We start from the raw sequence: 137583 nt of genomic DNA on the forward strand, positions 1-137583 counted from the left end.
AACTGTAGTTTAATTCACGTAAATACAATTTGCTTGTGAAGATTCTAAATATTTTTTTAGAACTGAGGCTCCAACACCAATTCCATCTCAGCTAAATCTAAGCCTATGTTTACCTAAGATGTATAAAACCAAAGCATCCCACACAGGTATGCACTCAAAATTTTATTCTCGTACCCAGAATTAACCCTGTTAAATTTTACAATGATTTATTTTATTCTCAGCCACGTAACTCTTACACAAAGTTATACTTCCACAGACCTACCATGGACTGCCACATAGGTACCATGGACCTCTTCTTCATCAGCAGGGCTTAGTAGACCATGAGAGTCCAGCACTGACACGTGGTATAAAACTTGGCTTTGGCCATCCTGGATCCCTTAGGGAGTCTCTTTTGTCTTCTTTTGATCATATAAATGGGGTGGATCATCTCATGCCCCAATAACAGCGCTCTCGAGCTGCTCCAGCTAACTCCCTAACCCCTCACTTCAGCATCACCTGAAGCTGGGGACACAGCCGGACACCAGCAGACAACTCCAAGTGATTATTGCCCGTTTCAGGAGGCAGAGCTAAGGTTGCATCAGCATGTACCTTGATTCCTCGCTCTGGTTTTCAGAGATTAGAGTGTTATTGAACTGCACGTCCTGAAAGAGCGTGAGACATTACAGAGCAATTTTGACAATGTGTTAACACATTTTTCTGCAGTGCAACCAGCAGGATTACAGAGCTAATGACCATGCTTTTTAAATCACAAGCTCGCCCACGCCCCTCTCACCTTTCCGGATACAATCCTCTTTTCCCTCATGTGACCATCCCATTCAGAAAAATTGAGACAGTTTATCTCATGTGAGTCTTTAATGCACTGCTGGCCCTGTTTTTCTGGTTTAAGAGCTTATGCACAGTGTTCTTGCTTGCTGTAAACTCAGTCATAAGCCTAACAAGCTTGTATTTTACCTATACAAACAATTCTGTAGAGTACAAAATATGTACTTTTTTTTTTTTCTGTAAAGAGAAATATGATTGCATTTGAAACTGGTGTGGAATATTGGAAAATAACATCCTACAAGGACTGTACCCGCTTCCAGTTTTGACCTGCAACTGTGTTTCGAAGTGTTGCAAAAATAGACAAAGTGAAACCTCAACAGCTGTGGAGAAATGGGAGAAGTTTTAGTGGATACGTCTACTATTCAGCTTGTGATACTGCAATGTGCTTGTGCTCAGGACTTGTAAGAGGGTGTCTAATTTACACATGAATCATGTAGTACTGTGCTCTTGTGTTTATTGGAAAAATGAAAGTTGCATTTTCACAGTCAGTAAACAAAGAACAAGGTGTAAGGAGTTCAAGAATTACAATCATAGAATCACAGAATCATAGGTTGGAAAAGATGTCTAAGATCACCAAGTCCAACCATCCGCCCAACACCACCATGCCTACTAAACCATATCCTGAAGTGCCACATCTACACGTTTTTATAAACCTCCAGGGATGGCGACTCCACCAACTCCTTGGGCAGCCTGTTCCAATGCCTGACCACTCTTTCTGTGAAGAAATTTTTCCTAATATCTAATCTACACCTCTCCTGTAATAACAATATCTAATTGTTAGATAACATTAGAACAATAGAACAATTGTTAGATAACAATAGAACAATATCTATCCTAATATCTAAGGGAGTGTAGGACATGTATGACTGTGTGGATAACAAAAAAGGAAAATAAATGTAAAAGAAAAGTAATCCATGTTTAAATAAAAAATTAACACCTTACTTCAAGCACCAATAGAAACATAACCCATAAGGGAAGAAAATCTTCCCTTCCCAGCACATGGAAGTCTCAGAGAAGGTGTGCAACTCCAGCAGATTTGAATACAAGCTTAGGACTAGAGGCACATGGCCTTGGAAAAGAACCCTTCTTTCCTCCTTTCACCAGTAATATAAAGTTATTTTACAGGTGTATCTGTACAAGGTGATTGGATACGTTTTATTACTAAACTACATTGACCAGTATGAGGTCAATAAATCTATCTACTGCTGATACAGAGTTCTCTTATCCTGCTTGGCAATAAACACGTGCTGACTGTTTCAAATCTGAGGTGGCATTTTGACTTCTGCTCATAGTGAGCTCCAGTTCATATTTTACTTCCGAGCCTTCTCATCTCTGATGTCTTCCATTCATCTCCAGTTCTGTCAGGCCTTGAAAGACGGTCACCAGCAACTGGAACTGTAGTGAGGTTAGGTAAGGCTGAACACAGCATGGCAACCACCTTGCTTGCTCCACTTCACACACATTTAATTGCACAAATATGAAAGCCCTGGAGTTCCTTATTCCATTTGTCCCATTTTTCTTGGTAATAAATCAGATTAAGGTGTCATTTTGTTATGTATTAAATATCTTGGGTGTGTACCTTTTCCTGTAGTTGCTACAGGCCCTAAACAAATGAAGGAATGCATCATTACATCTGTGCTGGAGGTGGCAGAACACACAAGATGAAGTTCACAGAAGATGTTGATAAAGAAGAAACATGAGAAACCGAATGAAAGCGGAACATTGGCACAAGGACTTTCTACAAAGGGACACCAGAGACAAGATGCTGAGCACATACGGACAAGTAATGGCTCCACTGGAAGGACTGATTAGTCTGGGCATTAGATCTAAAAACCAGACAGCACTGGCTCAGCTGTTCAGGATAGACAACTGCTGACTCAGCTGCCCAAGGAGTCACATGCCCTTCACTGTGCAGGCTTTTCATTCAAGCTTTCACAGCCATAGGAGATCTAGCCATAATATTAATTAATATTAATATACAGAGGAAATACAGAGGAAATTCGTCTATGCTAGCACAAATATTTCTTCTTTAAAATGAGATTGTTTTGTGAATCATATTAACTTATCAAAGCTGAAACCCGTGCACTGCAGAGACCTTCACACATTCAGTGGTCCCCAGGTTTAGACATTTTATGGACAGTTATTGTAACAAGAATATAAGTCTAAATATATAAGGATGAAATGAAAACTGCACTTTCCAATGTAATTCTTCACTTCCTGACTTTCAACTTAGAATAGAATAGACCAGAATGGAACAGACCAGATCAGACTATTTCAGTTGGAAGTGACCTACAATGATCATCTAGTCTAACTGCCTGACCATTTCTAGGCTGACCAAAAGTTAAAGCAAATTATTAAAGGCATTGCCCAAATGCCTCTTAAACACTGACAGGTTTGGGGCATCGACCACCTCTCTAGCAAGCCTGTTGCAGTGTTTGACCACCCTCTCGGTGGTGAAGCACTGAAATGTTGTTCTTTTGCATAAATGTGATTCACTTGAGGCGTTCTGTGGCTCCACTCAGTGTATGCTGTTAAAAGATAGGCATATGTAATTTCCAGCAACACCAAATGACCATCACCTCTTCAAACAGCCACTGTATCTGAGTTATGGCACTCAGAAAGCTTTTAAATTTTTTTTATTATTATATGGCCATCAGGAAATAATGTTCAGGTTTATAAACTTGACTAGGGAACATGTTAAATACTTCAGAGGAAAAGTTAAAAAGATGAGCTAGTTTCAAAGTGGTTACAGTTCAGTTTTCCCCATGGCAAAGCAAGTTTGCCAAACACGGAGGAAGTTTACAGGGAAGCACATGAAATAAAACTCAGTAGGTTTCCTTTCCTGTCACATCGGAACACTGTGATGGTAGGACAAATATTTGGCAGATGAAGAAACGCAGGTCTGTTTCTCAAAAAAAAAAAACCAACAGAATCACAGAATCACAGAATCACAGAACAGTAGGGGTTGGAAGGGACCTCTGTGGGTCATCTAGTCCAACCCCCCTGCCGAAGCAGGGTCACCTACAGCAGGCTGCACAGGACCGCGTCCAGGCGGGTCTTGAATATCTCCAGAGAAGGAGACTCCACAACCTCCCTGGGCAGCCTGTTCCAGTGCTCCGTCACCCTCAGAGGGAAGAAGTTCTTCCTCGTGTTCAGACGGAACTTCCTGTGCCTCAGTTTGTGCCCATTGCCCCTTGTCCTGTCACTGGGCACCACTGAAAAGAGCTTGGCCCCATCCTCCTGACACCCACCCTTCAGATATTTGTAAGCATTTATAAGGTCCCCTCGCAGCCTTCTCTTCTTCAGGCTGAACAAGCCCAGTTCCCTCAACCTCTCCTCGTAGGGGAGATGTTCCAGCCCCCTCATCATCCTTGTAGCCCTCCGCTGGACTCTCTCCAGTAGCTCCTCATCTTTCTTGAACTGGGGAGCCCAGAACTGGACACAGTACTCCAGATGAGGCCTCACTAGGGCAGTGTAGAGGGGAAGGAGAACCTCCCTCGTCCTGCTGGCCACACTCTTCTTGATGCACCCCAGGATCCCATTGGCTTTCTTGGCAGCCAGGGCACACTGCTGGCTCATGGTTAACCTGTCGTCCACCAGGACACCCAGGTCCCTCTCCGCAGAGCTGCTCTCCAGCAGGTCCACCCCAAGCCTGTACTGGTGCATGAGGTTGTTCCTCCCCAGGTGCAGGACCCTGCATTTGTACGACAGAAAGCAAACCCAATAAGAAACAAAGCAGCAAGCCACTGGGAGAATTGTTCTTGAGCGCTTTGCCTCCTACCCAGATTTCATTCACGTTTCATCACATGCAGTAAGTCTTGTATGGCAGTGAAGACACAACAGAAACAGAACTGATGAAGACGTGGACAACAAACATTAGCAACTTGTGGAGATAGACCTAAATATTTGAATGTTCAGCAAGATGTAGGAAGAGTAGATAAGTCAGACATTATTTGTACAGGTTTGGAAAGAATTCTGTCTGTGGCCAAGGTACTCCAATAATTTCTTATTAGAGAAGCTCTGCACTTTGCAGTAACCTTTTAGTAAGTTACAGTGGGTAACTTATTTAATGGTTGGCATCGTTCAGGCCAGCACCCTCCAAGCGCCAAGGAAAAGAAGTCCTGGTGCCAGTAAAATGTTGCTGCTACCCCTCGTCTCCTCCCCACTAGCTCCTGTTCAGGGCCATGCAGCAGAAGGCTCTCTTATACTGCAGTCCTGACCTGCGTAAGTCAGGCTGGCAAAGCATGTTCCCGTGTGCTTTATCTCAGCACGTCCCTGTGTGCTTTATCATCGCAGCTTTGACTACTGCTGTTTCCCCATCCCCCAGAGGCTTCTTGGTGGGGGGGGTTGGCAGCAGGCATGTGCACCAGCAGGTCCTCCTGCCCCGGTTTCCAGACCTAACAGAAGGAAAGCAGACAGAAGCAGATCCTGTGGGTCATTAACGATGCATTCTCCATTCTTATGTCCCTGATGCTTAGGAGGTGCTCTGGCTTTGGGAACTGATCTGCCAGCAGCCTCCCATAATCTCCTGCACATTTCATTGCCCTGATACTCAAGTGTCTGGGCAACCTCCTCTGTCGAAAGTCTTTCCTTACATTTCTGAGGTCAGTGGGGAACGACTGAGACACAGATAACCATTTTAGCAATGGGACTGGCAAGTAGAGGATTGATTTTTAAGATTTAATGAGTGAAATAAAAAAAAGTTGAAGAGGGTAGTAAGGGGGAAAAGAGTAAGACAATGGTCAGCTTGCTGAGTAGGAAGGATTGTTGAGTTTTGGGAGTGCTGGTGGTAGTAACGCAGAAAAAGGGAGTGGTGAGAAGAGCTGAGAACCTGTCCTCCAGAATGTGTGTGTGAGACACAGCCAGCAGACCTGATGCTGGGGAGACTGCTGGAATTACAGCACGTGGTAAGCATGAACTGGGTGAGGCTCTCCCAACTGCTTCCCAGGAGGGAGATCGGATCCCCCTCCACAAGGAGGGGCTGCGATCTGTGTCTGATTCTGGGAGAGCTGAGGAAAACGCAGCGACGCAAGGCAGGCCAGGAACTGAGGGTGATTGAAGCCTTAAACATCATCACGCAAGTGGAAAAAGAGCCACCAGCCCCGGCGCCGGGGAGGAGGAGGCCTGGCTGCAGTGCGGCCTGTGACCCTGCACCCCGGCAGCACGAAGCCCGGGGCGCAAACCCGCTCACGTGCCAGTGTCCAGGGGCTCTTCCCGCCCGTGGACATGTCACCACAGCAGCACGCCTAAGCCCTGGGCTCGGAGAAAACACCCCGGGACCCGCCTCACTGTACCGGACACCTGCCGCTTTGTCAGGTGTCGCTGCACAACCGCCACCACCGACCCGCGGACGCCCGCCCGCCCTCGGGTACGGGCCCAGCAGGTGCCATTTTGTGGTGCGAGAGGCCCGGCCGCCTCACGCAGCCTTCGCGGAGCCGACCCCGGCGCTACCCGGCCCCCGGCGCGCAGGCCGGCCGCCCGAGGGGGCTGCCAGCGGGCGGCGGCCATGCCCGTGCCCTCGGCGCGCAACCACCCCGCCGTGCCCCTCGGCGCCGGGACTACATCTCCCAGCGGCCCCGGGGCGGGGCGCGGCGGCGGGGGCGGCTGGGAGAGCCGTCAGCGGGGCGAGGGGCCCGGTGGTGAGGGCAGGCGAGGCGGGGGTCAGCACGGCTCCGCGCCGCCGGGTTTCCCCGGGCAGCGCCGGGGGAGGGGGGAAGCCCGGAAAAAGCAAGGCGGGTTAGTGCGGGCCCGTCGCTGCGGGGAGCGGCAGCCGGCGCGGAGGAGGCCTTGGGCGGGCTCCCGGGCGGTTGCATGGCGGGAGCGGCTCCTTCCTCCCGAGGGCCGCGGCGCTGCAGAGGTGCCTTCGAACGGTCGCGTGTTGCATTTAACGGTCTCTGCAGTGGCTTCGCAGGCGTCCTGGGGAGGAGCGGCCGGCGGAGGATCGCCGTGCCCTGCCAAGGGCGAGGCCAGGCCACGGCTGCGCACCGCTGCCCGAGGCCTCGCGGCAGGCCCTTGCCTGCTGCTTAACGTGGCCTGAGATCAGCGGTACATCGCCTCTTTCTTTGTGTCCCATGGCTTTCTGGCCTGTTCTCGGAAAGGCCGGGAACGTGGGGTTGGTAGCTGGGCCGTCTCGTTGGTGACACCTTCCTGGCCGCTGTTTTCTCACCCAGCATGGTGCCAAACGCAAAAAGGCCGTCCATCAAATCACTAAGCAAGCGAAACAAAACTGCCCAGCAGCATTTGGGAGTGCAAATAAACAGATGCAGACAACACGAAAATCACAGAATCACACAGAAGTAGGGGTTGGAAGGGACCTCTCTGGGTCATCTAGTCCAACCCCCCTGCCAAAGCAGGGTCACCTACACCAGGCTGCACAGGACCGTGTCCAGGCGGGTCTTGAATATCTCCAGAGAAGGAGATTCCACGACCTCTCTGGGCAACCAAATAATCAAAATAACAACTGAATCTTCAAAGCTAAGGTTTGGGTTTGGTTGCGTCTAACTGAAAACCATTGGGACAACACTGCACACGCTGCCCTGTGGATTTTCTTTGCTCAGAAAGCTAGTAGGTCACTGTTTTTCCTCAAGAAGTTTGGGTGGCCTGTGGATTAAAAAAAAACAAAAGGATGGAGGTGTCTCTTGATTATGATGGGAAGCTTTTCCCGTTCTCCTTGTTGATCTTGCCTTCTTAATATATTTTTCCATCTCAGCGTGCAGATGCCTAGAAATTTTCCAAGGGAGCTACATGTCCCCCTGTTGCAAATGTAAGCCCAGTGAGGAGAGGTTTCCTTTTTTAGTTGTCATTATGTTAAGCATGATCCACAAATTACACAGTCCATGGATCATAGTATAAAGTGCGGCAGATAAGCTGATATACATTGTTTTCCAGTTCAGTGGTACATTCAATAATTAATCAGTTCCCCTAATTGCACAGTATAAATATTACATGCCTATACTCCAATGCCTGCAAAGGCAGGGAAGTCAGAGAAAAATCAGACTTTAACTGTACACAGGCGATATACTAAAACATGGACAAACTGAAAACATGCACTTCACATACAAAAGGTTGGTTTTTTAGGGGAAATTCACACAGGTTATCCAGAGATCAAAAGGCAGAAAAGCAACATTTCCATAGGTACTCAGACGCTGCTGTAATGTGCGAGCACATCAGCTGCAATTGCTCCGTTTATCCATTGGGACCTCTAAACACAAAGCCGTTTTCTGTGGCTTCAGAAGTCACCGAACTGAACGTGTCTGTACGCACTGGGGAAATAGCACTTGTATGCTTTCCCTGTTCTTACACTGTTTTCCTAAGCACGTGCTTCTGGTTACCTGAGAAGTAAAATTCTAGGTTAAATAGATGTTTTGTCTAACACAGTATGGCTGTTCTTCTGTAGAGAACTATTTTACAGCCAGTACTGTACAGGTACGTGAATCAGTCGTGTCGGATCAGCTATGTAGCTTTCTGAAATAAAATGCTTCTTTATTTAAACTGCTGCTCTGAACAATGAGAACATTCTCCACAATCTATAAAGTGTCCAATACTCATATGTAACTTAGCTGACTGCTGAATATCTGAAAAGGGGCTTCTACTAGGCAATTACTAGAAACACTGGTCAATAAGTCCACTTTTATGGGTACATATTTGTTTTATGAACAACCTGCATAAAAGGGTTACAATTTGCAGCAGGCAAATCAGTCTGATTTCCAGGACTAAAGGTGCTTAGGGAAAAGGGCAATTTCTTTTCTTCCATGTATAACTTGAGGATGAGGTTCACTTGTTGTCACCTACTTATTTATTGTGAGAAACTGAATAATCATTGACTTCATCCACGCCATTAGAGAGTTTATATTCCTCTGTCACACCTTTCCCCTCTCAACTCTCTTCCAAGGTGCTGAAACGTCTCTTAAGCAAAAGCTATTGCTTACTGTAACCGGCCTTATCACTCTTCTGCACGCCTTTCAAGTTCTGCTAGATCCTGGGTGGGGGGAAGGTGCAGGGGCATTAGTCTGCACTCAGCGTTGAAGATGTGGGTGCACTATGGATTCAATCACGGCGTGATTATTGCTACCTATTTTCTTACCCATTTCTTCCCTGAAAAACTGTTACTTCACGTGTCACTCTGACATTTTTCCCAATGCTGCCAGAGCTCCTTCCCTAATTCAGAGACGACTGTTTCGGGTTTAAAAAGCAAGCGATTGTCAGCCTGACAGATTTTGCAACAAGGTGTGGTCTCAAACCAGGTTCAGTGGTCATATTTTGTCCAAGCGTAATTTTCAGGGAATGGGAAGAAGGCTGAGGAAAATAACATTAGTGGAACTGCCCTTCAACTACAGGAAGTTAAATGGGCAACAGTGGAGCTTTTTAAAAATGGTTTTGTTTGGCTTTGAGCTATGGAATTAACACGTTATAGATTTCAAGTCTAGTACAGAGAAATACTTCAGAAATTAAATAAGCACTATGAAATACAGACATTTCAGAAAATGTAAGGAACGTACTTCATATTCAGATAAATAAGAAATGCCACAGTGAGTGCTAAGATCACACCCTGCATCCAAAAGTAACAAAAAGAAAAGGGGAAAAAAATTCTGCCTCTGTAATACTGAGCTGATGTCACAGGATTCTCTGAGTGAGGTTTCACCCTTAGCTAGGTGGTGTCTGAAAAAAAAAATACATCACGAATCGAAATCTCCTGTGGCTATTCAAAGTGAGCACTGTTTTTCTAGGTTTTCTAGTATAAAATACGATGAAATATAAAAGGACTACAAAAGCAGCAATAAGCTTTTTCCTTAGGGTTACCTGAGAGTAAAGATCTGGACAGGTTTCCTTTCTTCACAAACTTCGTTGATGTAGACGTATTTTAGAAAGATTTTTTTTTTTCTGTCATACCGCTTTGTGTTGCTGTGGTATCACATGCATCAGCCTTCATCACCTAACAACGTGATGCTCAGTTTCATGCATCAAAAGCCGGGTATAGGCATTAAAAGCAGAGCTGAAGTGTGACAACAGTGAATTTTAAAAATATGAATATATGTTACACAAAGGTACAATGGTTTATTGTAGGAAAAAATGTATTAAAAAATGCAGTGGATGCATTTCAAACAACTGTAGGCAAATTGATGTAACAAAATCATGTGTAAATGTAGTAATTAATCTACACCAAAATGTAGTACAACTTACAAAAGGGTTGGGAAATGTTTCTAAGAGAGCTGGGCAGGATTTTTTTTCCCCCTGCTTTTATATTTGAAACGTCTTTTTCTGTATACTCTCTATAACTTTCTAGCCCACAGAGCACTACATAGACCAGTAGCCTCATTAGTACTCAAGACCTCGAAGTCCTGAATACAAATCATCTCCCTGGTTTAGATCATAATTTTACATCATGAAAACAGCAGCTTGCACTGCATGTAGTATCGTGTGTGCCATGCAGCATAAGCCTGTACCACTGAGGCACACCCAGAACCACTTGGTGGAAATCTGGGCTCTACACCCTCATCTTCTTTTCGGGAGCTGTTCAACTTAAATAAACTCTGAAGTGGACCATAGAAATCCAGGTCTGTAGGTGTGGGAGAGTGACATTAAGTTTGAACCAAACCTGGCAAAGCAAAGGTGATTTAATGTCTGGTTCCTCAGATACCTGCTGGATCACTCAGAAAGCAGCAAGTTTGAGGCTCTTCTGGAGAAACCAGGGCAATGCAAGCCAGTACACTCCTAGAAACATAGAATGGTTAAGGTTGGAAAAGACCTCTAAGATCACCAAGTCCAACCGTCACCCCAACACCACCACGCCTGCTAAACCATATCCTGAAGTGCCACGTCTACACATTTTTTGAACACCTCCAGCAATGGTGACTCCACCACTTCCCTGGGCAGCCTGTTCCAATGTCTGATCACTCTCTCAGTAAAGAAATTTTTCCTAATATCTAATCTAAAACTCCCCTAACGCAACTTGAGGCCATTACCTCTCATCCTGTCGCTAGTTACTTGGGAGAAGAGACCAACACCTGCCTCACTACAACTGCCTTTCGTGATCGATGTTCATGAATTTAGAAGTTCTCTGACAAAATGGTTTCACCAAAATTTTTACGTGTGGATTTTCTGTGCAGCTCAAGACCCTAATAATTTAGAAATGGTAGAGAAAAAGGCAAGTTACAATCTAAAAGCACCAATGCTGGGATTCTGCAAATAGCAGAGACTCCAGGGTGAATGTCATTGCAGAACTTAGTATGATATCATGGACATAAAAGTTAATAGAAGACCATCAGCAGTTTGTCCCTTCATAGCATTCTTCTTCAATTTACAGACCAACAATTAATGCAGAGAAACGTAGCAGCCTTTACTCCTCTCACAGCCATTTGCAGCGTTATCTCAGCTTCTGAGAAATACACAAGCGAAAATTGACCATCACAAGACAGGCAGGTATGTTCTGGCTGTCACAAAGTTTCACTGACAGACACAGGGTACTTTTCTTCTTGTTGAGAGGCACTTACTTCAGAATAGCCAAAAAGCCCCATACTTAATAGTCTCATCAGCTCATACCTAAGAGACCACGGTGCACAGAGCTAGAAACTCCCATCTCCCTGAGGCCCGTAGAACACACAGTAATGAAAGGACGGGGGAGCAAAGGACACGTGTCCTTTTCTTATGGTAGCTTACCGTGATACAAGTACGGATTGAGGCTGAACACTCAGTTAGTGGCCACGTTACAGAGTGCATTAGATCACACTAAAGTTCTGCACCTCACTGCCTCCAAGCTATTTACCATCCAAAACAAGACAAAAAGCAACAGAATTTGCAAAGAAGGAAAAGCAGAGAAATGAAGATTAGGTGTGGCACAGAATCATTATTTCTTTGTTTTCTTCTCCCTCTGTCATTTTTCTCCACCTGCAGCCCCTACGTACCTGCAAGGCCGCCCCAACTCCGTCAGGGCACAGCCCTGCCAGCCCCGATGAGGTGTGCATCACAGCCTCACCCCGAGTCTTCCCACCAGTGCACGGAGGTTTAAATGAGGTCTCTGGTTTGTCATACCCTGCTGTTTCCGTCCCGTGTTCTCCTCCGGTCCCTGCTTATCCCTTGTATTAGAATGCACTCTCCCACCCACTGCTTTCATATACACTCAATTAATTAAAACCTTGCTAACTTTTCTTTCTGTTAGCTGGCTATCAGCCTTGCTGCCCCATTTCCCAAACATCACTACAGACCTCGGATCTCTTTTGCTAGTTTTGCTTCCCTGCTGTGTCTCTAATTTTCCCACGTCAGAAACCTTGCATTACTCTTTACTGGGAAGAAGTTTTTCCAAGTCCCAAATAGTAGGAAGCTGCCTCACTCTGTTTACTATTCAGTGGGGATTATATTATTATGAATTACTTTTTTTTTCCCCCGGCTTCTCCCTCTAAATCCATCCTGATAGTCTGTACACATCTGCATTGTAAATTATGTTTTAGCCCAAACTCCCCAAGTAACCACTCAGAAATGTATGTTTCTCATGGAGGAAGGAGATAAGGCCACTTCCTCCTGCCGTACAGGCAGGTTCTCTGAAAAGCAGAGATACTATGAGGAATATACACCACAGGCACATAGGGGAGCATGCAAAAACAGGGAGCAAAGAGCTGCATAGCAGCAATCTCTTTTCAGCTGGCTGTGGCAGGCCACCGATTGTCGGTGTTCGTTGTGCATCAAAGTTACAGCTTGTGCATTTGCAAATGAATCCCAGTGGAGGGATCCGAAAACACGACACTGTGAGATGCATTCCCAATTTATACCACCACAGAGACACATACTCAGTATTTGAGCATATGCTTGGACACTTCTGTATCACTCCAGAATTACAGGTACCTTTCCTTTCTTGCTGTTCTGGGTAAAGTGGGTCAGCTCTGGAGGCAGATGAGAGCTCAGCCAATGCTGCCTGCTCACCTGAGCGAGCCCTCAGCTGCCACTCCCAGCACGGTCGTGCCAAAGCACGTTTGGGATCAATAGATTGAATACTTCTGCACCTGGGTACCCAGAGGGGTTCGAAGCATGCCAGTTCCGTCCCCACTGCAGGGAGTTCAATAAAGCTCAGCACCCTTGGCAAACATGGCTTCAGAGAGGTGATGCTGCTGCTGTCATCCACTTTTGCACTGCAGGGCGAGGGTCGGCATCAGCACGGCCAGATACCTGTGCTGTGCCCACTCGTCCAGCATGACTCAAAGCTCTGCAGATCTGACAAAGAAATTATAGCCAGGGATTTGACATGTCCTCCTAGGAGGTGGAAAATGCTGGTTTAGGTCCTGACTGGCACACGTTTCCATGACTGAAGGGGATTACACCACTTTTACCATCAGCAAACACCAGTTACTCATAAGAGCTGATATAGCCACCTGCATCCACAGGGAATAACAGGACTTTGGCATTAGAGGCCCAATATTACAGGCATTCCGATTTGGGTAAAGAACATAATTTCAGACACACCCCTGTCTATAATGCTACCTGTTGCCAAGGTTAGAGGCCACATTTCCACGTCCCATGGGAGCTCCGATTAAGTTAGTCTTGCTTTGCAGGCTTTCACACAACCCTCTGCGCTGCGTGGGCATATGGTAAATTCAATCACAGGGCTGGCCCAGATGAAAAAGCAAACCTCAAGTGTATTCTTGCAGGGTTTTACTCATCAGTTCTGATGAGGTTCTCCACACTGCAGTAAAATGCTCAGGGAACGAAAGACAGAGCATCAGGTCCCGACACAAACCACCGTACTGTAAACAGAGCTTAAGAGGCTGCAAACTCTGGGATCTGAGCATCCGATGGCTAAGTCATGACGATACTTTGTGCTGGCGCGTTCCTCTTCCAATGAGGATTTTTGTCCCTTTCTTGATTTGATATGCAAGGGATAGAAGCATGCTATTCATTGCACCAAGCTGCTGGTCATATTTGCTGAGCAGTTAGTACATACTTTGAACAGATGTTACTGCAGCACCTCTCACCTCCACACCCTCCCTCAACAGAACTTGGCACTCTCCCCAGATGTCGTGACCAGAGCACCAGTGGGTAACTGTTCGTCACTTCTACAATTCTTGTTTTTTTGAATCTTCTGACAGAGGGAACTCGAATTCAATAAACTCCTGTTAGAGGGTAAATATGACTCAAAGGAAACACGTGTGGTAAATGAAAATTCAGAATGCAACTCAGTCTTCTGCGTTCAGGATGATGATCCTTCCTTTTGACTGGAATCTCCTTTGCCTGTTTTTCTTCTGCTGGAATAAGAAGAAAAAGTCAATTCTGAAGCATTCTGGCTAAGTGGTGTTTGCCCGACTTCCTTCAGAGGCAACATGGGAGACATTTGACTTCTGGTAGCAAGGCCCTAGTTTTCCAACTAAGATCCTCTCCTCTCTGGGCAGTTGCAATATGTGACTAAGGACAAGTTTGCGTAGGCTGCAAGCGCCATGATGTACCTGCACTTGCTAAAGCAGCTGACACTGCCCCTGGAAACTTACTAGGATTCTACAAGTTTCACAGCAGACGTATAGAATGAATCACAGTACAGAGGCACCAGTGCTATCGCTGGCAATTCCTTTCCTACTTCTTACCAGCTAAAAGGAAACAGAAAGATCAGATTGTTTACAAGCATGTTGCACTATTCCACTTCAATAGCTGGGGTAGGCAAGGGATATTAATGCTTTAATATAAAAATATCACATTTTGAATGCTCTGATAGAAATAAAAAAAAAAAAAAAAAAAACAAAAACAGGAGAAAGCTTTAAGAGAATATGGCTCCAACAGCATGCCAGGCTGTTGTTGTTGTTTTTTATTATTCTAAAGTGAGGATAAGTATCCCAGTCACCATGCAGTTGCATTTATCCAGCTTAGACCAATCCTCACTCTCTGTTTGTTTTATCCTCATTTGCTGTGACACATCCATAATCAAGATAACATGGCAGTGAAATCAGGTCAATGTAATAAAGAATCTTCCACAGATTCACATGAAGCACAAAGAGCAATTTAGTGTGCTACTGGTTACCCTGTTCCACTGGAGATGCCAATATCTACCTGGCAACTAATGCCAAGAGCTTTCTGGACATTAAAGTAGGCCAAAATACAGTACAGCCCTCGGTAAAAAACAGCTACAGACTAGCACTATGCTTACATAGCACAAATACTACAGACAAGCAATCAAAAGTGAGAGTGCTTAAAAAGTTCCTCAGACTTGTTCTTATGACTTGCACGACCTTGGGTTCCTCTGAAAACATCCAGCGCGATGTTACACAGAACACACAAACAATGCCAGCCCCAGTTCTGCACTCCTGGGATTTTGCCAGAATTCACAACTCGGTCCAAAAATAATGTGTAGCAAGAGGGAGACATCCTTATCTAATACAAGTTCAATTTCTGAACTTAAATCAAGAGCAGTGATTCCACTTAGGTCTTCTCTGACCCCAGGCTGTGGAAGACACTAATTTGACAGTCTTGAAAAGGGTATTTTTACTTCAAGGCTAATTTTAGCTTTTCGTCATACAGTCAAACTCAAGACATTTAGTGAGGTTTATTTCAGCAAGTTTTATTTGGTGAGTTTATCCCTTGCAGGAAATCTTTGCACAAGGTGGGGAAAGCAGCCAGGTCTCCCACCTTCCAGCCTCCAACTGCAATCGTAAGGTCACTCTCAATGTTAAACGTTATTAATTTCCAAGTATTAGTACAAAGCACATGTTTAAACCTTTTTGAAAATTAAACGAGTGGGTGTTTTTTACACTTCCTTGTTTTAAGTGAGCCACTGTAAACGATAAAACCCACCAAAAAAAGAAGCAGCCAAACCCGAATTTCATCAGTGTCACTGTTTGGCTATCACCAGACTCCTGGATTTACTGTGTTAATACAATAACACATTAACTCCATTACAATACAGAATCACAGAATGTTCGGGGTTGGAAGGGATCTCTGTGGGTCATCTAGTCCAACCCCCCTGCCGAAGCAGGGTCACCTACACCAGGCTGCACAGGACCTTGTCCAGGCAGGTCTTGAATATCTCCAGAGAAGGAGACTCCACAACCTCCCTGGGCAGCCTGTTCCAGTGCTCCGTCACCCTCAGAGGGAAGAAGTTCTTCCTCATGTTCAGAAGGAACTTCCTGTGCTTCAGTTTGTGTCCATTGCCCCTTGTCCTGTCACTGGGCACCACTGAAAAGAGTTAACTACATTAACATAACTAAAATATTCTAATCCAGCAGTTAATTTCTCGTCTGTGAATGTCTCTTGAGGGCACAGCAGTGTATAGCCAAGAGCCTAGACTATGACCCGAAACCGCGTACCTGAAAGAAAAGACCCTTTGACCTCTTTCAGCAATACTTTAAATAGAATGTGCAGGGGAAGCAATAAAAGTATTTATTTTAAACAGCACAGCAGCTTTCAGACCCCTGCTCTTTTTGGCTACGGGGAGCCATTTCTTCCAAGGCAAGCAAGCAAGGAAAGCAGCCTGCTCCCTCAGCGGCATGTATTGCAAGGTTTCTCTCTGTCCTTTCTCCTTGGAAGTCTTTGTGCACCGGGAGATCTCCAAATTTCTTTCGAAATTACTGGACCAAATGGCAGATTTTTAAAGCTGCCTAAAGAAGCTTATGCAATACATTGCTGTTTCATATCCTTTATTATGCAGTATATTAAATCTAGTGTTTCATAAGCAATACTTTGCTTAATTCATGAGATGAAAATAGCAGAAAGCTGTGTCCTCTCCCTTCTATAGAAGCATAACAGCAACACAAACAGACCAGTCTGGGAATGAGGCATATTAGGGATCTCAGCACCAAGGAAATGTGCATCAAGAAGAGTGTGGCCAGCAGATCGAGGGAGGTTCTCCTCCCCCTCTACTCTGCCCTAGGGAGGCCCCATCTGGAGTACTGCGTCCAGTTCTGGGCTCTCCACTTCAAGAAAGATGAGGAGCTACTGGAGAGAGTCCAGTGGAGGGCTACAAAGATGGTGAGGGGACTGGAGCATCTCTCCTATGAGGAGAGGCTGAGGGAGCTGGGCTTGTTCAGCCTGAAGAAGAGAAGGCTGCGAGGGGACCTAATATATGCTTATAAATATCTCAAAGGTGGATGTCACGAGGATGGAGCCAGACTCTTTTCAGTGGTGCCCAGCGACAGGACAAGGGGCAATGGACACAAACTGAAGCACAGGAAGTTCCGTCTGAAGATGAGGAAGAACTTCTTCACTCTGAGAGTGACAGAGCACTGGAACAGGCTGCCCAGGGAGGTTGTGGAGTCTCCTTCTCTGGAGATATTCAAGACCCGCCTGGACAAGGTCCTGTGCAGCCTGGTGTAGGTGACCCTGCTTCGGCAGGGGGGTTGGACTAGATGACCCACAGAGGTCCCTTCCAACCCCGAACATTCTGTGATTCTGTGCAATGCCTTCAGTCACGTTATTTCTGGTGGTACTAAGCGTCCTCTCCCCACATGCGCATTCTTTGATGTTGTGAATATTTCGCGCTTTTCAGTAGCAGAGTTCTGCTGCCTAACGATGCGCACAACGTAAAGATCACCTCCCGAGCAGCGCCGGTCTGAGGGCAGAGCGTACCCACAGCGGAGCACGCACAGCACTTCACTCTGTTCTGGCGTCTCCGTTGCTGCCCTGTGCCCTGACCTCCGGCACGCATGTCGTGAGCCGGAGGCTGGTTCGTCCCCTTGGAGGGACACCACGCTGGCAGGGCCACGTCCACCCCGGCGAAGCCCCTCCGCCAGCACGGCCTCACTTCTAACAGCGCACGAAGGGCAGCGGGGGGAGCCGCCCCGACGGCCCCCGCCCAGGGCGCCGTTCCGTCCTGCCAGCCCCGCGCCCGGCCTCAGCGAGAGGCCCTCACCGCCCGCCGCGCCGCGCCGGGCCGGGCCCCTTCTCACCGGCGCCGGGCCCGCAGCCCGCCCGCTGCCCGTGCCCGCCCGCAGCTCCCGCCGGCCGCAGCCCCGGGCAGAGCGCAGCAGCGCCCCGGCCGCCCCCGCCCCTCCGCCCCGCCCCCGGGCGTCCGCTCAGCCCCGCGCCGGGGCCGGCCGCCGCCATAAGCGCCGGGCCGCCGCGCCCTGCTCCGCTCCCCGCGGCCTCCGCCCTCCCGCGCCCGCTCCAGAGCTGCCGCGCCGCGCCGGGCAGGCAGAGGTGCCCGCTCTCCCCTTCAGCCGGGCAGGCGGAGGTACCCGGGGCCGCGGGGGTCCGGGCGCTGGCGGCACCCGGGGGCGGCGAGTCCCGCTGAAGGCTGCCGGGGGTGATGGGGGGTGATGCTAACGGGGCCGTCAGGCGCGGCGTGCCGGGGGGGGCAGGCCGGGGGTGGCCCGGGTTTGTGCGCCCGTAGAGAGATGCCCGCTGGCTGCGGCTGAGGAGCCGAGATCGGCGGGATGGGCCGGGGGGCGGCGTGCGGGGGGAGCCGTGTGTGGGGGGGCTCGGCTCAGAGGTCGCTGCGCTGACGGGCGGGCGGTCTCCCGTGGGCTCCGCGCCCCAACCGACGCCGCTTCTCCGAGAGAAGGGCGGCCCTGCTCTAACGTGCCCCTGTCCGACACAAGCCTCATACGTGATTACTTAACGAATTACTGACAGAATCTCTAAACTGGGTTTAGGTCGAATTGTGCGTTACGTTCTGAACGCGGTGGCCTCTCTTGTTTTTCCGTGGGGATTAACTGTAAGGTCCTTGTCTGCTCCAGAGGTACCGATCCCCTTTCATGCAAATAGGGAATGTTGGGTTAAGTGCATGAAATTCGGGTAATCAAGTTAAATTTGGCCACTGCATGTATTTTAAAGATTAGTTGCTGCTAGTTTAGACCCAGCAAAGAACTTGTGCTTCCCAAAACCAGCTCGTTTTTTGATGTGCGTGAAATTTAGTAACACTTTTCCTGTCTAACCCTAGTTTTGCTCATATCTGTAGTAGCTCTATAGCTGTGAGAGCCTGCTACAGGAGATGCCAATATTGCCTCTAGAAAAATGTTCCTGTGCTGTTTGGATGTTTTCTTCCATTTCTTACCTCTGCGCACTCTCTGTCCCGTTCTAAAGGGGAGAACAGAAAACATTTGCCCCCATGACTCCTCTTCTTCAGAAAGAATACATTATTTCCCTGCCCACTATGCTTTTGATGTATATTTTTCTGTTACCAGCATAGTTTTAGGATGTCCTGATGTTTCTGCCACAAAACTTTCTGAAATAGCTTGCTGTGTTCTAGCAATGGCCTGTCCCTTCTCAGGACTGGCCTTGTTTCCCGTGCACAAACCCAGAGACTCCTGGTAACACGTGTGTCCACATGCTAAATTTTGTGAACTTTGCTCAGAGTAGCAGAGATCTGAGTAACTTATCTCTGGGCACTTGTCAAGCGCGATTACCTGTACACACAGATAGCTCTGTTAACTGAGAGATGTGATTAAACTGGGCTTGTAGTGCTAAAGGTTGAAGGGTAAGCGCCAACATGTGCTACCTTTGTCTGAGGAGGAAGATATTAATCCTTCATACCGTAGTCAGCAGAAGATTAAAACCTGCTATGGCCAAGGGTGCATTTGTTGCATAGCATTCATATACTGGGAAATAAATAGCATTCCTTCAAGGACTTAAATGCCTGCTGGGTGTCAGCGTTCCTGTGGTGAATACAGACTGTGAAGTTAAACGCGTCCATGACGTTTGCTTAATGCAGGGAGGTGGAGAGAGGAAAGTCAACAGCTTCGCAGTGCATTCCTAAACAAAGCGCTCTGTTCAATTGCAAAAGCCGGGTCTCCTCAATAATGGTAGCACTGGTAGCTGAAAAGCTGGCAGTGACAGCCAGTAATTTACCTGGTGTGTTTTGGAGATTTAGAAGCGTATTATACTCTGCAGCGCCCTATGCTTGGCAGTTCTTCAGCAGGATTGAGACCGTGACTTGGTCTGCGTATTTCTGGGTGACAAGGAGAGCCTACAAAGCAAAAACGTCATGGTCCTGAAAGGTCAATTTTTCCTGACCTCAAGTACTACCTTGTGAGCACTGAAGTTGTTTGATCAAGCTGTAAGTTTTGACTTGTAGTTGCTGTGCGTTTCTCCTTAAGATGCTGAAGGGGCAACGATCACTCTTTTGTTTCTAGTTTTTGAGTCCATGTTCTGTTAGAGCAGGGATGGAAAGCCATGACGCCAGGGGTGCGGAATTTCTAGAGCAGGTGAGGGCAGGTGTTTCGTACCTCTGCCAAAGGAGAAGTCAATTGCTCTGCATTCTGGAGGAGAGTGGGAGCAACCTGGAGGTGATACAGTTCAACAGAACAAATGGGACAGACGCACAGATGTAAGCCTATGTATGTTTTGGAAACACTCGGAAGCTGGCTAGAGAAAGTATTTAGAATGGATCTGAAAATGCTTTTCAGTTTTGAAATACTGATATTTGTGGGTTTTCCTCTTCTTTATGGTTTATTCTATATGGTAAACAATTTCTTTTATCAGGTATCTGAAGAAATAGCCTCAAGATGAACTTCTTCCTGGAAACGTTAAAAGTCATCGGACTTACTCTTTATTACTGGCTGGAGTCGCTGGTGTTCTCGATTGTGCCCAGACGGAAGAAGAATGTTAGTAGTGAAATAGTATTAATAACAGGAGCGGGAAGTGGCATTGGAAGACTCTTGTCTTTAAAGTTTGCCAGCCTTGGGGCCACAGTGGTTCTCTGGGACATTAATGAAGAGGGGCTCAAGGAGACAAGTAGATTGGCCAGAGCAAATGGAGCTGTGAGAGTGCACTGTTACATCTGTGACTGTAGCAAAAGGCAGGACGTCTACAGAGTAGCTGACCAGGTAAAGTATCCTGTTTGTGGCTTTGACGCTATTCTAAGATGAGTGCATGCACCTGTGTATGACGCATGGTAAGTTTTAGTGAGTTAAAAGCAAGACATTAAAGTTAATTCATTCAGAATACTGTTTTTTTTAGAGTTGACTTGAGTGCCCATGTTCCTTTAAAAACAAAAAGAGCAGGTTCTCCAGTAGCCAATTTTAACTGGATAGCTTCTCGTTCATTCAGTTCTGAGCAGGGACTTACCAGTGAAGTGCAGAAAATCAATTTATTGAAGCTAAAGCAGTATTTCAAGTTCTGGCAGCATTTTACCAAAAGTAAACCCTAAAGACCAAAACTTGTGGAAACGATTAACTGCTTAGGCAACTTTCAAATAATTCCATGGCTATGAATAGACTTTTGCAGACTCGCTTTATCAGAACTAATAAATGTATCTTGAAGTCTTAAATATTTCTTACTTTCGTTTCTGAAGAGCTTCAGAAATACAGCATGTGGTGAGATGTTTTGGGCAGACTAGTAGAACTGCCAGAAGCTAAAACTGCTTAACAGTTTCCATTATAACAACCTGTTGTCGTTTGCTTAATATGTTGCTAAACTTAACTGTTGGACTAGAAAGTTCCCACAGTGAGTGCTTGCCTGAGGATGAATTCCTAAGAAAACCCACACAATTCGGCTATCTTTAGGAACATCTGTTAGCTGAAATGATGTTCCTCTTTTGGTGCTGTTTAAGGAGCTCAAGCCTTCTGCATTTTTCTATCTGTGCAAAAATGACTAGAACAAGCTTTCTGATAAGTGAAGCCTGCGCATGACTTGCAGCTTGTTAGAGGCTGGCACTGTTGGTTTTGTTCTGGTGGTGCTGATTGCCCTTGATCCCCCTTGCAGCTCCGTTACGCCAGCTGAGCTGCACATCTGCTGTCCCTGCAGAGCAGTTGCTGTGTCTCGCCCCAGGCCCGTGACTGTGCTTCCCACTGAACTGGGACCAGTGGAGGAGGAGGGAGCGTTGTAGTGTGAAGGACACTGTAATAAAGAAGACGGAAACTAACCTTCAGTTTTGAGGACTCAAGGGCTCGCACTTCAGTTCCAAGGAGAAAAGCAGTAGCAGAGCCTTTCTGGCCAGATACAAAAGTGGGAAGACAGTGTAGATATACGTGTGATACAGGTTAGGGATGATAAAACCACAGGCAGGCAGGAGTGAAGAAGTGGCAAGAGAGTCTTGGTGCATGATTCCTTGCTTATAATCTGTCAGCAGTTTACTAACAGCTGATCCACTAATAATCCTCCTGCTGTTCCACACAGAAGAAAATACCCTACTGCTGTTATTGCAGAAATGTCATGTCCTGCTGAGAACTGATGCAGAGCCACTCTGACAGCTTTCCCATCCTATTGGCGACAGAAAGACTTTAGTATTAGTTAGTGCTTGGTGCCACTGTTTACTTAATGCAATGTAGTAGACTTTGGCTCATAGTGTGCAGAGTCAGCCTTTGCAAGATAGGCAGCACCGTTCCAGGTTTTGTGTGTATCCAGTGATTCAGCTTCACGCAGTGACCTGGAGCTTCGCAAGACCAAAGCGAACTAAATTCATGTGGGCAGGGCAGGATATCGTTGAAAGCTTTGTGCCCAGTAAAACAATCTCAAAGCCGAAATGAAATGTATGTGAACCTTAAATACCCGTGTCTGGTACTTCATCAGCCACACAGAGACCAGGAAAAAGTCACTTCAGTAGGAAGAAAACCAGAATGGCCTGCACATGTGGTGTCCTTGTTCCTGTCCTGTACCAACAGGATGAAGGACAGCTTTTGGCTAATGAGGGCTATAGCTTAAAATTGATTTGTAATGTCCCTGTTCAAGAAGTACCTGACCCCAAAAGGAATGTGGCCTTCTCTGACCTACCCCTCCCTCCCTCAAATTCTGTTAAACTTTAGGGCTTTGAAAGAGGGAAGTAACTCTGTTAACTCTCCTACTTGTGAGGAAATGGAAGGCTTTTCCTCATTGTCATGTTGCAAAATTGTGTCTGGGTTCACTTCCAGGATCTCTCTTGCGTGCTACTTTTTTGCTTATCCACTGTTTTTCCTTGCTTGTTAGCCAAGATGACAGTTTGCATCCAGGTTTTCCCTTCTCTGAGAATCCTCTTTCCTGCACAGAGGAGCAACAGTGGAAGCACGTTTCATGGTGGTATTTCATGCTGCCTATAAAACATCCAGTGCTTTCTTCCACCTCTTGTAGGCAGTTACAGAGGGTTTTGTGGTTCTTGGAGAGCAGACACTTTGGAATGCTGTTTGGGGATCGTGGGAATTGCTCACTACTAAACTTCAACGTAGAAGTATATGTATAAATGCGGAAACAAACAGGAAATAGTGCTTATACCTGAAAAAGATGCTTAACTAGATCAGCTGTTTGCATAATGCTTGCTTTACCTAGGGCTAAAACAAACACTTGGAACATACTTGCCTGCACTGTACAAACGGAGAGGTTTAGAGCTCTGGAAAGTTGACATCCTCCCCTTAATAGCTAGGGAAAAGGCTTGGTAAAGATCCTCTGTATTTGGCCTCAAAGCAGAGTGTGGAAGCCTGGGCTGAGAGTCTTGGCTGTGCCATGCACAGAGGAGAGCTGAGAGAAGGGATTTAAAACAGCCAAGTTGCTAAGGAAAGAGCTGCCACATCTAGTTAGTAGGGAAGCAGCATGAACAGAGGTGTTGTAAAGCTGGAATTATTTGTCTGAGTTGCAAGAAGTCACTCTAATCTGCTTTGAATTCCAGCCCAAGTGTGAATATGTTTTGGAAGACTGAGAGAGACGGCTGGTAAAGGAAGAGGTTGTTCAGGTTTTTGCCCCTAGTTGGAAAAGGGATGATCAAGGTTCTGTTCTTATTTCACTTTTCCCATCTCACGTGAATGCACCAGTCAGCAAGTTATAATCTGTATGCATCACATCCCCCACCTCTGTCCATCTTCTGTTCACACAAAGGAAGCATGACCACTTATTCAGGTATTTATTATTTGCCCTAAAGGGTAGATGTGGGGTACCGGTCCAGGCTTCCAGAATTGCTGGATCATCTGACATGGGGCAGTATTAAAGCATCATTTACTAATTATTACATTTATTTCTCTGAATGCATACTATTTTCAACCTGTGATGAGGGGTACATACTCGGTTTGGTGACTAGAACAACTTGACTAAGGCTGCCTATGGAGATCATGTGGTGCTGCTTCAGAAATATTTAAATTGTTACATGACAACTTTTGGGGAGGGGAACAGACAGACAAGAATGTGTGAGCAATAACCAAGGTGGAGAGGGGCTCTGGCTGATGAATTTATTATAAAAGCTGTTCTGCATAATCCTGCCAAGACTGTTTTCTGTTTTTTAAACCCTTACTTAGTTAATAAACATGGACAAGATTGGAACAAGATTAAAGAAGATGAGGAAATTAAGCTAGAATAAAGAATAGGTGGTAGATTATCCTTTAATTCTTTACTGTTATGAAGGTTAGCCTACTTGGCCTGCTTGTGCTTTCTGCAGTCACTGTAGGCACCTAACAAAGGAAATGCTGTTAAGAAATGAGGTTCTGTGGTCTGTAACTGTATGGCAAGATGGCATCAAAACAACATGGTTTCCCAAAGCTACTAATCAGCATGTTTAGCACTTGATCCAGAAATCACAAATTAAACAACATCTAGAGTACTCATTTCCTTTTTCCCAGATAGCTCAGATTAGTGCAGTATTTGAAGTACAGTTCATTAAGTATTTTCATTCTCTTTTTGAAGAGCTGGCACAACATCTTGATCAGCTGTCCTATAGCTGTTCTCTCAGATGAGTCTGCTCATGAAAGTTCTCAGTCCGGAGCTGAAATGAGAACTATATTTCCTCTTACTGAACTAAATGTGTAGATATTATTCTTTAGCCAACTTATTTCCTGGGAACTATCTTATAAGGATTCTGGTATGGTGTTAGAATTGAAGCAAATACACTAGAAACAAGCTTCTGCCCCATGAGGCCCAGCAGCTCATAGGGCTTTTGCCTTCTGTTAATGCACGTGTCCTGAAATCTTCCTTTATTCGGAACCCTACAGCTTTCATATAATTTTCATAACAAACTTCTACCCTTCCTACAGTTTTCTTATTTCTTGTGTTGTCCTGAGAGCTAACATCAATGGAGACATGATGTTCTTTCAGGCTGTCTTCATGAGAAATAAACTTGTAAAAAAACCTTCTTGTTTGGCAAGATAAGCTTTTAAGTTCCTGACCTGTAAAGTTGCTTGAAGTAGTCAAGATACTTGAATAAATAAAAAGGTTGTAAGGAGGAAATTAATTTTACAGGTGGTCTTTTTTCACTGCCTGTGCATATGAGGAATACTTATCAAAAGTGGCTGTTTGCCCATTCTAATTCCGACACACTAAAGACATAAAGCTGTAGGGAAATCTGGCCTAATGTGTGTGCTGTGGAATGCAAAAGTTACCACTAGTGAGAAACTACTATGTAATATATGTCAGTGTTTAACAGTCGCAGTCAGGAGGAGTAGAACATGGGGAAAACAGCATCAAGAATCTTGAAATACGTGAAATATTAAGATGCTACCAAGTAGCTGCTGCCCTGGGAGAGATGAATCCCTGGACTATTGGGACTTAGCTGGAACACTTGCAGCAAGAATCAGAGGTGCTGGAAGCAGAAGCCTGGGTGGAGCTGTTGAGCTCCACACAAGTCCCCTCGTAAACTCAACAGCTCTAAAAAAGGCATCAGGTGAGAATGTGCAAGACCCCAAGGTGTTTGGGTCTGTAACAAGCATAAGTTCAATTTAGTTGAAATGTGCACTATTTCTTATGTTTTTGTGTATAAAACTTGGAAGGCATGTTTTGTGTTTATTGCATAATATCTTGAGGCTTTCTGTTTTAGGTTAAAAAAGAAGTTGGCGACGTTAGCATCCTAGTCAACAATGCTGGTGTTGTAACCGGGAAGAGGTTCATTGATGCTCCAGATTCACTTGTGGAAAAAACCATGGAAGTGAACATAATGGCACACTTCTGGGTAATACCTGTACTTTGCATATACATACTAGAACATCCTTTTAACATGTTTTCAGTGTTAATTTTACATCTGGGAATTGACGAAAATATGCAAGGACATAGAGCTCCTTGTAAGTTCAGTCAGAAATGATACAAGAAATTACTTTCTATGCCTGGGAAAAGGGTGGAAGAATGGATCCTTTGGGAATTTCTGGGGTAGGTAGGTCGAAGCAAAGCTGCTTCGTATTTGGAAATGCTCTTAGGAACTGAAGTTTACCATCTGCTGAATTCTGAAGCTAGTCATATGTTATGGTCCCTCAATATTAATTGACATGAAGCAGGACCAGCCTGAAAGTCGATGCTCTAGTAACAGCAGTGTTCAATTCTGTTAGTATTCTAGTTGCTTTGTGGTTATGATAGTTTCAGTCAGAAGCAACACATGTTCAGGCAACGCTGTTAATAAGTGTGGCTTTTCTCCAAAATTAGTAACTTGTGCTTTTTCTTCCTTCCAGGGAAGGCAGGTCATCTATATGGCATTGCTATCATAAAGAATTGCAAAGTGGATATTAAAGCATGCTCCATTTTCTTCATAAATAATTTTAATCACAAAGATAAAATTAATTTAATAGAAGGATGACGTGAAATTCAATTTTTTGCCGTTTTACAAAATTTGCAATGAGCACTTAATTCTCATGTGAAACATTGCAGTGCTGAGCTTTAGGCTGAAAGAAACTTAACAAGTAGCTGAAGCTGTATCTTTAGCTTTCAGCAAGTTACCATCCGTCTTTGGTGTTCAGGAGAAAGTGGTACTGGTGGGGCCTGGAAAGTCCCAGTTTAGTAGTTGAAGGTTAGGTTTCAAACAACAAAAGCCTCTTCCCCCCCCTCCCTTTTTCTCCACACCTTCTCCCTCCCCCCAGTGGCAGGGGGGGAAGCTTATTTAAACTGTAGGGAGAATTTCTTTAGGAACACTACCTTCAAAATATTATAGCACACAGCTTACTTAGTGAAACGTTTCATTGCAACTCTAACTTACTTTGCAGACTTACAAAGCCTTCCTCCCAGCAATGATGGCCTCTAACCACGGACACTTGGTTAGCATTGCAAGCTCAGCGGGACTGACTGGAGTCAATCGTCTTTCAGGTAATGTATTAAAGCTAATGTTCATTTAGAAAATTAGTTTGATTTAAACTCTGCAAACAATACTAATGAAAAAAATCCTAATTTTGAGTTTCTGGGTCTTTGTGTATAGGTAAAGCAAATGGTCATGTTTTCAGACAAGATGACCTTCAATAGACCATTCCTTTCAAAAGAGTTTTCCAGTTGCTCAGCAGTGCTGTGAAACAGGTTTTTCTGCCAAGGCAGCTGGAGGATCTAGGAGCCATGTAGAACTTTGGAAAGAGAACTTCAGTGTTGTTAAAGTTAACCTGCAGGTATTTGGTGGGGAAGAGGCCACCCTCCCCCCCTCCAAAGCATGTTCTCAAGATAATCAGTGTGCTGTGCAGGTTTCCCTGACTCAAAGAACTACTGAAATTCAGATGTGGTACAGAGGCAGATGTGTGATGTCTCATTTTGCACTCTCTGTCTCTCAGCCATGCATTCAAGAGGACCCATACAGCAATGGAAAGAAAGTGTTGCGATTAGGGCAAACTCAGAAGGCATTTCTGGAAAACATATGCAAAAAGAGGGATGAAAATAAAATAAGGTGACATAGCAGTAAAACAAATCTAGTTTCTCTAGCTTCAAGACAAATTGAGTTTCAAATGGAAAGAGTTAGAGAGTCTTGAAAGCTTGAGTTTGATATATAAGAAGCTAGTGCATGGATTCAAAGATAAGGTCTGGTATGAAAACGTGATTTCTTTTGCTGTTGTGCAGTAGAGAGTGGAAAGGTGATAGCAGGGAGGCAATGAGAAACCTCTGTCTGCCAGTCTAGAACAACGGTTAACTTAGGAGAGGCAAAATAAAGGAGTGAATCACATCAAAGGCAAATTTTATCGGTAACCTAATACTGAAAATGGTCCCTACTCTGTTGTAAAGTATTGTATTATCAGACAGTAATTTCCTGCAGGTGCTGTGTAGATATAATTTTTATATCATTTCTATACCATAGTGCTGCTGTTGTATACTGGAAAAAAAAAAAAAACAACACACCAAAAAAACCCAAAAAAAGCAGCCAAAAAGTGTGGCTAGTTAGTTTACTCACTAAAGCACAGTTTTGTCCATGTTCTCTGTCAAAAACTGTTACCGCTCCTGTGTACATGTTCAGTGGTAGGACTCACTGAACCTGTTTAGTAAAGTTTAATTAACTGCAGTTAAACATTTTAATTTACTAATGTTTTGTTTATTTTACAGATTACTGTGCAAGTAAATTTGCAGCAGTCGGGTTTGCAGAGTCAGTTCATTTAGAGATGAGAAGCCTGCAAAAGACTGGTGTTAAAACCACAATTGTGTGTCCTTATCTCATAAACACGGGAATGTTTGGTGGCTGCACAACCAAGTGAGTGAAGTCTTGTCAGGTTTTTGTGCAACTTGCACATTTAGCATGTCATGCACTCCTATTTGCTTTATGAAAGTCACGTGCTAGGCTTTTCTCCGCTTGTGTTCTCAGATGGGCGTTAAGGGTGCCATCCAGTCCCTGAGCAATCCAAGTGGCAAAGCCCTCAGTACTTTGCTATTCATTTAAGCTGAAATGTGAAACGTAATTGGTGTCCTTTCCTCTGTAGAAACCAAATGGTCCAGTTGTTCTCTCTGGTGTCTAAACCCCCATTCACCTCCTGAGATCAGTGGCATAGCTTTGCTCAGTATGCTTGCATAATGACAAAATTTAGGAGCCAAATAAAAGCCTAGTGTGTCTTAATATGAGGACTATGTGGATTTGTCTTACAGGAGATCATACAAAGGGAAGCTAACAATGGCAACTCTCTGACATAATGAAGGTTCTGTTGTTCATAGGATTTGTGGTATTATTTCTTCTTTTAGTTGAATAACTACAAAATGGAGACTTATCTTGAGTAAAATGTGAATCCAAAATAATTCACATCATAGTAAGAGATGTCTTCTCTTCCAGGTGGCCAAGTCTGCTTCCCACTCTGGAGCCAGAGTATGTGGCTGAGAAGATAATCACCGCTGTTCGGCGGAACCAAGAAATATTGCTGCTGCCACGCAGTCTTTATTTTATATTTGCTTTGAAAAAGTAAGTTATGCCTTTCCTTCTTTTCCTCTCTCTCTTTTCTGTCCAGGGATGTTTCGGCTATGTTTTTGACTATAAGTGCAAACCAGGCTTCTACTTGGTGTGCATTTTCATTAACTTTTGCACATTTCTGGAGTTTTCTTTTCTTTGTTTCTAGGGGTTCAGTCTACCCCTGCACCACAGAACAGAGAAATGTCTAACTGTGACTTGCTGACTCCACTGGGGTGCAGTTTTATTGTGGGCTGTAGAGACTGGGCCTGCGCCTCAGTAACTGCATACCTGGTGTCTTGCTCCAGCATTAGGGCACTTCTGACTCTGTTGCAAGCCAGGTTAGAAAATTGATTTATCTAATAATTCAGGCTGCCAGATGAGTGTCATGGATATTTTGAGAGGACCAGTGGTACTCTGTCCTAGACAGTATATTGTCTTTGCCAGTATTAGCCAGGTAAAACTAATTCTGTGATAAAACTGCACAACTCTTCTGATGGCTCTTTTGTTTTTCTTTCTCTTCAACTCCCCTACCTTACAGTATCCTACCAGTGAAAGTAGGTGTTCTCCTTGCGGACTATTTTGGAAGCCTCAATATCATGGATAGCTTCAAAGGTCGAGCAAAGAAGGATTGAAAAAGCGCAAAATTCAGAGATCAGCATCTCTAAAGTAGACCTTGTTAAAGGTGGTGGTGGGAAGGGTCCTCGTCTCTAGCAGCCATCAGCTTAAGGTGCCTCACTTCTCATCAGTAACAATTTGTAATTAAATTGCTTTTTAGCTGTTCTTAATCAACAGCTTTCACCCAAACTGTTTTTTTCATCCAGTGAATGGTTTTCTTTTCCCCTCATTATGGAAATACATTAATTGAAGTTAGTTCTTTGGGTTATGTCTGTTATAATGCCTTAAATATGACCCTGCATCACAAACTTTTGGGAAAATTGGCGATTTTTGGGGAAGATGGGACCAAGAAACTGCATGTGTTTGGCAGGGAGCCAGGAAAGCCTCTGGTGGACCTGACTTCTCGCTGGCACTCACTGAACCATGAGGAGGGGCTGTACTGCTGGTGCTGTTTTCCCAAAGGTGGGATTGTTTACCCCGTGTGCGATACGCCAGTATACCCACAGGGCAGAGGTATAGTATTTATTGCACATTTGTGCAGATACGTGTGCCTGGGTGATAATTCCACAGAGCTAGCACCCTGCTTAGCAGAGTCACAAGGACTGTATACTCTTGCAAAAACAAAGAATTTGCTCGTTACATTCCAATTGGTTCATCGCGTTATACACTCACCTGAAAGGTATATTCCTTCTTTATTTAACTGCACGTGCTGAGGGGGTGCAGTCTTTCTGGTTCTGAACTGAGTCAGTGGTAGCAATCTCCCCCTGCCACCTTTCTCTTTTTCCTAGTTACCCTAGATTTTTTGTTAACTTTTGTCAGCAATCATCCAGCTCTCAGTGCCTTCTGGGATGGATGTTCCCCTCTTATCAGTCTCTTAGCTCCTTTTCAGGGGCACAGTCGTCAGTAAGGCATACGTTGTCTGTACAAAGTAGTCAGGCCTAGTTTAAACCGTGTCGCTATGACCTAAGTCTTTCTGCCTGATATCAGTGCCACTACCATTCCCTGGTAAACAGAGGAATTCAAGAGTTTCCTGAAACAACTGACTTGAATGTATACAAAGGGAAGTTCTGTGAAATGAAAATATGTGCTATGTCAGTGCAAAGCCAATGAAATGTGTTGATTTATGGAGGTGGTGATTTTGGGACTCGCAGATCACTATGGATGTTGGGGCAGGGAGGGGGAAGGATGTAAATTATGTATTTGTGCTGCTAATGTACTTTTTGTCTAATTTATTTTAAAAGCTAATACTATGACTGTAACTTCATAGTGGAAATCTTTGTATCCTCTAAGTGCAATATTTTAAGAACAATTTTAATTTTTCATCTCCTAAGCAGAATAAACTTTTAGTTATAAAGCGTAAGACTGCCAGTCTAGGTCAGTTCTCAAACATCTTGCCAAGTAAGACAATGAGCTACTAAAAGAAAAGGTGGTATATTGTATAATCGGGGCTTCTCTTGGCACAATTTCAGAAGGGAATGATGCTGATGATAGAACTGGAGTGAAATGGGATTGTTACAGCCATAGCTTGGGTAACAGCATTGTTTTGCTTCCCAGAACTGAGCGGCAGGTTGCCTTGTGTCTACAAAGACTTGTTTTACTTTGCTCTTAGGACTATCCATTTATTTTAGACATAGCTGAGGAGGCCTTGCCCTTTTTAACAATGGCTGCTTAGAAAATTGGAAGCCCCTTTGACTTTCGGTAAATCCAAATCAAAAAGGAAGATTATACCTTAAATGTGTCATTTATGCACATGCTAGGTAAGCCCACTTTATGTCACAGTACTCTGCTGGCAATTGGTAACACCTGCAAACAGATGAGAAAGCTTTAGTGTGCAATTAATTGAAGGACAGTATGGAGAAAAGGGTGATTTTTTTTTTTTTAATGGTGTGTTTTTCCCCCATGATGACCTAGAAACTACCTTCATTTCCCTTGTCTATACAGTTAGTGAGGTTTACCAGCAGAGAAATGTTTACATAGAACTACTTTACTACTGACGAGCAAGAAACATGGAGTAAAACAAGTGTGTTGAAAATAGCCTTACCTTTATGATGGATGGATGAGTTAGAATTCAGACTGATGAAGAAAAGATTTGTCATCTTGTCCTTTCAGATCTGCAGCTTTTCTACCTCAGAAATTCTGCTCACTTTACAGTATACTTCAAGAAATGAAAGTTACTAATTAAAAAACAGATACTGCTTAAATGTGCTGTCCATATGTACATTGCACTGTTCACTGGTAATAAAATCAACCACTAATAACTGTGTAGTGTATCTGTGTCTTGCAGACTCCTCACCTTTTTATACTAACAGAGCGCATTTTTCCTCCTAACTGTGAAATACTAAGTGTGCAGGATTCTGGAGCAAAGGAGGAGAGAAGCGGAGGACTCACATGCACAGTATGTATCAAACTCTAGTTCTCGAGAGCAAGTAGCTTTTCATTCTGTGTCCGCCGAGGGAAATTGAAAGCAATGAGTCTGGCTGTGGGATTTGTGGATTCTCAACAGGTTCACGTTTGTCCCACCACTAGGAGGATTTTACCTGATAATCCGTGCCAGAGAAGTACATCTCCATAGGATTTTACTACTTCACAGAACCAATGGGCTTTGAAAGGACCTCTAGTCAGAGCAAGGTCAGTTAGAGGAGGTTGTTCAGTACTGTGTCCTGTCAAATTTTGAGTATTTCTAAGGCTGGAGACTCTACAACCTCTCTGGGCAACCTGTTCCAGTGTTTGCTGACACTCTCAGTTTAAAAACAAAATTATGTTTAAATTGAATGTACTTTTTTCCAGTTTGTGCCCATTGCCTCTTGTCCTTTCAGTGGATACCACTAAGAGCCTGGCTCTGTGTTCTACATCTTCACAACAAGTACTTACCACATTGAGCTTGAGCCTTTTCTTCTCTAGACTGAGAAGTCCCAGGTCTCCTAACCTCTCCTGGTATGACAGGTGCTCCAGTACCTTAATTGTCTTTGCAGCCCTTCACTGGACTCTCTCCAGTATATTCATATCTTTCAGAGACCAAGTTTTCCAGTGGGTTGAGTGTGCATAATCATTTATACAGAGCTCCGCTAAAAATCTCTGCTAGCTAGCTGTCCTGGTAAGAGTACACCAGGTACTGCCTTTGCTCATGCAAGTGTGCTGCTACCACTTTGAATATTAGGGTCACTGTCAAATTACCTCGTGTGACTGGAGGATAACAGCCTATCCTGTTGGTGGTTTTGATCTCCCACATCTCCTGAGATTCCATGAGAGATATGTAGAGTTGTATCCTGGAGGTCAAGCAGCACAAATCCTTCCCCTCTGTTCAGGAGGTGGTACAGGGGGAGTGTTTGGATCTTCAAGTGACATATGAACTTCTTGAGATAAAAGATAGCTTACTTCCAACATAACAATGATCTTGACTGATTACTTTCCTGATGTCAAGGATTCTTTCTTCCTGCTCTCAGCAAGAAAACTGTTCATGGAAGGATTGCTGTGAGATCCAAACAAGAAGGCAGAACATAAAATGGAAGAGCATCCTAGCTGTGACAGCATAATGTCTGACAGCACCAGGGGACTGCTTTCTGAAGTACCTCAGGCAGTTCCTACAAAGGAGTTTTTGGTTTCATGACCATTGCCTGAAATGTTAAATAGTCTCTAACAAAATGACTGTGTCCCATATTTGACTGGAATGGCTGTATTGGCTTGACAATAACCGACACAGTGATTCAAAGACCGTTCAGACCATGGTGCTTTGTTGCCTGCTGTGATTCTTTTCCATGTGTTCATATTCCTGTGGTAGCAGAAATCTTCCTGTCCTCTAATGCTTCAAAGCATGGAGAATATAATATTTCTTGGCACTAACTTGATCCTCTGAAGAGACTGAGGAGGAAAACAACAACAAAAAAACAGGCAGCTGAGATACAGGCTCTAGTATTATTTATGAATTTGGAAATCCTACCCAAGAGCAATACAAAGCTGACTAGAAGCTGGTCTTCAGGGTGGTGTGATCTTATTTCAGGAAGGAACCAAGATACCTCTTTTCTGGTAATTTTCCTATGGGCAGTTGATGTTCTAAAGACCCCTATGTAGACTGCATGCTTTGCTAAGCAGCTGTCCAAACCATAGATTCTGTTTAAAAAAAAAAAAGGTCAACAAAATAACTTCTCTTCTCTGACTGAGTTTTTCTTTGTTGTGACAGTCAGGAGAGACAGGTTTGGATCCAAATCTATCAGATATTCCAGGAGAATGTAGAACTACTGTCTCTCCAGTGGGACTTAACAGGGTTGTCGATGCTTCAATAGATGAGGGAGCATTACAGGCAGTGGCTTTTGTCCACTCAGTGTATAGCACACTTTGTTTGTAGCCCTAGGTGTCTTCAGTGTGACAGATATTTTCTCTGCTTTCCAAAACCACCAAGCTCATACCCTGAAGTTGTACAGATAGTATATATCTGAGGAGGACACAGCTTTGTCGAGGGAAGAGGGGTGAAAAAAACCCTTCACACTTTCTTCTCCTGCCCTCACCAATCAATATTCACAGTAGGAATCTGGACACAGATGTACAAGAAAAGGGTATGGCATAGGCTCTATGCCAAGCTGCCTTGCAGTGTTGGGTCTGCTGGGTAGTTACTGCTTAAGCAAAACAAACCTTGATTATTGGTATAGCTGTGTTGAGAGATGTTGCCCTTATCCAAGGTGGTCAATAACTACATCCATCTAAGGAAACATGGTTCTGCAGGACTTGTGTTGGGACAGTCTTCCAGACTCCCTGCCCAGGAGGGAAGAACTACAGAAAAGACTCAGGAGAGGCAGAGCCCTGAGATGGGGTCTGGCATATTCTGATACTTCCTCCTCTCCTCATCTTGAGGTCCAGAGGCAGCATCCCCAGCTGTGGCACAGAAAGAAGAATCAACAGAGCCAGAATATGAATCAGCAGCAACAGCACTGTCAGCAGATGCAGCCAACAGCAAAAAAAGAGGTTCTTGCCAACCAAGTTTTGTCTGTTGACACCATAAACTTCGTGCTGTGAAGGTACCAGGATCTAGGCTATGAAACCTAGGTGGTGGTGCGGTCCCACTGGGGAGGAATTTGCATCACCTGCATTAAGTCCATCACTGTAAAAGCAACTTGCTCAGAGATTAATGCAGAGCAAGATGTGATAGCTGAGGAATCTGTGAGCATGCACTCCTCAATGATTATTGCCCAGAAGTGGGAATTCTTGGTGGAGGGCTAACATGGACGGTCTTCTCTATATTAATTTTAGAAAGTACATTTTGCATTATGTATTGGTTCGTCTGTGTAGTTCTGGCATGATAATGGTTGACCCTGAAGCACATTCATACAATGCACCATGCACAATTGATTAGATGCTAAAACTGATTTGAATCATGCTACAGTTATTGCAAAATAGCACACCTGTGTTTTGGGAAGCTTCTAACAGCTTAATTTGAGAGAGAGCTGTCTGTTCCAACTAATCACATCTGTAAATGGTGTGTATCCAGAAGGAACAACAGGAAGAATAGCCAGGTGAGGTGTTTGTCTGAGGTCTTTCCTTCAGGAAGTACGTCATTTCCACGCTCTAGTCTTCAGTCAGCCTGTAACAGAGGGTGGGAGTAAAATGACAAGGTATCTAGTTGAAATCTTCTGTTACAACTCCGTAAAAAAATAACAAGTTAATTTCACAAAAAATTAAATACTTGAAGCAGGTAGAGCCTGCTTGTAGAAATTATCTCCACCTGCAGCAACAGGCAGAAATCTGTTTCCAACTTTGCTTCTGAGCCCGGGACTTGGAGGACAGCTGTGAAGCTAGTTTCTTCAACTTTTTTTTTTTACCTTGTCAGTGAAATGGCTGACTGCCCTTACTCATGCTTTTAGATACAGATAATTTTATCTGCAATAATACATATTAACATTTTGAAGATTATGGATTGGTCCTTAGCATTCAGATATTAAAAAAAACAAAGTAACTTTGCTTTTAATTTCTGTGTGATTGTAACTCTGCCCATCTAAAATGAGTCAGGTTTTCCAGTTCCCTTCAAAGGTGAGAGAGCACTTAAACAATCACTGCACATTCAAGGAATAATGTCCTGTCACCTGCTTCTTCCTAGATGTGGAGAGAGGCAACTAGGTTTGATAGGAGAGAGCTACAGTTTCCAATGTGGAAAACCACTTTAGGCAAGAAGGCTGGAGAATGATGAGAAAGTAGTGAGGAAGTTTATTTCACGAGTTCAAGTGGGAATCCACTAAATATGTGGAGGGATGCAAGAAAAGAGGGAAGGGTGATATTGAGGATATTGCTGCTGAGTAATTAGTTGGTACATGGTGTCCTTATGGGAAGTACCAGAAGACATCTTTCTGGTCCACAGGATTCTTGAAGGCTGGACCTGTTCATACTGTTTCAGAGAATTTCCTGGATAAGCAGAGGGTTAGGCACTTTGGGAAAGCAGAATATAGGACAGGTTGGGGGGGAGGGAGGGTGTGCCTGTATATATATATATATATACACACACACACACATATATACACTTCAATTACACATACATGAAGTACAGTTTCTAAGTTTTCTTTGGACTCTGTCTGTACAGAGGTAAAAAGAGGTACATCAGAGCTGTTGTGAGTGAAGGAGCAACACGCACTCCTCCTGAGGCAGACAGGAAGGCTTCCAAATCAACCCCCTTTTCAAAGTGTTTGCAGTTTGATATGCCATAGCAGGTTCGAGCTTTACATCTGAGGCCATGTAGTGACTTGCCTGTGCAATGTTTTCCTGCTTGGATTAAACAATATCTTTAAAAATAGCAGGTATTTTATGGGGTAGCACTCTGACTGCTAAGAACCCACACTGAGACAACACTGGCATGTTCACATCTTTTTTTAGTTCACCCAGACACAAGGCTAGCCTTTTCGCCATTATTTTTTTAGAAGATGACAAGAAATAATGGATTTTTCACATCCAAAGGAAAAGCTGTTGCATTATTTCCACTGCGGAGGCCTGTCCTGTGTCCTCTTGTATACACATGCTTTTCGCCTTCTTGTATTACAGCAGACAAAGTCACAAAGACGTACCATGAATATCCATCCACGTTCTCCACCTGAGTTATAGGTTGGTTTGTTTGGTTTTTTAATAGTGTTCTCTTAATATCCAAAAAGGAGCACTGAAAGTACACACAGATCAAGAGAACAAGTTCAGAGAGATGTCTGGGGACCACGCCGTTTTCTAGTTGAAGATTTTGGAGGAGATTGAATAGAACAACAAATTATGCCTTTACAAACCGAATACCAATTCTCTTAACTATTTTGAAGCACCTGATCTAGCTCCAGGAAAGCTCAGAAAAGGCGGTAGCTAAAATAGTCTCTCGCAGAGACTATTTGTGGTCAGAGAGTGCTCAAAGGTTGTGTTTGTTCCTAATTGGGGAATTAACTACCCTTCTTCTTTTCCCACTGTGTAAGCAAGCAAGAATCTGTGACTTTTGTCGGGATGCATTGATAATATCTGCTAATCAGGGGCAGAATGGTCCTGCATCTAACTTTCATCAACCAAATATTCATGGCACTGCGTCAGCAGTGACTTACTAGCACTTCAAGATTTCTGGAAATTCCTTGGCTCTCATCCTATTACCACTCCCAAGTTGGACTGGAAGGAGACTTGGATGGAAAATATTAAGAACCTTTGTATTTTGTTTGCGTAGAAAAAAGACTGCTGTAAACTGACTGCTGTTATCTTAGAGCTTCTTAAAGAAGACTAGCAAAATGGATTGATTGTAAATGGAGCATAATCCCTTAAGAAATAAGATCCCTCTTAACAAAAGCAATGATCTTATGAGAAAAAAATAACACTTGTAAACTTATATACACATACATTATGCTTAACTTCAGAATAAAATTAACAGAATGGTAAATAGTTAGCTTCACTAGTTTGGAGACTTCCGACACAAAAATGACTTCTGGTTTGATAAAGAATTGAGGTAGAAAGAAAAAGGCAAATCACAGTCAGTACAATGCTGCTTAATACTTGTTTGGTTCTGAGATCTGTGTGTGCCATCATGCAACTAAGCACACAGCTTAGCAGTGGCTTTCCACTGAGGTTGGAATGGTATTAGAGTACACGTTATTACATGCCACTTACAGACGTGTGTGTACCCTTGCACTTGTTTTTCTGCAGATATTTGGATATCTGTATTCTGCATGGGGTGATGTTTTGGAACATTACCTCTGCGTGTAAGAACCTCAAATAGCATCAAGTCCAATGTCTACTATTCTAGACAATGGAATATTGTTTAATATTGAAGATGTGGGATGTTCAAGGAAAAATACGTGAAGGAGTGCCTTTGAGTATATCTCGTATCTGTTTCTCAAACAACATGCTTGCAATGTGAAGGCTTATTGAGAGACAGAAAGCATGATTATATGAGCAAACCTGGCTCATTCTGGGATTCTGCCATGTCCTTGGACCTTCCCCACCAAAAATGTTGACAACAATCAGACTTGTTCCAAAAATAAGAATTTATCAATAGAGTTAAACTTGTTCACTTAGCTTGGTCGTGCCAGGAGATAAACCCTCTGGCTTTGCTACAATGAGGAGTTACACAGGTACATCACTTTGAATAAGCCTTTTGGTATTGTTTTCTCTACACTACATGACTTTTAACCATCACTGTGTAACCACTGGCTTTCAGGAGGATTTTGGCTCAGAGGACCCTGACAAAGACAATAGGAAATGTCTGTTGGGAAAGGGTGATCTAGCCGACCAGCTGAACAGGGGCCATGAAACTGCTGCTCTCCATAGGGAAGGGAGGAGAGCTGAAGGTACACTTTTCTTGAGGATGGAGCCAATCCCCAAAAATATATTAAGTGATACAACAAAGAGGCCAAAGTAACAACATCCAGCAAAATAATTGCCATTGTAGATAAAGCTTAGGTTTTTTTTTCCTTTGCGCTTCTTCTATCCTCTTGACAATGGGCACCCAAAGTAACTACCTGTGACTGTATTTTCTTCAAACTTCAGCCACTCAAGGAACTACTGCTGGCTAGATTAAGTAGTATAAATCTGTACCACAGCAGGTGGAGAAAAAAAAATGCATGCTGGTTCTTGCTGAGGTTCACAACAGAGACTTGCAGATGATCTTCTCACAATGTCTACTTGCTTGTCAGCAGGGGTGGTTGGTGCTACTGTCACTGAGAAAAGGCAGCTAGCTTATACACTACTTTTCTTTGGCTACTAAGGGGAAGAAGGTACCGACACTGAAATAGAGTCAAAGAAGCCCATTGATCGCAGTAGTTAAAAACTACTGTGGCAAACCAACATTGTTTTGTATCTCTCAAACAGCTTCTTTTTGTACCAGACATTTAGACTCATCACACAGTGACAATAGGTTCTCCGTGTTTTTCTCCCTAGCAGCTGGTTGGACATATGCAGTCCCATGGGGATGTAGAGCCTGGCAAATTTTTCCATGTGGTTTTTAGTTTTTCTCGTGTCTTTCTCCACCATCAGCAACCCAGAAAACAGTGATTTGAAATAGCAAGATTTCAAAAGTCTTTTCTAGATCTCACCTCTTTTTTGGAACAATCTCTCTAGTTGGAAATCTTCCATTACTTTCCATGTCATCAACTGGAAAAGTGAAACATCCCTAACTATATATGCTGTTCCCTGTATTTCTCCAGTTACCCCGTACATGAGCTATTCACCAATTGGTTTTCTGCTGAAGCAAGCTTTAGAGCAATGCCTTGTGAAAAGCCCTGTCATGAACAAGCAGTTGCACAAGGAAGCTTTTATGAAACAAGATCTCAACAGGGATTGTTGAAGTCACAGTAAAATCTGTGTGACCATCTCTAATTGCAGCAAACCTAGATGTACAAGCAGCAAAACTCGCCCAGCTGCAGAAGACAATTGTCTTGCCAGTCTGCCCTTGACAGCTCACTGTTACTTGAGGAAACAGAGCCAAGCTATCACTTCTAGCACTTCAGCAGGTGATTCACCAGCAGCTGAGTCATCCCCATCCAAGGCTAGCACATCCAAAACCCAGGGAGGGGTGGACGGCTGGGGAAAGGAAGCACAACAAACCTTCCTCCACTAATTTGTGCCATCTGGGAGCGACAGGCCATAGGCCTGCAGCTTTATTTGCAAAATATTGTTTACAATTTTTATTACAAAGTCCACAGGGAAAAAGATTTAATTTTATTTAACAGTTCATCATCGTTACACAAACTGTTGTTCTGGATTCAGCTTCAGAAAACAGGAAGCAATACTCATAAGCTTGGTTTGTCAGGCTTTTTTTGCAGACTTTTGTTGTTAAGACGACAAACAATTAGACAGGAAAACTGGAACTGAACCCACTATCATGCAACTGGAGTCTTTTGGTGTTAGAGGTCTCTCTGGTGAGCCACAGAGGATATGAGCTGTTGCAGAGCCTTGACTCATCACTTTGATTGGTGGTAACCCAAGCTTACATGGGAGGTCTCTTGGCCTAGATGCTCATAACTGAACAGAAGGGCAGCAATCACAAATGGTTATGCTGTGTGGTGCCCGTTGCTCACGTGTCCCAGTGCTTGCACAATCACTTTGCTTAAGCATGAAGTTACAGAAGACCAGTCATTAACCCCACAGAAGCTGTTCCCTTTAACCTGCTGGGTTAGCAACTTTGATCAGCTCATTGAAGGATCCAGCAAGTGCAAGAACTGGTGGAAGGTTGAATATGAGACCGTCCCTAGGCAAGGGGATGGGGTAGAGGGAGCAGGGTCTTCCCATTTGACATTGGTGAGCTGTTAGATAGCTTGGCCCTACAATTTAATTCATCTTACAATGTTTTGCTTATTGATCTCAGATACCACTTAAAAAAATAAAAATAAAAATAAAATCAGTAATAATTAGTTGCTTTTCATCTGCTGCAACCAACAACTAAACACCAAACTTTACAAGATAAAAGGTGCGCAGAGGATTATTCATTAACCCACAGTGCAGAAAAAGCAAATTCACAGACTGGGTAATGCTTTATAACACTTGGCTACAGTCAAAATAAGTCTTGAAAATCACTTTGATCTGTAGCTTCCAACAAGAAGCAGCATCCACTGCACTTCCACTCTGACCATGTAGACTGGGTTGAAAACAGAATTTCTGCCATCAAGGGTGGGGGTGAATTGAGTGGACACACTTGTCTTCTCAAAGGAAGCATAAACTTTGGCTTCACCTCAGGACAAGAAAATTGGACTACAACTAGGCTCTGGGTTCCCAAATCAGCTCAGTTTCTGTAAGGGAGCATAAGTGGAGGCAAAATATTCCCCCTTTTGGCCCCCACTTCCCCAGACACAAGGAAAAGACAGGAATTTAGCATGTGATGCAGACTCTTGAGAAACTTAAATGAAGGTGTAAAAACATGATGAGTGTGATATGAACACTTAAAGGTCAGGATCTGAGATGTATCAAGTGGTTGGGCATTTCCATACAATGAGCATAGCCCAAGACATAGCCAGATGGCCAGCACTCCTAGGGAAGAAACACTGCCTGAAATCACAGCTTTCTATTCTGAAAACCTCATCTGAACCTCATAATGTTTGGACCTGGGTCTATAGATATATAAAATGCCGTATTTTACATTGGCAATAACATCCCTCTTGTAGAGGATTTTTTTTAAGATAAAAACATAGCTCTGTTATTAAATACCAAAACAAGTCTGCAAATATTCTCAAATATTCTTTTTTTTCCATTCTGGTTCCCCTTGCTTGAATTATCCTCACAAATGATACTTAGCTTAACATCCAAATAGTTTAAACAGGTGTAAAAGAAGGGGGGAAAAATACGCTTCTGGCTTTGAGAGCTAAAATGGGATTGCTTCACCAGACAGAAATCATGCACATGATCATACACATTCAGTTAACACTGACATGTAAATATCTACTTACATGTGTGGTGGTTTCCTCTCTGGTAGTGCTGTGGGTTTTTTTTGTTTGGTTGTTTGTTTTTTTCAGCGGAATGAGGCCTAGAATTCTGAACAACTAAGCCATTGGTATAGGCTTACCTGAGAAACAACCATCTCCATAACAGGGCTAGAGATGGCCTCTTCAGAGGTGCCCTTAGCTGCCATTCCTTGCATCACTTTTTTCAGCACAGATGGTAGAATGTGGTCTGTGTGAAGAATTTGGAGTTTTTCTGCTCTTGGTTAGTAAAATCGTAGCTGTCCTTGATAGCAGGGCAAAATACAGAGCTACTGCCAGATATTGTCTTTTTTTCGCTCAGGAATTAGCTTTTTGTGGTACCTGAGGAAGAAAAGTACCAGTTATATGAACTGGCTTCTTGGAAATAGAAAAAATTACATTGGTTTCCTACTCTTGTCTTTACTGAATCAAAATATGCTTTAACTCTGCTTGGCAGTCAGAGGTCATGGACACTTTCTTTCAATGTCTATAGGTGAAGATTATCTTCATCACACATTGTCCATGCTACACTCCCAGATAAGTTGTTAGGAGCAGAAAACACACCTGCTAATGAGCAGGATGTCTCACACTTGCCTTTCTCTCAAACAGCTTTGATTCTGTTTAGCAGAGATGGAACATTTCAAAAGGCTGCTATACTCATTTACAGCAACTTGCGACATTCTGAGGTTGATTTGGAAGAACAACGTCTAAACTCCCTGACACAAGCAACGCGTAACTTAGTATTTGATAGTTTGCTTCTCATTCGTCTCACAGAAGTAAACTTATTCCTACCAGTCACTCAAAGTTCAACACTGCAGCTCAGCCCTTACCGGCTGCTAACAGCCCCTCTCGGATCCGTCAGTGAATTTAATGAGCATTAACATGTATGTGAATTTCTGGCTTAGATCTTTCAGATAGATTGTGTGAATGTTTCTCAACAAATCAAGACTATTCTATGGACCAAATGACCAAAATGCCTTTGAGTTGTATTAGTGGATCATACTGTAAAAAGAAACAGAAGAAAAATTAAAAAACAGGGAGGTTATTAAAGGACAACTACTTGGTGGTGTTTCGTTTATTTTGAAGTGTCCACAGTTGTTAAGAAATCAGTTTTAGAAATTTCTTCTGTTGTCAGAGTTGCTAAACTTTAAAAATAATCAAATTGAATCAAAATATGCTTCTAATTTTAAAAGAACGAAATCAAAACTCTTAACAAAAACCAGGTGACTAGGAAGAAAAGCAATATTGTTTCAGCTTCAGAAACCAGGAAATAATGGCACAGTCTAAGGAATATGTATGTTAAGAAACGTAAAATTAACTTGGCAAACAGATACTAATATTTCAAAATAAAATCAATTTCTATTGTCTCACTTTGCTAACAAAACTTTTATTCCAGTGGTTGAAGTAGAGACATCTAATATTGGTTTCCCTGATTATTTCACACAACATCAAGACAGGCTTACTAAACCCTACCTAACAAAACAGAGTAGTCAGCATATGCTGGGTAAGGAAGGTAGAAGCGACAGGTTAACCTGGGATCATTGGCAGTGAAACAAAGGGCTTGTGGATGCCTTACTTTAAGAAAAGCCAAGATAAGGACCTGCCTTCATAATACAGCACGGAATTGTCATTCTGGCAGCCTAGTAAACTGTGTTTCACACTCGGAGTGCTATCTACCCAGAAACAGCATGACATATTGAACAATTGCTGTAATGTAAATAAGTGGAATATAAACAAAGACTTCTTCCTATATCTCAAAGAAATCTGATCTTTATGCAACTCTTCAGGGGTCTGAGGTGGGGAGAGGAAGGCTATAACCTTTTTTTTCCTTTGACTAACACTTTTTAAGGTCATTTGGATAAGTACTGTGGGAGTGAACGTTATCTGTGAGCTGCCTGACAGGCTGTCTGGGACAAAGTCCAAAGCACATGATCCATAGTGTCTCATCCAAGACCCACTGTGAAGATACAGCATAACCCAAATACCACACACAACTTCCACTACAGAAAGCAATACAGGGAGGCAATTTCCAGAAAAAAAAAATTCCTTTCTGATGGTAAAATCATCTCTCTTTGGAAAAGTCACACTTAATTATAAAAAGTGCCCAACTTTCATGTTTCTCAGTCTTCGGGGATACAGAGAGATGACTTGCTGTCCAGAAATGCTGAAATCTGTATTGAATATTGGCTTTTGAAAGAAGAACTCTATCTATGCCAAAGCATTCACTACCCACAAAAAAGGATTTATGCATGTGAATTTAACACAGTGAATGACCCCCTCATCAGAAGTCCCAGAAATTACTGAGAGAGTGAAAGCAGAGTCCTAGGATGCTTTCTGGTGTGGTGATAATTTCCTACTCCAGTCCACCGTGCGTTTTTCTTCCCTGGTGAAATGGAAAGGCGTGAACCAGGCACACAAAATATCTCTTTGTTCTTCTTTGACAAAAGTCACCTTTCTCTGGCTTTTGTTTCAAAGTATGGTTGTGGTTTTTTTTTTTTTTAGCTTCAGGGATGGACTGCGTAGCACAGCATCGATCCCTACATTAAAAACCCAGGGGAAGAGCAGCTCTGCAGCCAGCGTTGCTGCTGCATTCCTGGTGGGGCTGCCCTCTCTCAGCATGACACCTCCCGATGCCACTGGCTCCACTCCTTCCCCTCCAGCACATCTCATGAACCAGATAGCCTAGTAATAAGCATCACATTATACTGCGCTAATAAAAATAAATTTCTTGGCAAAGTACTTGATTTGGCTCCATCCAGTTTGATGAAAAGTGGTTTATTAAATTAAGTCGATTTGCTTACCTAAAATTTGCTGAATATGTTCTTGCAACACATGTCGAATGTCCTTTTAAAGGCTTGTGTAAGAACATCTGTGAACCTTCTGTGTCAGAAACATCTCAAAAATATTAATCCATTACTGAAGAGAAAATGTTATGTATCTTGGGTTGATGCAGAATCTAGCAATGTGAAAGACAAACTGGAAATAAATAACAATGAAAACCTTGCACATAAAATCATTCTCTACAAGTCAGCATCAATTCTAGACCTAGTAGAGGATGAAAACGGAAACATAAAGGAATCCATTAACACTTAGATTAGCAGTTTACTCAGATTTTAGAAACAGTGTCAGCTTCTTGCTGCTTTACAGAGGCCAACCAATAGCAATAATCAGCAACAAATGACCTCACTAGCACATTCAACAATGACCAGCCTGCATTTCCACACCAGTTCAAAATCTGTACCCATTTGGGTCAAACCACAAACGAGATTTCCTCAACACAAGGAGCAGCTGGCTGTTTGCAGATACCCAGCTTTACAGCAGCCAGCCGATCTCCTGCAGCTGCCAACCGGAGGAGAACAAGAGAGATACCGATGCTCCCTGCCAACTCCTGGCTGGCAATTTTTCTTACAACCAATGCATTTTGAGAACTCTTCTTGTCCCACAGCAACCCTAAAAGAGCTGAGGTGTTAAAGTATTTATTAACATAATTGATTCCCAGGGTTTTGAACATTAAAATTTAAAGGGCAGAAACCTGAAAACTGCTTTTAACACGCAGGTAGGTAAAACCTACCAGCGAGCCTTTTCAGTCTTTCTCTACCCCTCATGCACATGTTCTTGCAACATTTACTTGCTATGGGATCATATCCAGGACTCAAAAGACTTGCACGCTGTCAAGACGACTATTTAAACTGCCCAGCTGGAAACACTAGGAAATCGTGGCTCCTTCCAGGTTTCATCCGCTTTTAGCTGCCTGCCATCTCAACAATCACAGCTTTGAACACCTAAGCCCCCTTTCTAAGCCCAGAAAGCCTTGCCCGACCTGTAACAGCAGCTGTGGCTTCGGGATTTGCTGCTCGCTCAGACATCGTCCCTTCCAGCCCAGCAGCACAACAGTGGCTGCAGCTGCACAGTGAGGTGCCTGGAGGTCCAGCAAGGCTGAAAAGCTATGGTCCTCCTTTCTCCCCATTTCCCCTTTGCTATTTGGCATCTGTATACATTCCCCAGGCTAGAACACTGCAACAGCATTGATGGTGGGGATCACAAGCAGGCACCAGCTGGAGGGCAGGTACAAGAGACTTGACTGCTGAAGGGAATCACTGAAAGAATGACTATCAAGTAACACCCTGCAGAAAAAAAAATTCCTTCTGCTCACCCACACACTAGCAGACTGTGCAGTCCTTCCCCAGAGCTGATGGAGTGTTTACTCCCTAAGTCCCAGCCGTACCAAGGCAGGGACAGACACCCAGCCCATCAGCACTGCCGGCACCAAAGAGCCAAGCACAACATGAAGCACCGGGAACTTCTGACAAAGTGTTTGGCACCCACCGGCTCTAGATGTCTGAGCAGACACAACCAGCAGGTGAACGGGTCCTTAGGGATCTACATTTTAAATCTGAGAGTCCAAGTGGCTCTTCCATCCTGTACAGGACCAGTCCAGGTTCTTAAACTGTCATCCTTATTTGAGGAACAGCTTTTGTCTACCTGTCAAGTAGAAGAATACTTAAACTCAGCATTTTCCTAGACCATCCGTAAAATCTCTTCAAATCCATCCACCATTAGCAAACCTAGAGCCAAAGTACTGGAGACCAGTATTGCAGGATACAGCAAATTCACAGCACACACCCTACTTCAGGATCTCTCTCTATCTTCATTCCATCCTTTTGTTACTTACACATTGAAGCAAGCACTGTCTTGCTAGCATATTCCAGTGCAGCAACTTCATTCAACTCTACTGTTTAACAAACATCAAATACCACAAAACTCCTGTCACCCTACTTTTCACATTTCATATGCAGCCACATTCACTGATCTCTTCAACAGCTGCATGCAGCTCTAGAGCCAAGCACTGCTCAGGGGTCCACATTGCAAGGCAAGAAAGATTTGAGACTCACACGTGGCACAGTAAAAAAAAAATATTACTAGCAGGCTATTTCTGTGAAAGCATTGCAGAATCTTATTTGACAAAACAATTGCAATCTTACCAATGAAAAATGTTTAGATTCTTTACAGGCTTATGAGCATTCTCAAGCTTGAGCTGATGTCCCCTATTTCTACTATTAGTCTAACTTTCTTACAGCTGTGAATTGCTTCCAGTATATTCAGTGTGTACCTCTTTTCTATCTTGAGCATAATTTCAATAATTGAATTGACACAAATTCAATTTTGTTGTATACATATACAACAAAAATCTGACCCCTGAGCCATACAGCTACCAAACTCTATAGTTTGCAGCTATTTTTAACATTGTCTAGCATTCATATTCAATTGCTTTTACTGAAAAAACAGTTCAACAAATCTTTTATTTTCATCCCTTCCAGTAACAGTAAATTTAAGAAGGTTACTTTTTAAAACTTGTTTTGTTGATTTGCTACTTCCTACTTTAATGATACACTACACACATGAAACAGTGTTTTGCAAAGACTGGGTGTGATTTATTCTTACTTTTTACAGGGAATGGACAACATTAATAATCCCGGGCACAAAGGACAGGTTTTGTGCCAGGAAACAGCCACGTAAGTGTTAATAAACAAAACAAACGTGGCATAGTTAAGGTCCTGAAGTACAGGAATTTAACAGCACCATTCCAAAAGCAAAGGCTGAATTTAAAAACCTTTAAAAAAAAAAAATACAAAGTATATTGGAGAAGGTGTGAATTTAAAATACTGAGCAGTGAGAGCTAAACATAAGGAGCAGTCAAAGATGCATGCATTTGTGTTCCACTGAGTATGTCAGATACAAGACGACCTCCTTCCTGGAAGAGAACAAAATAGGTAGTACGCAGAAAAAGCTAAGCCAGAAAGTAGTATTTGTGGTAATGTTTACCATAAAAGGGTAAAAATGTTTTCCAGGTAAAACAAGAGTTTGGCATTAACAGAAAACGTTTGTTACATAGCAGCTTCCAAAGGTGCCTCATAGCTTGTACCCACGGATGTGACCCAGAAAGAACAGGCAATACAAAGAGGAGGCAAGACATTTTTGAAACTGTTTGAAAATAAAAACAATGTTAAAGAAAACAGCAGGGATTGAGCAATTTTTCATTTCAAGTCTGTGTTCTGCCAAACTCACTGAAATATCAGGAAGTGTTTGCAGTGCATAGCTGTTTGTCAAAGTAAAATAGGTAGAGAGGTAGCCCAATGGTAGCCGGACTTTTAAGAGAGAGTAATGATTGGAAGATTAGTACAACGCAAAACAAAACCAGTCTGCCAACTATTCATGTTTTGAGGTTAAAAAAACCCCAAACAATCACCAACAACAGCAGGTTGTTGAATAGCTCCAGATACATTTAAATAGATTAGGGTTCAAGCTCCAGACAGAATCTGCTCAAATTCAATGCTGGAAAAAAAAAAAAAAAAGAAAAAAAACCCAAAAAACCAAAAAAAAACATGCAGCCCCTGAAATAGGGAAACTATACCCCGAAGGATTACTCATTCACAAAAGACCTAGAAGTTAACACAAATATCAGTTTACTTAGCAAAAGGTGAAAAAGCCTAGACATAGAAAGCAATCCCTCAAAATTAATTTTAAAAGAACATTCTTAGAAAAAGACAGATGTATGCCTTGCTTCATTAACATGAAGATTTTATTAGCTTTAAAGAAACACTACCAAAGGAAGCCTCTATCCTACTGATCAAAGAGCCATGCCACCCAACTTGTCTGATTTTGTTACATATTATGTAATAAATTAAGGAATTACTCCCACAGACAGCATCAGGAGAAAGCGTTTCTTATTAAATGGCCCTCAAGTCTCTCCTCAGAAAGTATTTTCTAGGAAAGGAACTGCTAATAATAATTAGGCCATCTGCCACATTACTTCACTATCAGAAAGACATGAAAATCTGTTGTAGTTTTCAGCCTAAGCAACTTCAGTATTATTTTTACTGCTTCTCCAGCGCCACAGCTGTGTACAGCATTCTACCAACTAATAAAAACCAGCAGGTTTTTGCTCAGGGATCTGACAGCCGGAATTAAACATGATGCACCACCATACAACAAATGGGACAGGAAAGCTTTTTTGGGAAAGGGCTACCAGAACTTTAAAAAAAATATGTAAGGGAGACACTTTCACTAGCTACCTAATTCGCATTTTATGTAGATACCTATGTAGTCTTAGGGTTTCCTGCTAGAGCAGCTTTTTTGTTATAATCACAGGGAATTAGCTACAGAAGTGCATTTTTGGGTTGAAGGGGAAGATAGTGTTGCAAAAAACAGTGACTTAGGAAAAAAAATAATCAGTTGTATAATGCATGTATGAGCAGGGAAGACATTCCAGCCAGAGCTAATGGAAATTACCTTGTGAAAGACAGGCAAAAGGCCTAGGGAGGATGAAGTTGTAGAATGAAACCTCCAAGATGAACTCTGAACCTTAGGCATGGATGATGATCACAAAGTTACAAGACAGTGTGGGAAGCAGTGTAATGGATAAAAGCAAGCAGGTAATATAGAAATCAGCATTGTATCAGAGGAAAAAAAAAGAAAAAAACCCAAAAAAATCATGTAATGGGAGAATGGTATCCACAGGTCAGAACACAGCATCAGTATGAGGAAGACAAGAGGCTAAGCTTATCAAACAGGACACCAAAGGGAGAGACAGGCAAGTTGCAAAGGAATTCCAAGTTGCTGCATTCACTTTAGCAGCTCAATTGTCAAAAGGGAAGTAATCATGTGATTTGAAGATTGTTACATTGAAGACCTTAAAACTGAAAATCCTTAGAAAAGGATTTTGAGAGAAGAGGCATCAAGACAGAAATAAAAAGGACAGAAATTACTTATTCGAAGTCTGATCTGTCTTAAGTTACTGCATACATACCTTATGTATAGTAAGCTTCTGAATAACCCACTGCATTTAGTCAGTATAAAGGCAGTACTTCCCTTATGCATTTTTTCTATCAAATAGGCTGCAACAACAACAAAAAATCTGTAGTATGCTTGTTCTACTTTTTACTACTTTACAGAACTATTTCATAGAATCATAGAATGCTTTGGGTTGGAAGGGACCTTTAGAGGTCATCTAGCCCAACCCCCCTGCAGTGAGCAGGGACATCTTCAACCAGACCAGGTTGCTCAGAGCCCCATCCAACCTGGCCTTGAATGTTTCCAGGGATGGGGCCTCCACTGCCTCTCTGGGCAACCTGTTCCAGTGTTTCACCACCCTAATGGCAAAAAATTTCTTCCCTGTATCTAGCCTAAATCTTCCCTCCCTTAGTTTAAAGGCATTACTCCTTGTCCTGTCACAACAAGCCCTGATGAAAAGATTGTCCCCATCTTTCCTATAGGTCCCTTTCAGGTACCGAAGGGCCACAATAAGGTCTCCCCGCAGTCTTCTCTTCTCCAGGCTGAACAGCCCCAGCTCTCTCAGGTCTTTCCTCACAGGAGAGGTGCTCCAGCCCTTAGATCATCTTTGTGGCCTCTCCTCTGGACCCGCTCCAACAGGTCCATGTCTTTCCTGTGCTGAGGGTTCCAGAGCTGGATGCAGGACTCCATGTGGGGTCTCACCAGAGCAGAGTAGAGGGGTAGAATCACCTCCCTCTACCTGCTGGCCATGCTTCTCTTGATACAGCCCAGGATATGGCTGGCTGGCCATGCTTCTCTTGATACAGCCCAGGATATGGCTGGCTTTCTGGGCTGCAAGTGCACATTGCCAGCTCATGTTCAGCTTTTCATCCACCAGTATCCCCAAGTCCTTCTTGGCAGGGCTGCTCTCAATCCCTTCAACCCCCAGCCTGTATCGATAGCAGGGGTTGCCCCAACCCAGATGCAGGACCTTGCACTTGGCCTTGTTGAACCTCATGAGGTTCACACACCGACCCACTTCTCCAGCTCGTCCAGGTCCGTCTCGATGACATCCTGTCCTTCTGGTGTCAACTGCACCACTCAGCTTGGTGTCATCTGCAAACTTGCTCAAGGCGCACTCAATCTCGCCAAGTCATTGATGAAAATGTTAAACAGCACCAGCCCCAGCAGAGACCCCTGAGGGACACCACTTGTCACCAGTGTCCATCCGGACACTGAGCTGTTGACCACTACCCTCTGGATGCAACCTTCTAACCAGTTCCTTAGCCACCGAACACTCCACCCCTCAAATCCATACTTTTCCAATTTACATAGAAGGATGTTGTGAGGGACTGTGTCGAAGGCTTGACAGAAGTCCAGACAGATCACATCCATAGCTCTTCCCTTGCCCACTGATCTAGCTGCACCATCACAGAAAGCCACTGGGTTGGTCAGCAGGTCATCTCCTCCAGTTCGCTCAAATTCTTGCAAGGGAATAAAAGCCTGCAATAGTGTACTATTTTTCCAATTTTTTTCACACTACAATTACTTTTTTCATAGCTATTTTGGAAGAGTGACTTTAAAGATGCAGATACTTTTAGCATGAGTTAAGGGCTGCCTCCAAATGCATTAGACCAGAGTAACACTGCACACTCTAAATTATTCACCCTATCTGTTCTGCAGAAGTTTTAGGGAAGTCTCCCCTATATGCATGCCATCGGTCACACGAGTGCAAAAGTCTTATTAGTAGAAGACCACGAAAAAGACTCAGAGCTGCAGCACATGCAACTCCCTGCCTGCCTTTCACAGCTTCAGCTACTCAACTCAAAAGTTTTCAGGACTCTAGAGCTACATGACTTTCTAACACCTTCAAGAGCATAGACTCATCCGAACTGTGGCAGCAGAAAGCTTCCAAAGCCAAACACATAAAGGCTTTGCACTGTAGGAAAACAGGAACAGTAAGATGGTAAAAATGCACAGATGGGAGTCTGGACATTCAGCAGCGCCTGGCAGAGAGCCTGTAGCTGCTGCTCAATGTGATCAAATAACCACAGTGAAAAATATCAAGTACCAGCTTCTCAGGCTGCTCCTATTTTCCAGCAGTGATTTAAACTCTTGTCCTCCTCTTCTGCTTATAGTATAGGGACAGCACCAATCTTCCCTTTCTCCTGCAAGAATTCTGCTATCTGTGGGAAGAGTCTAAAAAAAGCTCGAAAAAGCCAGTAGTAGGTGAAGTGATTCTGTTTTCATACAGTCTGTTGTGCAACAGCACCATCCAGCTGTCAAAAAAAATATGAAACATTAATGCCACTAACCAGATCTGGTCCTTGTACCACAAGCAAAAACAACATCTACTAAACAAAACAAAACCCACAGGTCTGCTTCTGAGTTAATTATACTGGTCCACTGTGTTATGTTTTCTAGGTTAGTACACAAGAGTGTGCTTTCACAACACTAAGAATTCAACTCAGTTTATTTCTGCCCAGTAAGACTGGCAGCCTATAGCTCACCTCGGTGTGGCAGTGAAGCATGGAATGTAAGCTCCCACATATAAGGCAGAGACCATTATCTTTGGCTCACAACCGAAGACAGTTAATCACACTACAACAATTAATGGAAAAAGCACAACCATTTCATACATAAGTGCCTATGTTTTAGCTATGGTAACTTACCACTCTCGAGCTTCAGTAGAGAAAGCAAGAACAGCAGCCTCCAGTGATGGGGAAAAAATGATGAACACTCAGACCTAACTAATGGATTACTCTTGAAAGGCATTATGACATGAGGAAGAAAACTTCATGCTTTCCAAGATTTTTCGTAAACTTGCGCTCTTTAACAGTAACTAAGGCACACAAAATGGAAATAAATAAGTAGCATTCCCTACAACAGACAACTGATTACCTGAATTAAATCCACAAGGTCACTGCTTAAATTGCCCTCAGTTCTTCACTAAACTCAGTTCTGTCCTAACACTCCCAGGAAGCTTACCATGTGTGTCCACTGATCATCAGGAAGTCTAATATTAGAGTACTGTTCTTGCATTACATGCGTAATGCCTGCCCTGTGATCCTACATTCTTGCATTGTTTTATACTTGAAAGGAGGGAATGCATCTCCTTTTCTGACCTTCTGAAGTCCAGTACTAGTTCTTCATAAACACTTCACAAAGCAGTACAGGGTACCTATTAAAGTCTAAAGATAAGTCAATCATCCTTTAAAAGAAAACAAAACAGTGGCAACCTTGCAAGTAAATATTAGCAGGAAAAAACTGAACACAACAATCAACCTCAGAGAAAGAGCATGTCTACTTTCAAAGAAAACTCAAAAGGAAAACCTAGGATGAGACGACTTTGAGGAACTTGAGCTTATGCAAGGAAGAATCAGCATAATGACATCAAGAGGAGATGCTGTTTTTCTTGCATAGAACTAAAACATACGGTAGATTTTAATGTAAGCCCAGAACACAACAGCACAGCAACAGGAAAACAACAAGCACTAGAATAGTAGCCAAAGCCACAGGAGTAAAGAACATGCCCAAAGATACAGCAGAGGTGCCAAATGACAAACCTGTACCAAGTGGGAGACAAGGTGCCCTTAGATGAGCAAGGCAGCAAAACCAGAAGAGTCAAGAGAGATACAGCCCTCAGGAAAAGGGGACAATCAGCTCCCCAAAAACTGCAGCTGAACAAGATGATCAAATAGAGGCACAGCCAGTGAGGAAGTAGTATGGCTAAGCCTGACTAAAACATGCAAGGAGTTCTCCTCTCACTAAGACATGGAGAACAGAGAACACAAGACCTTCAAGAGGAGCTGTATTAGAAAGTCATTGCAGGACTACATCACTGAATCAGAGACAGAAAAAAGCTACTAGAAAAAAAATAGTGTTGGAATGAACAGACAAAATGCTTGAACCAGTAAAAAAAGAATTGGTGTCAAGCGGGGAAAAAAAAACAAATGAAAGACTGGTATGTAGGAAGGTACCAGAGGAAGGAGGTGCTGGGCAAGAAAGAGCCTTCTAATCTGCAATGAAAACTTCTTCTGTTTCACACAAAAAAAACCAAAAAAACATCAGCAAAGTTTGAATTTTAAGTGCAGAGAAAATAATTTAAAACAAAGAATCTGATCTTGATTGAAGAAAGTCAATTTCCCTTGGTAGGGACTGACTAGAGAACTTGTGACATGGCTTGGAGGCTGCACAGCTGTGCTCAGAGAACTGCATACTCAAAAGGCATAGAGTTACACACTCATTCCAACAACAGAAAGGGTATGATCAATCCATTTCAAAACTTGGAAGTATAAGAACAGACAGAAAGACCAGGAGGAAAAGCTGATCTCCATTAGCTGCTAGTCAGGTCAAATAACAAGTGAGAAAGTGGAAACAGCACAAAAATCCCACTAAGCATAGAAACAGGTCTCCAGTGGAAATAAAGAAGACAAGCCAGACAGAAGAAGAAACAGGAAGCCATGAAGTCTTTCCAAACAGTCTAAATAGAGAGACAACACTTTTACACCATCCTCCATGAGGTCAGCCAGAGTTCTGCCAACTTGATCACAGTAAGTGCTAAAGGATTTCACATGGAACTTGAGCTCATGACAGCAGTTTTTCTGTTTTACCACAGGGTGCAAGCTTTTAAGCCAGGACACCAGAAGGTACTAGAGGCACGCAGACAGCGTTTCCACTAGATAGCAACCCATTTACACTTACTAGTTGTTCACTTTAAGGAATCAATCTTACTTAAGATTAGAGTACCTGTTCAAACTGAGCTTTGCAGTCTTGTATGAGTAAGCATTTCCAAACCCTGTGCTTCAGCTGTCCAGAGAGTCTTAGATAGCTGTACTATAGTTAAACCTGCCGTGTCACTCAGAGTATATGTTTACATGTCTACAAGTCCTCCCCACCTCCCTGCTAGCAAAGTATCTATTTACTATCCACAGAAGGTACTATTCAGTTCAGACCTGAGCAGCTCAGTTCTATCTTCATCAACCTCTCTAACCTTGTAACAAGCAAAGCTTGTGGATCTGATTTATTGCAAGCTTCTGCTGTCACTGATGAGTGCAGTGGCAGACCTAATGACAAGCTTGTTGCATTTGGGATTTTAGTTCATAAAGAATCTTATTTAAACGAGCGACACAATACAACTCACATGAAAACAGTGATAGGATCACACATGATAAATCCAGAATATTAGGCAGAATAGCTGGATACAAGAAACATATTGCACACACCAGACTCTCAACCTGCTCCATTCTTAGAACTACACTGGCAGCACTCACCAGGTCCCTCTCTGCAAACACGCTATCTGTGAGTCCCATTAATTTTACATTTAGCATTTCATAGCAAATTAGTTTCTACTTCCAAAGCGTTTAGATGCAAGTTGTGCTGATACCTGTGTCTTCCAGTGAGAGACCAAGTTCAAGACATGGAGTACAAATAAAATCAAGACATACTATCCTAGAAAGTTCATGCATTTCAAAATTTAAGAGCTTAGTTTAATCCAATATACAGCAACTGTGAAGTCCCGTTCATAGAAGGGTAACTTGCTGCTGATAAGTCTTCATATGTACAGTGAAACAACCAATCAATGCAAGTTTCTAGTCAGTAGGGCTTCCCCATTGATTCCAACATTTTCCTTCTTTCTTCTGCTGAGGGCATCTCTGGTTTCACACCATTTCTTCTCCTTTGCATCATAATGTCATGCTGAAAATAGAAGAAGGTGACCATGAGCACACAGATTTCTCAGAAGCCTCTGCCTCTGAGCTCTGAATAAGATTCTTTAGTAGAAGCACTCTTGGTATATCAAGAGCCAAATACTCTAAATCTGATGAGCTGATAACTAAGTGCACTAGTATTTAATTGAAGATATCCAATCGTTTACCTTGCTGCTTCAGAAAACAGTGAAGTTACAGTATTCCCATTACACTACGTCAGACTAACGTGCAATTGTCTGTAAATATTTTTTGGTAGTTTGTGCAGGTATTTAAAGGCTAAGCTCAAAGACTCTTTACTACTACAGCATACGGAAAGAAAACAGTAGAGAACAGTTTAACCGCACATAGTTCCTCATGACACTTTTCTACCACAAGAGAGAAGGAACTAAGGACACCACCAAATAAGAATGAACTCTTCCTAAGCTTTCTCTTAGATTAAACATGATGCAAACCAATGGAAAACCAGAGGAACTCATCTTACCTCAGATTTGTTCATTATATCCCTTTAAAACAGAAATTATTACTAGAAATGCCCGACTTGGATTCAGAGGAAAACATACCAGGTACTGCAAGAACACTGACTCACAATCTAAGAGGGTTAATTTAGGGGAACCAAGTGAAGTATTTCGATGTGCATCTGCTTAAGTCTTCCAGCAACCCATACCAAGACTACCTAGGCCTGTAACCCACTGTAAAAACAGCTGCAGTCAGTGCTAGCCAAGTCTGAAGAGTTCAGCAAGCAGTGTGTTGGAAGTAATGTACTTCAATTAAAGCATATAGCGAAATTTAGAAAATCTACTGCACTTACCCAGAATTTTCTGCATCTTTTGTACTTCAAAAAATAAGCAGTACACATATCCCTGTTATAGTTGTTGTCATCCATACATTTCCTAGAGGCATCCGTTTCCTTTAATAGGGAAAACATACTTCAGAGCTGAGGGAAGATACTGCACTCAGTGTCTAAAAATTCTAACAACTCCCAGAATATTTATGAAGATAGGAGGCATCTTCTCAGATGAAAGAATACTATCAAAGAGAGCAAAGGAACATCTATCACAAAGGATAATCAGTAATTTCAAGCAATGACTTCATTTAGAGATAACATACATTAGTACTCTTTAAATCGTAAGGATAGAGTCCACAGAATAGTTCTTTACAAAGATGCTTGGTATAACCCACCAAAGACTTAAAAAAAAAAATATATCAATCAAGCTTGTCTAACCAGGATTTCAGGCTCTGGTTTCAAGGACAGAAAACTGAAGATAGTGCTACCAGTTGTATTCCTCCTATTTATGAGGAATTACTGGTTGTTATTTCACACTTACTATAGTGGATGATTTTCAGCTTTTCCCATCTTCAGACTCTTTAAGAAAGTTTTTATGCAAAATCTCAATGCAAGAGTACCAACCACAAAAAAAAAATCCTCTAGAAAACACATTATTTAACACTGAAACATACAAACAGAAATCCTAGTTTGATAGTCTTACCGCTACACAGGGATTTATCTCATGGTCTCTAAGCTGTTGTGCATGCCTGGACATTCTAGATAGACACCTGTACCTTGGCTAGAAACAGAAGAGAAATGGGTTAAGTATCTACTTTTAATAGTAACTCAGGATTAAGCCTGAACTTCAGCATGTCATAAAGGCCTTCCAATAACACACACACTTTCATTGTCTTTTAAGAAAAAAAAAAAAAAAAACACAAACACACCACAAAACTTCTTTTGCAAAATGTTACTTCAAAAGCACTAACAGCAAGACAACTCATGCAAGTTTAGCTTGTCACCAAGACTGCTTACTCCGTGATAAACTCCTGCGAAGAAAGGAGCAGCTGTGGTGACTCTCATACCAGCCCGTCACATCACTGAGGAAGTGACCATGTCTCAGAGAAACAGCTCCATAGAAGCTGCTCACAGCCAACACACTGTGGGCAGTTCAATTAATAGTGTGGGGGAGCAATGTACAAGTAAACTTTTCCAGATTTTTGCCTACTTCTTAGCTGGATCACATCTGTACCTTCACTGAGCTCTCCCAGGTATAACAAGTGCCCAACCACCTCCGGTGTTGCTGCATGAGATATTTAACAGAAAAGGAAATGGTTTCACCACAAGGAGGGACCAGACCCACTCACACTGTGTATGACAGCTGGAATCACATTTTCACCAGTTTAGTAGTTTGACACTGACTCGAGGAACTGTGAGCTTGAGAGGCAAAGAGTTCAGTGATGAACAGCAGACCCTCATTCCTTTACTACTTCCCATACACTACCTCTGGCACACACATAGCCATGCAGGTATTTGTTCCAAACAAATACTAAATCTAACAAAAAATAAATTACTGTTGACTAGATGACTGAGCCAACGCAAGCAGAAACACAGGACTGTGGAAGAGAAAGCTCTTTGCAGCAAACAGCAGTACAGCTGATGAAGGAATCTGTCAAAGAACATCCTTGCTTGATCTTGTTGGGGTTACCACCCCTCCCCCCAAGACATTGCTACTAAACTTAAACCTGTTTCTGTTCATGTTAGAGATTGATAACTGCAAGTCTGAAGTAAAAAGCCAGTTTTTCTTGATATCAGCAAACAAAAATCAAATACTGCTCTTAGTAGCTATAGACAAAAACCAACATTTTAGATTAAGGCTCGTCTTTGGGCAAGAATAAGCTATTCCAGGTGAATAAGCATTAGATTTTACATCCTGTGCAAGCATACTCTCCTAATGCTCGGAATATTTTTTGTATTCCACGAGTGTTTTCCACAAATGGACCTTCTACAGAACAGCATTGGGAGAGCCTTCTGCTCTCCTTTGAGAGCTATGCAGTGTTCAAGTTAACTTTACAAGGTAGGCAAATGTTTGCTTTTTTGTGGGTGTAAGAGGATTTTTGATCAGGCACTTCCAACTTGAATGGAAACACAAGCACACAGAATAGCAGCATCATCCCAGACTTCAAGGAAGGAGGGAGACAGGGGAAAAGAAGTAGAGGAATACAAAAGCAGCGCATCACAACGTCTCATCCAAATCAGCACCACAGACACAACGTTTTTAGAAGTTTCTTCCTGTCTGTGTTGCTGTTTCATTGATATTAGAGGTGTAAGTACCACTTCAGCAAACACGCCTCAAGGTGTACGGCATTAGATTGACTCCAGACAAATACTCTGATCAGAGAAGAAGGGAGTCGTAGGATGTGTCATCAGCGTCCATTATATAAACCGCAATTAACATTTTCAGTTTGATTACACTACCAGAGTCTGCAACCGTGCCCAGTTCAAGGAACAGCGCACACAACACATTAAACGCCGACCTAACAAACAGGCAGTTCGGGTTCTCACGGAGCTGCTTAGTGCAAAGTAGGCAAAAGCTGAAACACACTCAAGCACTCTGGCGGCTCCCGCGCGTGTTCCCCCCCGCCCCGCACTCCGAAGAGCTCCGGGACCCCAGACCCTCCCGGGCCGAAGGCGGGCGGGCCGCAGGGCCATGCCTCCGCGGGACCCAGCTGGGCAGGGAGCCCGCCCCGCCCCGTCCAGCCGCAACCCAAGGCTTGCCTGCTCCACGGCTCTTAATTGCGCTTTAGCACATTAACAGTTGTAAACCGTACCACAGCGAAACACGCGGCGTTGCTGGCGCTCTTTAACCCCAGGGCTTTTTCAGTTCATAAACCATCAGGGTATTTTTCTATAGGCTCCCTCCCATTGAACAGCGTTTGGGTTTATTTTTTTTGAAGCGCATACATACAGACAGGATCGCTAATTACACCGCAATACAGACCAGCTTATTAAATCCTAAAACCTGGAGTGAAAGCCGTATAAAAACTCCACGGGTTCTATCGCTATTACGGCGGGGGGCGGGCGGAGGCAGCCGGCGGGGCCGGGCGCCTGGCACCGCCTCAGCCCCCCGGGAGAAGGCCGGGGGTCCGGCAGGTGCAGGGCGGGCAGGCAGGCCGCCGCGGGGCCCAGCGGAGCCGGCGACGCGGCCCGAGCCCTGCCTGCCCCCACCGGCGGGGGGGGGGGGGGGGGGGGAGAGGGGGGTGCGCGCGTGGTGCCGGCGCCCCCTCCTCCCCTCGCCGGTGCCCCGCCCGGCCTCGCGCGGGTAACGGCCATCGGCGTCCAACGGGCGGCGGGCGCGCGCAGCCTCCCCTCAGCACCACCTGCCGCCAGAGAGCGGTGCCCGCGCCCCGCCGCCGGGCCCCCCGCGCCGTCCCCCCGGCCAGGCAGGGCTCCCCCAGCCCGCCGGCGGGCGGGCGAGCCCTCCTTCCCTCCCTCCCGCGGCGGGGAAGGGGAAGCGGCGGCGGGCAGCCGGGCAGCGCGGGTCGGCGGCGGCGGCGGCACTCACCTCCGTCCGCGGCCGTGTCCGCGGGAGCCCGGTGCGGGAGGGGGCAGCCCGTCTCCAATTCGAAAGACGTCAGCGGCTCGGGCAGCCCGCTTAAGTACGGGCGCAGCCTACCCCGCTCCCGGCCTCGCGGCTCCCCCCGGCCCAGCGCCGCCACCGCCCACGCCCCGGCGGGGCTGAGTGGCAGCCCCGCGCAGCCAATGGCGGCGGCGGCTGGCCCGCCCCGGCCTTGAGCGGCGCCTCCTTCCACCAACGGGGAGGGCGGCGCGGGCCGCAGGCGCCGGCGGCGGGGCGCGGCCGCGGCCGTGACTGACGGGGGGAGGCGTCCAACCCGCGGTGCGTGTGGGCGGCGGGCGGTGTGGGCGCGGCGTGCGCGGCAGGCTGGGCTGCACCGCAGCGCATACACTACAATGGCTGCTGGAAAGACGGGAAAGCAAACAATTTCCAGGCCCGCCGCGTCCAGCCCGAAATATGGGGAAAAAATTACAGAAAAATCGGAGAACACTGTAAAGGGTGGAAACGGGGCGCAGAGGGGATGCTGAGGCTCCCGCGGTGAGTCTGCTGCGGGTTTGGGGGGCAGGCGCCGGGGTTTAGCAGGGAAATATCAGGGTTATTTAAATTATGAAGGGGGAGGAGGAGGAGGAGGGGGGAGAGGGGAGAGGAGCGGCGAGCAGCGAGGAAAAGTTTGTGTTCACCATCCCTGCCTTCCATCCCTCTCCCCCACCCCCCTCTCCCCAAGCCTCCCGCAGCCCCCAGCCGCCCCGCGTCGGACCCCCCCTCCCCGGAGGGGAGAAGCAGGGGAGGGGGAGGCGAGGCGAGCGGTGCCCCCCCCCTCCCTTCCCCTCCCTCGGAGGGAGAAAGAGATGATTTTCAGAAAAAAAAAAAAAAAAGGGAAAAAAAAAAAAAAAGCAGCCCTCTCTCAGGAGTTTTCCTCCACTCCTCCCCTCCCTCCCTCCCTCCCCGCGGCGCTCCGTCGGTTCGCGGTCTGCCCGGGGGACGGCGGGAGGGCGCGGGGTGCCCGCCGCCGACCCCCGCGGCGGGCCGGGGCCGGGGCCCGGGGCCGGGGCCGCGGAGCGGGGGCCGGGGCCCGGGCGGGAGCGGGAGCGGGAGCTGCGCGGCCGCCCCCCTCCCCTCCGCGCCTCTCCGGAGCCTGGGCTGTGAATGCAGTGACAGCGGCGAGAGGGAGCGGAAGACATTAAGAGACCGCGGTGCCGAAAAATGAGGGAAAAAAATTAATATAAATTCGCCCCCCGCCTCAAACCGGCCGAATTTCGCACAGAAATTTCCCCCGCGGACCCGGCTACCCGCGGGGTGTCCCCCGGACCCGGCGGCCGCCTCTTTGGGGGGATCCGGAGTGACTTTGGGGCACTCGACCCCCCTTCCCCGTCGTTTTTTGGGACAGAAGCGGGCTTTTTTCGTAATAAAGAAACGAATTTGGCCGCTTTCCCCCTCCGAGCGGCCCGGAGGCTCTCCCCGTCCCCACCGGTGCGGGTCTGGGGGGCAGTGCGGACCCGACCGAGCGCCGAGCCGCGCTGCCGTGGGGAGGGGGGTTCGCTAACTGAAAGCAGGAGAGATCCGGAGAGAGAGAGCGAGCGAGCGAGCAGGGACAGCTTGTTGTCAGTATCATAAACAACCAAAATGGAGGGAGAACTGAGGCATATAACAAAATAAAAATCATAAAAAAATGCCAAAAAATCCCTAAAAATCGGGGCTGCTCCCCCTTTTCTTCCTCAAGGTACCAGAATAAAACCCGTGTCTTCCCGAGACCGTTTTGAGGTTTCAGGGAGCAAGGAGTTAATATTTATTATTTTTTTTTTTGTTGATGAATTCTTTGGAGAGGCAAAAGCCTCTTCTAACTCGCCACCGACGATGAGAAAACGTGAAAATCCCTTTCAGGAGAGAGAGGTAGGGGGAGATGAGAGTGCAGAAAGTGCAGAACTTGGGGGTAATGTGGAGTGATCCTAGATAAGATAAATGCGTGTGTGCTGCTTTATAACTTGTTTTTTTTTAATGCTTTTCGGTATGTTTTGGGGGGGTGGGTTTTGGAGATGGGGGCTGCTTTCTTTTCCTCTATCTTTTTGGGTTTTTTTTTTCTCTCTTTCTCGCTTTCTTTTTTTTTTTTTCTTTTTTTTTTTTTTTTTTCTCGGACCGGAATGCAATGCCTTTGTAGTGTCACTTTCCTGATCTAATTAGGATGTGTGAGGCAAAGAGTAAACCTTTCCGGTTTATAAAGTGCATTTTCGTTGCCTTTGAATTTCGAGTTTTCCTGGTGGCTCCCTTCTCTCTTTAAAGCGGGTTGTGGAGGGCAGCGTGGGGCTGAGGGAACGCTCGGCGGGGAGAGCCCCGAGGGCTCGGGGGCCGGGCACCTCCGCCGCGGGTGGCTGCCCGTTCCCTTGGCACGGCCACTTCACCTGCTCGTCGCCTACAAAGAGCGTGTTCTGCAGCCTCCTCGTTTGGTTTCTAGAAAATGATGATGCCTCAGCTCGCCTCACGTTGAAGTTAATGCGAAAGTGCTGCTGATGTTGGTTCCACGTGGGATCAGGGACATAGCAGGGCATTTTAAAGAGACAGCTTCTCTTTTCCTGGGGTTATCATCACCTCTGCGGCACCTCTGCCTCTGGCAGAGGGGTGGTTCGTTGTTTGGGTTTTTTTTTAATGGGGAGGCATCAAATCGGCCCTGGTCTGATAAATTAAGGCAGAATAATAGGGGAAAACGTGCAGAGCCGTTTGGATGCAAGCAGTTCTTTTGTGTGTAGCGGGTCTTCAGGAGAGTTTTCTTGGTGCGTGGATTAAAGCGCTGTGTTTTGGAGAGCGTTTTTTGGAATGGGCATTGCAGAAATGAAATAGTCTCAGGTTGTTTAATACTAAAAGCTGGTGCTGTTCTCCTGGCTATGAACTCCCTGGGAGGAGACCTATGTGCATAGGGCAGTTTCACAGACATTTTGTGAAAGTTGTAACGTGTGTTATTTTTACTGTGGATAAATTCGGTTTTGTTGGGGACACCCGAGTTTGTTGAAAAGTGCTGTAGAGCTTGTTCTGTGTGTAAATCTTCTGAACAGCCCCAAAAGGTTTTGAAAGTAGTGAAAATAACTGTAGGTTTTAATTGGCTGAACTAGGGGCTTTTTACAAGTACACCTTAGCTGTGTAATTATAACATCACTTGGAAGAATTGCCTCTGGCTTTGTTTAAAAACAGGAAAAATCGTCCAAACTGCGGTCTAGTTTCATGTGTATGTGTACATGTGTGTGTGCATGCATGCTTTTAGCATGAGTTCTGGCTGATACAGTTTTTTTGCTGAATTTTTAGCTTGCACATGTTTACCTGTAGCGGTGTGAAGTGCTCGGCTTGTCCTTATTATTTCCTGTGTATTTTGATTTTCAGTGAAATATCCTATTTGGAAAATTAACATCGCCTCTTGAAATGGCAATTTGATAGCTTTATGAGGAGTTACGATGTTTCCTTCACAGGTGCCTTGTTTTTGTAGTCTTTGTGTTTAATTCTAGATTAAAAATTGCGTACAGGTATGTGGTTCTCGAGAGGGAAGATGGAATACTGAACTTGTAGGGAAGCTATTTCAGCAAATGTTTACTTTGAACTTGTGGAAGTTGAGTGTCAGTTGTGATATCCCTCTGTGCTGAATAGCATGTGTTCACAAATGATCTCTACCTTTCAAGCAAACGTGACCAGAGAAGCTGTTGTACAGTAGGACAGTCTTGTGGTTAGAGATTTTGGAAGAAATCTCAAAGTTTTCCAGTGACTCACAGTTGTGAAAATTAAATCACATTAACTACTCTTAGGCTAGAAAAAAAGGCTCATTAAGGAATAAAGATTAATTGGTTTGTATAGAGGAATGAAATTAATTATTTTTCCAAAACTGTCTTTTATTGTTTAGGGATCTCTTTTATAGTTAGCAAGAATTCATGCTGCAAAGTTCCTTTCCAAATATTGCTTACACAGATCTCTGCTTTTTATTGACTGAAGTAACATTATTCTGGAGTGCATAGAAATTTGATAAATTAATAGCAGTACACTGTGTGTTGGTGTTTTTAATGTACAGGGTAGATAGATAGTAGTAGATGTACAGAACTAACTTTAATAAACTAGTTAATGGTACTGAGAACAGTATGTAAGAGCTCTTCGAATGCTGTGTCTGTGACCATCAGTATGAAGTGTTTAATGTGTTACTACATTTTTACCTGATTAAGAGCTTCCAAATCATTAATGTTGTAATGCTGAAAATAGGTATAGACACTGGTAATAACAACATGAAAGAAGCACATGTTGTGGAGTATCCTCCTTGACTTACAGTTATATGTTACAAAGTAAATTCAATGTATCCAACCATAGGACAAAACTCAGGACATAGGGAGGAGGAAGAGGAAAGGGTGTTCTCACAGAATTTGATACTCTTCTGAACTGGCTTTAATTTTAAGGTATAATCCAGATGGTGATAATAATAGCAGAAGATAAATATTGTTTAGGATTGTTTTTTACAAACTTACTCTCTTTGTGTAGAAAACTGAATTCTTCTTACAGAGATGGTGTGGTGTTTTTATAACAATAGAAGTAACTTTCAAAGCCTTCTTACTTCTAAGAGTTAAGATAATCTTCTTTAGTATATGTTGCTCTGATTCTATACATGATTCAGTATGATTTTTTCAAGATTTTCTAAAATTAAAGCACATGAGGAAACAAATACTGTGGGCTGTTGTTGGTAAAGCTACCCTACTTTTTGTAGGTAAACTGGGGAGCCGTAAATGTATTAAAATTCTTCTTAGATACTTATCGATCCTATTCAATATGTTTAAAAGTTAATAACTACAGTGTTCTGCAGCAGTGCAGCAAATACAGGAATCTAAGTTGACATGCATTCAGCTTTTCTCAAATGCTTAGTTCAAGTGTGTCTTGGTGTGTACTTTTCATTTAGTAATTATCCTGAAAAATGAGTTTCCCAGTGTAGAACTTTTGAGATTGAAAGTAAGAAACTTTTTAAAAGTTTGTATGCAGTGCCTTTTGGATTACACAAAGTGCATCCACTTCTGATGGTTGTCCATCTCTGCAGCTAGTCAGTCAAAATGGTGCCCTTAAGCCTCCTCCTTTCAGGGTAGTGCATGTGTTTTAAAATTAATGGGTTAAAGAGGGCACTGCTCACCTTCTAAATAAACCACTGTTTGTAACTGTTCGAGGTTATTTTGTTAAAAGAGATGTTTTACTTCAGTCTAAAACATAAGGGTTTTTTTTTAAATTTTTGCATCTATAACCTCTTCTATTTTCTCACAAAACTGGTTTTAAAGATAGCTTTTGGAAGGGTTCTTGAACAAGTTTATCTCTTTACCAAGGGGAGATATTCTGGAAAATTGGAAATGTGTTAGAACAATTAGACCTTTCTCAAATCAGTATAGAGTTAAAAGGAGCTAGCAGGCACCACCACCGAAGTGGTAGAGCACTTGCTTTCAAAGAGATATTCTCCAAATACCTGCTACCAGCGAGGACTGAGCTTGCATTGCTTTTGAAAGAAATGTGCAGTGTCTGTCCACTGAACTGTTAAGCATCTTTAACCAATTACCAAATGTTTAGGTAGCCTTAAAAAACTATTTAAAAATAATTCAAATATTAGAACAAAGTAACATTTTGTATTGATCAAATGTAAAATGTTTAAATTTCTGAAGTGTAGGAGATTTTTTTTGCATTTATCTGAGTATTTTGATTGTAGAGAGTTGTATGTTTTTCCTGCTAATTAAAAAAATCACATCTAGAATTTATTTAAATTTATATTGATTTTTAAATTGTGAAAACTTGTAACTTGAATGTAAAACATTGATTAACTCTCAATATAATCACTTGTACAGCTGCCTATATTTTATTTTTAATTTTTCAAGGAAGATAGTGACCCTTTATCTGAAACTAAATAGATTGTAGTTACTAATGCATTTTAAATGAACAGTTGTCTTCGAAACATCAAATGCAAAAAATTCTAATTGTACACAAGTTATGAAAATGTAATATTGAACAGAACTGGTCACCATTGCTGCAAGTTCAGTTTTATTTAGGTTGGCTTGTTAAAGTATTTTTTGTCTACTTCAGTGTCAGTGTTCACCTGTTACTGTCTCGTCTTAGCGGGATGAATTAGCAGGAATGAATAGAATTGAAGGGTTTTTAAAAATTTTTGACAAGATCTAACGTTTTAAAAAAAGTTATGTGATAACAGTTATAAAGGATGGGGCCTTCTCATAGGGTGTATTAAAATTGTTAATATTTAAATGGACCCTGCATGTCTTGTAAACAATTACTGTAGGATTATGGCATTAAAATTAACCACTGTACATAGCAGGGTTTTGAGATGACTACATAAGTACATACTTGACAGTGAAGAGTGGGAAAGCTTATATAGTTATTTTCATGTTGAAGGAATAAAGCAGTTTCTCTTATAGCCTTCTTTGTAGTAACTTCTGTCCCTTTCCTAATTCACTGTCTGTCCAGAGTATAGAGATACCTTGTCAAATACGTTAAAATAGGTGGCCAGAGTGATGGGCTATTTTATGCATGCCCAACCCTGGCAGTTTTGATAGGCTTACAAGGGGGCACAAAGAGAGTAGAATGTGGCCCAGTGTGCATGATTTTATTTTATTTGTTTAAAGGAAAGGAAGGAGGGGAAAAAAAACCCTCAGGAGTGAACTAGTATAAAACCAAAAAGTGCGATAGATAAAACAAATGAATGTAGACAAGTGTGGCTATAATACACAGAACAGTAACTCAAAACTCTGAAGTAAAATAGCTCAAATCAGCTTTGAGAAGTCAGGTGGGAATCAGGAAAGTAAAACCTAGAATTGCCATCAGATGTAATTAAGAAATAACTATGTAAGGGAACTTGGAAAAATGCGAAAAGTGTCTGTTACAGTAAACTGAATTGCTATAATCTTCTTTTGCACTTAATGTGCTAAATTCCTCTCTCAAAGGAGAATATCCCTAGAAATCAGATTAGGAAGTGTTTAAAGGGAATTATTTGTCAAAGTTGGGCTTTTTACTAAAGTTAGGATAACTATTAATAATCTCTTCTCTATTGCTGTAAATAATACTTTATTTGGTATCATTTAGCCATGCAGATTGCACACAGACTTACTTATCGTATTGTACAGGTAATTTACCTGTTAGCCTGACACTGTGTGTCTCTAACTGACACCCTAAAGGCTTTTCTTTATGGTCGTGGTTCACGGTACACTTTGGAGACTGCCAAACCTGAAGCATTTCGCATGAAATAAGATGTAGATGGTTGATTTTGTCTTACGCACATTTACTGTGAATTGACAAGTAATCAACAAGCAAACAGAATGTGAGAAAGCTTATTTTCCCTCTTCATTTATGAAGCATGTATTTGTATACTACAGGGTATCAGATTTACTAGTGCATGAGTTCTCTAAAAAGCCCTGCAAATCATCTGATTCTGAATTAATGAGATCTCATTACACTAAACGTTTGAACAGCAGAAAGACCCTGTGTATGCAAATCAGATTTTGCTGTCCCAAGTGTTTGTTACTTCAAATAAAACTGTTTACTGTGTGGTATACGTATTTATCATGAATGTTACATTTATATGTAATAGAGATACACACAGAGACACATTTTAAGGAAACATCTGGCTGTTTAGGGAGAATCTCATGTCCTTTGAATCAGTTGTGATACAGGATTTTTTTTTTTTAAAAAAGAGACTTTTTTGAAGAAAAGGCAGAAGGAGGGATTCTAGCAGCTTACTATTAAATTTCAATCAAGCCTGTATAGTTAGTAATAAAACATTTACAAGTTTGTAAATGTTAAGTTTCTGCAAACTCTACTGTCACGTGTGGAATTTCTATTTATACTAATTGTGCACTTACTACATGCAAGGCTTAATCGTAACACTGTATTTATCACGTGGAAGTATAGATACAATATAAAAATATAAAATTAGAAGTTGCCTGTGGTGTTCTTATGTTTTTCTAAGATGATACACTACGAAAGTGTAAATTTATGGTGTTAGCTACCTCTTGTCAGCTACTGGTGCTCTTCCCTTCACAAATACTTCAAGAAGAGTGAATATTAAACTAAAATAAAACAAATGTGAAATCCTGTCAGGGTTTTGTGCTCTGTTTAAAAGCTAAACATAGACATTGTCCAAGCTTGTTTTGTTCACTGGAAGTTATTGTGGTCAATACACGCATAATTTGTTTCATCTAGGACACTAGGAAACTGCGAACCACATAGCTTAGAAAAGAGCTTAGACATAGCTGATCACAATAAATGCCACTTAATTTGAATCTGTAGATTTTTTTTTTCTCTGTGACTTGACAGTTTTCTTTAATTCTTTTGAATACTAGGACTGTGTGTAGACTAAACCACTTCTAATTATACCCCAGCACAAACATATAGCTTATGGCTATATTTTAATCAGTTTCAGAAAAAGTAATAAAAATATTATTGCATCTGTCAAAGGATGGTGTTGCTACATGCTATTTTAAATGGTGTTTAAGTACAGTTATAAGCATACCAGCACAATGCAATCAGCTCTTTTCCTAAACAAGTTACATTATTTGTTACTTAAAGTTACCGAGAATCATAATATGTTAATTATACTAATTATTCAGACTGTTTTTAATATGTGTTGAAATTGCTTTAAAAAGTATATATGAAATATTTATATCAAACTCGTTTAATTTCTCATTACTTGTAAAATGTAATGTTTTCCCAGTTGTAATTTTAAAGGGTTTTTGTTTTAGCTGCACGAGTGTATCCTTTTCTTTTGCATACACTCTTTTCTGAACCCAGCAGTTCTTTCACTTTCTTAAAACTTTATAAAAACTCTTCTGTTCTCTCAAAAGGAATTTGTGTCCCGTTAGGTGTTGGTATTGATCACATTTGTACTACAAAGACTGCACTAAGGAGTACTGTGAAATTAACTTGTGCTGATGATGCTACCAGTATAAAAACTGGGTGTAGAGTAACGCGGGAAACGTATTCATAGTGGTAGTTGGATGATGGGAATAGTCCCAAAGTAGGTGAATGTTAAACCAGCCTGTGAGGAAAAGATGTCAGGTTTTGCAGCCTCGTAGCATTATTCAAATATGTAGTATCACTATTTCTCATAAGAAATACTCAAACACACTCCTAGCATCAATTGCTGTAGAAGGCAGGCAGAAATCTAGATTGCACTTTCAGAAATGATAAACTATGAAAAAAGTTTCTTGGAAAAAACCTGTTTTTAGAGCTCTCCTGTAGTATAGTATTACTTTACCTTTGAAAACTTGACCACTTCAGAATATCTGAGAACAAATTAAGTCCAACTTGAGTAATACGTTTCGGTTTCTAGTACAGTTTTTATCTATGCATCATGTAAAACAAACTTGTTACTCTTCATTATACTTAAATATTTGTACTGAAAGTGCATTTAAGCAGTTTTTAACTGTGTTGATTACTCATTCGAGTGGAGTAGAAATGTGCTTTAGTTCGGGGAGGTTGAATATGTATTATTATTATCTGTTTTTCTGTATAGTTTCCCTAATAAAAATACTGAACATAAAAGAAGACTGGGTCTTTCTTCAAGCCTTGAGTGAAAAGGGAGGTGTGGTCAGAAAGGGGCTCTGATGACTTAAATCACTGCCCCTAAGTGTCTGAAAATATTTAAAGCCTATGAATTTGTGATTTCAGTCACACAGTAATGTTGCAATGTCAAAACTGGTAGTATATTCAGTTATCTTTAGATTAACTGCACAATTCTTTATTAGGCAGATTGAACTCTCTAAAAGTTTTGTCTGATTAAGTACTTGAGCCTGGTGCTGTTTGTTCCAGTTTTCATCAGGAATCAAGTAATAGAAGATCTCTGAACTCTGAGCAAACCCTCAAAGACTTCAGGGATGCCCTGAACCTCACCTATTCCTGTCATAGTTTTAGTTGTTGAACTGTGGTTGAAGGTCAAATAATCCTTTCTGCTAAGTGTCCGACTTATAAAGGAGGTAGTTTGATATTTGGTGGTAGATGTAACATAAAGGTTTTACGCAGGTAGCTTAACAAAAAAGCTTAAAGGTGGGTGGAAATTTGCTGTCAGGTTGCAAGTGCTCTGTAACTGTTAGGTGAGGTAGTGCTTAAATCGCATTTGTTTCATTGAGATAGTAAGACTTACAGTTTGAAGAAGACAGAGCTTAAAAGATTTAATTCTTCCTTCCCAAATATACGTAAAAATTTGCCACCACTTTTGCTGCTAACAGTGCTCTGAAGGTTATCCATCTATATATATATATTTATTTATTTATCTCCAAAATGTTTGTAACTTAGGTCTTTGTAGGAAGGTTAAGAGGTCTGGTGGATGGAGATCATAATGTATTTGTATCCCTCTTACAAATGAACCGTTACGTAGCAATGTAGTAAATTCATGATGTGATTTTTGTGTTTGGGGATGCATCTGAGAAAGTATGTAGTCAAAAATACATATACTCCCCCTCTGTGCGTGCCAGAGCTCGGGCCTGAAGAGCGAGTATTCTGTTGTCTTGCTTTGGGTTTTTTTAGACTGGTTATGTGGAGTTAAAAAATTGTTCTTTTTTTCCCTCCCCCGTCCACTTGTTGCATTCATCAGTTGTTTGGGAAGTCTGATTCCTTGATGGTTTTTTTGAGCATGTTGCAGTGGCTGGCAAAGTTATTAAGTGATCTGAAGTACTGAATTTGTAGACGGAAGAGGGAGACTTTTTTCACTGTCTGATCTGGCAAAGCTTATTAAAATTTGGTTGGATGCTGACAATTCTTTTCACTGTTACCTGCAAGATATTCAGCCTTTAATTCATGCTTTCCAAACATCTTCATTTCCATCTATCAAATTCTAGATAGGTCATTAGTAAATGTACAGTAGTAACTGTATCATCTGTGATGCGAACATTGTAAGCCTGCCTCAGAATGAGAGATCTATGTTGAAGTTGAAATGCTTCTCAGGGAGAGTGGTATTTCCCCATCTGTTTTTGTGGTGTTTTTTTCATTGTAATATGCATTTTGGATTGTTTTAGGTGGCACTCATGAAACGGAGTGATCTTTCCGGTTGTCAAGAATCAAGCTGTTCAGTGTGTTTTTACAGGTTAAAACCAGTCTTCTTTGTAGCATCGTTTGGAAGCTGGTGGTCATTGAGGGTACACCATGGAACAGTAGATTCATGTGCTTCTCAGCAGGGGAGGCTGCCTAATGGTGGAACTGCAGTGTCCTGAATGTGGAAGGAGCAGACCTGCGGTGAAGGACTGGTCTCTTTCTACAGTGTGAACAGGGAACTGCTTTACTCTGGCTTTTACAAATAAATTAATTATTAGGACTAAGATCCTTCCTTCGCTCACTGACATTATAATTTTTTTCCTGCAGTATCAGAAGTGGACACTTCAGCATGATTTTTCCAAGTTTGTCAACTTGAAAGGGCAATTAACATAACCATATATGAAGTTAGCGTTTGAAAAGGACAAAAATCCTTTTACTAAAGATATTGGAAAAATGTTTAACTGTCTTGAAAGCAAAGTAACAACTTTACTAATCTGATTATATTTTTCAGCTAAGTAAATAATACTTAGATGTCGTGAAAGATTGATTTAGCAATAGCTTGGATCTGTCAGTAAGAGAATGTGTGTTACAGTAATATATTTGTGAAAATAATACATAATGTACATTTAGAAGAACGTAGTTCTCAGTAACAAAACCATCAGAACTTGATGAAAGCAAAAAAAAAATTGTGTGGTGTCCATGTACATCCATAATTTTTTTTCGAGGTAAAAAGGTTAGGTACCCAGACCTGCACAGGTATTCAGAACCCTGCCATGATTATTTCTGGGAGCTGTACAAACACAAAGCTCTTATACTACATTCAGATAGTATGTGATAAAGTGCTTTCTAAGGTTAGAGAGTTTGTTGGTTTTGTGGGTTTGAATTCAGAATTAAAAATAATACATAGAAAAGTGATATGGTACTGACTTAGTAGCACGTGGTATTTTAGTCCAGTGTTGGAAGTGTGATGGTATAGAACCTGAATGTAAATGTTACATGGCTTTGGAGTTGACTTTCTAGTAATGTGGATTGTACCTAGGAAAGTAAGTGTTTTGTTGTGTCAGAATTACCGTTTCTCTCTGGTGTGTTTGCCTTTTATTGATTTCTGCTCAGTGATTTTTTTTTTTTCCTTATTTGCACGAAATTGTACTCATGCTTTTTCCTCCAAATACAAATAGCGTACTCCTGCTGTGATTATTATGCAAAACACTTCTGACTCAGCAGATCAAAAGTTATGTTTACTGGAAAACAGAACTAACATTTTATAATTTTTTTTAAGACCACTTAAAAATAGCTGTGTCAAAAGAGATAATGCTTTTAACATGCTAATCCACTAAACCCTCATGCATCATTCTGCAGGCAATGTTTTTACTCTAGGCAGCTACCTCTTTACTAGAGTCCATCTGAAAGGTTTCTCCTTGTCACAGAAATACACCCATAAACTTGAATTTCTAAGGAGAGAGGCTTCTTTAATAGAATGCATGATACGTGCGTTATCAAATTGCAGCCTTTTCCCCAAGAATTGTTTTGTATGTCAGCATGGTTTGGCCTGCTTTAAGACATTCTGGTTATTCGAGACAAATGGTTGATTAAAAATAGCATATGCAAAAACCTGAGTGTGGGGGGTAGCAATTCCTAATCTTAATGTAGAATGTTATGTCGCGATAGCCAAATACCTGAATGGAATGCTGTACTCATGGGAAAGAGAAGAGTAAATGGGGATGAGAATTTATGCCAGCTGGACTGGAGACTCTCAGATTCATCTGGATTAGTAGTTTCAATTGCTAATCTTGCCCCGTGTTCCTCTGCCACTTTGTTTGCTGAGGTTGTATTTTCCTCATTCAATTTTTGTAATTGTATACTGTCATTGTGTAAAGAGTCGCGCAGACGTGGGAAACAGCAATACTGACTTGGCAGAGAATCCTGTAAAGTGCAAAAAATACCACAGAAAAAGAGAGTTCTGGCTTATCTTCTGACTTCAGAAATCTTAGATGTTACTCAGGAGAAGAGTAGATACCTGTGCGTGAGTCTGAAATTTGACTGTAGGTTGACTGTCACTGTGTACATCAGTGACTAGAATTTTTTAGGTATTTGTTTGTACTTAGTTGAATTACAGTGCGAAGTTTGCTGAAACAGCTTAGTGATAACCATTTTCATTTATTTTTACAAATGCTAACTCAGAATGGTCCAACGTGAGTGAAAAGTTTAGTTGTTACTGCTTGATACTCTATTCTGGCTAGTTATGGAGCTCTATTTAATGTTATCTGACAGATTAGAGTATTTAACTTGAAAATGTGCTGCTGCTCGAGCGGCGAGCTGGGACATTGCCTACTGCGATTTTCTACTGGTAAGGAGTCTGAAAAGACCATTTTAAGGCAAGCTTGGCCATACTTGAAACTAATAGAGTTTTAGGTAAGGTTTGACACGTTGCTCTCTTCTTTAGGCAGACTTAAACACCTTTTGCAATTTAGGTCAGTATGTTTTTGAACTGGAGAAGTGTGTTACGTATAATCTAAAAGACTGCTCGGTTCTGTTTGTATTAGCCTTATCCCTTGAAGTATGATTCTGTGGGGTTTTTGTTGTGCTGCTAGTCTATGAACATGTATGACCAGAGCAGAACACGTTGTGTTGTTGATCACTTCCGTATACAACCGTCTGCAAGAGCAGTGCCATCATGAGATACAGTGAGAATATGCGAAAGAAAGTAGTGTGTGATAGACAGAGTAGAACGAAACATCATAGGGCCTACGCTGAGGATGCAGTGACAGTCTAGAGAAGATTATCCTCACAGTGTTTTGCTGTAACGCTGTGTACTCTTTGTGGTAGCACTTCCTACATAGTGCCTGTAGATTGTGTTAATACATAAAATATTTTCAACAAGGAGTTTTATGTATCCAGAGACCGAAGTGCTGCATGGAAGTAACTATGCCAGTCTTTATGTAAATTGTTTTTAAACAGACTGTTAAATAAGGTGGTGTTCCAAACAATCACGTTTAAAATGCTGATAAGGAAGGAATTGTTGTAAAGTGTTTTGTTCTGAAGCTGCATACTGAATCGTCCTGGCAAATTCTTCCAGGGCTGGATTTTCACTGAACAATTAGATGGAGTTACCTACAGTTGATGATTCCTGAAGTTAGCCTAAATGGAGTGAAAATGATAATGCTGAAAACCGGTACATAAGTCACTTTGTGGACCTGAGTTGTTAACTGCAGTGGTAAAAAGTACGTTCTTTGACTCACCACTTTAAATTTAAAAAAAGAAGGCCCACAAAAAAAAACTACTAGAGAGTTTTGTATGTGATTAGGATAGTGTATTACTCAATTTATATGTATGGCCAGCACAGAAACAGAGAATGTCTCTAAATGCAGCAAGTGGTGTGTGTTGCTCTAAAGGCAGCAAGTGACTCATGTGACTGTCTTAGCAGCTGGGCAGCAAGATTAGAGAGCTACTACGTACACATTCCCTCACTGAGGGGTCCAAGCTATTGCTAAATGAAGTTGTACTACTGCCAACAACTGAATAACGGGCATGCGAAAATATAGTAAATAAGTGTGTCATCAGGTTAGTGCAGTAGTTATTTCAGACAGTCATTAAAGTGAAGAAAAAAACCACTTTTCCAAGATTCAGATTTAAAAGATTTTTGTTCTTTTTTCGAAGGCTCTAACTTCGTATGATATTACATGTTAATTGTCCATTTCAATTTGCAGATTTGCAAAAGTCATCTTGAAATGGCTGTTTCTGACACTGCAGGAAAAAAATGAGAAAGTTAGTGAGTGAAGAATCTTATTCCAGAGAACTAATTTATTTGTAAAAGTACTAAAAATATGCTTGTATCATGAAGTATTTTGATCTGAACTGAAATTGGCAAAGCCTGTACTTCTTGGTCACTTGCTAATTTGAAGACTTATTCATGATGTTATTCCTCATGTATTTCCTAATTGTAAGAATTTGTGAAGTTTGTTCCAAATTGTCTTTAAGTTTTCCTGGCATGCCAGTATGGATTAGTGAAATACGTGGTTTGGGTTTTTTTTAATGTTTCCCTAATCTTTTTTTTTTTCCCCCTCCACTCAGATACTTGCTTTTCTTAAGAACGTTGCTAAATATTTGTGAATGCTTTGTCCTGTATATATATGTATTTACAGTTACACATTGATACTTCAACTATTATTTATGGATTTAAGCTCAAAAGTGTCACCCTGTCAAATATCTCTTTAGGCTCTTTAGGACTAACCCTCATAAGCACTGCTTTTAGTCTTGAGGACCAGAGGACATACGCTTGACTGTTGCAATCAAGTAAATTGATACAGAAATCAAGAAGACATGAATATGAAGCTCCTTAGTGCTATTTTTAGTGTCAACTTTCAGGCCATAATTATGTTTTAAAGATGAGAGTGTATTTACCGAACAGGAGCTTTTACATTTAAAAAGCCAAGACAGATGAGAGGTCAAGCCTATGATAAATTCCTTACAGTAAAAGAGGACCAGAAGAGCGTGTGTGTTTCTAGCCATCATCACTGTGTCCCGCTGCCCTCAAAGATTGAACTGTTTGTTATTCTGCTTCAGGTTTTCTGGATTTCTGCTTTTTTTCTTTTCCTGTCTAGGAATGAGTTGTTTTCCATCGTGTTACTCATTCATGTTTATTCCAAGTTTGTGCAGTTTTCCTCAACAACGGTTTTCGTTTAGATCTCTAAGAAAAAATGGAGGGCATAAAATAAGGTTGTCCAGAGTTGTCAGTGCATCTGAAAACTACCTTCTCAAGGTGGACCATCATCTTAATGATACTTCAAAGCACCTTGTTGATCTGGCCCTTTTATTTTTAGTATGTGTTTAGATTTCTTCATAATGAGGTCTCTTACTGTTTAGTATTTTGAAATCATTGATTTATAGGAAATGTTCAGTTTGGTTTTTTTGTTTTGATTCATCCTCTCCTGAATGTTTCATTACTACTTTTTTTTTTAATGTACCATTTTCCCGTATGAGATTGCTTTTCTACTCTGCTTTCATCATTGTTCAGTCACATATTACTCATTGGTTGCAAAAGAAAAATGTTTGTGTTTTTATTTCTGTGCCACTTAGTCTGATGGTGCTCTGTGACACCAGAGCACTAGGAAACAGAGGGATACTGGTGTATTGGTAAATAGTTTATAGGTAATGCGCTAGCAGGTTGTGGCCAAGGATATACCTGCAAAATATGTCAATCCTCTGACTACTTTAATGCTTCAGCGGATTCTAGTGTGCTGTTCTTAACACGTTCCTCGAGATGAACTATCAGAAATGTGTTACCTACTAACAGAGCCTCAGGTCCTGGGTCTTGCTGCCCTGTGCCCTCACAGCTGCTGGGGCTCGGACTGCTCACCCCCTCGGCAAAGAACTCTGCCTGAGTGCAGGTGGCGGTGGGCTGCTTCTCTGTTTGTTTAAAGCACCTTTTGCACAGCTGGAACAATTATATAAAATAAACAGCTGTCCCGAGAGGATATTTGCATGAACTTGGACTTTGGCTTGTTTGTTTGTTCCTTTCAGAATTATGCCCAAAATTTCTTAGCCACAAATTTGTGCTGCTCCACTGAACTGAAGAGGGAAGTATCTTCTCATGGATTCGAAGGAGGAAAGCTCTTGAGCTACCTCTAGCCAAAGATACAATATTTTCTTTAATAGATTTTATTTCCACATGGCGAAGGAGAAACAGCCCAGCACGATCAGCCAAAAATATCTCATATTTGTGTGAGATTGCTTCTTGTAAGCGGGCATGGTTTAGTTCTTGCTCGATACAGTCCTTGTTCCCTGTGCTCCCTCATGTCAATTCTGTTCTTAGGATGGGAGTTGTTGTGGTATTTGCTTCTTAGGGCTGCTAGAAAATCACGGCTATTTTGAAGGAAATTGAGGTGCTGTTTCTGATGCTATTTCTGTCCTTCTGGTGAGAGTTTTGCAGTGTGACTGTGGTGGTGTGTGGCACCTGCCCAATGTGCTTTCCTTTGAGTGGAAGACCTACAACTAGGGAGGAAAAATGTCTTGGGGGGAAGTGGGTAGCTGTTTTTATAAAGCTCAGCCTGTGCTCTCTGACAGCATTTCTTAGGGCTAGAGTTGCAGGCTCACCGCTTTTTTTGCACCAGCAGAGGCTTGCCGAGTTGGCTGGCAGTTGTAAGTTGATCAGAAGTGACTTGTTAGCTCTTTGGTTTCAGATGTGATCTTACTATTTGGTTCTTTTAAGGAATGATGAGCTTCCCAGTGATGAGAGAGAATTTCAGTAGCTACCTTTGGAAAGAGAGACATCTTGGTTCTGGGATGCTCTGAGAAAGCAAGCCTTCTGGAGCAAGCTGAAAAGTAAAGCATGGGAAGGATCGGAGCCTAGATAACTGAAGCACTCTTCTCCAGTAACTATAGATACTGTGGTCTTTTCACAGGAGAGCAGTGGACAGGAAGAATGTTTGTTTCTAAGCACTGATGACCGGGTAAGAATAAATAAAAGTAAAGAAGGCTTTTGGAGTTGTGTCACTTTGTTCACGTCTTAAAAAATAAAAAGTAGCATCCATTTTTAGGATTCGGTGTACTAGAGGCTGAAAAGGAAAACAGCAGGCATCTGTCCTTCCCCTGACAAGCTTATAATGTTACTCTAAGGAGGAGAACTGAGACATGTGGAAAGGGGGAAAAAGCAAAGTGCTTGCGGCTTCATGTATGCGCCTTGTTTAATTTTGTATGTTACTTTAACAACAGTGGCTGACACTACTGTCTTTAAAAAAAGTAGTAAATTCAGCTGTCCGTCACTTAAACAAAGCCAAATGATGTTGCTCTCAGTCATCACCATGTGCACTCCTGTGCTATCCTGCTTTTCAGGCCCTGGATCACCAAATGGGAATACCCAGAGGGATGCTAGTTCTCAGAGCTGTATGTATCCTGCAGATGGGAGTTCACAAGCCAGTTTGCTGGCTGGAAACTTATACATGGATCTTGACAATGGAATATATTTATACAGAGTTCTGGTATGCTCTCTAGCACGTTTGATGTTTTGCCTCAGGCTCTGGATCCTTTGAGAAGTTCTACAGCCACAGCCCATACCCTCATGAAATACCTGGCTGCTTGTACATTGTCTCTGACTCTTGTGACAGAGAGATGCTGCGTGCCCAACCTGCATCGTGAGACTTGCGCTGTACGCACCTTGATACCAAAGCGGGAGAGCCTGCAGCGCATGCACGGGATGAAATGCAGACTGAGAATAAAGTAAACAGCTCTTGCGGTTATTCTGAGGGTTGTTTTTTTAAGAATCAAGTTTCTGTGGTGTTTTTTGGGAGAACCTGTTCTAAGATTACTAGGCCAAGTTTTCCAAAACCATTGTCTTCATAATCTGTTTAGAACACAGCTCTTGCTGCCTTCCACTGCAGCTGCAGGCACTAAGTATTTCTGCAAATAACTCCTTGTAGACCTGTGCCAAGGACCTGGAAAATTAATGACCTCTTCTGTAGCGTTCGATTTAAGTGACACAGAATTCTCTAGTAGAATTTCAGTTCTCTAGGACAGCATTCAATATCTGACTCAAAAGATTGGTTTCTGAATGACTAAAGGGCTTGTAGAATAAGTAAGCAAGAAATTGGCCAAATTTGGGTAGAGTTCACAGGAATGACAGCTCTGCTACTATCCCTGTCTAATTTCAAGTCTCCATCCCAAAGGACAGGGGTTCAAAACTCCAAGAAAAGGAAAAGCAGGAAAAGTCTGCCAGAATCTTTTGACACATACAAAACTTTTTTTTACATCACCCTTTTTTTTTTTTTAAATGGCTGCACTGTTTTGAATGAATAAAAAGTGAAGAAACAAAACACTGAAGCAGACACTAACTTGTAAAATTTCAGCCCTAACAATGGCAGTTTGGCAAAGTCCTAAGTTGTCTCATGTAGGGGAATTTGTGTTATAATGGCAAGTGTTTGGCAGCATGGTGAAATGTGATCCTACTCATTCTGCCATTAGCAAAATATGCTGGATTGGAGTTAGCGTTTGTACCTACTGACAGCAGTGTCGGTTCTCGTGTAAATTAACAGAGGAATTGTCCTGCTTTCAAATCAAGAGTTGTTAGAGAACTGTTATTACAGGTCTTACCAGCTCACTCAAGGCCTGAGATGACAAATACAATTTTTAATTAACCTGATAAATGCTGATCGGATTCTATGTTTGCATTTTACTTAGTAAGAATAATTACACTTGTGTGCATATCAAAGCCCAGTGTTCTGTTTCTGACAGTGGCAAAACCAGAGGTGTGGTGAGAGGTACAGCAGCAGGGCAAGCATGCAGGGATAGCTTTTCTAGGGTATTCTCCTGATCTTCAGTAATTTGCTTGCCAAAGGCTTCCTGAGCAGACATAGTGGGGTTGTATTTACTAACCTTTACTGGACTTTTTCCATGAACTTTTTCCTGTGACCTCTTGAGCCTTTGTAAACTCTTCAGTGTCTGAACACCCTGTTGCAAGGAGTTCCGCAGCAGAAATGTGTGACGAACAGGTACATTTTCTTCTTGAGCCTGTGTCCTTGTCATTTCATTTCACATCTCTGGCCCTTCTAGTGGAAGGGGCAGTAACTACCAGGCTGTTCAGTTCTGTGTGTCTGTCTCCAGCCACTTCAATGCAGGCATACCTGCATGGTGTTCAGTTGCATCTCCTGGTAGGACCATCGTTGTCTTCTGATGAGTATTCAGGGGCTCAGAACTGGAACAAATCACCGTGGCTCAGCCATATGCGTTGCTGTCACAGAGACTGTGTCTGTCTCTGTGAACCTCTGTAGATCCACTTGCGAACTAGTCACATTTTTTACCCCCATTCACATCCCTGTCTTCTGACACATAAACTTAAAGCCAGTGTTTTGTTATCTAGGAACCCTTTTAATTTCCAGCCTAAACTTTCTTTCTCATAAGCTTGCACTTATTCTTTATGCCAGCCCTGCTAATTGTCATTGGTGTACTTATTAAGACACTTTGTCTTTTTTTTTTTTTTTTTTGGTCAGGTGTTTTGTTGTGCTGTCCCAAATAATTTGTTTATGAATACGTATTACCAGATTTACACACGGTGTTCCCAACAAGATCTTGGTAGTCCACTACAGTGGCATCTGTATGTCCCTTTCTATGCTGGAAATACAGCTGCTTTTTTGAATCATTGTATTTTCTTTCTTCTGATCCAGCTTTCTTAGTGGCTTTTACTAGCTGCTTATAAGATGGTTGTCCACAAACCTTTTCCTTCTCTACTACTTCCAGCTAATGATTCGTCACTTTTCAGCAGAAACCACTAGTCTATAAGTGCATTACTCTGGTTTTTGCTGTTACTTTTTTGTCATGGCTGTCCTTAAGATTTGCTGCAGTTTTGTTGTGAGTTGTTTCAGTCTGCGCTGTAGTTCTGTACCTCCTAGTTTTGTATTCTCTACACATTTCTGTACTGCTTGATTAAAGGCATAAAAAAAATTAAAAAAAAAAAAAAGCTGAATCAAAAAAGACTGAAGCTCAGTCTTGGCACAAGTCCATAAATAACATCCTTGCACCTCTCATAAAGAAATCTGTTGTCATCTCCACTTCATATGCTGCTTTTCCTGCCATACTATTCTTGAACTAACTCGTCTCTTCTCAGCTCAACAAACAGAATCACAGAATCACAGAATGGCAGGGGTTGGAAGGGACCTCTGTGGATCACCTAGTCCAACCCCCCCGCCAAAGCGGGGTCACCTACAGCAGGCTGCACAGGACCTTGTCCAGGCAGGTCTTGAATATCTCCAGAGAAGGAGACTCCACAACCTCCCTGGGCAGACTGTTCCAGTGCTCTGTCACTCTCAGAGGGAAGAAGTTCTTCCTCATCTTCAGACGGAACTTCCTGTGCTTCAGTTTGTGCCCATTGCCCCTTGTCCTGTTGCTGGGCACCACTGAAAAGAGTCTGGTCCCATCCTCCTGACACCCACCCTTAAGATAATTGTCGGCATTTATAAGGTCCCCTCGCAGCCTTCTCTTCTTCAGGCTGAACAAGCCCAGCTCCCTCAGCCTCTCCTCATAGGAGAGATGTTCCAGTCCCCTCATCATCCTCGTAGCCCTCCGCTGGACTCTTTCCAGTAGCTCCTCATCTTTCTTGAACTGGGGAGCCCAGAACTGGACACAGCACTCCAGATGGGGCCTCACTAGGGCAGTGTAGAGGGGAAGGAGAACCTCCCTCGACCTACTGGCCACACTCTTCTTGATGCACCCCAGGATGCCATTGGCCTTCTTGGCAACCAGGACACACTGCTGGCTCATGGTTAACCTGTTGTCCACCAGGACACCCGGGTCCCTCTCCGCAGAGCTGCTCTGCAGCAGGTCCGCCCCAAGCCTGTACTGATGCATGGGGTTGTTCCTCCCCAGGTGCAGGACCCTGCACTTGCCCTTGTTGAATTTCATCAGGTTCCTCTCTGCCCAACTCTCTAGCCTGTCCAGGTCACGCTGAATGGCAGCACAGCCTTCTGGTGTATCCACCACACCTCCCAGTTTGGTGTCATCAGCAAACTTGCTGAGGGTACACTCTAACTCTTCATCCAGGTCATTGATGAAGAAGTTGAATAAGACTGGGCCAAGTACTGACCCCTGAGGGACACTACTAGTTACAGGCCTCCAACTAGACTCTGTGACGCTGATGACAACCCTCTGAGTTCTGCCATTCAGCCAGTTCTCAATCCACCTCACCGACCACTCATCCAGCCCATACTTCCTGAGCTTCCCTAGGAGCATGTTATGGGAGACCGTGTCGAAAGCCTTGCTGAAGTCTAGGTAGACAACATCCATGGCTCTCCCCTCATCTACTCAGCCAGTCATGCCATCATAGAAAGCTATCAGATTGGTCAAGCATGGTTTCCCCTTGATGAATCCATGTTGACTACTCCTGATAACCTCTTTTCCTCCACTTGCTTATTGATGACCCGAAACTACTGTTCAGGTGGTAGTATATCAGATTTCTTACTGAGGGAGACTAGAACTGTTGTGCTTCTTTTGTGTAAGGACTATTTTGTGATGTTGAAGAAAAGGTGGATGTTTGACATGGTTCAACTTCTAAAAATCATGTTACATTTTATTTGATTTTCTCTTTACCTTCGTGTTTTCATTCTTTCTTTGAAAACATTCTCCAAGCAAGACGTCATGCTATCATCATGAATTGTATGTCCAGATAACTTTTCTCCACCTTTCCTCAATTTTGAAATGAGGCAAAAAGTGTTTATTTGGATTTGATGCTCTTCTGAGACTCTGCCATCTCATCACATGGCAGCCTTGCTTCCTGTTAAATCAGAAGACAGTATTTCAGTGTGAAGGGTAACATTATGTAAGTATTGTAGATAATTTTTTTAATTCACCTTTCAGAAGGCCCTGTGCTGGTGTCTGTCGTTGGTAGCCATCTCTGGTGCAGAGGACTGTAAACTTCTACCTTATTTTCACTGTAGTGGGAACAGTGAATTGAAACAGTTGCCCAGTGCTTCTCTCTGTTGTGATTGTAGATGTTTGGCAGACTTAGTTCTGACCAAGTCTGAAACATATGCACCGCCAACGATACAGACATAGTCATTTACTACCTCTCATCACCCCTGCTAAAGTGAGAGCATCTCGCAGTGCCGTGGTACTCCGTTAGTGTTTTGCGCTCAATCTGTTTGGCCAGGTTGGTTCCCCTCACCGCCCTGTAGGATGCTGGGTCTGCAGGACATAGGTGGTGCCACATCCCCTTGTTTAGCAGGGTGTGAAACTTCTGCTGCTCCTGGCTCTGAACTGCTGCTCGGTCCAGTTAGTGCCAGGAGACCACAGGAAATCTGTGGGTGCAGTTTCTGGCTGATTTGCAGTTTCAGCTAAAGCTACAGGAATCCCAGCCTACTTATCCCTGTACCTGAGATGGCTCTTGCTGCCTTCTCCTGTGCTGGCACTAAGCCACTACGAAGACTTAGACTGCACAGAAGCAGTCTGCATCTTTTCTGTGGGGTTAGTGTGACTGTTTTAGCTCTCGGACCCAGTACGCTGTGTGGCCAGACAAGCACCGGTGCAAGGAGGAAAGGGAGGAATTGCCATGCATTGAATTGTTTCAGTGTGGATAAATAAAGCTCTGGACAGGCTGACAGAGTGCTGTCCTGTGCTCTGTTCAACGTGACAGCTGGACAGATGTGTGCACCTCCAGTCCCAAAGTGTTGGCCAAGGTGCTGTGCCAGGGCCCTGAGTTGCTCGTGGGTGCTTGAGCCTGGCACTGCTTTCACTGCATGGCACAGCCGTCTGCGAGGCGGTGGCTCGTGTCCGGCCACCTTCGGGTGTTGGCTGTGCACGGTCGCCTCTGCCTGTGGTCGAGCCAGTAAATGAGGCGTTTGCATAGGTAGAGTTACCTAATTCTGGAGATGGCTGCTTTGCTGTTGGGATTGGGTCCAGAGATGAGACGGTAACTGCTGAAGTTGCTTGCCAAGGCAGCTATCAAATCTGATGAGGGATCAGGCCTTGAGGTTAACTGGCAGCAATTATCTGTACCATAGCTATATCTGTGCTGAGTGTTCTTCAGCGTTTTCTTTTGTTTTTGTTTTGTTTTGTTTTAAAAAAAAGAAAAAGGTGATGTCTCTCAGTGCTGGTTTCTGTGGCCCTGTAATTCAAGGGAAGTATCAGCCCTGATCTTTGCAAGTGCAGCCTTTTGGGTACAAACCCTAAAGTTTTGGTGATGACTGTGGTAACAATTAGGCTGAAATGCAGACATCTGTCGTGGTCTCTTGTTCCCCCCCTGCTTTGGGAAAGGGAAACAAATTATTTCACAAAGGGACATGCTGAAATTATCAGGCCGTCGTACCTGTTTTGGTAGAGTTGTGCCATTTTTCTTAGCCATTCCTTTGCATAACCCTAACTCCTTTTGACTGTTTTGTACCCAGACACTTCTCCCCAGTGCTAGCCGTGGTGGCAGCCGGTGCTAACTGGCAGGGCTGGGAGAGAGCGGTGTGTTTGGGGAAAAGGGTGGAATTGTGTGTGGTCGGTAATATGTAACAAGTGTGATTGAGTAAGCTGAGCTTCCAGCTCTCTCTGCAGGACAAGGGGATGGGCAGATTTCTGCCATAGGATAGGAGGCAGGAAAGAAATGTAATTTCTACAGCCAAGTTTCTATGCGTTACTTTTTCATGCGTTCTTAATGATAGAAGGCTTGCATAGGTGCCGTGCTGTCGGACTGTATTACCCAGCGTTAGCTGGTCATGAATCCGCACTTCATGTTCACAAGCATTTCTTTTTTTGGTTAGACTGCTCGTTTGTGCAGTCAGAAACACTGATGGCAGGGGCATGAGTCTCCACATCTCCCTTCCCTGCGCTCTGGTACTCAGATTTGGATAAGCAGGGCAGTTGCAGTTTGAAATTTGTAGTTGTAACATTATCTGTTAGAAGCTTAAAAAAAAAAAAAAATCCTGCTAAAACAAAGTAGTGTAGACCACACTAGATCTGCTTCAGATAAGTCTGTCCATTATTGTGTGTAATTAGACCAAGTGTTTTAAAGGATTAATAGATACTATACTTTAAGAGATTGGTTAGTGGTAGGAAGTAAGGCTGCCAGCGAAATCTTTCTTCTAGAGTCCAAATGCAAAGATCTCTTATTAAAATTTATCCAGTTGTTTAGCTTTTCTTAACAGAAGGTTCATAGGTCATAGAAACAAGTGTGGTATGAAATTTCAAACCCAACAGTCACCTGCTTTTAAAGAAAAATAATAATATTCCCTCATTTTAGAAGGCAGTGCAGTTACTTAACTACTGCTTTGTGCTGTCAAAGTATGCCCCTGTTTATTTACATTTGTGTGTATTTTAAAATGGTTTGATTTTTATTTTGTTAATTTTATATTTAGCTGTAGAAGCCCATACAGGCTCCCCAGGATTTCATTGGCTTTCTTGCTAGCCACTTTTTCCGAAGAAAAGGTGACCATACCAAGGCTGTGGATAATCCTCTCTGTATTCAAATCATTTGGACAGTGAGCATTGCCTTGCAGTTTGTTAGCACTGCTGCCTTGCCTCTGGTTTGCTTCATTTCACCTTTTCGGCTCCCTTCTCCTCTTCACGGGATTCTCCGTTTTGGAGATATTTTTACCAACTTGTCACCTGCGAGATAAAAGGGGGGTGGGGGGAAGAGATTGCTTGCTTATAACTGTTTTGTTAAGAGACCCTTGTTGTTCCTAACCCACTTATAATTTGTCTCTGTTTCCTCTTCCTGAATCTCCTCTTGCCTGTATCTCCGAACCTCCTCACCTTCATCCTCATCACTCGTCCCTCCCGGATCTTTGGTTTTGGAAGAAGCCGGGAGGCGTGGTTAGATGCCAGAAGAGCTTTGTTAATACTTACACAGGGAAACTTCATCTTGTCCAACAAGTATGCTATTCGTAGCCTTGAGGGATATATCTAAAGGGCACAGAGTTTCCACTCAAAATTTAAGTAGATTAGATTATATATACATATTTGTTGTGACTTGGCAGGTATCCCAGTGCCCGAGGTCTTAAAACATATACTTTGCTATACTCGAGGCAAGCTCAACTGCGTGTTTCAAAAGATGCTCTGGAGAGATGGGAGGCTGCTGTTTGGAGTTCACAAAGGTGTTATCCTCTCTAGATCTGATACGACACAGGATTTCTCACTACTGTTCTGTCTAGTCCTGTATTTTGTCTTGGTGTTAGCTGCTGTCAGATGCGTCAAGGGGTGGTATAACCGTAAGACATAAAGGAGAACATCCTCTCTTATTTATCTCTCTGCTGGTTTGGATTTTGTCCTGAAAAAAGAGGGTTGGTGGTGGTGTTTTCTGAAGCCCTCTTGAAATCGTGTTGTAATTCTGGATGATCCAGTTATCTATGTTAGTCTTGTCTGTCTAACTGTATGCTACCTTCTGGCAGTAAATCTCACAGGCTAATACTTTTCTGTAAAAAAAATGAGTATTGGTGTTTATTAGTTTAAAATCTGTTATGCTGTGGTTTTATTGAATGTCTCATTGTGGTAAGAACAGATGAAACCATCTAAGCAACTTAATCTACTGCTAATTATTTTAATAGTTTTATCTTGTCGTCTCGTTTAAAAAAAAACATAAAAATGCAGCCCCAAAATTCAGGTGCTGCAGATGTGCTGGAGGGAACCATGAAGTTAAAACAGCTGTATTTTATGAAATTCTGTTTGGTATGGCACTTTTCCTTATAAGGTCCAATGACCAATTGTTTTGATTATTTAGAAGGAAAAAATTCCATGAACTGTTACTGAAAATGACTAACTTGGCATTAGTGATCTGTCGCTCTCTTACAGCATTTGATGCAATACTGAAGTTAATTAAGATAGCTGAAATATCCAGTTAGCCACTCAGTGCTTCAGCTGTTTGTATGTGACCTGTTTATTACATTTTCTTGTAAATTGCTAGTGATAACCATAAATAAATACTCCTTCTGTTTGTAGTGGTGTCTTCTTAACATCCAGACCTTTGTAAATAGAGAACAGCCTGTGTATGTATTGGAAGGCTCGAACGCTTGATTCACAGCGCACAGTGACCTGCGGGCTTTTGCAGCGAGGAGCTGAAGTGATTGCTCAGGTTTTGCCTTTGGAGCAGTGAAACCCTCGGAGGAGGAGTGCGGTGCTGCAATTGCTAACGGGCGGTGGAGGACCTGCAAGAGCAGAGTGGCCGGGGCTGTGCGTTAGAAGCTGAGGATGGTCGGTCAGGTTGCAAGGGAAGGGCATACGTGACAGAGAGGTAGCCTGGATTTAGCCAAGTGATTTTGTTTCTTTATTTAAGCAAGGGTTGGAGGTTGATAAAAGTGCACTAGCTGATATGCACGGTAGAGATGAGCTGCTTTCGCTGGAAACCACAGAAGGATATGTGAGAGAGATGGGATCAGGGCTTAGCAGATCTGAAATGTATGCCCATCTGACCCGTTCTTTTGGCATCTCAGTGACTTGGAGAAGATCTGCTTGAAAACAGCTACTCCAGCTGCTCAAACCCATTTGTGTTATCTGTTAGAGTAGTCTCTTAAAGGCAGAGGATGAGGAGTAATCTGTTGTGGGGATTTTTTTACCTTCTGCATGATATTATTCCTGTATGTTGAAAAAAAGATTTGCCCTAACAAACAGAAACTGCATGCGAAATTTACTGCATTTCCTTTTTTTACTTCTATTTTGCTTTTCAAAGTATAGAAACATAGGATTCACTCAAGCAGATAATAGGTGGTATTGTCCCTTTGTGAACCTTAAAATGGAGGTAGTGAGAAAGAATGTCTAGGCTGTTGATCACTGGGAAATAATTAACAGAACCAATTTACTATGACTTAGTCCACGGTAGGATGTTACCTTGAACACACTTCGGTTCCTCTTACAGCATCATGTGTCCATGCTGAACTTAATTCTCAAAGTTTTATCAAAAAGGACTATTTACTGTAGTAAGTGCAGTAAATTCTTGTTGTGGTGAGTTAGGTTCTGCTCTAAGGTTTCTTTGGGTTAATTGCTTATAATGTGCTGGAATTTGTATCTCTTCCCATCTGGCTCACTACTCGTGTCCTTCTTTACTCCAGGATCGGCCTGACTGGAGCTAAATGCTCTTTACAGGTAGCCAGCAGTGCTGCTGTTTGTGGTGCGGGTTGTAAGCGAGTTGGTTGTAACGACTGATTAGTTTTGGACAGTCTGCCAAGGCTCTGGTGGCCTCTGGTTCATGTATGTCTGACCCTACTCAGATACGAATCGTTACGGGATGGACAGGTACAGGTCACTGCCCACATAAACGAAAGCGAGAGAGCACACCTGGACCTGGACTCGGGGAGGAATCAACACCAAGGACCATGAAGGATGTAGCAGAAGACAAAGAAACACAATGGGATGCTTGGTCAGTGCCCTCATACCTGCTTGGGGCTGTGGTTTTGCAGGTGACATTGCCACTGAATCCAGGAGTGATTTATTTTTTTTTCCCCTGAATGGTGCACAGTGCCACGGCAGAGGCCCGAGGTAACCGGGTAAAAACCCAGCAAATAAAGGTCAGTAGCCTCACCTATGCCACAGTGTCCAGCCGGGCCTGGGCCTGCTGCAAGCACTGTGACTCACCAGACGTGAACAGTACCCAAGAAACGGCTGCAGGATCCTGCAGAGGCTGGAGGAGGAAACCGATCCAGTAAGTATTGCATGCCCAATTGCACAATAACTTCACAGAAGGGTTTAAACTACTTTTTCTGGAGTGGAGCTCTCTGGCTCAGGTAGCAGCCTTCCCCTTGCTGTTTAACTTAGTCGTTCTCACACTTAGATCAGACTCTTGTTTATTTGCTGTGGGTTCCTCATCCACACAGACGCACTCTCACTGGTCACCTCCGAACTTATGCACTCCAGCTCATGTTCCTGCACCCCTCCATTTCTGTTGCCCTCTCACCCAGAGTAACAGCCTTTACTGCTGGTATTCCCCACCCCAAATTTTTGCATGTCAAATCCAGCAAATTTTGTTCAGTGTTCTCTCAGCTGTCCTTGCCTAGTGATCAGTGCTGCTGTACTGAAGGGCTTCTCAGAAACATTACTGTGTCAGCTCCCTTGTACCTCCACATCTTCTCCTTCCCCTCCTGCGCTCTCTGCCCTCTATGTAAGAGACCCCTCCCATGAGGAGTGGCATCAAGTTATCATCACTGCCCAAGTCTTGGCAGCTCTGTCCTGTAGCTACCTTGCCCTGTGTGCGGAGCCTGAAGATCTCCAGCAGGAGAGGTGACCCTGCTCTTGGGGCTGTTGTCACCATGGAGCGCGCTGCCTGCTCCCGGGGTGCCGGGGGGCCATGGGGAAGGCATGAAGCAGCCCAGCCCAGCAAGGCACGGCTCGCCTCCACGCTCCCTGGAGATCCACAGCTCACGTGGGTGCAGGGGAGAGAGTTTGGAAGCTGGAGGAGCCATGTGTGCGGGGAGACGCACCAGTGTGGAGGGTGGGTGGCGTTACGTGGGACTCTGTGTTTCCTCCTCCTGCTGCCTACAGCCCTGCCCGTGCGACCTGTCCTTTGGTTTGACAGGCGACAGTGTCCTCTGTCACATCTGTGCTGCTGATTCAGGGCTTCGCAGTTTCTCCGGTACCCGACTCCACAAATACAAGAGCTCTTAATCACACTTTTTGATGCTTTTGCATTTTTCATATTGCTTGTTTTTTCCCTCCACTCTTACTCCCTCCCTGAAAAGGCATCTTCTCATCAGTCTCATTTTAAAGCTACAACAGTATATTTCTTTGCTGTGCCAAGTCCCAAACATGCATTGCACATTTCTGCCTCCTTTCTCAGCTGATTTGATCTCCTTTCATTTCCTCCTCGCTAATCCCAGCCTTCCCCAGCTTTGGTTATGCTGCCCCCCTGCTCCAGATCTTAGTCATGCTCAGAGTGTTTAGAAATCTTAATGCAGTCTCGAATATAAAGCTACGCTGTCATGGAGCTTCATTAGCGTCGTCAATCTTTGCTGAGGGTGAAGTACACAAGCAGTTTTGAACTGCCTTGCTGTTCTAAAATTTTTATTTAGTAGACTGACCTTGTGTATATGCAATGACTGCAACAGAGTTTTCTTCGTTTTGCAGTGTATTTTACAGTAATTTGTAGGAGCCATAAAAAAAAGTGAAAAGGGTGTGTGGGAGAGGGGTTTGACACAAACGTTGCAGGTAAAGGAAGTGTTGGGGTTTTTCCTTATAATTTTTTTTTCTTTTTTCTCTTTTTTCTTTTTTATTTTTCTCTTTTTTTCCTTTTTTCTTTTTCTCTTTTTTCCTTTTTTCTTTTTCTCTTTTTCTCTTTTTTCGTTTTTTTCTTTTTCTCTTCTGTTTTTTCTTTAAGGAAATGCTCCTGTAGCACTCCTGGCTGAAGCTTGTCGATAGGTAGCCTTGCAGCGTATTATTGCGGTTTGCCTGTTGTCTTTATAAATCAGGTCCTTAAGTCTCTCAGGAATTTGCTAGGGGGTAATACCCTTCAGCATAAGGACAGCTAATTGCACATGTGTGCAGTTACAAATGTAATGCCTGCTGTTTTTTTCTTTAAAAAAACAAATAAACAAAGGCAGAACTCTTTACACTCAAATGCCTATCCAACAGTGTCTGACCATTTCAAGTTTTGAAACAATAGCAACCAACTTACCCCATTACGTATGTTCCAGAAAAACCTACAACAGCATATGTAGTATGTGGAAGTAATTTGGAAGGCATCTTGCCGTTTTGAAGGGAGCACGGTGAAACGAAAAGTTGGGGGAAAATAATTTGAATGTGGTCATGAGGGAAGAAACTAGTTAGCAGTATTAAAACAGAGTTTGTAATGAGTGGGGTGACTAGTAACATCTTTATTTTTTCTGATTTCTCTTAGCACATAAAAAAGCTGCAGCCCCTATGAAGAGGGGAATTATTAGCTAAAAGATAGCCATCAGATTTCAGAAGATAAACGAAAGTTGGATCTGAACCTTGAAATTGTCAGCTCAGCTCAGCAGGAGGTTGCAAAGGCAGAGTGGTGAAAAGAGGGTTTCCTGGAGAACTCCCAGAAGATTGAAACGGATTATGCGGTTCTGGAAGGGGACGAGAAACAGGCAATACAAAGGTGCTAAACATAAACAGTTGTAACAAAACACTGGTCAAGCACTTTACTTCCAGCACCCTAGAAACCATAGAAGATGTTCTATGTTGAGACCGCTATGTCAGTTGAGCCAATTATAAATGTTGCGTGACAATATTCAGGATCTTGTGTACATCATCTAGAGGAGCACTCCTTGCACAACCTACTTTGTTTTTAAGGCTGTTATTTTTTCACTGAAAAAGCACTATCAGCTAAATCAGTAAATAAATCCATTTTCGAAACACCTGTCTGAAAAATAATTGCACACATGACTTGTAAAATGCATCTCTTCACAACTTTTTAAAAAATAAACTGAAACATACCTTTGGATGGCAAATTTTTTGCTAGCCTACAGCTACTTTCCCACAGTGTGAAAGAAGCTCAGGCATCTTGCTGGAGAGCACTTGGAGGAATACGTTCTCCAGGACTCACAAAAGCATCTCCTTGTCATGTTCCCATCTGCTCTCCACTATTTTTTCCCATAATATGCATGAACATTGATGCATACCATACAGTCATAAGACTATTTTTGTTCCATCTTTTTTGTCACCATCTTCCTTCCACCTTTCTGGAAGCCTGCCCCACTGGCAGCTGTTCAAGGCAAAGTCTTGCGTATGTTTTTCTCTCATCACTTAATGTAGGCTTGGAAATCAGGGAAGCAGAGTCCACTAAGTTGCTTTTAAAAAAAAAAAGAGGAGAACTCTTAAATGGCCTGGTGTCTTGACTGTGGAGAACAAAAAAAATTACCTTGCAGGACACAGGTCTTTCATCATAGACCACCCATCATTAGTATTGGTGAATGCTTACTGGGATAAACTATGTCCAGCAGGACTGTGAAGTAGTTTTTCATTGTGTTGATAAAGTCTTAAGCCTGTGTTTTTGGGAGGTGGATCTGGGGTAGAGTAGGGCGACAGGTATGCGTCTCACCGCCTGCTTCTGTGCTGCTCAGGAACTGTATGCCTTCAAAGCTATCTGTGACCTCCTGTGCACTGGCAGACAGCATGAGGAGAAACCTCCTCACGCTACTGTCAGCCTTCCTGACTTGGTTGCCCTGCCAATAACAAGCTGATTACCTTGTGATTTAATGGTAAAGTTGTTTGGTGACTACATCGTTATGACATTTCGCCAGGCTGACAGGACCTCCCAGATTGGTTTTTCTTTTGGTGCAGCTCCAGGGCAGAATCTGTGTGGGCTTCTGGCAGGTTCTGCCATTGCTGCTTGAAACTAGTAGTTGCTGCCAGTCACCTGAATCCAAAACTTGTACTCTGGGTGACTGTTCTGGATACTAACTGCCTGGCTTCACCTCCCTCTGCTGTGTTCAGTCATGTAGTTCTAAATTATGCATGACTGCTTTTAATTGTTTATTAATTGGGCATCAAACCTCAGAATTCTTAAAATGTGCATCCCAAAATGCGTTGCGTGACAGACTGAAGCTGAGCACTGTCAATGAACCGCGCAACACGCCGAATGGGAGACGGGAACAAACACAGAGCTGTGTACTTACCTCGTTAACAAGGATGTTCTCATAGCAAAACCGCACATAAACACTCTGTGAAGTCATTGTAATCGGAGTAAGCTGATTAGGTGTATGCTGACATCATTGCATAGCCAAAGCTGGTGTGTATGAACGGAGTCAGAAATACATTCAGCGTCTGCAGGTTTTGAAGGACTCACTGATTACAGCTTTGAAGAGGGATTTGGTTTGGTATTACCCTAAGTATTTTGCATCTTCAGTTATCCTTTCCTAAGGCTTTTGTGTTTTAGCGCATAAGGTCATGGATACAATCATCCAGCATCACAGCTTTAGCAGTAATAGCAAAGGCCATCGTGACTAAATGTGGCAGTTTTGATTTAATGTGAAGATACAATAATCTATGAAGCATTTTCTTTTCAGATAGAACAGCAATTCCTTGACTGTAAGGGTGTATTGGAAGATTAGTGGCTGCTTGGAAATTGGGCACTCTTTCTTACTTGTTACCTTTTTTGGGGGGCTGGGGTAAGAGGCAGAGGAGATGGGGCAACCAGGATCAGCATTTTAGTTGGAATAGCTCCAATATATCCTGAAGATCCAAGGTTGCAAAAAAACGCAATGCTAAACCCAGTCACAGTTTTAACCCCCAAACAATGTTGTTCAGGCAGCGTGGTTCAGGGCAGGATTAGGCTTCTGCTGTGTTCTTTGGACAGTTGTGTCCAGTTACTGCGTACACCCGGGACGTGGTGTATATACTGGGGAGACCACCCTTTCTCTCAGTCCCTTCAGGAGTTGTCTTTTGGTCCTAGGTGTGAGCTTCCCAACCATCTAACCTAACCTCATGAGGGAAATCTAACTCCTGTGAAGGGTCTTGTCCTAGTACAATCCTTGCACCTTCCATGTGGTATTGCGATTTTTTTCAAATACCACCATCTTGCCCTTCTTCTTTGAGCTTGTGCTAGCTAGATAGGTAAGTATTACCCTTTTTCTTTTTCTCTTCTTTTTCTCCTCCTCTTCTTTTTCTCTTTTCCAAAAATTGAGATAGAGAATTTCTCCAAGCCCAAACAATGAATCACTGGTTGGATTATTTTAGTCTCATATTTTCTGACTTCTGGCCCCTTCTGACTTTAGTACCTGTCCCTGCCTTCTGTCTCCCTGTTAATTTATTCAGCACAGCCAGTTCCTTTGTGCTGTCTGCCTAGCAGACCTTCAAGTGAAATTATCAAGTTCTTTGGTAAAGTTTTACTTTTTCAGCTTAAATGAGGAGCACAACACAAAGTGGAGTGACTGGTAGCTGCTTTTTTCTGTGCTGTTCCAGTTCAGACCGTCTCTCTCTGACTGAGCAGAGATCACTGGCTGCACAGGATTGTTTTGTGCGGTGATATAAGTGAGTGAAGTTTATCTTGAGTTCACTGATGTTACTGTGATTTCCACCTAGCAGACTTGAGCACCAGAAATGCTTTTACTTGACTGATTACTGAAACTGTTAAAAACATCTTGCGTTTAGATTCAGGTTAAATGACTCTGTCTCCAAAAAGCGAAACTTGTAACTTCCTATCCTATCTAGTTGTGCTCTGCAACCTAATTATGTTGTTTAAGTGGTGCATCCTAAAGTATTCACGTTTAGAAAAATCTGCTGAAATGTAAGTATGTAAAATCATGGTTTCAGGGGTGGTCTGGGCCACGCACCTGCGTGCACCAGGCAAATGTGAATTCTGTACCAGGCAATTTTGGTAGATGCTGTAACAAAGCATAGAATCAGTGGCCACCTGGATAGGTATAATTATTTAGGAAGAGTCAAAGCAGCATTTGTAAGAAAGTCGTATCTTAAGGAGTTGGAGTTCCTTGGAAGCATCAGCAGGAATTAAAGATGTTCTAGTTCAAAAAACAAAGTGAACCTTATAAAAAGGGCTTTTTAAGGAAACTAAGCAGCCATAATGTAAGAGAGAAGGTCTTTGCACAAGTAAATGACAGATTAAAAGGTAGGATCAAAGGGTAGAAGTAGAAGGTCAATTCTCAGTTAAAGGAGGGTCCTAGTTATGTTCCACAGAGACCTGTGCTGTTCATCACATTGATAAATGGTATCAGTAAGGGGAAAAGCAGTGGGTGAGCAAGTTTGCTGTGAAGAAGAGCCAGATGTGGAGAACAGTAGAAGGCCACTAAAGGGCTGAGGGCCGTGCAACAAAACGGGGATGAAATTCAGTGTAGATAAATGAGGATAACTGAGGAGCACTGGGCAGAACAATCCTGATTATATGTAAGATTATGAGTTTGAGCTGAGTATTACCATGGAGGAGCAAGATTTGGGGATTGTTATTGGTGATTCTGTGATATCATTAGCTCACTGGTCACCAAAACACAACCCAAATGTTAGAGGAAGGAAACAGAATAAAATTGAGAATGTCATTACAAGAGTGTACGGTCCAGTTGCCTCCTGAGTGCTGTGTACAATTCTGGAGCCTTCATCTCAGAAAGGATTATTACAACCGGAAGAGGGTTAGAGTAGGTCAGCAAGGATGATGAGGCACATGGGGTGGTTTCCTTATGAAGAACACTTCTGTAAACTGGGACTTTGGTCTGGGAAAGGAATGAATTCAGGGCAATGTCTTGGAGATCTGCAGAGGAAGGAAGAAGCATGTTAACTGCTGCCTTTCGAAACAAGAGCATACACAGTTAGGAGGGAAGGCAGATTCAGAGCCTTCAAAAGGAAGAGGTTTTCCGTAAAATCAGTAGTGGAGAGACCTGTGGGACGAGTTTTTGGAAGTATGCTGTAGATACTAGAAACTGATACGTTTTCCAGGGGGAGCATGGGCTATTGCTTGGAAGGGTGACGTTCTGCAAGTTGCTGAACTAACAGAAACCACATGGTTCAGGAAATCCCTGACATCAAAGTAGCTGGAGGTCAGAAGAGCATCAGTGAGAAATATCGCACATTTGTGACCTGTTCTGTGCTTTGGCCATTGCTGGAGACAGAATACTGGCCTAGATGTACTGTTAGTCTAGCCTGCACATTTAGTCTCATTTTAAGGTATCTTGGGGCAAAGGACAATAATATTCCTTATGGACATCAATTAATTTCTGATCATATCAGTGTATAATCTCGTAGGCACCTTTAGGATTTGTGTTTGTGTTTACTTGTACATATACAGGATTTGCTTTTGATTAGGATTTATTATAAAAATTGTATGGTCCTATATGCAGATTAAATAGGAACCAAGGTTTGCTTTCACAGACAATCATCTCTCTAAAAATGGATGTAGATTATTCTCGGGGGGGTGGTGGTGTGATTCCAAAGTACATGAAAGCACTTTTACAGGTTTTAAACATTCTAGCAGTAATTACAGTATCAAAGTTATTTGTATCACAGCCTCTCAAAAGTTTTTTTGAAAAGCATCTGTGCAGAGCCATAGAGATTCTTAAAAAGCTCATAAACCCAGAATCATCAGATGGGTTAACTGTAGGCAGCTCTTGTTTCCTTTAGTTTACTATATAATCAGGAATCCTTTGGAATATTTAGTAACCAAAACTGAGCTCTCAAGATTTAAATTGGACCTAAGTAATCTGAAACATGGAAAGCCCACAAAGAGATGCTGGATAGCATTGTGCTTTTTTTTTTTTTTTTTCCCTTCGAATTACAAACTATTAGGTCATAATAAAATAAACTTCGGTAAGTTCATGATCTACTTTTCCAGAAACTTAAGAGGGAAAAAAAAGGCAAGCATGATACAATTTTTCTTCTATATTCTGAAAAAGGTTATGTAATACTCTTTCTAGTGTAGCATATTATAAGAATAAGTTATTTTCTGAAATTAAAAGGCTGGTTGTCCAAATTTCATGACTGTAGTACAGCTTTCAAGAATGGTGAATAGTCCTATGATCATGAAAACAAGCATGTTGTATTTAGTAGTCAAATGTATATAAATACCTGTTTTTTGTATGAGGGTTACTGTCCCACAGCTTGCTTTATTAATTAATAAAAGGTATGTGTATTTAACAGGTGTTCACTAGTGGTATCTGTGTACTTACTGCCTAGAAGAAAAGAAACGGGTTTAATCATTTTAGTGCATTTGTTGCCCTTGCTACTAGTTTGAAACGATTGGGGTTTTTTTCCTGCTCAACTTTACGCAATTTCAGTAAGTTTCTCTGTTTTGCGGATGTTTAAAAAAACCCACAAAATAACAAAGACTTTGTTAAAATTTTGAATTTATGAAATATCTTAATTCTTGTGGGTTTCTACCTTCTGTATAACAGTCTTTGCAGCATAATCATTGCTCTGCACACAGTAGGTATTAGTAATGTGCTCTCACTAACAGTAGACTACAGCGGTTGCCTGCTTTTAGCTTCAGTGCTTATGTTAATTCATTATGTTCTAGATGTTAGCTGGTTTCCCCAAGGGGTGAAGTCTTATGTGTTATTATCTCTAAGTCACTTATGTTTATACCTAAGATCGCTGGATAAATATTTTCACTGTTTCGCCCACATCATTCCAGTTTCCTGCAGCAACTTTCTCGGGCAGTTCTTCTGCTGCATGCTTGGATTTGGTTGTGTCTTCCCGCAGCCTGCATGTGCTCTTGCTGGTCTCCAACCATGCTCCCTCGGCTGCCCCTCTCTCCTGCAGGCTAGAGCTTGAGTCCGTGGAGAAGGATTTCTCTGAACTCATCTGCCTGCTATAAGAAGTCCCGAAGTTCAAGATAGGATAAATACAGCCTTGTATATATTAAAAAAAAAACCCAAACCCAAACTATCTGTTCTTTTCTAATTAGTTTGTATATGGGTAAGTGGTCCCCTTACATGAAATGCTGCTGTATGGTAGGGCCAGTGCCTACATCTTTGAATGGCTATTTACAATAACCCTTGTCCAAAAATGCAAAAGGCCAAGGGGCTTTACCCACCTCTCAATGCCACCTCGTCCTCCCAGCGCCTCAGCACAGACCCCTTTGTCTTTTCCCATCTCTCTGTCAGCTGGTGAGGGAAGAGGAGCTGTAAAGAGGCCGGCCAATTCCTGGCTGCTGTCAGGCAGTGTACCTGCTGGCTCTCCTTCTCGCTGCGCGCCGTGGCTGGAGGCAGGGCTCCGGAGCTCCATGTCTGTCCCTCCTGCCGCTCGGCAGTGCCGTCTTTACGGACAGTCGTGCCAGGTGTCTTCTGTGCTTAGGGGAGAAACGTGTGCATACATGCTCCTTGCTGTTCAAATCTCTTTCAAATTACACAATAAAGCAGAGCGCGAGATCCTCCTGGCCTAGGCAGGCTCCCTGGTCAAGCCCACCTCCTGGGTGACAGTCTCACCCCAGCAATGCCTGTTGTTCCTCCTTCTTGTCCTCCAGAATCAGAGCTGCAGCTTGAGCTTCCATATGTAGGAGGACTCAGGCCACAGCTAGACACCTCCCTTCGTTGTCCCCTCTGGCCCCATCCAGCCACATACAAACAGGGGAGAATCAGCATCTTCCTACCGAAGACAGGTTTCTCCTCCTAAACGTGGGCAAAGGTGAACAGGCTTCACTGGCTGGCTGCTTTAAAGAGTGATGTTCAAAGAAATGCAGATCAGATGGCCTGCCAAAAACAAAGAGTTGACCTAGACCCCTGCGTCAGCCGCAAGACTGATTTTAGTTCGACATGGAGAAAGGCACCCCCAGAAGTCATCAATGCTTCAACATTCTTGCCAGTTAAGCACGTATTTTTCTTACCTGCTTGACTATTTCCATTGGTGGGATCTACTTCTCCAGCTGAGATCCTCCCTTACTGGAAGTTAATTCTCTGTGAGAGGAACCTGTGGAAGCTGCGGGTTGGCAGCTAGACCCTCTGCTACCTGCAGCTCCTCTGAGATGAGGCTTCTGCTGCAAGAAGTCCAGCATTTTTCTACAGTCAGTCAGACATACCGCTCGCTCTGGGGCCGGTGCAGGTGTGCGGTAGGCATGCTGATCCTTGGTGATCCGGGAGGGATGGCTGAGCCTTGCAGGGCTGCGGGTCCCAGCGTGCTGTGCTGGAGCGGTGCGGGCCCTCAGCGCCTTCCAACAGCCGTCCCAGCAGAGGTGTCGGAAGGAAGGCAGGAAGGAGGGTTAAATCTGCACCGCCACAAACCGACCTGCCCTGTGAGAGGCTGGTGTGTCAGCCCACAGCACGCAGAGAGCAGGAGGAGGCCAAGTGGTGCTCCTTCTTCGGTTGCCTGAACCCAGGGGTAGAGTCCTTCATCTGCAGGAGCTCTGGCGACGTTTGCACAGTTCCAACAGCCCCGGCTGAGCAGCGCAGACGTGGTGAGATTTGTAGTTCAGTTCTGCTGCTCTGCAGTGGAGGTGCTTTCTGACTGTCACTTTGGCTCTTCTGAACCGCAGCGAGTGGCTGTGCTGACTGTCTCTTGCTGATGCTTCCTCCAGCTCCGCTCCCCCGCTGCTCGGAGAGAGCAGGGTTCCTCTGTCAGTACTTCTTAGAAATGAGCCCTGACTAATTTCAGGAATTGAAGCTAGATTCACTGTTCCGTATACAAGCCGCAATGACAGATACTGTCTAATTAGACTAATAGTCACCTGATACAGAAAAGAAGAAAAATGGTTACTTACGCTACAGTAATTATGGCTCTTCCAGGCACGTTCTCTGTAGAGGCACCACAACTGATCTCTTGTCCTTTGCTCTGAAGGAGTCTTTACTGCTGGCAGACCCCAGAGAGGTTAGACTGAGGCATCCTGAGCTTAGTTTGCTCCATTACTGCCCTGGGCAGCAGCAGCTCCTGGCTTCCTTGGGCTGCACGTGTTCATCCTCCTACTTCCCAAACCAGGATGCCAGTCTGCGTTCCAGCTTTCCAGTCCTCACGCCGCTCTCCGAGCTAGGACATCAGCTCTTGCCTGCGCATTTCTCTCCCGTGGCCCCGCTCCCTTTCATCAGACCTTGCCCCCTCCTTCTTGTCGGCAGCTAAAACCCTGCGGCGGGAGCAGAGGTTTGGGAGCAGCAGAGCGACAGCGGCTGGGCAGGAGGGAGGCTGCCGCGTCCCCGAGCAGCGTGTCGGTGGCAGTGCCGCGGGCCATGGCTCTTGCGCCACGGCGCGAGTGAAGAGCGGCACTGGGAGGTGCTGCGGCCGCCTCAGGCGTGCGGCGAGGTGCATGGCACAGCTCGGGGCCCTCTGCCTCATGCTGCTGTCGGGAGCGTTGGGAGGCTTCAGGGGCACGGCCTGGATGGACGTTGCTGTCTTCAGAGCGCTTGGTCCGGTGCGTGCGAGTACACGCGCACCTGGGATCTGCGTGGACAGCTCTGCTTACAGGGTCGCACTTTCCGTAGGGTAAGTAACCGCTTTTCCTTTTGTTTCCTTGAAGAAACATCCAAAACCCGGGATGACTCTGTAACATTATTAAATCCGTAATCAGCTCCACCATTATTGTGACTCTGATGTTTCTAGGACCCTTCCTCTGGTTTAAACTGACTCATTGCAGGAACTGAAGCTAGATTCACTGTGCTGTATGCAAGGTGCAGTGACAGATGCGATGCTCTCAACACTGTTCTCGTTGGTACTCTCTTAATTTGAAAGAAAATAACCATGGCAGTGGTGCTTTCCTTCACTGTGCTTGAACCTCTTAAGAAAAGTAAGAAATGCAAGTTAGGAGGAGGATTATTGGTTGTATTCGTGTAATGTCTTCATTATCCTTTCAGTATAAATATCAAATAATGTTTTAAAACATTTTCAAGGGAAACTGTTTTTTTCAGATTTTGAAAGATGAACTGTGAATTTTGAAAAAAGTATGTTACTCTTTTAATACTAAAAACAGGAGTGAATGATTTAGCGTAGGGTTTGGGGGCACTTTTTTTTTTAATTATCTGACTCCATAGATGGTAGAAATTCAAATACTGTCTAACCTGGAATTATCTGGATGTTAGGAAAGTTAGTAAAATTAGTGCCTCATGGATACTGGAAGATCTGGTAAATTCTAGGAATTGTAATCTGACAAATTATAGAAGTCGTATTTTGTTACCTAGTTCCCAAGTGGGTTTTGGGCATGTGCAGGTGACAATGCTTTCTGCAGTGTAAAGCTTCTCTACTTCATGTGGAGAATAATTTGAGCTTTATTATTCATTAAAAATTGTTCCTAAATCATCTAGTTGAGATGAAGACTTAGTAACACTTTAAGCAGTTATGAGAAGAATGGATCATCTTTGTTTAGTATTCTGCCTCAGCAGAGATTTTCTAGCACCAAAAGCTACTGAGAAAGGTGATCTAAAAATCAGTATTATCATGGACAACTTCTGCATTCTGTGCATAAGAAAAAGTTTTTTGTGCAATAGCAGATTTATTGTTGCAAAGTGTAGGATTTTTTTTATTTTCTGTTTTCACTTAATGCTGTCAAATGTAGCAATTTTTTTCATTATTCATACAAACTTATTCCCTTTTGTGTGCATGTTGTTAAGCTCTTTGCTTAATAATGGTCTTACAGAAGTTGATATCCTGGCTAATTGTAGGTATAGCATTGCCCTCATCTGGAGCCACTGCATTGTGATTTTGCCATATTCATAAGGTAATGAATAAGAGTACCTGACCTTCCTCCTTCATTCTCTTCAGCATTTGAGCTACATCTGGTGTTTATCATGCTTATTTACTTGTTCCAGTTGCTTCATTTTCCCCTGATACAATAATCTGTCCATGCCTCTAATGGCCCGCCTCTGAGGGCATCTGCTTTTTGCTAGAGCGACTTCAGATATGTGGCGAGAATTGAGTACCACAAGCATTTAAGAGAAAGTGTTGAATGCTGTTGAGAGCACATTATAATATTTTAGATAGAATTTGGGGGATTTTTTCGAACAGGAAATAGTCTGTAAATACAATAGTGATCCACAAGGACTTAGTCCATTACATTTATGTGGCTGTCTTAAATAATGTCTACTTACTGTGAGCTGCTTTGGTAGAAACATCTGGATAATGAAGCTCTTCCTTTCTGCTGCCGTAGTGGAAGTTGTTGAGCTAGGCATCGCAGGGTAACTAATTCGTAAATGTCTTGCTAGGACAGGGAGTGAAGGGTCGTCAGCATTTTCTCCTTGAAACAAGGTGACTTGGGGACATCCAAAGGAGGAGGTGAGGGTTGTGACCTCTCTCTTGCTCGTTAGTTGAAAACGAAGCTTTCACTTTTTCTTTGGGTCCTGGAGCTCTTTCTACCACCTCCCTGTACATACAAAGCCCCAAATAAATGCTCCTCAGCTGTCCGCAAGCTTCACTCAGTTGCTGTGAAGCGCTTTTGCCTTTGATAGGTGTTGAAGAACGGTGGTTTGCTCACGTTCATGCTTACCAGCAGAAGAGGCTGGGGCTGTGCGAAGCTGGGCTTCGTACCGAAATGAAGAGTACTGGAACAAATGGGAAGTGAGAAGGGAAAATAGTTTGTGTGGGGAACGGCGGGAATGTTACATTGCTCCAGGGCTCCTGCCAAATCCTTTCAGCCTGCTGTGCCACGTGGGGTATCTGCGCTGTGCAGGGCTTTGCCCTTACATATCTGGAAGAGTTGGAGGGGATAAACCTGCCCGTTACAATGAGGCGCTGAACATGTTTTCCGCGTGTACCTGTGTCATCCAGGTGGCCTTCTATCAAGAGATGGAAGATGTGCTACAGATTTACAGAAGGATGGTGGCAGGGAAAAGGGAGATACAAGGGAAATTCCAGAAGGGCCCTCTGGATTTGCTCAGGCACACCTAGACTTGCCCTCTATTGGGATTTACCTGTAGCATGTACATCATTAAAAGGCTTTATTATTTTTTTAAAAATTAATTTTATTTTCCTTTGCAGGTCACCTTTTAAGCTGCTATTTCCTGTATAATTAAGCAGAATGAAGGCATTAGGTTCTAGTAAAGTTGGGCCTAATCCAGAAATCTTCTCTTATTCAGTCTTTTCTGAGTAAGAAACTCAAGTCTGGGCCCAGCATTTTACGTGTTTCACTGTTACTTCTAAATTATTTGTGGTCTGTGGAATTTTTTTTGTTTTGTTTTTAACTTTATTGAAAACTCCTTTGCTTTTGTCTAATTTTATCTCTTTATGTGTTACTATCCGGCATAGCGTTAGTTGAAATGATGTAAGTATACCGCAAATTGAAGTGCATAATTGCTACTGATAATGCAAGAACGATTGATTCCTACGGTTTATAATTAACAGTACATAATGTTCTGTGCATGGGTTGGATCTATCCCTTTTAACTTTTCCTTTTCGATTCTTCCCAACCCCTGGTCTTGCCGCATCCCAGCCTTTCTGAATATACTGGTTTCGCTGGAGTCTAGTCCATTCTTCCTTTTGTTTTTCAGACCAGTAAAAATGGGAAGTACTGGATTCTGGTTTCCTCCAAGAAGAGTCAGCGGAACTGGTTAAGACCAAAATCTGAGGACTTTAGTGGGCAAACATCAGGTGTGCATTGAACAGAGGCTGCTTTAATCCTGCTTTTAAGTATATGCTTCTTTAAAAATAGTATTATATATGAGCTTTTGTGTAATGTGTTTGTTATATTTGATACTGCATATAATCATTCATCCTGCAGTTGTGAAAGCACCAATAAGAATGAGGATTTTAAGTGATAATAATGTTGAGACACAAAACAGGCATTATTACTCATAAAATTCTTTCAGCTGGTCTTTGGAAAGTGTAATATTTGAGGATCAGTGTTTTTTTAAGTTTTATCTCCATTGCTCAGTCTGTATATCCACAAGAAAAAAAGGAAGTGGTTATTTGCTATTCAGAGATCAATACTGAAATTCTTGATTGCCTCATCTGTTGAGAAATGCTATTGAGATTATAGTGCATATGTGTTTTTTTTTAATAAAACGCTGTTGTTGTCAAAGATTGGATCCACACTATATTTGTTCTAATGATGCATTTTTAAGGACCCTTAAACACAGTTCAAAGTCAGCTTAATTAGTTTTGATCATAGAGGAACAAAACCTGAATTCTTCATCTGTGTGAACGTTCTGAGTTACATATGGTACAGCAACTGGGTTACCTGAAGTTTTGGAGAAGGAAACAGCAGTGTTATATTGGCCTGAACATAGGATGGGCTCCAGCCTGAGGTGCGATCCTTGCCTTGGGAACAGGAGCGAGGAGTTGTCAGAGCTGTGAATTTAACAGTTAAGCCTCACATGCAGTTGCACTGCTTTTGGCCTCGCATCAGACCCTGCGTATGACCCTTCTGCATGGCCTGGTATCCTACATCTCCCCAGCCTGGTGCACGTTCAGCTGCTTCCCACTTGCCCCTGGCATTACCAGCTCACCCCGTGTCCTCGGATGTTCCCGACGCCTGCGCAGCGCTCCCCGCACCTCCCTGGCCCCACAGCTCCATCCTAGCATCCCCACATCCCCCAGAACCAGCCCGTTGTCCCTCCCCGTGGCTGCTCACCCTCTGTCCCCGCAGCCTGCCAGCCGTGCCTGGCTTCCCTTGTCGCTGGCTGGGCACGGAGGCCGCTCGCTGCTGAGCTCCGCACCCAGCATGGTCACACGAACAAGGCTCCCGGGCAGCAGACTGGAGGTGAGGGTCTCTTCGCCCTTTGCCACTGGTACTGCCTGCCCCGCTCAGGCTAGCTGTGCCTTTGGCAGGGAGGACAGAGGGGCTGTAGTCCTTTCTTGCTCCTTGAGACCCTTGGTGCCTTGGCCATGCAGTGGGGGCCACGGCTGCTGCGCTGACAGCTCTCGGGTCTCACGTACGTGCCCGTGGGGTATAGATACACCCTGGGTAAGCATAGAGTGGGTTGGATTTTTTTTTCTCCCCCAGAACTTCATTTGTGAGGAGAGATTAGGCTAAAACAAGATTTCATTCTATATTCAGGCCAATATGCATAGAAGACCAGTTGGTTCATTTCTAGGAAAGTACAATTAATTTTATTACCTGATTCTAATTAAAATATATGTTGAAAAATCTACCAGTCCACACATTTATCAGAACTTTGGTGTGAATCAGACCTTCCTTTTGATTACATTAAAGTCTTTGGAACTGGTCTTCATTTACTTCTATTGCAGAAACAGTTTGGTCTCAGGTCTCCAAACAACTGTTTCATTTTTTCACTTACGAACTAGAAAGCTGCTTATGAAACAGAAACTAAAATTAAGCTGATTCTTTGAAGACCTGTCCATGTTCCCACTCATGGAATTGATGTCTCTTCATCCCGTGAGTCGGAACGGGTCAGAGACAAAGCTGAAATGATAAGAGTCCTTAAAGAAACACCTTTTCTGTCACTGGGTGTCTTTAAAGAGGTTAGTGGTTCCATGTAAAATCTGAGGGAGTAAAGGTGGCCTTACAAAACTTCTTGCTTAAAGAAAGTAGTGCAGCTTAACCTGCCATTCAAGGACCATAGGGTTGAAAGGCAGCAGTTTCCATCTCGGTGTGCCAGTGTTTCTCTCCTCTTGTAAAGACAAGGGAGGAGTTTTCGTTTCCCGTGGAAGTCTCAGTTTGAAGCTTTCATAAAATGCAGACACTGAAGAGGGGCACCCCCTTCTCCCTATCCCTGCCCACCCCCCCCCCCACCCCACCCCCCCCACCCCCACATTGAGAAAACCACAGGCTCTCCTTCCTCCCCGCTTTCTCCAGGGCACTGTTCCTTATTGCCCCCGCTGCTCGCCGCTCCCCTCTGGGCGGCTGGCTCCCGCCATCTCTGCTGGGCCTCAACAGGGGCGACAGGACAGCCGAGACAGGGCCCAGGCCGCGTCCGCGCTGCCTGGCCTCCCCCGCTGCCAGTGGGGACCAGTCCCTTCTGCTGGGGAGGTGACGTTCGGCTGGAGCAGCTGCAGCCTGGTGCTGCCCGCCCGGCTCCACCTGTCCCGGCAGCTGCTGGCTCCCCTGCCCCGCTGCCGCCCGACCAGCCCCCGGCCTGGCCACTGCCCCGGTGCCGGCGGGCCCCGCTGCCCCTCACGCAGCTGCCCCGTCACAGGCTGGAGGGACGGCAGCTGTGAGATGCGACACCCCGGGCCGGGGGAGTGTTGCCGCTTTTGAGGGAGAAAGGCCAAATTTGGGGGCTTTCCCGCCCTGCCCAACAGTAGTATTGAGTGCCGTCCTCCTGCCATCCTCCTCCTCACCCCCGGCCCTTCCTGCAACGAGTAGCGCTGGATTTTGGTATCTAAAGTAGCAATTGCGCTCCAGTGATGAAAAAACGCCGCCGGCCACCCCTGACAAAGGAGGGCCGGTGCATCCCCTGTAATGGCAGACACCCAGTTGCTACTGTACGTTACCAGACGATGAGTTTAGAGCTGTTCGCTCGCGAGACGGACGCGAGCGTCACACACCTCCCTTAGCTGAAAGCCTCTGGTTTGATTTGCGGTGCGCCATGCCCCGGCAGGACTAAGGGCCGCTGTCCTGAGGTGGCCCAAATCTCGCCACTTACAGCCCCCACGTCTTGCAGGATAGCGTGGGGAGCATGAGGGGCTCCAGCGCTGGGCTAATAAAACCCTAATCTAGCTGATCTGTCCCTAACCCGTGGGCTTTCTGTCGTTGGTACGTCCAGTCTCTGTTAGCAGGGGGTAAGTTTACGGGACGGTTTCACCTGGCGTTAGCAGTCACCGACAGCGCGTAGGTTTTGCTGGAGTAGGTGGTTAGATGTGCAGCCATCACGGCGAGGAGGTTCGCGCGAGAACGTGAGCTTTGCCCTCCCAGCCTCTCGTGCAGGGTTTCACACATTTCCAGGCTCATGGATTTTCACTTTGGTAACTGTGTGTGCATGCGTGTGTGTGCCTGCGCAAACATCACGGGCAGGGCTTCAGCCCCTTTGAAATGCGAAGCTGCCAAAAGCCATTTGGGTAGATGGGCTCTTTGCCTGATGCCTCCCGCGGTCTGAGGGAACCTTTGCTGGTCTCCATCAGTGCCCACAGGGAGAGTGGAGAGGTGTGATTTCAGGGCATATGTGGATCTGTTCATCCTGAGCAATGCATTTTAAGAGTTACAGCAAATAGTGTAAAAAAACCTACAGGTATTACATTAGACCAGCTGAACCTAATTTTATTTTTAAGTTTTATTCAGAAGCATCACATAGCAAGTAAACTTCAAAATCTAAGTTTAGTTACAAACTAGTTGTTTCTTATTTTTTTTTTCCAGTCCCCTTTTGCTTTCTTTTACGACCACATGAAACTTGAGAAGCCATCTAAAGCTAAATCATTTAGTGGAGTTGGGCAATTCCCAAGTGTCCAACAAGAAGGCCTGGTTTAGGCTGCGATGGCCACTGTCATTCCTGGTGATTTGTCAGAAGTAAGAGATACCCAGAAAGTCCCTTCAGGGAAACGTAAGCGTGGTGAAACCAAACCAAGAAAAAACTTTCCTTGCCAACTGTGTGACAAGGCCTTTAACAGTGTTGAGAAATTAAAGGTTCACTCATACTCTCACACAGGAGAGAGGCCCTACAAGTGCACACAACAAGACTGCACCAAGGCCTTTGTTTCTAAGTACAAATTACTAAGGTATTAAACTCTATTTATCTTTCAGATTATATTATCTATTTTATGTTGGCCGTGTTAAGCCGTGTAAAAGTATATATTTGTGTACACCTTCAGCTGATTGCAGAGAGGATGTGTTAATTAAAGTAGCCATTGGATTGTTTCTAGAATTCTAAATTACCTAAGTTTGCAAGCTAATGTCTTTGATTTTGTTTCTTAATTTGTTTTCTGCTTTTGTTTTCTGTTTGTTTGTTTGTTGTTTTGTTTTCTTTTTAAATGAGCGTAGAATTTTCATTTGTATAAGGAATTGTCACGAGAAAAAAGAATATGGACTGAAAATTTTTTGGCTATGGACTTTTACACGAGTACTTTCATACTTGCCCATATACCCCTGTTACAGTAGCTAAAACCCACCCAAACTAAAGTGTCGATTTAAGAGAAATGGCTCGCATTTTGCTATATTTAAATTTGTCAAACTGTCTTTGTAGTGTCATGCTTTCAGTTAAAAGGTTCTGTTGCAAAGCAGCCCTTAGTGTAGTATTTAGCTGCCATTAAAAAATGAGCACGTGTGTTTTTTGATCAAAATAATTACTTACAGAATATATCTGTGTTTAAAGGCATATGGCTACTCATTCTCCTGAGAAAACCCACAAGTGTAATTATTGTGAGAAAATGTTTCACCGAAAAGATCACCTAAAGAATCACCTACATACACACAATCCCAACAAAGAGGCCTTTAAGTGTGAAGAATGTGGAAAGAACTACAATACCAAGCTTGGGTTCAAACGTCACTTGGCTTTGCATGCCGCAACAAGCGGTGACCTCACCTGTAAGGTATGTTTGCAGACTTTTGAAAGCACAGGAGTGCTGCTGGAGCACCTAAAAACTCACGCAGGCAAGTCATCGGGTGGAGTGAAGGAGAAAAAACACCAGTGTGAACACTGTGATCGTCGGTTCTACACCCGAAAGGATGTCCGTAGACACATGGTAGTGCACACTGGAAGAAAGGACTTCCTCTGTCAGTACTGTGCACAGAGATTCGGGCGGAAGGATCACCTCACGCGCCACATGAAGAAAAGTCACAACCAAGAACTTTTGAAGGTCAAAACAGAGCCCATGGACCTTCTAGATCCCTTTACCTGCAATGTTTCTGTGCCTATTAAGGATGAGCTGCTTCCAGTGATGTCTTTACCTTCCAGTGAACTGACATCAAAGCCATTTACAAACACTTTGCAATTAAATCTCTACAACACTCAGATTCAGTCCATGCAGAGTTCTGCATCTGCACACCAAATGGTTGCCACGTCATTACCATTGGGAATGCCTTGTCCAATAGATATGGAGTCTGTCCACCCTTCTCACCAGCTATCGTTGAAATATCCGCTCGGTACTACCTCATACGCAATTTCTATGCCTGAAAAAGAACAGCCATTGAAAGGGGAAATCGAAAGTTACTTAATGGAGTTGCAAAGTGGTATGCCTTCTTCATCCCAGGATTCTCAAGCATCTTCGTCAAAACTAGGGCTGGATCCACAAGTAGGGCCACTAGATGATGGGTCTGGGGAGGTTTCCCTTTCCAAGGGCTCCGTTCCTATTAGCGAACCTCTAAACACCCCATCATTGGACTTTTCTCAGCTGTTCAACTTCATACCTGTAAATGGCCCTCCCTATAATCCTTCTGTTTCGGTGGGAAACCTCGGAATGAGTTACACGCAAGAGGAGGCACATTCTTCTATGACTCAGCTTCCGCCACAAACCCAGGATCCGCAAGATCCTAGCAATAGTATAGGTCTTGGGTCTCTGCACTCGTTGTCAGCAGCTTTCACAAGCAGTCTAAGCACAACCACCACCCTACCGCGATTTCATCAAGCTTTCCAGTAGGATGTACAAAGCTGGCTTGTTACTGTCTATTTGTAGAAATGCCTTAGGTGACCATTTTTAACTTAGTGCCTACTACAAGACATTATAAATTCTCTGCTTTTGTACAGTACCAATCTCATGAAGCCAGTAAGAAATTTAAATTAACTTTTTTAAAATGTTTTGAAAGTGTTTATTCTCAGCTGTGTTTACTTTGTTGTTTTTTTTTTTTAAAAAAACAGTCTCATTGTATTGTTTTCATTTTCACTGCCAATTGACGCATTTAAAATGTTCAGTAGAAAGTCATCCCAAGCAAACTCTCAACACTCATCCCTTTTTTTAAAACTTTTTCAACCATGCCAGCTATTCTGTTTTATTGATGTCAGTGGTAGGACGACCACTTTTACCTTTTAATATATATTAGTACTTGCAAAGCATCCAGTTAAAATACGTATCACAAAGGTTCCTGAAGATTTGGGAAAAACACTCTCCAGTCCCTTTCCAAACAGATCCTCTTCCCGGACGGTGACACATCTGATCTGTTCTGTAATGACAAATCTAAATTTTTTAAAATGAATATAGAATTCAGATTTTTCTGAAAGCTTGTGTGTGTATATATGGAAGTCCATATATACACATGTACATATATATAGCATTTTGACTTGTATTGAAGTCATTATAAAAGGTGTTAAGAATTTTGCCATTTTCTGGCTTAAATTTCTGTGGCCTGTTACGGATAACGGAAGAAAAAAATTTAGCGTAATTCTCTAAAATCATGGCTGAACAGAATTTCGACAGAGAATCTCTGCTTGCCTAAATGACAAATGTTTCAAGTTGAATTTGGAACTGTGTTGTTGTGCTTTCATGACTCTGGTAGAGGGAAACAGGCGAAATGAATGGCTGATCTTGAAATATAAAAGTGTTGTATTTAGTAATGCAGAATATTTTGTCGCAGTTTTTGTTTTAATTCTTAACTTGCTGTTTTTTTCTCTTTAGTAGCATAGAAAGAGTACTGCATAGGAATCTTCCAGTAGCGTGTTCACATTTGTAGGCATCAGTCTTCTCCCAGCTGCCACCGCCGAAGGGTGGATCCAGTCCAGCCAGAAAGTGTGTATCTATTTTCAGTTCAAAGCTAGCGTGCAGTCAGAGAGTGAATGTAAATTTGCAAATACCAGGTTTTGGTTTTTTTTTTTTTTTTTTTTATTGGAATGATCTTTTCAGTTGTGTTACATGGTGTGTTATGTCCTCCTAAGCAACAAGTTAGATGTTAATCACACTTTCTACACCTGGGTACTTGGTTAGGGACTTTTTGCCCGTTGCCAAGATTTAAAGACAGGACTCTTAGGAGTGAAGTAAAAGCATATTGCTTACACCACTTTTACCTAATGCAATATATTCTATTCCCCAACCCCTAATAACCAAAAGAGGAAAAAAAAAACAACACCCAACCCTGTGATGCATGAAAGCAAACTGTATTTGCTGTAATTCAACAATAACATTCTTTTCCTTGTCATTTTTGTACAAGGAATTAAAAAATAGAAATCACGTACATTAATATGTCTCAAACAATAATGAGGTTTCGTACAAGGTTTTAAGTGGTTAAACTAAATATACTTCACAGAAACAAAAGTTGCTCCCATTTAAGGAGCTCGTGCTCCGGATGTTTTATCAGTAGCTCCTACTTTTTTTTTAACTCTAGGAGCAATATGCAGGTGTAGTTTTACTATTTTATACATATGTGTATTTAAATTTTATTACTGAAAGATAACATTTTTATAATGTGTTTGTGTTCCAAAGGCATTAAAATAAGGATGTATTAATAAGGAAAATACCTTCTGAAATTCTGCAAACTACTCCTAGATTTTGGGTTTAGGAGCACGTTATCTCAAAGTGGGCTTTTAGCTCTGCTTCATGACTGCTTCCTCTGGTTTCTGTGAAACAGATTGCTCGCTTACTTAACATCTTCAGTTGAATGATTTGTTCAATATTGCTTTTTTTCTCGTCACCTTTCTAAAGGAAAGAAAAACATAGATGAACAGAGCACAAGGCGAATGCAACCGAATGTAACACTAGTTTAACTCAGCAACTGCAACACATTTAGGAAGAACTCGTGTTTATTCTCAATCTTTTAAATCGATCTCAGACGGAGATAAATGGGCTCGATTCGTCCAGTGGGCCGTGCGCCGCGTGGAGCCAAGCATCCGCAGCTCGCCCTGCGGCAGAGGAGAGCTGCGAGTGCTCAGCGTCCCTCTGGCGCACGCGTTTCCAATCCGCAGCGACTGTTTCCTCAGTCTCAGTTGCCAACTAAACTCGATTAACAAATGGAAACCCACCAGACACTTTGCCAACACCCATTTCTTAGCGCATAGCCAGACTCCTTACTACTGTGTTCGTGCCTTAGCTTCCTGAAAAGGGATTGACATTTCACTTTGGAGTTAGACGTACATTTCACTTGAGAAATAGGGACCTCAGACAAGATATTGAACCTCATTCGGGCAGGGTTTCTGTGGGTGGCTGCGCCGAGCGCGTTTGCCGCTGAGCTAGGATGTACGGTAACGTGGAAGCAGACTGACACCGTAAGCAATGCCACCGCCGCCGGAGCGCTTCTGAATGTCGCTTAGGCAGAGTCGATATTGGCCACTACTGAAACGTCAGTTTTTAAACCCTGTTTTCTCGATTTCACAAGGATTCTCGGCGGGAGGGGGGAGGGCTGGCTGATCATGCACCACTCTTTGTGCAACTTCTAGTAAGGTGTTTGGTTTGGTTTTTTTTTTAAATATATATATTTTTGTGTACTTGTTGCTTGTGCTTTATTTAGTAGTAAATTGTGGGATAGAGTGATTTATTGTTAATTTGGCAGTAGCGGTTTTTAAAAACCATATACTGACTGAAACATGAGCCAGAGCTGATTGCTTTATTAAGCTAATAATGAATGTTAAGAGTACATATTTTCAGGATCATTTGCCTAGTGAGCTAAACATGTATTATAGGCCAATATTTTTTAAAATAAAGCTTGGTCAACCTCTATGTTACACATATTACAAGATATAGCACTTTCAAAAAGAAAACCTAAACCTTTTAAGAAAATTTCTTACAGGTTATGCTTTTTATTATAAAACCTTATATTATAATTTGTTTCAAGTGCCATTAGATTACATATATGTAGGCCTTTGGTATAATGCTTTGTGTACAAAATGGTAGACATTGTAATTTTAAACAGGTACATTTTTACAGTGTTTTCTTATCAATTTGCTATATTGCACAGAACCAGTGTGTCTTTCGTAAGGGTTTTACAATGGTTTTTACTAGGTTTACATGTTTCAAACTACACTGTCTTCTGCTGCCATTTTGAATACCAGTCAAAAAAAGTTAGGAGTTTGTCCTCACCAGTTGCAAACTGTGTCCTCTGGAGTTCTGGATGGTAAACTATGGCAAAAACATTTAACATGCAGTATTTTAATACAGATTTTTTTTATCATTTCCTGTCATCGCTATGCTGCTGTCTGGAGTTAACTTAGGGCCTGATCCTGCATCTGTAAAAGTCGAGGGGAGCAGGATTGCATCCTTGGTTGTCTGTCTCATACACTGGTTTAGCAGCTCATCCTGTATTCTTCTCAGTCTAGAGATAAGCCTCTGAAATAAATGTACTTCTCTGGTATGTAGTAAACCGTGTAGGCTTAGCTGCCCATCCTGCCTCCTCCCAGTGTACAGTTAAAACCACAGCCTGCTTAGCATCACGCTCAGCGTACCGGTAACGCCACAGTAGTCCAAAATGTGTTTGGATAGTCCCAAAGCTTTTATGCGAGAAGGGTGTCTTACTTTTGTTGGAAGGCAGTGTCTTTTGATAACAGTTATCTAGCCCTGGAAGTGACACAGAACTATTGCTAATCATATTAAACACTTTTCAGTATAAGCTTCAGTGGTACAGTTGAACCAGAGTGAATGTTTATCTCCTCAGAAACACTCCTGCAATATTGTTATATTGGATCATGCTGCTAATGTAACTTGGGATACAACTCCTCTCATGGTGCTACAAACCTCCCTGTCTCATTCAGATGTATTTTTACCCATAGAAAAAAAGGACTATACTAGACCTATAGTTGTATGATATATTTTTATACTGTGACTTAATTTGTCATTAATGAACTTTGTGCAACACCACAATGTATTCATAAGCACTTGCAAAAGTAAAATTTTGGACATGCAAATTTAAACGCTGACAAGCCCAGCTCTTGTTCACAAAAATAGGTGACTGCTAGTTAAAATTAAATGTGGGCTTTCTATATGGTGTGCAGTGAAGAACATACTATATATTACTAGAAGCCTCTGAATATAGACAAAAACTGGGAAGAGTATATTGGGGAATGATGACACAGCCAGACCTGACTCAGATTGCTGAAATTTTATTTTTAGCTAGTGGAAGAATTGTTTGGACTTTTGTGCTAAAATGTTTTAATGATAAAAGTTTTGAGTCAAAAATAGAGAAAAAAAAAAGAACACAGAAAACCCTGCATTCCAGACTGAATTTGTATATGTTTCTTGCATTTAAAATTTGCTATCCTGTGATATGGGAAATCGAGTTGCTTATCATGTATATGTACTTTAAAATGTATTCACAAACTACTGTTGTATTTGTATAAAATATAGACAAAAAGATTGCATATATATTTTTGTGTATAAGCTCTGTAAAATAGCAATCACATTATGAAGCTGCAGCAGAACTTCATTTTAAACATTCACATCCAAAGAAACAGACTATTTATTGTCCACATACCCTGATTCTAAAATATACCTTGCTGCTATTAAACAATAGTGCTGCAGCTTCTTGTGGCCTACAGTGTTATGTTTGCTGTACAAAAATATGTGAACTCCACAAAATATATCAATAAAATTACAGAATGGTTTTAGTTAATGAATAACTTACGCCTGGCATTTCAATAGATAAGCTTGATCTGCATGTTTGGGATTACAATGAGTAAGTAGGGAATACATCCAGTTTTGCTGGGTGTAGTTACTCTGGGTTTGCAAAGGTATAACTGTCTTTCTAATTTCTGACTGGTAAAATGTCAGCTTTTCAGAAAATCTTAAAGCAGAAGTATCTGCGTTTCGTGATTTCGCCAAGGAACAAAATGGATGGTGCTGCTGTGTCTGTGAGAAGACCGATCCGAACTGAAGGAAGTAACGGAGTTTGCCATCACATTGCACTTTGAAATGCTGAGAGACCCTGGAAGGTGAGTTTGGGGTTTCCGTAGCAGTGCCGCTCGTTTGGGAGGCGTAGGTGAGTGATTCTCCAGCACTTCAGATCCATGCACGTAGATTGGCACCTGCTAGACGCAGTATCTGGGTTGTCCCTCTGAAACATTCCCAGGAGCACCTCGGTAGCATTGATCCCGCAGACCTCGCAGGACTCTGCCGGGGACGCTGCCCAAGAAGTGCGGCTCTGGTGCACGGGGGGAAGAGGTGCTGCGCCGCCGGCCGAGCAGCCTGCAGGAAGGCAGCTGCTGCGGGAGGTTGCCTCGCTGCTGGCTCCACACAGTTGTTCCCTAACGTAGACTGTTTGCTAGGAAAGTAAAAGATTAGCATTTCACTTTTCATTGCTTTTTGGAACATGTTTTATTAACGTTCTCGGCATTGTGTTTTCCTGCTTTTGAGTTCCTTTCTTTTCCAAGTCTTGACTTTTTAGATTTCTTGCTGTAACCCAGCCTGAGGAATGATTGTTACAGAGAGTTTTTGCCTTCTCCGTACACAGACATTTTTCCTTTCTTGTGATCCCTACCCCTTTCCTCTCAGCTGACTTACCACTTCTGTGCCACAGGTTTCTAACTTGCGTAAGAGGGTTGGCCCTGTTGTATTGAGAGTCAGAAGCTCTATGGATGCACTACAATATGAAATACTCTGCAAAACCATTTATTCCCTCCCCTCGCCCTGCAAAAAGAAAACCACCCCATTGTCTCGCTGTCATAGCGGGTCTCGCCCGCCATTACTGAAGTAACGTGTCCTCCTTGCACACGGAGACACTCGAGAAACTCCGTCAGCCTCTGTAGTAAGTGGGACAGGGCTGCATGGATGTTACCTGTCTTCTCTCCAGAGATCTCTTGATGCCATCCCCCCAGAGCTGTCCTTGTTAAATTCAGAGCCACAGGCACCTTCCCTTCTCTCATTCCTGTAACCACCCCTTTCCAAAACTCGCGGAAGAAACTGCAGAAAAATGGTCCTTCAGTGTTCTCTATACCTGGTCTGGCTGTCCTCCTGAAGTGGAAGAGAAACACTGTTCTGGTTTCCCCCTTCGCTCTCCTTTTCCTTCCTATGCATAAGCGTGCCCTAGGATAAAAAGTGGTTTTTTTGACAGAGAAATCCAAAACTGTGATGCAGAGCTGCTGCTGGACCAGCAAGAACTGAGAAGCTACGTGCTGTTGGCTTCCCAGCTTTGCAAATCAAAACATTGTATTAAATCAGGTAGAAGTTAAAAGTTTTCCAGAGGGGCAGTTGTCGTAGCTGGCACAGCAAGGGTTGGTGATCACAAGCAGGCAGCAAGTAGGACAGCAAGATAAGCTCTATTACAAATTTAGTCTGTGCTTAAAAGTCTGAGAAGTGTATTGGAGGATTAACCGCTGGTTATCATTATGAGCTGGGGCCTTTAGCAAATAAACGGCAACGCTGTATTTCAGTGTTTTAAGCAGCAGTGGAGATAGTGGTGTTGAAAATGACAGACCCCAGCAGCAGCGTGATGTTGCAAGTTCCTGCTGGCATGCCATATCCCAGGTAGTTGGGTATAAACTTATCTACTCCTAATAAAGGTGTATCATCTTGCCCAGTGTTTTTATTTTCATATAAGCATCTTTATTTGTTGTAATGGTCTGTGAGTCCTCAAGAAATGAACATTATCAGAGAAATAAGGTTTTACAGAACATAGTTACCAGTTGTCTTCTTCAGTGTCATCATCATCCCACAACCTTGTCTCCTTCGGGGATGTTACTGTCATAAAATCACCAGCCACAAAGCTAGCTTGCCTCATAGCTGACGTCTCTTCAGTACCCTCTCAGCGGAGCACTCTGAAAACAGGACTGTAATAATGCACACTGTGGCTGGGCTGGAAATCATTTGAACTGGTCCTTGATAGTTTGCCCATGCCGCTGATTTTCACTGTTGCACTGAACTGCAGTGTACAAAGAAGAAGAATGGTTTCGTGTCATTTTCATATACAGCAGTCAGCTCTCTGTTTGATGTGTGAAATGATGCAGAGAACCTGAATAGTCACAGTCTCTGAAAATCAGTATATTGCTTAAACTTTTGTGTGTGTGTGTGTATGTCTGTGTGTGTGTTTATATATATGAGTGCATGTATGTGTGCATGGGAGGGTAGCAATCAAACCTGGAACAGTTGAGAATTAGTTTTATTTTGGTTTGATTTACTTCAAAAAGTGTAAGTCTGAAACATTTGTGTTTTACAAGTCTAAGATGAATCATGCAGTTTGAAAAGGTATCTCCTAGTTAACGCAGCATGTGGTTTCCCAGGCAAGCTGGACGAGTTTCTTCCAAATACTTGATTAATCTATGAGAGACAGCAATTTATCTGTGGGGCGCACAGGCTCCCACGAGGAAGGTGTTTGTCAGCTGTCCTTGTGTAGTATGAGATACAATTTCGGCAGAAAAGTTCTGTAGGCTGTGCCTCAGAAATTAAGCTTAACTCTGGCTTACTGCCTTTGCGTTAGATTGTTACACACGTGGCCACAGGTCAATCCTTAAGTTCCCTCACAACTCCTTACACTGAAAATGAAAACAAAATACAGGCTCTGTATAGTTAAGGGGCGTGCCATAAATGAGCAACATCTGAGCTCTAATGTAGGAATATCACATATCAAACATGTCAAACATTAATGACTAATTGCAGACTAAACTCCCAAACTCGCTGAGGTCTGTCCTCACTGAAAATTGTCTCCTCGTATTTTGCCAGTGTCTGGCTCCTTATGCCAGTACAGTATTACAGGATTGCCCCGTAGTTTATGTGCTCTTGTTCAGCTTAGGCATATTTTATTCAGCTGTATTTTTACAAGAAGCTTCTGCTTTTTCACTGAGGCAAACCTTGTAACAACGTACTTGAACAGTATGACCCATTTTAATCAGCCAGGTTTAATACGCTGTAACTTCGGGCAACCTCTGATAATCTGCCATGGCCCACCAGAGTGCCCAGGCCATTGTTTCAGAGCCACCAAATTTAGCTGATCCTCTTCCCCTCTGGAGATGGGGTGTTTGCAGGGACCCACGCGTTTCCTATGGTGGTGTCTTTAACACGAAGTCACAGAGCTGGGCATGATCTTTGGTCATGGGATTGTACGAGCTGCTGGGAGAGACTGACCCTTTTATACTTCAGTCCTGGGCATCAGCATTAAATCTGCTGTACCTGGAAAAGCAGCTGTCTCCAGGAGGTGGAATAGCACTACACCTGGGCCCTTTGCTGCCGGTGATTCATTTCTCTCATTAAAGCACTGGGGCTGTTTTCTAGTCCTTAAGCTACAAGTCTCAAATCCCACCATTACCTTTTGTCATTTCCCTGCGACTCAGCAAAGCCAGCTTTGCTGCAAAACCAGTGTTGGACAATTTGGCTGAAAGTATGGCAGGAGGTGCCTCCCACGTGAGAGCAGTAGACCTGCCAGGATAGGTTCCCGTCTTTGCCTGGCCAGAAAGTGTTGCTATGGGTGACATCCCTGTGTTTCACGCTTTATCATTTTCATCCCGAAGCTTAGATTCTCCTAGCTTGTTTCAAGGTGCTTTTTCGCAGTCGCGATGTTAATCCACAGCGGCAGGTCCCAGACTGTTATCCCTGTGTTACCACTCGTGGTCAGCGAGGCCCCGGTAACTTAGCTGTGAAACCTCACCTGCCGTGCCAGTGCCTCCAGTTACACCCTCGGTGTGTTCAGGTACGGAGAGCCTTTGCTTCCTGTTCTTAAATACGCAGAGTAACCTGACGGCGAAGCAGAAAAGCATCCAGCAGCTGTTTGGCAATGTGTGCTTGTAACTTCAGCTTATTATTTATAAAACAGGGTTTACCATTTCTAAGTATTTATTATGATAATGTCTCTGTTCCAAAGATCAGCTGGAAAATAGCATCACAGTTCTTGCACATGTATTTATTCTTTGCATTTGGGTTTACCTCTGACTGCTTTAATGAAAACTTGCTTGTATTTGCTATTCCAAGGTGTCATTTGTCTCACCAAAACTACCATACTCTGACAGGTGAACCTGATTCTTTTCTGGCTTGTGCTTGTGGTAGAAAAACGCTTATTAGAGTCCAGCAGAGGGCTACAAGGATGATGAGGGGACTGGAGCATTTCTTCTACGAGGAGAGGCTGAGCGAGCTGGGCTTGTTCAGCCTGAAGAAGAGAAGGCTGCGAGGGGACCTAAAAAATGCTTATAAATATCTGAAGGGTGGGTGTCAGGAGGATGGGGCCAGACTCTTTTCAGTGGTGCCCAGCAACAGGACAAGGGGCAATGGGCACAAACTGAGGCACAGGAAGTTCTGTCTGAAGATGAGGAAGAACTTCTTCCCTCTGAGGGTGACGGAGCACTGGAACAGGCTGCCCAGGGAGGTTGTGGAGTCTCCTTCTCTGGAGATATTCAAGACCTGCCTGGACAAGGTCCTGTGCAGCCTGCTGTAGGTGACCCTGCTTCGGCAGGGGAGTTGGACTAGATGACCCACAGAGGTCCCTTCCAACCCCGAAGATTCTGTGATTCTGTGATTCAGTGGCCACCTTCAGAGCACGCCTGCATATGGACTGGCTTCACCTAATGATACTGCTTACACCTGTGTGATTGCTCATATCAGAACTGCTTTCAGGCAACTCTGAATATCATTTGAGGTTTCTGAGGTGTGACTGGAAGCAATATTTGACCGTGAAACACTTTGTGCGTCAGGAAGAATACAGGTTCATCACCACATCCTAAACTGAGATCACAGGGACTGACAGTAAGTGGAGAAAAAAGAAAACTTTGATTTAAAACTGGGAAGAAAATCTCTCAGAAATCACTAAGGCACAGGCTAAGAAACTGTGTTGAAAGTGGAACTGTAATTTAAGTACTGAAGAGATAAATTTGACTCCTTTAGAAAGATTATAAAGTAATTTAGTAGAAACACGATGCTAGCTCTATACTGTAAAGCAGTCCTTAGCAGCCACTGAACAGCAGGGCCTTCAAGGTTTGCTATATGGTACACCAAAGAAATACACAAAGAAATAAAGTAGTGATTGTGGAGAATAATATATGATCTTAAACTCTCTGAAATCAGTTCCAGTCCGCAGTTCTGTCCTTCTCCTGGTTTAGCCAGAACTTTGGCTTTTAAGAACCACAGCGGTGATGTACCTTGATCGGAATCAAACTCTGGTGTTTATTGTCCACTGCTGTGGTGGGTTACATCCACATCAGTGCTTTGAGGCCCCTGGTAGTGGGGCTGACTTCTTCTGCCCAGCAACTCAACAAACAGCAGTAGTAGCTAACAGTAATGGCAAACAAAGAGTTCCTATATTCTTGATATACAAGTGAAATAGAAATGGGTGAACTGAGCGAGGCTGATTCTGTGTTCCTGCTCAGCTGGAAGCACAGATTAGGCTGGGCAGCTGTTGCAGCTTCGGATGCACAGGCGTGTTTTACTTGTAGAAATACAACGTACAAGCCTGGAACAAAACCACTGCTGCCGCAGGTTATGGTAACCACGACACACTGCAGCCCTCAGGACACAGACTGTGTGTTTCCCTCTTGCCGCTTGTAAAAGTTCCTGTTGCATTCTTTGCTGATGACTTCTGGCTCACACAGCTTCCTTCTTCCATGTGGAAATAGCAATGAAATGGGAGCAGCGTGGCCGGAGGCTGCTGTGGGTGCCCGGTGCGATGCTGTGGGTTCCCCTGAGGAAGGGTGGCTGGAAGGAAGGGGTGTCACGTCATCAACTGGATTACAGGAAAATAACATTTAATAATAATAAAAGCCTACTTGCTTTTAAATCTGCTTTAATTGTGTTCACACTGAAAGATGCTGGATGTCCCCCAGCTCCAGTCCTCAGCAGTCAGCTTGAGACAGGGCAGTAAGTTACATTAAATCTGTTCAGATCCCAAAACGTGCCCCTATTCCTGTTCTAAAATTCAGTGTATTCCCCAAGAACAACATGACATCCCTACCATGACAGGGGCAAAACAGAAAGGTTTCTAGTGGAAAAGGGTAACAGGAAAATTACCAAAAAAGGGACAATCAGAAGGTGTGGGGGGGACACGGAGTTTGAGAAAAATTGTATGGAAGATCTACTATATCCTTCCAAATGAGACTTCAACCACAGAAATCTGGGAACAGCCCTAATCCTAACCCTCTGGCTTATGAACATAGATTTTACTGCTGTGTTCTGCGGCATTCACAGTCTCCAGATAGACTCCTATAGTTGTCAGCTTAACAGGTCCAGTCTAAGGCCCTTCATCCACGCATCCTTCTACCTGCTCTCTCCCTCAACCAGCTTTCGCTTTGAACCGCGTCTGCTATCTTAACCTGGTGAAAACAGGTTGTAACAAGTGCACTTCTCCCATGAGAAGGCTGAAATTCTTGGAGAATTCATAGCAGAAATGCCTTTCAGCTGCTTTTATATACTGTATGGCACAGAAGTCCACATGAGAATGGGAGCCCTATTAGCACTCAGAAAATAAGCATAAAAAAATCCTCTCTCTCCAGTATAGCTTCATCTGCTTACTACAGCTTTTCTTTTCCATCACAACTCACCTGTCTAGAAAACATTCTCTGCAAAGATCAGAAGTGAAGACTTTTGCATACAGGCATAAAATCACAGCGCTGCTCAGAAAAGGCATGTAAAACACCTGTTGCCCCCAAGGCTTGCTTCACTGCATGTTTAAAACTACACTAAAGCTCCTTCGGTGTTCCCCGCACCCCAGAGCGTCCCTGCGCAAGGGATGGTGAGCCGTGCCTCGGCCCGGAGAGCTGCCCCGGAGAGGGGGCGGCAGCAGGACATCGCCGGCTGCCTTGGGCTCGGCAGCAGAGAGCTCGCAGGGTGGGGGAGCACCCGAGGGGGCTGGGGGTCTGTTAGGGTGCTGTTAGGGTCCCTGCTGCGAGGGAAGAGGAGCCCTGTGTTGTCTAATAGTCCCATCTGCAGGGACTGTCTCACACAAGGCCCTTTAGAGGCACTCCAGCATCCCCAACTCCTTCTACTCTCACTTGTTAACAGCTCCTACAATGCCTATTAGCACCTATTTATCTCATTCTTCCCCAGCCTATCTGTTTCACACTGGCAGGTGATAACCCAGATCCCCCATTTGCATTCATCTCTGGTGCAAGTTTGCTTCCCTGTGAATTGCAATGACAAATTTCTCCGGATAGTGCCAAGTCTCAGCACTGGGAAGATCTCTATCACTGATTCGCTATGGAGTGATGCCTTTGAAACCCTCTGGATGAGCGGATCTGTAGTTGGAGTAGGGTCGGAAGAGTTCTCTGGGACATCAGGTTTGTCTATTGAGGTGAACAGCCAAACCCTCCTCAAGGTGGAGAACCCTCCAGTTCTGCCTGCACATGTTCTGAGCACCACTAGAAACCTCTCTCAGTGCATCTGCGCTGCATCTTACACATCCAGAGAGCAAAACTAAAGGAACAGAAAACACCAGGAAAACTCTGCGGGAACTGCCTGCAGAGCCAGTGCTGCCCAGAGGTAAACTCTGGAGAAACAGGTGTTGCCAGACTTCGAAGTCCCGTGGCAGGATCTGCGTTGGCAAAGCTGCCATCCAGCGGAAGGTTCTGAAGGGTGAGGGGGTGGGAAATGGGGACCCAGCTTTCCAAAATATTTGTCAACACGTGCAGAAAGATATTTACTGGAATATTCAAAAGCAGTTAGCTCTGTAGGTCCCATAAGGGTGCTCTGATGGCAGGGCAGTACAGCAGGTACCAAACACGCAGGCAATTAGCATGAGCGCTGTGAGTGTGTGAAAGCAGGGTCAAAAGAGCAAAAGCCCCTCTGAAACAAACCATGGGGAGCAGCAAGGCAAAATTACTTTTGTTTGACTTCTGCCAGAACAGCTCTGTCAATTTAGCAATAAGCTTATTAAGGAGGTTCTAGAAACAAAATATGCACCTGTTGCAACTGCATGGGGTTTGATGGGAAGACAACCAAATCTTTATGTATAATTCTAGTTACTATATCCAATGGATGATACGGAGCAATCATTTGTTTTTATGCTGCTATGAAGCTTGCTGTCCTGCATGGGCAGAGTTGAGCAGCCAAACCAGTCTCCTTGTCCCCATCATGTTTAAGTGGCAGGTCTCTAGGAACACACTTTTCTATTCAGTTATGCTTGCCATAGGCTCGTTAAATGCTAGCACTCACCATTTCAGCTGCTCCCTCTGACGATGACTTTGAGGTGTTTAATGCATCTGATAATGACTGTTCTTGCCTGGAGCCATGGTGCACTGCATTCGCCACTCACTGCTTGATTTACTGCCAGGGCATTTTGCTAGAGGCATTTGATGGGCATAGCCCATTTCTCTTGAGATTAGAAATTATATGAAATACATGTGAGTTAATTTTTTTTAGCTTTAAATCCATTTGTCTTGACCTTCTAGAGTTTTGCTTCAAGGTTGGAGAAGAATGTTTCCAGGTGAGCCTGGTTGGGTTCAGCTAGCTGTGACAGATGCAGTTCATTTGCGGGTGGGAGGGGGAATGGTGAAGAGAGAATAAACGGCTTTGGAAGCCACTCTGGAGTCCTTTCTGTCAGGGAAACTATCTGGTCTTCTGTCTCAGTAACTGCCTCTTGTTTTTTCCAACTTATTATGCCATCACCCATTCCTCTTAATTGTTTTCTTCCTTTGGAGTTCTCCCCATCTGCGGATTTGCGACCCTGCAGCAGCCCCTTAGTTATCCCTGGCAAAGACAGCAAAAACTTGTTGGGGGGAACTCCTTCAGCCAGGACTCGCCGCCTGCCTCCGCGCCTGGCCTGGTGCTCCATTGACTGGGATCAGCTCTGCCTTCTGCAGCCCCTGGGCTCTGGGGGCTTCGGTTCTGTCTACAAAGCCACCTACCATGGTGCAACTGTGGCTGTGAAGCAGGTGAAGAAGAGCAGCAAAAACCGGCTGGCATCGTGGCAGAGCTTCTGGGCTGAGCTGAACGTGGCCCGGCTACAGCACGATAACGTGGTACGTGTGGTGGCCGCCAGCACGTGTGCCCCAGCCAGCCAGAACAGCCTGGGCACCATCATTATGGAGTACGTGGGCAACATCACCTTGCACCATGTAATTTATGGCACTGGCGATGCATGGAGACAGGGTGAGGACGATGAAGGAGGATGTGGAAAGAAGGCCCTGAGCATGGAAGAGACTGTCTGCTATTCTTGTGACATTATGACTGGCTTAGCCTTTCTTCACTCGCAGGGCATTGTCCACTTGGACCTGAAGCCTGCAAACGTCTTCATCACCGAGCAGGGAGTGTGCAAGATTGGAGACTTCGGGTGCTCCCAGAAACTGGAGGAGGGCTTGTCCCAGAGTCCCCACGTTTGCCAGCAAGGGGGCACGTACACACACCGTGCCCCGGAGCTCCTCAAAGGGGAGAGGGTCACTGCCAAAGCAGACATCTACTCGTTTGCAGTCACCCTCTGGCAAATTGTCATGCGGGAGCAGCCCTACCAGGGCGAGCGGCAGCATGTCCTCTATGCTGTGGTCGCCTACAACTTACGCCCTTCGCTGGCTGCTGCCGTCTTCCACGAGTCGCCCGTGGGCCGGAGACTCCGGGGCATTATCAGCTGCTGCTGGAAGGCCAATGTGGAGGAGCGCCTGAGCGCAGCCCAGCTGCTCCCCGGCCTCAGGGCCCTCAAGGGGAGCCTCTAGCAGAACCCGGGGCTCTTGATGCTTCTTCTAGTGCTGACTTTTCTTTTCCTCCTCATATAATGCGTGTAGCCCCTGTGCGATCTAAAGGCTTTGTTGCTGTTTTTATACTAAAAAAAAAAAAAAAGAGAAACTGCTTTGTCATAAGAAGATTATAAATAAAGAGATTTAACAAAACTGTGGGGTTTTGCTGTGGGAGGGCATAGAGGCGAGGATCGAGATGTTGGCAGACATGGCTTTCTCTTGCTGATCTGTTGTGTGCTGCCTTGTTCGGGGAGAATGTGATGTGCAGAAAACCAGTTGTTTTCAAATAAGTGAAGTACAGAAAAGGGCTGCTTTTGGATGGTTCTTCATACATAATGCCTTTTGGTATTTCTGAAATGTCAGATATGAGTAGTTCTTTACACTAGCTAGGTTTGTGCATTTTAGATTTTCCTCTTCATTTAGCAAGGAATGAGTGTGCATCACAAACCAATGAATGTAAAAAATGAATGTGTCAGTGGGCTTTTGTCTTGTTCTTCGATGTACTTAATACCCGTAAGTATTCTGTTTCTGAAATGGAAAATGTGAACTATCCCCATTGAAATAAGGAATCTTTTTGTCAGTCTAAGGCTATTAAGAGTAAGAAGATATATTAACAACCTGTGCTTTGTAAGACATCCATGCTACCAGGTGGGTTGATATACCAGCTAGCAAGTTGCAACTGTAAACTTTAGTGTCTGAAGTACTGTGAGAGCATCTTGTGTGGAATAGAAAGTTCCCAGGTTTTGAAGGTACAAGGGGAGTTTAAAATTATACATATATAATTGGGAAAACATGAAGGGAGCTGTATGGATACAGAAACCTCATAAATCAGGATAAGGGGGGGGATTATGCCCTCTTCGTAATGCATGGGTCGGTATCAGACAAGATACTGGAAGTACTGAAAAGAAAGATTGCTTAAAGCAGTAATAATGATACTCTGCAGGTGCTCAAAGCATACACTATTGAACTATCCTCTGTGCTCCTTATGTCTGATCTACTGTCTTTCCTAATCTGGTTGTAACGTGTCTGGGAAAGGAAGCACTGCAGGCAATGCTGAAGACAAAGAGCTCTGATCTCTGATTTATCAGAACTGATGACTATAGATCTGTCGAGATCTCAACCCTTATCTGGAGCTATGAAGATCCAGCCGCTGTATTTGATATTGCCATTCTGCTCAAAGACCCCGCTGCTTTTTAAGATGGAAGAAAGTGATATTTCAGTTAAATTGTTTTTCTTCTTTCCCCTTCCTCCCCCTTGCTTCCATTCTGGAAAAAAATCCCAAAGGAATTGAGCCAGTTTCCTGATTTCTGACACACATCTGCTCTTAGCCCCGTGAAATCCTGGAAATGAGCAACTATGTGAATTTGAGATGATTCTGTAGGTCTTTATGGTATTTGGGTTGGTCATTGAAATTAATGGTTTATAAAGCATGTCTAAATTTAACTATTTCTTGCTCTTCTGTCTCCCTTAAGTGGAACTGTAAAATGCCGGCTGGAATCAGAAAACCTAAGGTAAATTCTGCAACAGATTTCCTGTTTTCTCTGTCAAAACAATTATGCTATAGAACCAGAATTTATGAGGTTTTTGTGTTACATAGCTCCTTTTAATAAATAAGAAATATAAAAGTTATAATAAGCCCCTTACCTTTTAAAATTATTAGCTGAGGGCACGTAAGATAAAATGTCAGATAAAGCCAGTGGCATGCCTCACCTTAACATCAAGCCTTACATAAAAATATTTCTCCAGTCTTCAAAAGAGTATAATAAAAAATGGAATTAAAGTTTTTTAGTAGTTCTTAGATACTTACATGTTGTATTTATTTTGCCAATCTAGGTAGCTTGTTACTTAAACTGCTAGAAACTTGATATCTTGTGCTTAATGATACTTTAGCATCAATAAGTGCTACTTGATGCTCTGTGAAAAATCAAGCACCCTTCAAATTGTTATACTTGACAGAAGAATACTGGATGGCCAAGACCCGCTCTTGAAGCGCAATCAACTCCGCAGATGTCTCTGTCAATTTTACTGGATTCTCTTTGGAGAGGGGGTGAGAACTCTGCACAGCACTTAAGATATAGGCACATCATCATCTACTGTCTTAATGATGTTCTCTATTTTTTAGTAACACTTAAGATTTTATTTGCTGCTTCTTGGTTGCTACTGAGCTTTGAGTTAATACTAATCGAGAAGCATCTCAGGCCTGATAGCTCAGAATCCATGGTTCTATGTGATGAGATTTATTTTGCCTGTTTGCCTCACTTTACATCAATGTACCTTGAGTTCCCTTCTGCCGGTTTGTAGCTGGCCCTTGCACTCAATGTCCTAAAAAACTCCACTGTTGGCAGATTTGTTGATCTTATGGCTCACCCTCTGGCACTTCATTTGTGGATGTGCCAAGCAGCACAGGACCCTGTGAAACACCAGTGGGCACTTACTCTACCTGAGAGAACTGACACAGTTAACTTCCACTCCTGTCTTCTGACTTATCCAGCCCAGGATTTTCTCTCATCTGCTTCGTACCTTTAAAAAGTTTGCAGTGAAGGATTCTTCAAATGCCTTTGGAAACCCAAAGGGAACGTATCAACCAGCTCCCTGTCTGCATACTGTCGGCGCTCTGAAAGAATTCCAGTACAATTCAACACCATCGTGAAGCACAACTCCTTCCAACCAAAGGAATATCGGCTTCTTCTAAAGAAATCATTTCTATGTATCTGTTAATTCTTTTAATATAGTATCTGCTAATGTATCTTGTACAGATGTCAATCATGTAATTAGGAAAGTTATTTCTTACAGAATTCCATGGGATGTGGTCTTGGAGAGAAGAGAGGCCCAGGACACCTGGTTGATTTTTCAAGGATTGCCTTCTACAAGCTCAAGATCGGTCCATCCCAATGAACAAGAAATCAAGCAAAGATGTCAGGATGCCTCCAAGGAGAAGGAGCTCCTGATTAAACTCACACATAAAAAAATAAACATGCAAGAGTGAGACACCTGTGGGAAGTCTGGACCAAGGAAGGATTACTGTTGGTAGAGAAGGATCAGATAAGGCAACATTCAAACAAACACAATACACAAGTTCATGGGACCTGATGGGATGCACTAACAAATGCTGACAGAGCTTGCTGATGCCATTGTGAGGCCAGTCTTCATTATCTTTGGAAGGTCATGGTGGTCAGGAGATATTTCTGAGGAGTAGAAGAAAGCAAATCTAACTCCTATCTGCAAGATAGCCAAAAAGGGGGATCTGGAAAACCACAAGACAGTCACCCTCACTTAAATCCCTGGGAAAGTGGTGGAACAAATAATTCTGGAAAGCATTGCCAAATATATGAAGGATAAAAAGGTGACTGGGAGTAGTCAGCATGGATTTATGAAGAGGAAATCATGCTTGATCAACACAGTAGCCTTCTGTGATGAGATTACTGACTGCTGGATGAGGGGAGGGGGGTGACAGTTGCTTATCTTGACCCTAGTGAGGCTTTGGGCACTATTTCCTATCACATACTTACAGAGAAACTAATGAAATACAGGCTAGATAGTAAAAACTGAAAACCAGCTGAGCTGCTGGGCTCAAAGGGTTGTGATCAGTGGCATGAAGGCCAGAGGGAGACCAGTCACAAATGGCATACCCCAGAGATCAATGCTGGGCCCAGTACAGGTTAACATCTCCATTAATGGCCTTACTGATGGGTCAGAGTGCATCCTCAGCAAGTCTGCAGACGATATAGAATTGGATGGAGTGGTCAGTACCTCAGATGGTTGTGCTGGGAGGCAGAGGGGCCTTACCAAGCTGGAGAAATCTGCCAATGGGAATCAATGCAGGGAACTGCAAAGTCTGGCACCTGGTGTAGGATAACCCCATGTACCGGTACAGGCTGGGGGCTGACCAGCTGGAAAGTGGCTTTGCAGGAAAGGAGCTGGCACTCCTGGCAGACACCAAGTTGAACATGAGCCAGCAATGCGCCCTTGCGGGAAGGGCAGCCAACGGCATCCCGGGGTGCACTACAAAGGGTGTTTCCAGCTCTTCCAGAGTGTCGCCAGAAAAGATTATTCCCCTCTGCTCGCTCAGCCCTGGTGAAACACATCTGGAGTGCTGTGGCCAGCTCAGGACTCTGCTGGAACAAGCAAGTCATGGATGTACAGGACAAGGAGTGAAGCAAAGGGCCATTAAGATGATTAGGGAATTGGAACCTCTGCATGTGAGGAAAGGCTGAGAGATGGGACTGTTCAGCCTGGAAAGAGAAGGCTTGGGGGGATCTTACCAGTTTGTATAAATACTGATAGGAGGCAGTAAAGATGGAGCCAGTCTCTTTTCAGCAGTACCCAGTGACAGGACAAGATGCAACGGACACAAACTGAAGGCCAGGAAACTCCATTTAAACACAAGAGAAAACATTTTTACTGTGAGAATGGTCAAACACTGGCACAGGCTGCCCAGAGAGGTTGGGGAGTCTTCATGCTTGGAGATACTCAGAACCCAGCTGAACACACTACTGAGCAAGCTGCTTTAGCTTACCCTGCTCTGAACAGGGGGTTGGACTAGACAATCTCCAGAGGTCCCTTCCAAACATAAAAGTTCTGCAATTACAATAATATTTATAGATGCTTGAATTTCAGACAGCTCCCAAGTTCTCCTACAAAAATGTTTCTAGCATGAGGCTATTCTGTCTTTCCTCCAGGGACAACACAGATGCAAGGAACACACTTTGGTTCTTTGCAATGGCTTTCTTGTCTTGGGGGGTCGAGGGGAGGGTATCAGGTTTCAATGATTAGGGTTTGTTTTATTTTTTCTTTTAAAATATCAGTACGTCTACCAGAGAGACTTGACAGACTTCTTTTTCTTCGTATTCTCAGAATTCTAAATTATGGGGTGTGTGCTAGTTCCTTGAAGTTTTTTTCCATCTATTTTTGTATTTAATCCACTAGAGTTTTATCCTTTCCGTTTTCCTCATCTGGACATGGCTTCAGGCTTTTAAAAGATGCCTTCTTGCTTCTAAAGATGGCATAAAAGCTAAGGAGTGTAGCTGCACGTTGCTCTCTAACTTTGTCACACTTGCATACCTCCACGTAAAATGTTAGCAGAAGGCACACAATGCTAGCAGAGCCGTTGCAGACAATTGTGTTACAACTCTTACGGGATTCTGTCCATCCAAATATTTCCCTAAGTCTTTCTAGAAGCTGGTTTTGCTCTTTATCTCTCCTTCCTCATGTGTGTGCAGCACAGTGCCAGATGGTTAGCAAGACATGGTTGTAAGTCAGGATAAACCTTAAGGGCTACTCGTACATAGTTTATTTATTCTCTTCATTCCTGGAACTGGTCACCAGCAGCTTGATCAGCCTAAACAGAAAATTTATTGAAGGTCTGGCGAAATTGCTACAATCAGGTAATTGTAGTTTATCAACATCTTGCTATGCTTTCTGAGCATGAAACACTTGTGAATTTAGCACTGAGGATCCTTTTATGGTTGCCTCAATCATCCAACCATCCAGCCAAGTATAAAGAGACAACACTTTTTTCTTTCTGTGAACTAAACGCCAGGGTATATGTAAAAGTGTAATGAGTTTGAAAGGCTGAACTAGCATTCACGTCCTGGTTGGCTCTGTAGGGTCTAGCAAATTCGGAAGTTTGGGATTCGGTATTGCAGAGATTCAGATGATGCAGCACCAGCGTTAGTCTGGGCACACTGGTATTACAGTACGTCTGCGGGCTGTGCCCTCCAGCCCTCTGCCAGCTGGGTGTGCTCTACCCAGGGCTCGAGTTACCTGATGCTAAGAACAGGCTGTACCAACTCAAGTAAGAGTGACCGTGCATCCTGACTGTGTTCTTAGGAGGGAACAAAGCTTCATTTGTCCCAAACGGTAAATGTCAGGTCTGTCATGTCTTACCATCGACCAAGTTCCACAGCTTGATATAATTATTTTCCTTGGAAACTAAACTATTCTTGTATTTAGGTTTGGTTTTCTTTATAGCAGCAACTTAAGTGCCATTTCTGGGACCCTGGGATGCCATGTCGCAGTGGCCATGTCCTCAAGGTGAGCTGTTTTTTTGTTTTGTTTTATTTTCTCTGTTGATAAGTAGTGGGAGTTGCCTTTCAGACTTCCAGCTCTGCAGCACTGAGAGCTAACTGTTCAAAACCAGGTGGGTTAGGTCCTGCCTCCTAGCAGCCTGGGGTAACCACAGCCTGCGGGGAAACTGCAGCTAGTTCTCCTCAGTCTCCCAGTACCTAGACACCAAATCTGGCTGCATTTTCTAATTTCAGAAAGTACGTATAAAGAAGATATTATAAAGTGCATTCTCATGTCTAGTCATCAACAGCAGTAGCTCTGGACACATTAACCATATTAAAGTGCTTTCTTGGTTATGTAGATAGCATTGTCTACTAAGGGAAAGCATGAGTTTAAAGTTCTAACTCTGCCCTTTTTTTCTTTTTTTATCACTAATGGCATCCACCACCCCCAGCCTCCCCCACATGTCTCCTCTTTTCCCTCAAATGGGCACATGTGCATAACTTGACAGGATGCAGTTAAGAAAGAGATTTTATGTAATTTTACCTAATTCAAACTGAATCCCCAAATAAGAGCTGATATTAGTTAGTGCTGAAATGGTTTCTGGAAAAAATTAATTTTTTTCATGTTTTTCTTCATGATGAAAAGCAACTTCCATGTGCTCTCCTGAGTTCTGTGAAGTGCAACAATTACTTTAGCATTCAAGTGATTATAAGAAAGACAAGAAAAGATGTCTAGAAGCATGGGAAGTATGCAATTGTAATAAACATTTTCTAGGGAGAATGAGAAACAAGGAAGAGAAAAAGCATGGAAGTGTAATTTTATCATTCCGTATTACTCTTCGCTTACTTTAGCTGTTATTGAAGGTTTAGGGTCTTTGGTTCCCAAATAGAAATATCAACAGACATATCATAATCAGCTTTCAAAAAAGTAAGTATAAGCTACAATTGATGCTACTCTCTTTATTTGGGGGTGGGGTGGGTGGGAGCCTTACAGTTAAACATATTTGGTAATTAAGCGGCGAACGGTTATCTGTCTCTCTTTGACATAGCTTCTGGCTTCCCATCAATCAGGAGCTTCTGTAACCCTGCTCCTGGCTTGCTCTGTTGCTTCCTTCTCTTTCCTTGGAGGCTTCTTCTGTGCTCACTTACTTCATGTTCTTTTTTTTTTTCCCCCCTTTTTTGAGTGTCATGCTTTATCTCAAGCCAGAAAGAGGTAACAACACTATCTTCAAATGATAAAAATACTGTACGACTTGGAGGTGGACACATCCTTAATACAGAAGGTATGATGGGAAGCATGAAGATGGAAGTGTGAAGATGTATTCTGTATTCTGTGGCAAGATATATCTGCAGCCAAGAAAAGAAAACAAAAAAATGTTTTACAGAATATATGACAAATATTTGTAAATTCAATGGGACTTAAGTGGATGCTTAGTATTTGACTTGTATACCAATTTTTGCAGCACTAGAATCTGTATTTACAAATTCATCCACTAGAACAAAGATGAAAATAGGGTTAGAAAACAAATGGTTATTTTTAAAATTAACTACACTTTGAACATTTTACTTTATTTTAGCTATTTATCTGCTGCAAATACCTCAATGCAGCACTCAAAGAGCCTCTTTCTATGCTTCAGTTAACCCAGCTGCCAAATATTTGTCTGCCTGTCAAATGAAAAGCCTTAAAACCAGTTAAAGAAGGAAAATGGAACAAAAAATATCTACTGGCATCTATCCCATCTATGACATCAGTTGAGGATGCCATGGGACAATTTGATAGTAGAGGCACCATCCACCCCTGGACTTCCCCGAGCACGAGGCTGAGTTTCGCTCCTTACCCAGCCTGAAGTTCAATAGCCCGAGTGTTCAGCAGAGCGGGGAGGTGATTGCATTTGCCTTCACAGGGCACCTGGGATAATAGGGTAATTCATAACTTAATAAATATTCTACTGCACATGTGCCAGGCTACAAAGAGCAAAGTAGGCTGCAAATCTAAAATGTAAATGTCCAACTCTTTTTAAGTTACTCCCCCCAAAAAGGGTGGAAGGAAAACCGGTTTAATTTTCAAGCCATGTATTTTTCTCAGCCACTTCCTTCAAAAATAGTGAAAGGGTTTTGATTCAGATATGGCACCAGCGAAGCTGGCCACTGAGACAAGTATAGAAAGTTGCACATGAACAGCGATAGTTCAAAAGCTGACAGGCTGAGGAGGCTTGATTTTTTGTTAATAGTAGTTAATAGTATATATTATATAATACAGTAAGTTTAGAGAGATATCACATACTTTGGCCACATCCTTGTTTCTCTCTTATCTAACAGTTCCTTTAAAATGGTTTGCAGATAAGAGAAAAGCCACACAGAGCTTCTGAAGGAATGTATCGTTGCGCTGACATGCCTGTAGATGAATGTCACCCAAACTTCTCTTTGTATAGGAAGTGACAGAACTTCTCCAGACCTCCTTTGAAGTTGTCAATTCTTGTATAGCTTTTAGGAGTGAAATGCTTGATATTAGACATTTTCTAATTTAAAGGGGAGAAAAGGGATATTCTTAAAATTTAATTAATCATTCCTGTCAACAGCTGACTTTCAGAGGAAATAAATTTCTTTATATTTTTTAAAAAGGTTTTCACACTTGCATAGTTCATTTAAAAAGTCATGTATTGAATCGCAAACAGCATTTGAAAAAGTCTCCTAACCATAAAAATTACCACTACCTGATCGATCCTAGCAAGGGTCGTATGAGAGAGCCGTTCGCACAGGGAGGGAACTGGGAGGTGGCTGGAGGAGGCAACGAGACAAGCCAGAAGCAGGGAGAGTGGGGACACCCCCAAAAACGAACCGATTTGCTACGAGCCTTTCAAGCAGTGAAGCTCTCGCTGAAAAATAAGTTTCTGCTGGCAGGCGACTTTCTCTGTTGCATGCTAGAGCTCCCTGCCCACTGGGCTGTCAGGACCTGTATGACTTAAACAAAGGGTCTTGAACTAGCGCTTAAAATTAGCCGAGGCCCCTGGCTCGGTTCAGCGCGGTCACCCATTACCACCAGGTCGTAGTAGTCTCTAGTTAAAAGCAGCGTCGCCTTCCCCTCACTCCCAGCCCCCCAAAACCCCACCTGTCCTGGCCCATCAGAATGAAAAACTGGCTGATTTTAAATGCTCTGCAAACCATTACCAAGTCCAAAACTGTCTGTGAGGTTTTTTCTTTCTTGATGATTGCACTGTGCTAATTATGATGATGATTATTTGGTGCTATGCTTTAATAACACAAATGATTCAGTAATGTATACTAGTACGCAAGTAACAGTGGATTCTTCACTGAAACAAAATTTCTTTTATACACGGAAGATTTTAAGAGTAAAAAGCTCAGTTTTCTGTATCAAAGGTGTGGTGTTGTTTTTTTCAGGAAAGAGGAGAATCAATCCGTAGGTATTAGCATCAGCATTTGTGCCTGGCAGAACAAAGGGGTTGGCTCTGCCTCACGCCGGGAACATTTCACAGGAGCATGTGAGCAGCAGTTCTTCCTCCGAACACATCAGGGACTCTCACCAAGGAAAGGTAACTGCTGCAAGGGTGCGGGAAGGGGGCCGTTGACAGAACGAAGTACCTGCTGGGTGCTCTCAGAAACATCTTCCAACAGTCATAATTACTGAAAGATTATTTTGTAATATACATATTTTGTACTTAAAAGAAAAACATGACATCATAAGGCTGAAAAAATTACAAGTAATAATACTTGAATTTTTTTCAGGGGACATGGCGGCTATACTCAAAACCACCTTCTATGTATACCACAATAATTAATTTGCCTAAAAATTGAATGCCTGACCATAAACCTCTAAAGCACTAATACTATCTTTTCCTCAGTTTTAAACCAGTAGACAATACTGATCCCCTTGATCTGTGCCTGGAAAACCTGTTGCTAGAGTTTTCACTGTGCATGAAGGTAGGAATCTTGGAAGTGCAATCGTGGGCATCTTCACAGAGTTATTCCTACAACATCTAAGTGATTGTTCCCCGGGAAAAAGACTTTTTTATTTTATATTATTTTCCAGGAGACTAACCAAACCATATTCCATATTTGTAACGATGATGTTTTACGGACTGGCGGGAAAGTACATGTACCAAACCTTGCTTTCATCACACTTCTGCCACATGTTGAGGCGAAAGACAAGTTTAATAGTCGTGCTGCACTCTCCTGTAAGTTGCTCTCTTAAACAGAAATGCTGGGTCTTCTATGAAATGACATTACAGCCTCTACGGTGGTTGTTCTTGCCTCCCTACTGCAACCTCCTCATTTCTACATAGCAAGCTGCAGCTGCCGCTTTGCCACATTAGCTTTTTAGAGAAGTTAGCGAGCCCTTTGAAACCAAAACTTCTTAATATTTGATGCCTCTTGGATCACTTTCATGTTACGTTGTGGATCCGACCAGCTGTTCTGAACAATCACAGCGTAATGATTTCCTCCGTAGCTATTAATTCCTCTTTCTAAAGTACATCTTAACACCACAGTATCTCCTTTAGTTCCAGGTCCTAAGCTTTATGTTATTATTCCTGTTTCTGTCAGGTTTTGAGTAATTTAACTTGGCTAGTTCACACAGGGTCAGGTCACAACAGGAGAAGCATTACTGAACTGGCTTTAGTCTTTCTTTACAGATGCTGGGGTTGGGAAGGGCATCTCTTTGCAAGTCCCACAGAAGTCAGTCTGACACCTGGTTATAATCTAGATAAAACTGTGAGACGCAAATAATATCCTGCTCTAATAGTCCTGTACCATCAAGATGGCAATTCCCCTTCCTTTAAATCTCCTCATCACCTACAGTGAGCATTTGCTCAATTTCATTCTTGCAAACATTCTTCATCTGAAAACCAGTTCAATCAAGAATATCGCAAGGAGGAAACTAATCTTAAAGGGATGAGGAAAAACTTCTCAGAAAACAAACAAACAAACAAACAAACCCATGATGCAGTGATACATTCTGTATCAAGAGAAGTTTTTCTTCTAGTCGTAAGACAGTGTGAGGTCAGGATCATTCCTTAAATTATCCCTGCTCCATGACAGAGAGGCAGCACAAGCACCGTGAAACAATTCCCTCCTACTCTGTCTCGCCGAAGAATTACATTAGATTAAACTGGTCTTTGGAAGAAAAAAATGGGATCAGTGACTTCACAACTGGGCTCTAAAACAGTAGACAGAAGGTCATGGGCAAAAATGTATGTGGACTACGTATATTGGTAAACATAGCTGCTGTAAAATTAATCAGCTTTTTCTTCCTCAGGGACAGACATCCAGCCATGCAAACACCCTGATGCTGGTAGCCTCCCACAAAGTCGTTGCAGGAGGCAGACATGAGGGGAACAGACAACTCCGAAGTCTTTATGAGCACGGTATTGCCAGAGTTCGTACGCACCAGCATGCACAGCTGGTTCCTGAACGTCGTGACTACAATGCGTCCATAGAGAAGCCAGCGAGGAAAGCGCAGCAAACGAACCTGCACCCTGGAAGCCATTTCCAGCTCAGTCGGTAAAACAGCTTACTTCACTTCCTTGTATCAGGAACAGTGTGGCCAGCAGGAGCAGGGAGGTGATCATGCCCCTGTACTCGGCACTGGTGAGGCTGCACCTTGAGTACTGTGTTCAGTTTTGGGCCCCTCACTACAAGAAGGACATTGAGTTGCTGGAGCATGTCCAGAGAAGGGCAACGAGGCTGGTGAGGGGTCTGGAGAACAAGTCTTCTGAGGAACGGCTGAGGGAGCTGGGGCTGTTTACTCTGGAGGAGGCTGAGGGGAGACCTTCTTGCTCTCTACAACTACCTGACAGGAGGTTGTAGTGAGGCAGGTGTTGGTCTCTTCTCCCAGCTAACTAGCGATAGGACAAGAGGCAATGGCCTCAAGCTGCATCAGGGGAGGTGTAGATTGGATATTAGGAAACATTTCTTCACAGAAAGAGTGGTCAGGCATTGGAACAGGCTGCCCAGGGAGGTGGTTGAGTCCCCATCCCTGGAGGTGTTTAAAAAAAGTGTAGATGTGGCACTTGGGGATATGGTTTAGTAGGCATGGTGGTGCTGGGCAGGTGGTTGGACTTGGTGATCTTAGAGGTCTTTTCCAACCTATGATTCTATGATTCAAAGAGTGACGTGGATGTTATTTGAATAGATGCCGTTTTTCAACATGTGCTACAAACTATGGCAGTCTTCTTGAACTGTCTATTTTTTCAAAGTAAAACAGATCACGACAAACTGTGCCAAGCAGTGCTGTCTCAAGTGGCCAAATCTGGAGAGATTTGTGTAGTCTGGAATACATTTTTTATACTTGATTAACCTTTCCACACATGAAACCTTCAAAGGTGATTTCCAAAACAAAAATTGGATGCAAAAACACCAGTTTTGTTTGTGTGTCCACTTAGTTCTGCTTTCACTGGACTGACGCTGGGGATTTTTTGCACAGGAATTGCATGTCCCCCTCTTGGAAACGTGGCCTGGATAACAACAGATGATACAGGAGGAATGCGAGTGTAAATAGTGTGTGCAAACAGAATACCCAAATCGGCATGGTCTGAGAGGATGTTTGCCCAAAACCTGATAACACTAAGGGGAAATTAACAATAACAGAGCTTGCTTAAGACAATGATCACCCAGATTAAACAGTAACCAGGGGATTAGATTACCAAGAGCCTTTTGGCAGCATGAGAATTTGTGATTGTAGGAAAACCTTGGGGTAGGAAAGCAGTACCAGGGCAGCAGGTGTTCTTACTTCCGCAGCCTGACAGCACCCTCCCCACGGGACCACCCCAAACGGGCTGGGGGACTGACGGGGTGCGGCATAGCAGTGGGGACTCACCTCTCTGGGGTGCGTACGGAGCTCCCAGGGCGCACTCCCACCCACACGTGAACCAGCTGCACAGCTACACGTGCCCACATCTCCAACAAGGAGGATTTAGAAATGGGGGAATTTGCATTCCCAGAAGTAGGATCGTGCATTTGTAACCCACGCTTCTCAAAGAGGGGACGTACATGTGGAGCTTTGTGAATGCATAAGTAGGATCAGTTGCAGAAGGGTATGCAAGAAATTTGGAGGCGCTTATTAACATGACGCAAGCATCTAATGTTGTGATTTCTGCTGCATTGCTGATACTGATCCACAATACATAGTTCACTGATCACTGGCAAATTACATGTTGCTAATCAACATACGGCCTTGGTGCTGTCAAGACTACATGAGTCGAACAGTTATCCTCTGCAAGAAGTTGCTGTTTCATTATTACAGATTTGACAGAAGTATCATAGCTGCAGAGCAAGGAGCGGAGAGGCAACAAACATTCTTCTAGGTAAGCAGAGAAGACGTAATTCATCAATTTGAAAAAAACCTTCAGACTGAACTAGGGCAGGACAAATTGAGGTAACATCCTCCTGAAAGCAGCCCACATGTACAATCCTGTTTCAGTCCTGAGTGTTCAAAGACATGCTGCAGTGGTGTACCACAGATTCAGCATCACTAGAAATGCTGTAGCGTATTAGCAGTTAAGTATTTTTTGTCACTGTGATTTGTGTCAGAAGAACAAGGCAACAAAGGCTGACAAAGGAGAACTTCTGGGGAAGTCGTGCTCTAACCAGGTCAATGGTATTAGAAGCCAAGTGTATCACCTGTCAGGCATGAAGTATGTATTTAGAAGGAAACAGCTTGCAATAATAATTATGAAGCTCATGCTGCCCACTTGAAAAAGTCTCTTAATGATCAGTTTTGTGGCAACATTTATCAACAGTAAAGGAGTCCATTAAAGCACAACTGCTCTTTTTCGGAGCCATAGATCTATTTCATGTTTTCGTTCATTACATCAAAAATTTTTAATATAAAGAGAGCCTAGTATTTTGAGGGGGGTTGCATTTTTATATGGTGAGCTTTATTCCAGAATTGGCATGAAAATTTAGAAAATATGAAATGGACAGGCTAGGTGCAATGAGAACTCCAGCTGCAGACTGGTGCGCAGGCACTGTGGGTTGTCTACCTGCTACCTGCAAAGAACATTAGTTGCCAGTTAGCAACTACCCAGCTACACAAATCGATCTTTAAAAAGGGGATATTTCCAGTTCCAGTAAGTTTTCTGGGAGTTTCAATAGCTGAGGCACCTGTAGACACAGTAAATACAGAAGTTCAAAACCCAGAGAGGACAAAGGGGTATTAACAGGTAACACCTACCTGCTGAGGAAAGAACTTGGAGGAGAGTTCTGAGACATGATACAACTGAGTAACTTCAAGTTGACACAAGAGGATTGGCAGATGCCTACAATTAAGACCAAGCAGATGCTGAAGCCTCTCTTAAAAGGCTTGAAAATAGCTTTCACTGGACTGCTGGTTTAGATACTCCACTACCTGCTGATGATTTTCAGAGAAGCCTCAGGTATGATCCTCCTTCACAGGTTTTATGACCAGAAGTTAAAACAACTTTTTAAGTGTGTTCAGATCTCAGAGACCTTGGAGAAGGAAGTGGTTTTCAAGTAAACAGGAATATATTTTGGCAATATGTTAATCATGACTGAAAGCAAAGACTAGAGGCATTAGACTGGTATAACCCAGGTAGCTGCCCACATCAAATCATCACTATGAAAAATGACAAAACAGATTTAAGGAAGGTACTGTGAGCCCTGTCAAAGCCATCCACAGGCCACCTGTCTGAAGTAAGCAGAACAGATCTACTGAAAAGGATGGTGTTCACAAGCCAATTTGCAAAGCCTGGGGAGCACATCTGTCTTTTGAACCACCCAAAGGTGCATCAGAGTTCAGCATTCACCAGAAGACAGCACAAGCCTTCATTTTGAGAAGTTACTACAGTACTTCAGAAGACGCTGACTGACAGCAGGCACGTGCTCATTCAGTTAACTCTTCAGTCACACAGATAGACTCAGACCAGGATCTATTCTTGAATTATGACCGCTCTAGCATGACAAGAGCATCTAGGAGATCTCCTCAAAGAATCTTTTTCTCACATGATCAAAGGAAGATGGAAAGTTAATTGACATCTAGACTAAATGGATTTAGATTTGTAGAACACAGAGACATCTTTCCTGGATTTAAAAAAAGTACAATTTAGCCTGTCACAGAGGGAAAAAAAACCCAACCTTCCCAGGCGAAACTTAGCAAGATTAAATGCAATGGCATCAAGTAGCTAAAGAATCAAGTGACCATTCATTTAGCACAAAGTAAAGATCATCAGGCTAAAATTAAGCAAACGACCACAAACTTGACATGAACCTAACTCCCTACACAGACATATTTAATGAATAGGAACTGAATTACTAATTTGGAAGCATAAATGGAATTAATTACTTTTACTATGAGCTAGTGGAAAATATATGATAACAAAATACTCAGTTCATTACTCAGGACAGTTTCTGAAGGACAAACTGGTCAAAGCAAGGGAGAAACCCCCCCCCCAGTAATCTA

General features: G+C 43.2%; 4 protein-coding genes across 9 annotated transcripts; 3 read left to right on the top strand and 1 right to left on the bottom strand.

The window, feature by feature from the left end:
- Positions 1-17830: 17830 nt before the first annotated feature.
- LOC104332300 (epidermal retinol dehydrogenase 2) lies at positions 17831-31593 on the top strand. Of its 3 annotated transcripts, none has more exons than XM_075416122.1 (7): positions 17831-17959; positions 20209-20552; positions 25433-25564; positions 26583-26682; positions 27892-28036; positions 28607-28732; positions 29259-31593. In XM_075416122.1, exons 2-7 carry the CDS (start codon positions 20232-20234, stop codon positions 29350-29352), a joined length of 918 nt encoding a protein of 305 aa, XP_075272237.1. In that variant the 5' UTR covers positions 17831-17959; positions 20209-20231; the 3' UTR covers positions 29353-31593. The 3 variants fall into 3 exon arrangements, with proteins under 3 accessions (XP_075272237.1, XP_075272238.1, XP_075272239.1); XM_075416123.1 differs by having other exon boundaries at positions 17858-17925; XM_075416124.1 differs by lacking the exon at positions 17831-17959 and adding an exon at positions 18011-18031.
- CHCHD7 (coiled-coil-helix-coiled-coil-helix domain containing 7) lies at positions 31414-59183 on the bottom strand. Of its 2 annotated transcripts, XM_075416125.1 has the most exons (11): positions 59027-59183; positions 56183-56260; positions 55504-55602; positions 54374-54684; positions 45544-45699; positions 44019-44173; positions 41322-41559; positions 34729-34907; positions 33962-34201; positions 32510-33193; positions 31414-31490 (listed from the first exon to the last, which is right to left on the bottom strand). In XM_075416125.1, exons 2-4 carry the CDS (start codon positions 56234-56236, stop codon positions 54583-54585), a joined length of 255 nt encoding a protein of 84 aa, XP_075272240.1. In that variant the 5' UTR covers positions 56237-56260; positions 59027-59183; the 3' UTR covers positions 31414-31490; positions 32510-33193; positions 33962-34201; positions 34729-34907; positions 41322-41559; positions 44019-44173; positions 45544-45699; positions 54374-54582. The 2 variants fall into 2 exon arrangements, with proteins under 2 accessions (XP_075272240.1, XP_075272241.1); XM_075416126.1 differs by lacking the exons at positions 31414-31490; positions 32510-33193; positions 33962-34201; positions 34729-34907; positions 41322-41559 and adding an exon at positions 42075-42219.
- A 195-nt stretch (positions 59184-59378) lies between these two features.
- Positions 59379-112210, top strand: PLAG1 (PLAG1 zinc finger). Of its 3 annotated transcripts, XM_075416128.1 has the most exons (5): positions 86951-87155; positions 89343-89570; positions 101314-101413; positions 105078-105436; positions 106030-112210. In XM_075416128.1, exons 4-5 carry the CDS (start codon positions 105195-105197, stop codon positions 107291-107293), a joined length of 1506 nt encoding a protein of 501 aa, XP_075272243.1. In that variant the 5' UTR covers positions 86951-87155; positions 89343-89570; positions 101314-101413; positions 105078-105194; the 3' UTR covers positions 107294-112210. The 3 variants fall into 3 exon arrangements, with proteins under 3 accessions (XP_075272242.1, XP_075272244.1, XP_075272243.1); XM_075416127.1 differs by lacking the exons at positions 86951-87155; positions 89343-89570 and adding an exon at positions 59379-59575; XM_075416129.1 differs by lacking the exons at positions 86951-87155; positions 89343-89570; positions 105078-105436 and adding an exon at positions 59379-59575.
- An 8861-nt stretch (positions 112211-121071) lies between these two features.
- MOS (MOS proto-oncogene, serine/threonine kinase) lies at positions 121072-122121 on the top strand. The gene has a single exon (XM_009937701.1). It carries the CDS (start codon positions 121072-121074, stop codon positions 122119-122121), a length of 1050 nt encoding a protein of 349 aa, XP_009936003.1.
- Positions 122122-137583: the final 15462 nt, after the last annotated feature.

This window comes from Opisthocomus hoazin, chromosome 3 (assembly GCF_030867145.1).
Source record: "Opisthocomus hoazin isolate bOpiHoa1 chromosome 3, bOpiHoa1.hap1, whole genome shotgun sequence".
NCBI lineage: Eukaryota > Metazoa > Chordata > Aves > Opisthocomiformes > Opisthocomidae > Opisthocomus > Opisthocomus hoazin.

Excerpts from the sequence above, each read along its gene's own strand:
- CHCHD7 (XM_075416125.1), bottom strand. The coding sequence starts at position 56,236 with ATGTCCAGGCATGCACAACAGCTTAGAGACCATGAGATAAATCCCTGT. Across the intron at positions 55,603-56,182 it reads AGATAAATCCCTGTGTAGCG|GAAACGGATGCCTCTAGGAA; the intron begins GTAAGACTATCA and ends TCCCTATTAAAG. Across the intron at positions 54,685-55,503 it reads AAAGATGCAGAAAATTCTGG|CATGACATTATGATGCAAAG; the intron begins GTAAGTGCAGTA and ends TTCTATTTTCAG.
- MOS (XM_009937701.1), top strand. The coding sequence starts at position 121,072 with ATGCCATCACCCATTCCTCTTAATTGTTTTCTTCCTTTGGAGTTCTCC.
- PLAG1 (XM_075416127.1), top strand. The coding sequence starts at position 105,195 with ATGGCCACTGTCATTCCTGGTGATTTGTCAGAAGTAAGAGATACCCAG. Across the intron at positions 105,437-106,029 it reads TCTAAGTACAAATTACTAAG|GCATATGGCTACTCATTCTC; the intron begins GTATTAAACTCT and ends CTGTGTTTAAAG.
- LOC104332300 (XM_075416122.1), top strand. The coding sequence starts at position 20,232 with ATGAACTTCTTCCTGGAAACGTTAAAAGTCATCGGACTTACTCTTTAT. Across the intron at positions 25,565-26,582 it reads ACATAATGGCACACTTCTGG|ACTTACAAAGCCTTCCTCCC; the intron begins GTAATACCTGTA and ends CTTACTTTGCAG. Across the intron at positions 28,733-29,258 it reads TTTATATTTGCTTTGAAAAA|TATCCTACCAGTGAAAGTAG; the intron begins GTAAGTTATGCC and ends CCTACCTTACAG.